Raw genomic sequence first — 144,179 nt, 5'->3', positions numbered from 1 at the left:
TGGACAACAAAGGGTTGTTGGTAAATAGGAAAACTTTGGTAGAAACTATAGTAAAATTCAATACCTTCATTTGCCCAAAGTCCTTAATACCCTATTTTTAATGCTTCAAGGTAGCAAAGTGATTCAAAGCTAACAATTAGCCATCAAGTTGAGCCTAAGCAAGATGATAGTAGACCCAAAAATAATTCAACAAATAATGGCAAGTTTATACCTATGGATCTTTTTAGAGAGCACAAAGAGAAGGGTTTACTTCAAATGTGGTGAAAAGTATATGTCAGATCATACATCTAAGTACACTTATAAGAATGCCAAAGCTAAGAATTACAACATGATAATACTTGAGGATGTGGATGAAGAAGTCATTGAGGAACCAATTGTGAGTACACGAGTTGAATTTAAAGAGCGTAATGAGGATCTTGCGCCAAATCAATCTTATGAGCTAGCTAATAGATTTCCATTTGACCCAAGTGAGCATGTTTCCTTTGACTCTCATGGGATAGAATTCACTAATATTGTCACTACCCTTTGTTATATTTCCCTGGATCTTGCGCCATATCAACTAGCTAATGGATTTCCATTTGACCCAAGTGAGAATGTTTCCTTTGACTCTCATGGGATTGAATTCACTACTATTGTCACTACCCTTTGTTATATTTCCCTGGATGCAATGGATAGGTTCTAGGACCACTAATACAGTATGTATGAAGGGTATCATTCATAGTAAGGATGTGTTTATCCTAACACATAGCGGCAGTACAAATAATTTTATAAATAAGTTAGTTATGGACAAGCTAAATTATTTTTCCACTAATTTATTGTAGCCCATAAGAGTTTAGGTATCCAATGGTGAAGAGGAAATCATCATCTAAATGTATCCACAAGTTCCCATGTAGTTGGCTGAAAAGTATGAAGCAAAGGTGAACATGACTACTTTGAAAATGGGACCCATAAATGTTGTGCTTGGGTGTGATTGACTAATGACTTTAGGCATGATTGCTATGTATTTCTTATAGTTGTACATGTAGTTTTCCATTGATGAACAACCTATCCATCTACAAGGAATCCCTAGTAAATCTCATTTTTAGCTTATTACCATAAAGTAGCTCAAGGAGTATAAGAAGTACTCTCAAATTTCTTTCTTAGACACTTGAATAATGACATATTGATTTATAGCAAGATATTACATGATCATTTGTTATATATGAGAAAGATTCTTATTTATTGAGGCACCACATACTCTTTGCTGAGAAAAAGTATTCTTTCATGTCCATAGAGGTGGAGAATTTAGGCCACATTGTTAGTGAACAAGGGATATATGCTAATCCTAAGAAGGTGCATTGTGTCAAAGATTAACCAACACCTACCAGTGAGACTACTTCACTTACAGCGTTTCTTGGTCTATCATCATTCTATCACATGTCTATTAAGCATTATACGGATGTAGTAGCTCCTTTGACTAATAGGTTGAAGAAGGAAGCCTTCTTTTGGGATACCCTTACATATTGCAACTTCAACCAATTAAAGGAACTTCTTACTTTTGCTCATATTTTGGTATGACTAGATTTTTCTAGAGAGTTTACCATATAGTGTGATACCAATGGCTATGCATAGGGACTATATTACTACAAGAGCATGGAGTTATTTCCTTTGAGAGTTGCAAGCTCATAGATAAGGAGACGGCTATGAATATCTATCACTAAGAAATATTGGCTATTCTTCATGTGATAAACAAGTGGCAAATTTAATCGTATGGCAACCGATTTAGTTCACAGTTATCACAAGGTCCTAAAGTACTTCCTTAACTTGTTAAATCTCACTCCTAGGCAGCACAAGTGGATAGTCACCTTACAAAATTATGATTTTAACATCACTCATATGAGGGACAAGGACAATGTAGTTGATGCTTCTCTTTCCTAGATATGGGCATGCAAGGTTTTAGCTATGATGATCGAGCTACATAGTGGTTGGATTGAGGAGTTATAAGAGGCCTATCTTTTGGATGATGAGCTTGATTATATATTTTAGAAATTACAACAAGGCTTCATGGAGAAAAACTCACATTTTTAGCTTTAAAATGGTCTAATCTGGCTTAATGGAAGGATTGTTATTCCCTCTACTTCTTTCAAGTTGAAAATTATAGAGGAATTGCATTATTTGCCTATAACTAGACATTTTGGAGTGTTTAAGATCTATGATTAAATATGTAATAAATGAAGTTGTAAGGAAAGAGGAGAATGAGCTCAAGACAGAGAAAGAGAGAAAGAAAGAAAGAAGAAGAAGAAGAAATACTAGAAGAGGAGAGAGAAAGACAAGAAAGAGGGGAGAAAGAAGGAGGAAGCCACAGAAGCTCAAGATTAAGGTGAAGGGTCAATTCTTAAATAATATTTGGATGCCCTAAGCTAGGTCTTTTACAACTTATATACCTAGGTCGATGTGATTGGTGTCTAACCCCTGGTTTCTATGTACATTGCTCATTACATTCCATCCCCACCCTGAGAGTTTTTCTTCCTAAAAAAAAAGACAACTAGAGGGACTTCACAAAGGGGCTAAGGAGTGGGGTGCAAAGTACTACTTTGATCCACATTACAATGAAAAGGGGTGGGTGAAGACTATGGATAACATGATATCCACTACAAGCCTATTGGAGTAAATCTACCATAAATTTTGATAGGCTACTTTAAATGGTGCATTCTACATGTCAAAACAGAGCTTATGATGTATACTTTCAGCCCATGTAAGAAGCACATGGTTGTAATTTAGGTAGATACAAAATTATTCTAAAACAATGTGCAGTCTGCAGCAAGCAATGTGTAGTCAAAAGGGGACATAACTTGCTAGTCTTCAATCTGTTGGGCCTCTTGGAGATGAGAAAATTTACTCACAATAGTGGTTGGGTGCCAGGAGGCTTCTTCCAAGGGTAGGCCTTTCTATTTGGTGAGATATTCCTTGATGGATTGAGATCTCAAGTGTTTATCTCACTACCCAATAATTTCCTAAGAGATGTATTGAATGATACCTTCTTTGTCTATGGGGGAAAGCTCTTCCGCATAGTCTACTAAGGCACCAATGAAGGGCTTTAGTTGATGACATGAAATACATTGTGAATCTTGGTGGTAGGGGAAGCTCTAATTGGTAAGCCAAGTCACCAACTCTCTTGAGGATCTGGTAGGGGCCATAGAAATGGTGGGCCATCTTATTACTTCTGCTTAATGTGAAAGTAGAGTAATGGGACTTAGGCACTTTCAAGAGGACTAGCTCTCCCTCTTGGAATTCCAAATACCTTCTTTTCTCATCGGCATAATGCTTCATATGGATTATCGAATACCACATATATATTGTTCCATCCTTTCTTGGTAGTAATGAGAAGGCCAGTAATGAAGTCCATGGTAATATGTATATGTTTCCCTTCAAGAATAGGCAAGGGCAGCAAGAGGCTAGCGGGTCTAAGCATGATGTCCTTGTTCTACTAGCATGGAACATGTTTGAACTGATACTCCATGCTATAATTTTTGAAATATGTGATTGAAGCCCTTATCCAAAAAATAAGCTTCCTGAATTTTCTCAATCCAGCCATTATGTAACTCTGAAATGGAAGGATACTCTACATGCCCACATCCATGAGAGTGAATCAGCCATGATGTTATATTTGCCCCAAGTGTGAGAGATGTCAAAATCATAATTTTGTAAGGTTACCGCCCATCTCCTTTGCTTAGCAGTCAAAGTAGATTGAGTCTAGAAGTACTAGAGGACTCAATGGTCTCTTCACTCTAAAATGAATGCTATATAAGTAGTAGTTCCATTTCTTAATAGCATCGATGATGGCCAACATCTCTTGGTCATAAACATTCATTTGAATCTCCTCGTCATCAAGCATACGACTCTCAAAAACAATCACACCATGCTCTTGTAAGAATGCATCACCAATACCTTGGCCATTGGCATCACACTGATGTTGAGATATCGAGCTCCACTCGTGATATGCCAAGGTGACCATTGTGCATTTATGTCAGCGACTTGTCAGTTGCAGATGCGGTTGGTACACTGCCCATGAATAATAAGTAGATGACAACTATCCTTATCCACTCTAGTTCGTGGCTCAGTTAGTATGCCACCTTAGTTAGTTGAGTTTGGTTTGAGACCCATATATAGGGTTCTTCTATTTCTTTGTACTAGAGTTCTTTTTGGCTTACACAACTAAGAAGTGGAAAACTGTTTTCAGCCTCCACCTTTGTGTGTATTCCCCCATTGTGCAAGCAAGAAAGCTACAAGTGAGACTCCTTCCTTCTCTCCCAAAATCTTGACATGGTATCAAAGCCTTGTTCGTTGTAAGGAGCTCAAGAAAGCAAACCAAGTTCACGGTGTTCTGGTAAGAGGACCAATGTTGCTTTCATTTTTCTGTTTTGGGAGCAAGTCTCTGCAGGTAGCACAGCCGAAAAGTGCAAGATTGCATTATCTCAGATTGAGACGCCCTTCCCGGTGTAGCAAGAGGGCAGTATATGCTGGGGGACAAGGCTTTAGCCCTAGATTGCTCTGTTTTTTTTATTTGAGGCCATTTCGGGGCCTATTTTGGAGGCGAAAGTTTTCTGCATGCACTCAGGAAAAGGCCTTGTTTTATGCTATGTGACCACTATTCTACAGGTCGGTGAAAAGTTACTGTAGAAATTGCATCGTATGCATGTGCGTAGAGACATTGGGAGTTACAGAATCATCCTTGTTGCCTATTGATGCAAAATCGTCACTAGGAAGTGACTGTGTGGTCAAATACCACTTTTGCTAGTTTTGCAGATTTGCCCTTGTGAGGCTGAAGCTGTGTTTTTTGCAGTGACAGAATTTTTTGCAGTGTTCTGTAATGGGGTCTAATTCTCTTTCACAGATTGTCACTGAAAAGCTTGACAAGAACAACTTCCAAGCATGGAAGTTTAGAATGACGAATTTCCTTATGGGAAAAGGATATTGGGAATTCGTTGCAGGAAATGAAGAAGAACCAGTTCTTCCTGATGTTCCCAATCAACAGCAAATGCAGGCATTTAAAGCATGGCATGAGAGAGCCAGGAAAGTTATGTACTGACTGTCTATCAGCATTTCAGACTCTATGATTGTGCATATTCAAGATGCAAGTACGACAAAGGAGGCATGGGATACTTTGTCAAAAATGTATAGCACAAATACGCAAGCCAGGAAAATGCAGCTCAAGAAAGAGTTGCACAATGTGCAAAGAGAAAGTATGAGCATCAATGACTACCACATGAAGGTGAAGAAGATTGCAGATGCACTTGCTTCCATTGGGTCGCCAATGGAAGATGATGATTTAGTTTCTGTGACCTTGAATGGTCTAGGAAAGGATTATGCACAGTTCCGAACATCCATTTCCGTCGGTGAAAGATTTCCTGATTTTGAGGAGTTGATTGCTCTTCTAATTTCTGAGGAGTAGAGAAATGGTGGTGCATCTTCTTCAGGAGGAACTTCAAAAGAAGTTGTCTTCTACTCAAATGTTGGAAGAGGTAGAGGCAGAGGTAGAGGAGGCCGATCTGAAGACCGTGGTAGAAATCAGAATATGCAACAAACTCAAGAAAACCAGTCCTATGGAGGAGGACGTGGTAACTCTAGAGGCAGGGGGAGCCAAAGAGGTCATGGTGGATGGCAAAGAGGCCAAAATACTAACAGCAATGTTGAATGCTACTACTGTGGTAAAATGGGTCATATGGCTAAAGACTGCTATAAAAAGTAGAATGACATCATGAATGGAAAATTGCAACAAGGGAATTATGCATCTTCTAGTAGACAGGGTGATGACAGAAATGAGCATTTGTTTATGGTGCAGCACATGACCAATTCTGTGACAAGTGTAGAAGAAAGAAGCGATGTGTGGTATGTTGACTCAGGTGCATCAAACCACATGACAGGTCATGTAGAATGGATGCATGATGTAAGGAAAATGGAAAAACCAAGATTTGTGGAGACTGGTGATGATATTGCACATCCTATTGTGCAGATTGGAAAAATTCCTTTGTCTATGCAGGATGGGAAAAAGAAATACCTGTCGGATGTATTTCATGTCCCGAATATCACCAAGAACCTAGTTTCTATTGGTCAAATGGTTGAGCAGGGCTTGCAGGTCAGATTTAATTCTCATGGATGCTGCGTTGAGGATATGAAAAATAAAGGTCGCTTGATAGCAAAAGGAAAGAAGAAGGGCAGACTGTTTACGTTGGATGCAGACATGCCTGAATTGAGTGCAGCAATGTTTGCACATGGGACCGGTGTAGTTGCAGATATTGATATCTGGCATAAACGCATTGGTTATGTTAATACATAGCTATGTGCAAGACAAGAGAGAAGAGAAGTGAAGTGAAGAAGAAGAAGAGAGGAGATGATAGAGAGCTTCTTCTCCAAGATTCCTCACCCTCACACACTCACTCCCTCTCTCAAGCACACACAAGCAAGAAAGAAGGAGAGAAGAAGAGAATAAGAAGAGACCACTTTTTCCACACACCAAAGAATGAGCTTCTCATTCACTTTTGAGTTTATATACAAAACCCTAAATCCTTTGAGCACCCATCCCCTTTGTTATATGACTGGGCATATTGCTAAGGTCCTCTTTCTCCATTCCCTTCTAGTTTTGTTATCCCTTCACCCATGTCTGTTGAGACTTTACAACTTTCATAGGAGGGAGCTTGGTGCTCTTATAAAATGAATTACATTGCACCCCACGCTCTCCTTGTAAGATCCCTTGGAGGTTCTCCTTTATCCTTGAGAGAGTATCCTTGATCCTTGAGAGGACCTCCTTCATCCTTGAAAGGACATCCTTCATCCCTGATAGGACATCCTTCATCCTTGAGAGAGCCTTGCTAAAATATCCAATGGTCTCCCCCGTTTTTTCTGAGCTTGCCCTCTTCTCCACTTTTCTTGCCTGAGCACAGAATAAACTTCTTTATTCACTTTTTGACTTGGTCTTCCTTAGTCTTTCTCTGCTTCCTTTTTCCTATGTGATCCTTGTCCCTTACATGTCTTATAACATTGTAATATTACCCCTCTCCTAGATGAGTACCAATCCCACAGCACTTACGGGTTTGAGTTGAGAAAGATGCGATGATGTGGGAGGCGATTGTGGCCATCGATGATGATGGGGCCTATGAATTTGGTGGGTCGTATTATGGGAAATTACATGTAAAGAAAAAAAGGTACACTACTACCTGGGGGTGTGTCTACCTTACCATGTGGTACATTGTGTTCGTGCTAGTGAAAATGGGAGTTGGGTTGGGTGTTATCCCACACTTGAGGATCTAGTTTGTAAATAATGGTGGTGCAATGAGTGTGGCTTAGTAAGACAGGTCTAATCATAGGTGAGGGTGATCAAAATGGGCTAGAGGATTAGGAACGGAACCGTAGGAATGGAGCCGGCCGACCGAAGCCATCGGACATTCCTAACTTGAGGACCCCTAAGTGTAGTGAATGTGGCCTACATGGAGAGAGATCATTTGGTTACTTGCCCTATGATTTTCTTCTTGTAATCTCTTATTCATTTACTATCGTTTTTTTAAAGGGCCATGAAAAAAAGATGGTAAGAGGGCTACACACATCATCATGTTAACCCTCAGACGAATAAGGTGAAAAATCTAGAAAATCTAAAGTAGAAGACAAGGCCAAGGAAAAAGTGAAATGGAAGACAAAGGTGCACCAAGAAAAATCTCAAAACACAAGAAGTGCAAAAAAGTCCTAAATCAAGGAGAGAGGCGCACAAGAAAAAGCGCAAGTCAATACTTTTGTAAAAGAGCACAAGGCACATCATGATTTATCTTAAGAGCACTGGGCTCTCATCCGTGCAAATTGTAAAGGTAGATGGGCGGTAGGAAGGAAGCTAAGAAGATAGGAGGACAATGGCAAAAAGGGCCAAGGCAGGCCATGTAAAAAAGGAGATAAGGGGATGACCACACAAAAGGGATTTAGGGTTTTGTATATAAAGTTGAAAAGTGAATGAGAAGCTCATTCTTGTGTGTGGCCAAAAAGTGGCTCTCTTCTTCTTCTTCTTCTTCTTCTTGATTGCTTGAGCTTATGCTTGAGAGAGGGAGTGTGAGAGTGTGAGGGAGTGAGTGTGTGAGGGTGAGGGTGAGGGATCGTGGTGGAGAATCTCTCCATCTTCTCTTCTCTTCTCTTCTCTTCTCTTCTCTTCTCTTCTCTTCTCTTCTCTTCTCTTGCTCGCGGACAACAATGGAGCTTGAAATGTGGAGCTTGAGGATCAAGCTCATTGGAAGCTTGCACTTGGATCGTGGAGCTATCAGAGTGCTTGAGAGAGAAGGCATCTCATTTGAGCATCGAGGTAAGCTCACTACACCTCGGTAGGATCGAGGGCACATCGGCTAGGTGAGAGATAGCCATTAGTGCTCGGCTTGAAATGCTTGAATGAATAAGCGGTCCGTGGGTCTTGGCGGTTAGGCGTGAGTCCCTTTCCTCTACATTTTGGTTCTATTGTCAAGACCAACGCATTCAAGCCTTGAGTGCTTGCATGCTCTGAATTGGGCATCAAAGTTGGGTTTTCCCCGAACTGGTGCTTGAAGTAGATAGATAGGAAGCGAGGGAGTTTGAAGAGTTATTCAATCTCCTTAGCAAGTAAGTTTTTGGTATTTTAGATTTGAAAAAGCATGTTGGAGTAATCTAGGTGTTTTCTTTGTGATTTGGATGCATTAGGGTAAGAAAAACAAGCATTAGGGTTTTTTATGTCACAATAGGGAAAGAGGGTTTGATTTGTTTTGCCGATTTGCATTTTGGAGTTTATTTGCTATTCCAGGTATATACAACTCTTCTTCTCTATCCATAGCTTTAATCTAGAGGTGGGTGCTATATGTCATGACCTAAATCACATGATTTGATTGATTCATTGTCATGTCTGCCAAAACCACACTACGTTCGATTCGTTCAAGTGATAGCAATTCTGGGCCAAGTCCTAAAATTGGCCCTCTGTCCTCTTGTATTCGGCCATTCCGCCCACAACCATTCGAATGCTTAGGACTTGACCCAGCCAAATCAACCATTCGGCCCATCAAGCTGACAACAACCAAATTCACCATTCATACCAACTTTGCATTTGATCCACCTGACTCGCTGATCAATTCAGCGCAGTACCATCGGCCATTCCACCCTCAAACAACCACATTTGAACTAGCCAAATTTGACATTCTGAGGACCAATTCCATTCGGCCCTTTCTCATTCAACCCTCGGCCATTTGAACGGGCTGAGTCGAACATTCGACCCTTGAATTTAGACCTGTTGGGCTAAATGTTGATTTTTTCAAAATTTTAACTTATAAACCCTAAAACCAACCCAGAGACCATATAGAGTGGAAAGCACATCACAGATCTATCATTGGACTGAAATCTAGAGCAAGTAGTTCAAAACTTGGCTATGAACAGTCCTTCAAATTGCATATGGTATTTAGCGTAATGGCCCTGCAAACAGAGGGGAACTACCCTCCCCCCCCCCCCCCCCCCTAGAACACCCGCCCTCAGAGGGGGCTCTGCCCCCTCCACACCTCCCCCAAGTAGGCTGGAGAGAAAACATGAGCCATGAAAGGTCCTCCAAATTAGATCCTAGTGTAGTAATGGATGTACACGATCATAGATTCTCACTTGCAAAATAGCAACCAAAAGCCCATACTCGACAGAGACCCTAGAACCTCAATGAGCCAATCTAGCCAACAAGGGCAAAAAAGGCCACACCACAAAAACACATATATATTGCATTCATACTGTATCTAGTTAAGGCAGAATGCAACAACATCAAGCTGCAACTGCAAGGATGACTAGACATGACAGTCATGAGACGATAGATGCACCTTGAATGGAACTGCACAAACAACCCAAGACATTAGTAGAGAATTCACATTTGGTTGTGTAGTTGGGGACTCAGAGGCATGTATCAGAAGGCTTGAACTTATCAGCCAAGACTCAAAAGATAAAGACATAGTACCGACTGCTTATCTTAGGGTCAAACTCATCGCAACAAGAGAGTACTATGTCGATACTCTCATCGATGAAGGAGCTAATTTTAATATCTTAACCTATGAAACACTGACCCTACCAGGCCAACCAGAGCTCACACCGACTAATGCAACTCTTAGTCCTTACAAGGGACAACTGTACTTCCTTGTAACAATTGAAATTGAAAGCTTGCATATCCTATTCCGTGTTCCTCCAAATAATGCTAATTGTGGAAAGAAAACCCTATTAGAAATACCCTTCAAAAGGGCAATGAAGTGTGAGGCTGATTATGTAGCACAGAGGATACACTTGACACTACTAGGTGTGAGGATAATCACAACCTTTAGTAAGGGTGACCTCATCAAACCTTGAGGGAAAGGCAAGGAATATTCTAACATACCAAGCAAGCCTAGTAACAAGAGCAAGGACTTGTTGAAAGAGTTGATACAAGCACATGTTGAACAGAGAGAACCAGTGAGTGAGGCCATGCTTAAAACAAGAAGGTCAGGAGGCAATGCCAAGGATAGGCTTTAGACTAACAAATGTCATAGAAGACCACAAAAGAATCCCAAGCCTTATAGAGGAAGGTATCGATGGAGAGCTAGCATAATGCCACGATGGATATCCAAAGCGTTGCTATGTGCTCAAGGATATTACATAGGTAACCGATAGATTTGGGTACCAAAGCCCCCTACTAAACCACCTCTATTAGCTAAAGGCTAGATTATATCAAAAGCAAAGAAGCGTAGGAGAAAATCTTAAAAAAAATCCAAGTCTCGAGTCAACAACATTGGAGTGATTGATCCCCTCATGATTGAAATCAAGAAACTAGACTTGACTATTCAAAAGGTAGATCCTCAACCTAGCATGATTAACAAGTGGATGTCATATATAACTGTCGAGTGTGCACAAAGACCACTAGTGCACAAGGAGCCTTTGACTTCCCAAGAGGATAGTGAGCACTACATGCACAATGCTACTCATGATAAGGTTGATTGCTCACCAACAAAGCAAATGGCAGAATCATCTAATAACCACCACGAGCAAATCTTTCAACCAGTGCCAAGTCCACCTAGGAGTCCCAAATCTCCTACACCCTCTTTTCCTAAACGGATGCAGGAAGCACAACAGTAGTCGTCAAGTGTAGCTACTCAATCCCAATTTCTATCTCCATCTAAGCTTCCAAAGGTCCAAGATGAGGGATGACACCACCCTTAGCTGGCAGCCTAAGGATATGCTTGTGCAATCCACCATGACTAGCTCAACTAATTCTTGTCGATCTGTGCAAGTGAATGCACAAAGGGCAAAAAAAGACATGACCACTTCTGATCTACTTAAGGACTTGGCACTGCAGCCTACCAATAGTAGCCAGTCCACTAAACTAGCCACTACTACTTCCAATTAGGAATCACAGCAGTCATAGATTTTTGCCATGACCACGCCCCTTGCAAAACATATCCTTAGCAATTCACCTACGGAAGAGATGTCGCAACCAACATCCTTGACATCTCTAATGCTTTTGAAGCATCTAAAGCCTAGGCTTAAGGAGAAATCTCTCGAATATTTGGCGAAAGAGATAGCGCATCTGACCAATGAACTAGAGATGAAGTGCCTAATGAAGCTTGATCACAAGTTGACAACCATCACACATGCATACATCCATGTGGACATTGGAAGGCCAACACTAGAGCTCACAAAGCTCATAGCTGAACCCTTGACTTGGGATGAGCAACAATATGTTTTCTCCCGCTATGTAGCTGTTGTTGCTGAGGAAGTCATAAAGGACATCCCAACTTTCCATTTTTGTTTGATTTCTTCGAGCTTTTTCTTGTTTGTCTCACATTGAGCAGCATAGAGTGAGGGTATCAAGCACAATTCTCAGATGTATGTCTTGGGTTATGCTATGATGTATTGATAATTGACGGACAACTTCGAGCTTGTCATTGGATCCAGATGCTTTTGGAAGCTTGAGCTTATTTCAGCCCACACTTATTGACATTGGTTTATGCTTGACAGTGGTCAGTGCTTTGACAATTACATGCCCTTTGGGTACATGCTTACCCGACACCTACGGCTTGATGCATTTGTCTTGGCACAGTGTACCATGTACTTGTTGAGCTTCAGTGCTCTCTGAAGACTTGGCTTGGATTCTCATTTGCTATTCCGGAATTTTGTATTGGATGTCACTTTGGTTGTCAGATATATTTATTGGGATGCATGTCTTGCTCATGGATGCTACCTACAGTTGCTTTGTAGCCATCATGCTCTTGGGATGCTATTGAGACATTGTCTTGGTTACCTGTCTTTGGTACTCTGACTTGGTTTGATTGAGCTGTTGAGCTCATTTATCCGCCTTTTGAGCTAGTGGGAGCATCTTGTATGCTTGACCGACATTGAGTAGGAGGTTTATGCTATTTGAGCATTTTGCAGATACTTGAGACTTTGGGATCTCTTACACTTACATGTTGCATGGTTCATGCACTGATATCTTGGAATTGCTTTTGACCTGAGCTTGGGCTTTGCACTCTTGTGAGCATACACCTACTGGTGTCAAGTCTTGCCAGTGTTATGGGTCACATGTTTGGGTGTTTGCTCAGAGTCTTGATGACTATTTTGTGCTGATTTATGCCCATTTATGACTGGTCATGTCTTGGTTGTCATTTATTGACTTGGTGCAGTGATTTGGTCGAAAATTGACTCTCATAGTACCTTGCTGTCATTTATTACAGCAAGCATATAACTCCGGACTGACATGGATTTTTCATGATGAAATATTCTGAAACAATGTACTTTTACTAGTACCTAGTGGACAACAGCTTTGGTTACACTTTTCTTACCATTTTCTCTCAATTTTGGTGATTTTTTAGTCATTTTCTGCAAACAACAAGTAGTTTTAAACTGTCTACAGTCTTCCAGCCTACATTATGGTGAGTTCGTCCATTGATCATGCTATTCTCAACATCACTAAGCTTGATGGTACAAATTACTCTTATTGGAAGAGCCAGATTTGGCAGGCGTTGGTGCAAAAATAGTAGATCAAACCATTGAGGTTGAGCAAGCATCCGCTTGCAACTATGCAAGATGAGGAATGGCTTGAGCTTGATGAGTTATGCAAGTCCACTATTGTATTATCTCTCACAGAACACGTTCATTACAATGTATTTGAGGAAGAACAGAGTGCATGGCAGTTGTGGGATAAAATCAAGAATCTCTATGACAAGAAAAGTCTATCGAGTCATATATATTGGCCAAAGCAGCTTATGGATCTGCGCGCATGAAGGAGAATGTGACTATGTCTGCTCACTTGAGCAAGTTCCATGCTATACTCAAGAACTTGACTTCGCAGGACATCACTTTTGCAAAGGATGTCACTCCTCTTTTCTTTCTTAGTACTCTTAATGAGTCATGGGATGTATTCCGCACTGCATTATGTGCCTCTGCTGCTACCTTGAAATTATCTGATGTTGAGAGTGCTCTTCTACAGGAAGAGGTTAATCATAAGAATTTGGATGTCTCTCGTGTGTCACATGCTATGATAGTTAGAGGCAGGAATGATGGGTATGGAAATCATGGTAGTGGCAGTGGCCATGGACGGGATTCTCAGAAATCTCAGTCCAAGTCTCGTGGAAAGTCACGTAGCAAATCCCGTGGCAGGAATGCAGATGTTACTTATCACCATTATGGGAAAAAGGGCCATATTAGGCCACAATGCCATGAACTGCGGAATGAAAGGCGCAAAGATAAGGGGAAAGACAAAGTGCAAGATAAGTCTTCTGATTACAGCATAGTGCCTGCAAAGTCTAGTGTTAAAATTGAAGAGATCAATGTTATCCAACTTGAGGATGTTGATGATGATTATATCCTTGCAGCTTCTTCTAGTGCTTTGTAGATGACAGAGATACACTCTATGTATGCACAGTGTTGGCTCTTGGACTCAGGTGTGTCCTTTCATGTGACACCTTGCCAAGAGTGGTTTCATTCATACCGTACTATTTCGAGTTCTATGCACTTGGGTGATGACAGCTCTCTTGATATTGTGGGCATTGGTGATGTTAGGTTGCAGTTTCCTTCTGGCATCAATTTTGTTATGCATGATGTACGTTATGTACCTGCTTTGACACATAGTCTCCTGTCAACTGGACAGCTTGATGATGCAGGTTATCATGTATCTTTTGGAGACTTGTGATTGTGAGAGGTGCCAAGGCTGGTAGCCTCTATCCCTTGATTGTATCTGCTTCTTCCCTTGATCATGTTTTGTCTGTGGGTTCTATCCCACATGTATCTCTTTGGCAGGCCCATTTGGGCCATATGTCTTTGAAGTGAATGAAAATTCTTTCTGGTTTTCAGTACTTACCGCCCCTTGATTATGCATATTTTGATTCATGTGAGCATTGTCTTTATGGCAGGCAGACTAGGTCTACGCATAAAAAGTCTGGTAGGCCACGCACGAGTGAGCCCTTAGCATTGATACATTCGGATGTCTATGGGCCCATGCCTTGTCAGTCTATGGGTGGTGCAAAGTATTTTGTTACGTTCATAGATAATTTTTCACGAAAATTTTAAGCTTATCCCATTAAGCTAAAATCCGATGTCTTGGCTGTGTTTCAAAGATGGCTTGCATTGGTTAAGAACCAGTTTGGATATAGGCTAAAATGCCTAAGAATAGATAATGGGGGTGAGTATGTCTCACGTTCTTTTGAGCAATTATGTGATGAGAGGGGTATTAAGCATTAATTGACCACCCCCTACACCCCTCCAGAATGGTTTGACTGAGCAGATGAATAGAACCATCCAGGAGCGTGTACGCAATATGCTTAGCCATGCAGGCCTACCATAGAGCTTTAGGGCTGAGGCAGTTAGTACAACTGTGCATGTCATAAACAGATCACCTTCTAGTGGTTTGGATTTCAAGGTTGCAGAGGAGGTATGGATTGGAAAACCTCCCTCTTATGCGCATCTTTGTGTCTTTGGATGTGAGGCATTTTGCCATGTGCCTAGGGACAAGAGAAGTAAGCTAGATCCTAAGAGTGTCAAATGCATTTTCCTTGGTTATGGGGATGCAGGCGAGATGGATTACTGTCTCTGGGATCCGCAGGCATAGAAAGTTATCCGCTGTCATGATGTAGTCTTCCATGAAGACAAGATGCATCGGCAACCTGAGAGAGTTGTTGAGATCCGCCGGGTCATATTTCAGGAGGAGCTGAGAGCTCCCACACAACCAGCTGGACAACCTACAGCTACAGCAGATGCTCATGGTCAGGGTGTTGGACAGACAACTAGGCAAGCAACAGAGCCTACCGTGAGATGGTCTACTAGAGACAGATGTCCACCTGATAGATTTCAGCCCTCGATGCATTATGTCTTGGTTATAGATACAAGAGAGCCTTTCACTTATGATGAGGCTATGTGCAGGGGTGATAGTCACTCTTGGGAGAGGGCTATGCAGTCTGAGATAGACTCCTTGCATAAGAATGACACTTGGGATTTGATTTTGTTGCCTATGGGCAAGAAGGCTTTGCCATGAAAGTGGGTGTACAAGCTAAAAAGTACCCCTGGACACCCCAAGCCGACATACAAGGCTAGACTAGTAGCAAAGGGTTTTAAGCAGGATCATGGCGTGGTCTTTGATGAGATCTTTTCTCCTATGGTTAAGATGACCACCCTGCACTTAGTCTTGGCTTTGGTTGCTCAGCTTGACTTGGATTTATGCCAGATGGATGTCAAGGCGGCTTTCTTACATGGGGACTTGCATGATGAGATTTATATGGAGCAGTATAAGGGCTTTGCAGAACCTGGCAGGGAGCACCTAGTGTGCAAATTGAAGAAAAGTATTTATGGCTTGAAGTAGGCACCTAGGGAGTCGTATCATAAGTTTGATGCCTTTATGTAGTCACACAGGGCTACAGCAGGAGTGCTATGGGTCCGTGTCTTTACACGAAGAAAGCCCGTGATGGTTCTTTATTGATTTTGGTACTCTATGTGGATGATATGCTGATAGCAGGAAAAGCTCATGATGAGCTAGATGCTCTTAAGGCTCAGCTCAAGAAGAGCTTTGAGATGAAAGATCTGGGACAGGCCACTCATATACTTGGTATGCGCATTAGATGTGACAGGCATCATGGACTCCTCTACTTGTCATAGAAGGAGTACATTCATAAAGTCCTTGAGCGCTTCCGCATGCAGGACATAAAGCCTATTGGCTGTCCATTGCCTTCTTATGTAAAGGTATCACAAGCTGATTGTTCGCAGACAGATGAGCAGAGGGCCGAGATGGCCAAGATTCCCTATGCATCTGCAGTGGGCAGTCTTATGTATGCCATGATTGCCACTCATCCAGATATTTCCTTTGCAGTTGATGTTGTGGCACGCTATATGGCTACATGTGGCAAGAAGCATTGGGATGCTGTGAAGGGTATCATGAGGTACCTGAAGGGCAGTGCAGATATGTACATATGCTATGGCAGCTAGGATATAGGAATCATGGGGTACACTGACTCTGATTATGCAAGATATGCAGATAGTAGGAATTCCACTTCCGGCTATGTATTCACCTATGCCGGAGGTGTTGTTTCTTCGATGTCCAGGGTGCAAAAATGCACAATCTTTTCTACTACAGAGGCTGAGTATGTTGTAGCCACTGAGGCTTGCAAGGAGGCCATTTGGTTGGGTCATTTGGTTTCTAACCTTAGTATTGATGCTACCCCACACTACATTCGGATTCTATGAGTGCTATTCAGTTAGCCAAGAATTTGGTCTTCCATGCGAAGACGAAACACATTGAGGTAAGGTATCACTTCATACGTGGGTTCGTTGAGGACAAATCTGTTAATCTTGTCAAGATCTCGACTGACTAGAATCCTACAGACCTGCTCGCGAAAAGCCTCTCTACAAAGCACTTTGCCTTCCTCAGGAGGTTGATGGGCGTGATTTCCTCATCTTGTTGTACATGTGTACATGTTATACTATCTTTTTCCTTTTCTTTTCACTCCTCACTAAGGCACATTTTCCTTTAAGTGGGAGGTTGTTGGGGGTAAAGGCGCCTCTGCCTAGTCACCCATGTATTACTACACTGATAGTCACCGCCACTACACACTGTAGGTGGCGGGTGCCCGTCACCGTCACTTTATTCTTTATTGTTTTAGTGATAGTTTGAATAAAGGAAGGCCCGATTACACATTGTGACTGTTGGAGTTCCCATTTCTTGTCTCTCTCTTTCTTGCTCTTGCTCTCCCACCATAGCTCTTGAGTGCAAGCTTCGATCCTTCTCACCTTTCAGGTTGTATGTGTTGAAGCACAAGAGTGATGTCATGGATGATTTTCAAGACTTCAAGAGATATGTGGAGAAAGAATTGGTCTTCTATATCTCATGCTTGAGATTTGATAGTGGTGGAGAATATGTTTCTAAAGACTTTGATCATTTCTTAGCAGCTCATGGGATTAAAAGGCAATTGACATGCAGGTACACACAACAACAAAATGGTGTGGCAGAAATGAAAAACAAGGTAATCATGGAATCTGCAAGAGCCATTTGAATGAGAAAAGGCTACCAAATGCATACTAGGCAGAGGTTGTAATGACTACAGTGTATGTCATGAATCATACACCAACATCAGGTATACATGAGATGACTCCTCATTATAGGCTTTATGGGATAAAGCCAGACATTAGCCCTCTTAAGGTCTTTGGATGCTTGGCATATGTATATGTTCCAGATGAAAAGAGGAAGAAGCTTGACCCAAAGGTAGAAAAGGCAATCTTTATTGGGTATGCACAAGATAGGAAAGCGTACAAATGCTATAATCCTTCTATTCATGAGAAATTGATCTCAAGAGATATGATCTTTGATGAGCTAAAATCATGGCATGAGAAGAATATTACTTTGATGAATGATGATGATGGTTGTCATGAGACTTATGTGCATGTAGGTACAAATGAAAGTGTAGAAATTTCTAGGCCTTCTAAAGATGCTACTACATCAGTTAGTCCTTAGATAGGTAGATTGAGGACTTCAGCATCTTTATCCACTAACATGAGTATGTCAGTGAGGGGGAGAAATGTGGTTAAAGACAAAGGCAAACTTGATGATGTTAGAGGGCCACTCACTTGTGGTTATGATTCACTTGCACTGATAGCTTGGATAGTGAGTTTGGTATTCCGTCAGTTGTGTCTCCTGGTGTGAGACATAGATAGGTACCACCTCATGAGAGAGGAGAGTCTCATAGTGCACCTCAGTCGAGGAGATCAAAAAGAGTCAAGAAACCTGTGGTGGATAGGCTTACATATAGTGGTTATACAGTGAGGCACTATGCATATATGGCAAAAGTCACTAGCTTTAAGGAACCCACAAAGTTTTCTGAAGCTATTTTGGATTATCATTGGTGTAAGGCAAAGGATGAGGAATATTTAGCATTGGCTTAAAATGCCACTTGGGATTTGGCTAAAAATGACACTTGGGATTTGGTTGATTTTCCTGAAGGCAAAATGGCTGGTTGCAAATGGGTATACAAAGTGAAGTGTAAATCAGATGGCACATTGGAAAGATACAAGGCAAGACTTGTGGCAAAAGGGTATGCACAACAATATGGTCTTGATTATGAGGATACATTCAGCCTTGTTGCTGAAATGACAACCATGATGATAGTGATTGCTTTGGCAGCATCTAAAGGATGGAGTATGTATCAGCTGGATGTGAAGAATGCTTTTCTCAATGGTGATTTGGTTGAGGAAGTATACATGGATCGGCCAGAGGCCTATGTATATCCAAATTTTTCTACATATGTGTGTAGATTGAAGAAAGCATTATATGGGCTGAAGCAAGCACCTAGAGCTTGGAATGCTATGATAAGTGCATGCTTACAAAAACTTGGTTTCCCTATGGGCAAGGCTGATCATAGCCTATTTACAAAGAAGACAAGGGCTGGTTATGTGATATTAGTCATCTATGTGGATGACTTGATCATTATAGGTGATGATGTCACAGGAATTGGTGGAGAGATCAAGGAGATGTTACATGGTGAATTTTAGGTCAAAGATTTGGGCAAACTGAAATATTTCCTTGGGATTGAGGTTGTCTCTACACCTCATATTACTTGGTTGTTGCAGAAGCAGTATGCACAAGACATGTTGACCAAGTATGGTATCTTAGATTGCAAAGCTTTGAGCACTCCATTGGAGAAAAATGTTAAGCTACTTGCAAATGTTGGCCATGAGATTGAGAATGTCACTATGTATAGACAAATGGTGGATAGCCTGATTTATCTTACCATTACTAGACCGGATCTTAGCTATTCATTAGGATTGATTAGCCAGTTCATGCAAAAGCCTATGAAGCCGCACTTGGATGCAGTGAGGAGGATCTTGAGATATGTGAATGCTACATCAGATTATGGTCTATTCTATGAGCATGGTAAGCCTTTGGAGCTTACAGGATATATAGATGTTGACTAGGCAGGAAGTACCTATGACAGGAGATCTACTAGTGGGTATGCATTTTCCCTTAGTAGTAGTATGGTCAGCTGGAGCAATAAGAAGCAACCTACTATTGCACTCTCTAGTACTGAGGCAGAGTATAGAGGTTCTGCATTAGCTACATGTGAGGCAGCATGGCTCATGAAGCTTCTTGATGATTTGGTCATGCAGGAAGTCAAGCATGTCACACTCTATTGTGACAACATGAGTAGTGTGCTCCTAGCTAGTAATCATGTCTATCATGCTAGGACTAAGAACATTGAGGTGCACTATCACTTTATCAAAGAAAAAGTGATTGCAAGAGATATTGATTTGGTCCATGTGAGGGTAGAAGACCAGGTTGCAGATATCTTTACCAAGTCATTGGATAAAAATAAGTTTGTGCATTTCAAAGAACTACTTGGAGTGAAGTACCCCACTTGATCTTGAGGGGGAGTGTTGAGATTCAAGATCGTAGTCTTTGTCAGTTAGTTCTACCTTAGTTGAATAAGGTTAAGTCCCACTGACTTAACCATGGTTAGATCTAGGTCATTTTGATCTTTAGTGTGTATTATACACAATTGACTTTTTAGATTGTGTTGATGAAATGGAATGAACTGAAGGGAGCATGTATGCTACCCTTTCAACCTATGCCTTTTTTCCATATCTCTTTCTCTATGAATGCTAATATAAATATCTTAACACCCCTCCTCAAATTACAACCAGAAAGTACAAAGTGTGTAGAGGCTTTAGTGAGAGCAACACCTACAAAGTGTGGGCACACCATAAACATGGCAAAACACCAAGGGATGTTGTAGAAAAGGTTAAGTGTGGGTATCACAAACATGATGGTTGGTTATCCAAAGGCTATAACATGGGCCTCACATAGTGTATAGAGGCTGTAGTACAAGGCTACATGAGGAGTTTACAAGCTTATGATAAAGACATTTGGGCTAGGCATTACAAGGCAACAGTGAATGGGTCTCCCCCATCATGATAGTACCCAAGAAGAATGGAAAGTTACGAATATGTATGGACTTGCAAAAGCTAAATTCCAAGACAAAGAATAATCATTTCCCTATCACTTTCACAAACCAACTGTTGGACATAGTGGCAAGCCATGAGCTTTATTCCCTCTTGGATGGATTCAATGGATATAACCAAGTCCAGATGGCAAAAGAAGATCAATCCTATACAACCTTCACAACAGAATGGGAAACATATGCTTACAAAGTGATATCGTTTAGGCTCTGTAACATCCCTACTACTTTTCGACGAATAATGATGGCCACATTTCAAAATCATCTACATGATTTCATTGAGGTATACATTTATGACTTTTGTGTCTACAACCTAATCAATGAGCATTGGGGATACCTAGATCAATGCTTTGACAAATGTCATGAGTATGGGATTTCTCTCAACCCTGAAAAATGAGTCATCTCTGGAGTCTCTTTAGGAGTTCTTCTGGGCCACATTGTCTCTATACAAGGGATAGCAACAAACCCTGCCAAGATTGAGAATATTGCAACTCTAATAGTACCAACCAACCTCAAATAATTGAGGGGATTCCTTAGCCATGTAGGCTATTATAGACAGTTTATTGCATACTTTGCAACAAAGGCAACTCCCTTGCATAAGCTCTTGAGGAAAGATGCAAAGTTGTGGGAGCTTTCGCTCAACCACCAAGACCCATAGACCGCTTATTGCTCAAGTGTTTTGAATCAAATGCTAATGGCTACCTCTCACATAGCTATGCATACCCTCTATCCTACAAGTGTATGGAGCCCCAAGAGAGACACCAAGGAAAAGGAGATTCTACTGCAAGAAAATCTATCTTGTAACATCAACAAGCTTTTATTTTATTCTTTTGATGACCAAAACAAAGAAAATAACAAATCTTCACGCAGCATCATAGTCGATATCTCCCACGGATTTGATAGAATCAACCATAATCTTCAACATCTTCATAGAATCCATCAGTAAAAAAATTAACATAAAGAAATACTCCATTTTTGAATGAAAATCAATCGCATAGTATTCATCTTCAATGTCTTCATAGTTCTCTCTCTCAATCTCTCATATACGGTTACACTGTTTTGATAGAATTGGCTATCTCTGGCTCTCTCTCTCTCTCTATCTCTCTATAGTACATCATCTCCTCACTACAATACTCAATAATGACTCTTATTAATCCTTCTTAGGTCGTGGATACACCTCCCAAAAGGTATGTCTGATGCGAAGAGGCACCAAAGCCACTACATTGTCTCTTCATAGCTCACTACTGTCACTGTTACTTCAGTCTTCAACACAACAACTGCTTCTTCTATTTATTTTAGCTCTTTTGAACTTAGATTCATCCTTTCCAAAATCTAGAAAAAAATTCCAAAGTCACATATACATTCTACAGAACATTTACAGAAGATCTACAGAACAGCACAGAACAGGAATACAGCAAATACAAAGCAGATACAGAGGCTCTACAGAAGGTCTACAGAGAACATCAAATCCTCATAACTCATACCAAAACCATTTCAAACTATCAAAAACTATTCAATAAACCTTCAAAATATTTCAACCTTCATAAATCGTCAATCCATGCTTCATATACAAGAAAATCAGAACAAAATAGAAGCTATACAGAATGTATCAAAACCTCAACAGAACCTATCAAAACATCACAGCGCCTCATATTTCCACTAGAAATCATCATGAACATCCAAAACATAATCAATATCATCCAAAACACTCTCAAATACTTCCATGAATAACCATACATCTCTCTAAATCCATCAAAAATCAATCATTCAGACCTCAAAAACAACAAAAATCAGTCAAAATTTTAGTCTTTTTCCACTATCAACATATCCCCACACTTAGAAAGGAAGTATCCTCGTGACCTAAGGAAAAGAAGAATATAAGTTCGGTAAAGAGATCAATTTGATCTTCTTTAGTATCTTCAACAATCACTCCACCACGACCCCAACTTATTACCTGTGTCTCTAGAAAAGAATACTACTAAAGGAAAACTTCGTTATTCATTAACACATCTGATAATCAATAAAAATGATGACAAATTTGTAAAGGATATAAGAGGTTTCTTCTTCATCATCTCGAACTATCCAAATAGCATCACCACCACTGCAATTCTCCAAAAATATATCTCTCGAAAGCAAATCAAAGAGGCAACCACCACGATCTCATCACATAAAATTAACCCACAACACAAATACTAAACACAAAACAACCATCTGAATGACACCTACCAAAAGAGATATATATATCATTAAGAATCATCCAAAATAAATTGCAAAGGTATCAATGAAGATGATCCCTTTTGAAGGCTTGGTGATTTCGAAAGCAATCCATGGATAAGGACTCATCCACAAATGTCTTGGGAGGATTTTGAAATAACTAAAGGCAGCACATACTTTCTAGCAAAACAAGGTATCTGCTAGGTAGACAAAGGGCATGAAAATATAGGGCATCCAACTGTTGGAAATCAATGTTCACATTGACATTCATACAAAGCTTTGGAATGGCCTTTTGATTGTTATGGGAATACCTATGCATATATGCTAAGTACTAAGCAAAATGAGCTCTCAATCTCACTGAAGGATCTAGAGATTATGAATATTGGTGAGAAAAATTAAGGTAATTCTGGTATGCTTGACTAGCAGTTGTCCAATCCCCTAGAATTAATGGCTAGTTAATTTGTGGTCCCGTGAGAGAATCAGTTAAGCTCCATCCTCTTCTTCTTGAAATCTACTGATCAAATCCTTCATACCCACTAATTAACTGAGAGGGTTGAGAAATAGAAGTGGCAGGAGATGGAAGTGGAGTAAGTAAAAGAGGATGAAGAGATGGGTAGGCAAAATCATAAAAAGAGGAATAAGCTAAAGAAGAAGTGGCTAAAAATTTAAGCAAATCTATTAAAAAATGTGTCAATTGATAAGTAGGAAAAGTAGAAGGTGTATGGATAGATGGAGAAGGACATGGCGGAGAAGGGAAAAAAACTCGATCTTCAATGAAAGAACAATAGGTAAATATAGGAATTTGAGGAAAACCATGAGGTTGGAAAAGGAGACGTAAGATATCTGCTGAGTTGGATTTATAAAGGGAAAGATAAGTATCATAGCGATGAGCCATTTGTTGGTAGTACAATAGATTAGGAACAGAGGGACCTAAAACAGATCATCTATGGTAGGCATCAAAGGAGGATGAATCAAATGGATGGTTCTTGGAAAGATAAGCTAAGAGATCCACCCTCAGTTGGTTAGTGTTCTGCACATAAGTAGAAGTTGTATTCTGACGTTGGTTCAAGACCACAGAATCAATCATTGAATGCCATGAAGTGTCAGGGCAAGTAGCCACTTTAGAATAATAGCACTCGAACATGTCATCTATTCTCAACTCCAAATAGTTGACATATAAGACAGCTTGCAAAACCACATCCCCCACATACCAAGCCAGATCTACATCATCTGAAATTAATAGATCACCTCTAGATACATGTAAGACAGCAACATGGTATCCGTCGTCACAGAATCTTCAAAAACCATACAGACAACTTCTGTCAGCAAATCAGAAGACCAAGCCCCACTCCAACCATCCTCTGGAAGAGGGAGATCCATCGTTGAAAGCTTCATATAGAAGGTCAACTTCTGCAAACTGATAGTGGACAAAAAAGGAATGGTCCGGAGGAACATACTCCTGAAAGTGCTCAAATGTAGACCATAACAAATCCATCCTAGACTGCAATCTTTCCACTTTATCTTGAAACAACGGACATAATGTGGCCTGTCTCTAGAGAACTACCAAGACTTGTTGAGATATACAAGGAATCATAGGAACATTGGGGCTTGGAGGAATGGACCGTGATTGCGCCAGTTGGTCCTACAACTGCTTAATCTGGAAAGCTTGTGATTCGAATGTATGGTGAGCAGTCTGCAAAGCTATGAGTTTCGTATCTAAAAGAGTCTTAAACTCTTGAGCTTCTTTGGACATTTTCTGTTTCTCTTTCGAAACTCTAGTGACCTTTGACTGAGCCTCTGCTAACTAAATTTTCAAATAAGATATTTCTTCTCTCTGGGTCTCAATCATTTGTGTTTGCTGCTCCATCTGCTTAAACAGATCGGCAAGAGTGTCTTTGAGGCTAACTCTGTGGTTGCCTTATGCATCTAATCTTTGGATTGCATCAATTCTTCATAGAAAGAAGCATGTAACTATTGAACACAAGCTATCACTGAGAGTTCAATAGAACTCTGGATGTCGTTACAAAGGAAAGAAATGGCATCTCCTGACACTAAACTGTTCATAGCAAAGGAACTGATATTTCCAAAGAACCCTCTTGATGTGCCATGAATAAGTTATTACATGTGAGATAGGCAGGGAGGTCACTTCCAGAGGTAGCAGGAGCTGTTACTCAAGGAATGACTAGTGGAGTTTTCTCTGCTACACACTTCAAGCGCTTCCACTGAATAACCAATGGAGGAGGAGAATCAAGATTCTCTATATCAAGGGGTTTTGAATCCTCTAAAGGTGGAGAGGGAGGTACTGGATCGGATGAAGGAGGAGGTAGCACACCCTTCTTAAGGCCTGAATTTGTCAAGAAAGCATATAAATATGAACCATAAGTTACTTTGGTAACATTCCCTCTAGTCACTTTGACAAAATGTTGGTCCATCTTCGTAAGCAGGTAAGTACTCTAATCAATAGCAATCCCTTTTAACACCATCCTAGAAGGTGTGAAGAGCCCTTTGGACAAATAGTGAGATGGTGTCTTGGCAGGCATAAACCTATCTTGGAGAAATTGGCAAACTAGCTTCCACAGAGGATCAGTGAGATCATGGAAAAAGACACTCCTGAAGTGTTAATCATCTTCTTGACATCAAGGACCTCTTTGGTCTGCTTCTGTAACAACTTCAGAATCTCATCATTTGAGAATAAGTGTCTGGTTGTAACAAAGGGTTCTCCTTTGTAGGGAAGAGACAAAGCCTTCCTTAACCCTCTAGGTGTCAATACCATGGAAGTTCCACGAATCAAGCCCGATTTCTCATTGTATGATGCAAGAAACTCATCACATAGGGATGGATCGTCTAGAATCAAAGGGAGTGAAGCAGCCACGAAAGTTGCAAGGCCTGCTTTTGCTATAGGCTCAAAAGCCAATAGGGAAGAATAATACCTACTGATCAACGGGACATATTGGACAGGAGGAGGAGCGTGAGGAGCCATTCAGATGGAAAACACACACACAACAAACACAGACAATCACAAAGAATGCCTGCAAAACAACAAAATAGCTATAAAAAAGAAATCTATCAAAAGAAGTACACACACAGACGTAACTAACCAATTGACCACCCCAAACAACCCACATCCTAGATAAAATTTGGCATGACCCCTACACATATGCGACCAAAAGCTTCATGCTATGCAACAAGCAGTCACCTAAGACCCCGTATCAGGAAAATTTAAAAAAAAAACTAAGAGTAGGGAGTATGGTTCTTGATGTTAGCGCATATGTCTTGTGCCTCACTCAAGTCCCTTCAATCCTAGATCTATATGCTTCCCATCAATATAACCCTAACTTCTTCAACTAGTTTCGTCCAATCCTATGTGACAGGAATCCTAAACCGTCTCTTGGTTTTGCACTAGAGTCACCCAAACCTCCAGAGCAAGAGAAAAATAGCTCCAAGCACACAACACCTGCTGTGATAAGAAGCAATGAAGGCATGTTCCAATGGGTAAGGAGAAGAGTCTAGAGCAAACACCCGACCAGGAGCAACTGCCAATGCAATCGGATGAGGGGCTAAACTGAGGAGAATCAGCTGAAGAGCTAGACTCTCCAAAAAGAGAGGTAGTTGTATCCTCACAACCTAGCAAGGCTATTCAACGGTCCGTGGCTATGTCCCATGAGGATACACCAAAGAAATATAAGGCTGAGGCCCAACCAAGAAAATCAATGGCTAACCTAGTTCAAGGTCCTGAGTCTTTAAGCAATACACCTCAATTGCCCAAGAAAAAGAGAAGAAAACAACAAAAACAATGGCAGTTGCAAGTGGCTGTACATGCCAAGAAGATTTAGACCAAGAGTGCTAAAGAGCTGAGGAATAAAGCATCGAGTCCACCCACGAATGAACCCATTGCCATCTCTCCTAACAATGGCAAAACCTCAAACACATCAGTTTGTTTTGATAAATCACAACAACCATTACCATCAATGGTTGCTTGTAATTCTCAATCCACCAACAGCACAACTTACATTGACCAATCAAGAGTGGATACAACATGGTCACTCAGCAAGTTGACAAAACTATACCAGTCACATCTGAGGAGAACCATGACACAATAGCAGCAAAGCCTTAGGAAAAATATGAAAACCCCAAGGCCATGAGCAATCCTAGCATTGACCAATCTTGCTTATCTAGGCATGAGCCCCCACCTATGCTAAAGCTAGGGAAACTCCCAGAACCTTGCATGAGATAGCAATCGAACAAACCTTCATAGAACATAGAAGTGTCACAAAATGCTTGACTGAGTTGAAGGCTAAACTCAAATTATTCGCACATGCTTACGTCCTTGCAAACATGGAAACATTCCTTAGGGATTAGCTTGAGGAATATTTGTCATATCTGCTATCTGGGAAAGAGCAAGAATATCTTAACAAGCACTATGACAAGCTCCTACATGAACACGTGTAACTCATCTTTGACAAGAGAAGGCCAATGAACTACACTTAATTGTTGCATTCAATGAAGCACTTTGCCAACCAAATCTCTTAGAGATAGAGCAACTAAAGTGACAATCCGAGGGTCAAAGTCCATTTGAAAAACGTTGGTTTGAAAACCATGCTACCACAATGGCCGAACTTGGAGCCCAGATTATGACAATTTTAGAGAAGCGACTGGCCCAATGGCGAGTCTATTGACCTATGTGGCACCAACTTCCTTTCGAGTACTAACTATCATTCAAGGTATGGATTTAGCCAAAACTAGCCAAGAGAACTCTTTGATTTATAAAATTCTCACTGAGGAGGAGCTACATGTTACCAGTAGACTCGAACAAGGTACCATGCTACTCGATGTTGCAAAATATTTGTTGTTATTGAGTAGGTTGCCATGATTACTAGATACATGTGCCACACTCTAGTACAATCCTAAGTTATACAATTTGTCTTTATCCTCATGAAGTGACATGGATTTATAAATGTGTATATAAATAAAAAATGTGTTTTGTGACTATGTATAAATAATACCAAAAGAAGCAAAGTCAGCACACACATAAGCAATGATAATTAAGCACAGGTTATATACATCAAAGTCAACACTATAGGATTCAAATAAGTGATGTATTTTGGAGCTATACCTATTCATTACGATTGAAGCATATGACTTGCATGTACTCTCACGAGTTGCCAAGTGAATATAGGATGACACAGGTCTCTATACGAAAGTGTTCAATGTCCAAGTCACCACAAGCCCACCAACCCCACAAAGAGCCATTACGAGAAAACAACAAAAATACCAAGAACAAAAAGCTATGATGAAAGCCCTGCATGCTAGAAGAGTAAATCATGAAAGTACACATTGCATTTGAGCATGGCCCAAAGCATAGTCATTGGCTACTCTCTTTCTTGGCCAAACTCTACATTCAAGGCAAGATTAGGGTGGCAAGCTCCCCTTCATGATGAAAGAGCAAGCAAAGTACGGCTTGATGGTAGAAATAAGGGTTTTCAACCAATTCACATTCAAGCTTACCCTAAACCTAGAAGACACCATCATGGAGGAGCCAATCGTAAAACAACTCCTAGACTAGAGCAGTCTACAAAAGTATGTAGAGAAGGTTGGGTAGGCTATCCATTACAACAATTGTACAAAATTTTTTAGGAGCTTCAATGCCAAAAGAAACTATGGCATGGTGATGGTACAAAGAGGGTAAGAAGCTCACCAAGTAGAGGTGTAGTTGAGCCTGCGATGGTGGAGAAGGCCCTGGGTTTAGCCAGCAGTAAGACTAAGAAACACCCAAGGAGGGATGTGTATAACATGCTGGGGGTGAGTCATCACCAATCTGAGAAAAAGAGGGAGACAAAGCCCACAAGGAACAGTAGGAAAACATGAAGAGAGTTACTAATAAAAAGGAGAATGACCAACCATCTCAACAGCAAAGAGAGCGAGAGGACAATCCAAGAGTAGCAAGGCTCAAAAAATATCAAGTTAAGTGGAAAGGAAAGATCACACTCAAAATCCCCATAAGAAGAACTTGATCGACCTCCAAAGAAAAGAGAGAGCTGCAAAGGGTGGATCATGAATCGAAGAGATTAGAAGAAGAGTGTAAGCAAACACGAGAAGAGGAGAAAGAAAAACTAAGGCAAAAGGGAGGAGGAGATTACTCTAATGAATATGGAATCAAAGATTAGCCTACAAGCTAGCACATCGCTGCAACATGGATTCCATGCTATGACACCTAAGCCTAACACTGGCTTAGGAGTAGAGAAGCAATGTGCTCCCTTAATTTCAATTGGTTGAACCCCATAGGAACTCTCCTTGCTAAGGGCTTGGGGAGCCAAAACAACAAATGCAACTACCTCAACAGGAGCCATTGGAGCTGGTCCACGAAGAAGGGCATGACTCTAAATCATATCAATGAAAGAAGAACAAGTGCATGAACCAAGTCCCCCTCATGGCCACAACAAGGACAGTCAGAAGAGAAAAGGCTCCATGCCAAGCCATGCATTCCTGGGTAAATCTCTTAGGTCCCCTTGTAATGTAACTACTATAGAACATCAAGATGATGTATCCTCCCAATGCATCTCCAAAAAAAAAAAATGAAAAATGAAAAAGAAAACAAACAAAGACTCACACAAAGAAAAAGGAAAGGAACAATGAGCTTTTCCATGTATATTAGAGTGCCACAAACACTGCACCTAGGGGTCCTCAAGTTAGGCATGTCCAATTGCCTTGGTCAAAGCTCAAGCTCCATGCCTAGCCCCCTAGCCCTTCCTGTCCCCCCACTTCACACTTAGGGCACATCAAGGGCAGGACACACCTAGGGATTTTTTGCTCAGATCTGTCTCCCTAAGTGACACTCACATATGTTCTAGTGGCTCTACTTCTGTGGTCCCTACAATTTGTGTTTGGATGTGTAACCCATGCCTTAGGGCCTTGCAAGTGATCGCGAGCTTTTTCCTTAAGGACTCAACTCCTCTTCCTCAGATTGTGTGGCGCCCAAGAGAGTGCAGAAGAAGGCGCATTGTTGGGCTTCCAAGGTCACTCGTGAAACCTCTACCCTACTCTCTACTAGCACTTTGTTGCCTTCTGTAAGGGCTAGTTGGCGCACTAAGGTGCTCAGTCTTTCTTTGCTCCTATTCACCTAGTCATCTAATTTTTACCTCATATCTTCCAAGCTTTTGTTGTGCCTGCAGGCTAGTGCCCTTAGTCGTTCTTCTTGTTCTTCAATTTCTTTTTCCAAGCACTATTGTTCTTCAAGTTCTGAGACTAACCTTTGTTCCAGATTTGCGATATGATTTTCGTGTCATGCGTCGACTTCTCCCTTCTTCTATTGTTGCTAGCTGCTCTGTGGCATCTCAAATTTTTTCATTTTCTTTTTACAGATCCTTGTATAGCGCCACCAACTCATCAAAATTGCGTTGTAGGCTTATGAGCCTATGTGTTTCCACAACGAGTTTTGCTTGCCATCTCTCGTCTTCTCCTTTGGCCTCGAGCTTCACTTTTAGCTCCTTGATCTCTCTTTGATTGATGGCCACTTGACGGGTTCTCTCTAATTGAGAGGCTACCATCGTCTCCCTTTTTTCTTTCTTTTATCGTTCTTTCGTGCTTTTGGACTCACTTTGTGCTTTGTTAGGTGTGTTTTCTCCTTCTACTCCCTCTCTTCTTTGGCCTTCTTCTACACATAGTCTCTTTCTTTGAGTTCTTGGCCCTCCCTTGGCCAGATTGTGCTTCTTGCTCTCTTTTGTCCTAACTCACCCACAGTCCTTTCGTTAGACTACTCCTGTCCTTAGTGCAGAGAGGACTTGTCCAACATCCCACTAACTACCTCGTCATCTTGTGCGTTCCCTAGTGCCTCTTATGATGGCTGTCAAGATTCTTCCAAAGCCAATGGTGGAGGCCTTTGAGGATAACAATTTTCTGGCTTTGGAGAACGAGGACTATACCCCCGCGAATCTTCCACGTTAGTGGCTAATGCTTTTTCCAACGTCTCTATTGTCTTCCTCTCACAAAGTCATTGAGATTTACTTCATCAAAGGACCATACATCAATGCTCTCCTACATTGGTACATTGATTTTATTAATTAATGCATTATACCGCTGACTTGAGAATAGAGCATGCACCATTTTGGCCTAGTTTTGCACCTCGGAGTCGAGGATGTTGGCTAGGCTGATACCATCATTTGTGCGGACTATCACGTTGTCCATCCCTAGCATGTCATACACATCTCGCTTTGGCCATTTTTCCACTTTGTTTGGCAAGTCCACTACTTTTTGTACCAATCCAGGACTTAGCTTGATTTCTACTTGGCGGGCTTCATTTTCTGGGTGCACTATGACAGTGCCCCAATTTCGATTGAAGGTTTGAAGGAACTCATTGCACTTCTCATAGTCGATGGCTTGGCCCACCTTTTCCACATACTTTCATAGCCTGCACTGCTTCACCAATTGTTGGATGGCTGGTTCCTCCACAACTATGTCTTCTAGATTCACGATCTATACCTAAATTTAAGTCAATTATAAGCCCTCATCTACAACGAGAGGCCATATTTTGATTACTCCTCCTCTGAGAATGGAAGTTTGATGCTTTTGTCTTGACCTGCCATAGTGGGTACCTATCATAATGCCATAGTTCACCATTAGTGTTCTCAAGGTAATATCTTGCAGAAAGGTGAGCGCATGAATTTGATTATGCTTTCTAGGGAAGAATAACATGCTTAATTACAATGAATAACATTTTTTCCTTCAAGCAGTCCATTCATTCCAAAAATTTTATGACTTTTCATCAGTCACGAGTTGATTTTTATCCACTCTCTTCTACTCTTGGTCACTGATGGAGGCTTCATTCATGTGTTTCATTCACCTTACATGGGCAAGGTGGTTGATTCCACCTTGCTCCCCAGAATCCTTCTGAGTATTAAGGTTGAGAGGTCAAGGGCATTCAACACTGGCTTGCGGTGTTTTACTTCCACATGAGCCAAAAATAGAAGTTCAAATTATACTCTATATTGGTATAGTGGTCCATATCGAAAGGATGGATACCGACTTGAGTGATGTAGGTGAGAACATCTGTGAGGAGGTCACCAGAATCAATCTTGCTAGCAATGTGTAACTCCTCCTCTTAGTAAGGACTTGATTTAGATAAGGGTGGCTCATGACATGATCTTCCAATGGGAATCTATTATAAGTGATGGCCAATACCCTGAAAGAGATAGGAGCTACATAAGTGGGATCATACTCGAACGTCTTAATGGTGCATCACTACTCATCATTAGTCATGATTTGGCAGTCTTCTTGTTCCCATCAGAGTCTAAGAGCATACCACTTCCTCAAGAAAAACAAGTCATTATCGGCTCTTGCATAATTTGCTTAAACTTGTGGCAATAACTATTTTCTTACTATAGAAGGTGATCAGTCGTTGTTTGAGGGCTTGGTTTTGAGATATCTCGGCATTGGCGATCAATTCCTCTATGACTGTGGGAGTTTTTACCGTCATGAATTTGTACTCCTCCCAGGTGCATGGCATGGAGCGCACATCCAATGTGAAGGATGGATCAAGCAAGCCTAGGTCCAAGCACTCATAGCTCTTAGTGAGTAGAGTGAACGTGGCCTCCAAGCACTTGGTGTAGGTAATCAGGTTGTCTCCTATGTTTTCAACTAGGTCTTTAGTTAATTTGAGGATTGATCGTTGTATTCGTATGACAGCTTAAGACCTGTTGGTGGGTAAGGCTTGACCAAACTAGATAATTTGGCAGCTAATGGCTACGGCTCTAGTTGTTCCCCCGAGAGTGTAGTTGAGCTCCTTGTGTGATGGGTTGAGTCGAGGGATGTTGTGCTACTAGATGTTAGCAAGGCCGTAGGGGCACTAGTAGCACTAGGCTGAGGTAGTGTGTGAGTAGCAAGGTGCGGCTTTGGTCTATAGACTTGTTTAGTCTTCCTTCTACATTTGAGGCTCTATGGGTTTTGTAGTTTGAGCCATTTATGGCATTGGTACCTTGTCTATCACATGGCTTTGTATGGTTAAGTTTGCAGGTGGCATTTGAGTAGTGCCCTTGGTCGTCTTGGATTTAGGTAACCATATCCATGCGTTCCCCTCGTAATAACCTTGCACTTGAAATAAGATCTTGGGGATCCATTGTTGCTTGACCGTTCATCAATGCCTATAGTTCCTTCTCTGCCTCCTAGGTTTCGAGTTCGAGTTCCTTGCCTTGCGAGGTCATGATTGTGTGCTTTTGGGTGGTGGCCCTTGATGTTTAGGCATCCACTTGAATTGTAGTGCATGGGCCTTGGCTCTGATTTCAAAGATTTGTTGGCTTTGAGGTTTGGCAGGTTGTGACAAGTTACAACCCCTCTCCTTAGGCTTGGTGGTGGGTTGCTCTACTGATGGCTTTTGCAGGCTTTGATGGAGCTGCATTGCCCTTTGCTGAAATCCATAAATATTCGTACATTGTTGATAGCAATGTAAATCTGATGTGAGTCATAGTCAACTTTGCAAAGTGCTTGCTTTTTAAACATGCGTCTTAAAATAGCAATTCCGTACTTGCATCCTTCGCATTCAGAAACACATTAAAGATCATTGGCATGCTTTCAAACTCAATAGAGACTGCAACCTTGCACTTTCCTAGAAGTGCATATGATCGACCCCCAAAAGGGCTAAGTTTGGTGTTGGTGGGCTATAATTGTGGTCTGCCAATTTGAACCCAATGATCGTGAGTCAAGATATTAAAATGAGCGCCCTCATCGATCAATGCCTCAAATGTGTGTGTTTTCTTGGCAGTGAGATAGTCATGTGCAGGTAAGCCAGATCTTCATCTTCGTAATTCTTGATAGTGGCCACTCGTACCTTGATAACGGATTCTAGCAATGGAGGCTCATGTAGTGGGTAGCTATCCTTAGCGCTATAGGAGTAGCAATCCTCATGTTCACTTTCGTCAAGGAGTAGTAGTCCTTGTATTCGTCATGAGAACTATCCTCATTTGATTGCTCATCATCTCCTAAGTCTTGACACGGTGTTTCCTTTTTATCGGTCGACTAAGGCCCAATTGTACATTAAGTTCAGGTTTTGCACCTTAGTCCGCTGCTACCTGGGTTCATCCAAGAGATTGTTGAGAGGTTTCAAGTTAGCATGAGGATTGCCAGCTCACTTGCTCATCAAGTACTTCAAGACCTCTTAGAGTTTTAGCCTATTGCTAGGGACAAGGGACACGACATGTTTAGGTTGGCTACAAGGGCTTCTCACCATCATGCAGAGTGGCACTGTAGGCTCCTTCTTGGGCACTCTCTCTTTCTCCATAGCTTGCTTATACTCGTCTTCCTCATTTGAGAATGGCAGATTGATTGTAGCAAGTACATGCATCCAATCTCGCTTATCCTCTGGTGGGCAAGGGATATACATTATGAGTGGCCTATAAGAGTTTCTAATCTGTGAGTCACCCTTCACCATGGTGGAAATGGCATCCAAGTCAACTGGTGTGGTCTTCCATGTATCCATCTCTACTCTTACTACTTCTATTTGATTGTCTGAGAAGATCAAATAGTTATCCCTATCTTCTATGACCCGTGCATTACACATCTAGGGCCGGTCTAACAGGACGTCATAGTCCACTCCCTTCATGACTATAAAGTCAATAGAGAATTGGATTCCTGCAAACTTCAAGGGCCAGTTCTTCAATACTCCAAATGGCCACACTTTCATTCCATTGGCTAGGGTGACATTGAACCTAGCATTCTCAGCAGGTGGATTGCCCCAATCCTAGAGTATTGCATGACTCAATACACTAACTCCTACTCCCGTATCTACAATTCCCTTTCTCATGGTGTCGTCTAGAGCTAGGACCGATAAGACTACATGCCTTTTGGTGCCTTCCCAAAAAGCATTGACATGCAAGGACTTGGGCACCGAGTACAGCATCAGACTGGGAAAGAGTTACCGCATCATGATTGTGTAGATCAATTGCCCCTTGATCCATTGGTCCTTAGGCCCACTGCTTCAGCTCTTGTCATAGCGTCCAATGCTGCCTAAGCAAGTCTCCTAGGCTTAGAGCCACAGAGGTGGTCACTAGCGTGGTGAGGAGTTTGTTGGCTTCTTGCCTCTCTCCTAACTCTGTGTTTCTTAGCCAATAGCCCTAAGATTGGTTTGTTGGCCCGTAGTATGTAGGTTCTATTTAAGCAGTGCTGCTTGTGACACAGCCACATCCCTCAACTTTGGTTATGGAGGCAAGACTGGTGTGCTTACACTTGAGAGATCATCTACCTGATCTTCCAATATGGGCTTAGCATTCTTCAGGTGCTCCTAGGCTTCTTTTACCCAATCCTTAACCTTTTCGATGGCCTCAAGTTGGCACTTTGGGTTGGGGCATTCCCCAACCTTTGCACTCCCCTTCTCAACCGTCTTTGGAGCTCACGTTTCTACCTCTATGTCTATTACCTTTTTTCCAATAGGTAAAGTCGTGGCACTCTCTTTTTTTAGTGTCATCTTTGCATCAACTTTCTTTCTCCTTCGCCTACAACTTCTCTTTTCGATTGAGGTTGCATCTAAGTTATTGGGTCCAGACAGTGATATGTCGGCCTGCTTTTGTCTACGCACAAGTCATGACATGCAACAACGTGATGGGTGTGTCGTCTCCATAAAATGTCTCGACTCCAAATAGCCCAAATAGTATAGATGGCTCATTTTCTGCACTAGAGGGTGGCTTTCATTTAGGGCATTCCGCAAAGAGGTGGGTGATTCCACACTCTGGGCATCTAAGTTTGGTCTTTTCCCGATTAACCTGCTCCCATTCAACAGGGCAGCGTGAGGAGATATGTCCTGGGTATCCAACAAGAGACTGGTGTCAAGATTGTGGGAGAAAAGGAAGGAGTCTCACTTGTAGCTTTCTTGCTTGCACAATGGGGGAATACACACAAGGGTGGGAGCTGAAAACAGTTTTCCTCTTCTTAGTTGTGTAAGCCAAAAAGAACTCAAGTACATAGAAATAGAAGAACCCTATATATGGATCTCAAACCAAACTCAACTAACTAAGGTGGCATACTAACTGAGCCACAAACTAGAGTAGATATGGATAGCTGTCATCTAGCTATTATTCATGGGCGGTGTACCAACCACATCTACAGCTAACAAGTCGCTGACATAAATGCACAACGGTCACCCTGGCATATCACGAGTGGAGCTCAATATCTCAACACTCCCCCTCGAGCTCAATCCCAATTCGTGCACACCAAGCAGGTCTCTGAACTTGGCAGCTTGTCTGCACCCAATGCCTTCGTAAATATGTCAGCTACCTAATCCTCTGTGCTGACATCAACTAGATCAATAAGACCTAGTAAAACCCTCTCCCGCACATAGTGATAATGCACCTCAATGTGCTTTGTTCTGGCATGATAGACTGGGTTATTTGCCAACTGTATATTGCTCATGTTGTCACAATAAATGACAACTGGCCCATCTGTAGGCTGATGCATATCATAAAGTAGCTTATGCAACCAAGCTACCTCACATGCAGCCACTGTTACACCCCTGTACTCAGCCTCTGTGCTCGACAAGGCAACTATAGGCTGTTTCTTGCTACTCCAAGTGACTGCAGCACTCCCAAAAGAGAACACATATCCATTAGTAGATCGTCTATCAGAAATACTACCAGCCCAATCAGCATCAGTGTATCCATGCAACTGTATCTGAACCCCACTCTCATAAAGTAGTCCATACTGCAATGTGGACTTCACATACCTGAGTATGCGTCTAGCCGCATCCAAATGCGGTTTCCTTGGAGCCTACATAAACTGACTTACCAATCCAACAGCATAGCTCAAATCTGGCCTGGTAATAGTCACATAAATCAAACTTCCTACTATGCGTCTGTACATAGTAGGGTCTTCCAGAAGCTCACATGCATCTGCACTCAGCTTCACATTCTGCTCCAAAGGAACTGAAATAGGCTTACAGCCTGTCATCCCATATTTGGACAGCATGTCCAATCCATACTGCCTCTGCAAGAGCTGTATCCCACTTGGTGATCTAATCACCTCAATGCCCAAGAAATAACGCAGCTCTCCCAAATCCTTCATCTCAAACTTCTGCTTCAATAGCATTTTCACATGAAGGATATCTTCATCACTGTCACCTGTCATAATCAAATCATCAACATAAATGACAAGTAGCATAATACCTTTCTCCGTTTTTCTCACATAAAGTGAGAAATCTGCCTTGGAAATCTGAAAGCCAATAGTGACAAGATACTGTCCTATCTTGTCAGACCATGCTCTAGGTGCTTGCTTCAAGCCATACAATGCTTTCTTCAACCTACAAACAAAGAACAGCATGCACATAACTTGGTGGCTGCTCCATATATACCTCTTCTTGCAAATTACCATGCAAAAAGGTATTCTTTACATCCATCTGATGTAAAGACCATTCCTTTGATGCAGCCAATGCAATGACTGCTCTTACGGTTGCCATCCTTGCAACCGAACTGAATGTTTCTTCATAATCAATGCCATATGTTTGTACATACCCCTTGACTACTAATCTTGCCCTGTATCTATTCACAGAACCATCTGCATTGTGCTTCACCTTATAAACCCACTTACAGCCAATTGCATTCTTACCTTTAGGCAAAGGTACCAATTCCCATATAGCATTTGCTTTCCAAGGCATCCATTTCTTCATCCATGGCTTTCTCCCATTTTTCTTTTCCCATGGCTTGCTCAAAAGAAATGGGTTCTGGTTCCTGTATCACTTTGACCATATAGGCATAGTGAATGGCTGTAAATCCATCATATTTCAGCTTATCCACAGGATACCTAGCTCTGGTAGACTTGCGCAAAGTCGGTTCACTCCCAGGTGCTCTCAAAACATCCCTGGTCTTTCTTACTCCAGGTGTAACAATAGAAAGAATACCCAACTCATCATCAATGCTCTGTTCTGAGCCACTGGATTCACCATCCACATAAGAGTGACTTGCATTCACATCAAACATGGGCTGATCTACCTTCTCTTTTCCTTTTCGTGATACCTGAATACCACTATCTGCATTGCTTTGAGAAGATTCTCCTGATCTCAATCTGCATGTCCATGGCGAAGAATATGAACCACTGCTAAAGGACGCTCCAGGTCCACTAATATTTTGTGACTGCTACTATGAATTCTGTTTAGCATTACCATTTTGTGCATCTACATCATCAATCACATTTACTGGTTTATACCAGCTACTCATCTCATCAAAGACAACATCTCTGCTCACTGTAAACTTACGAGTAGAAGGGTTATAGCATCTATACCCTTTCTGTTGCAGAGAGTAACCAATAAAGATGCACTTCTCAGCTTTTGGATCCAACTTGGATCTCAACTCATCTGGCACATGAACATAGGCAATGCAACCAAAAATCTTCAAATGAGAAATATCTGGTTTCTTATCAGTATACCTCTCCTCTGGAGTCATTCCATGTATTGCTATAGTGGGAGTCATGTTCATTATGTAGACTGTTGTAGCAACTGCTTCAGTCCAGTAAAAATCTGGCAAGTCTTTTTCATTGAGCATGGCACGAGATACCTCTCCAATATGTATGTTTTTCCTTTCTGCAATTCCATTTTGTTGTGGGGTATGACTGCATGAATATTGCTGCTTTATGCCATGCTCTTGCAGGAACCTTGCAAACTCAATTGAGAGGTACTCTCCCCCTCCATCTGACCTTAGCCATTTTATTTACAGGCATGTTTCTTTTTCAACCATAGCTTTAAGGGTTTTGAAATGCCCAAAAACTTCACTTTTCTTTTTCATAAAATGCACCCAAATTTTCTGCTATAGTCATCAATAAAAGTGACAAAATAATGACAGCCTCCAAGAGATGCAACTTTAGTAGTCCACACATCAGAGTGGATTAATTCCAATGGCTTCTTACTCTCTTAAACATGTCTAGGAAATGGTTTCCTTGCCTGTTTTCCAAATTGACAGGCTTCACATACCTTATGCATTTCTGCAACCTGGAATTTAGGCAATCCTGCAATAATATTTTGGGCCTGCATTGATTTAAGTCGTGGTACATTAACATGACCAATGCGTTTATGTCAGATATCAATATCTGCAACTACACCGGTCCCATGTGCAAACATTGCTGCACTCAATTCAGGCATGTCTGCATCCAACGTAAACATTCTGCCCTTCTTCTTTCCTTTTGCTATCAAGCGACCTTTATTTTTCATATCCTCAACAAAGCATCCATGAGGATTAAACCTGACCTGCAAGCCCTGCTCAACCATTTGACCAACAGAAACCAGATTCTTGGTGATATTCGGGACATGAAATACATCGGACAGGTATTTCTTTTTCCCATCCTGCATAGACAAAGGAATTTTTCCAATCTGCACAATAGGATGTGTAGTATCATCATTAGTCTCCACAAATCCTGGTTTTTCCATTTTCCTTGCATCCTCCATTCATTTTGCATGACCTATCATGTGGTTTGATACACCTAAGTCAACATACCATACATCGTTGCTTTCTTCTACACTTGTCACAGAATTATTCATGTGCTGCACCATAAACAAATGCTCATTTCTGTCATCACCTTGTCTACTAGAAGATGCATAATTCCCTTGTTGCAATTTTCCATTCATGATGTCATTCTACTTTTTATAGCAGTCTTTAGCTATATGACCCATTTTACCATAGTAGTAGCATCCAACATTATTGTTTGCATTTTGGCCTCTTTGCCATCCACCACGACCTCTTTGGCCCCCCTGCCTCTAGAGTTACCACGTCCTTCTCCATAGGACTGGTTTTTTTGAGTTTGCTGCATATTTTGATTTCTACCACGGCCTCCAGATCGGCCTCCTCTACCTCTGCCTCTACCTCTTCCAGCATTTGAGTAGAAGACAGCTTCTTTTGAAGTTCCTCCTGAAGAAGATGCACCACCATTTCTCTGCTCCTCAGAAATTAGAAGAGCAATCAACTCCTCAAAATCAGGAAATCTTTCACGGATGGAAATGGATGTTCGGAACTGTGCATAATCCTTTCCTAGACCATTCAAGGTCACAGAAACTAAATCATCATCTTCCATTGGCGACCCAATGGAAGCAAGCGCATCTGCAATCTTCTTCACCTTCATGTGGTAGTCATTGATGCTCATATTTTCTCTTTGCACATTGTGCAACTCTTGCTTGAGCTGCATTTTCTTGGCTTGCGTATTTGTGCTATACATTTTTTACAAAGAATCCCATGCCTCCTTTGGCATACTTGCATCTTGAATATGCACAATCATAGAGTCTGAAATGCTGATAGACAGCCAATACATAACTTTCCTGGCTCTCTCATGCCATGCTTTAAATGTTGTGTATTTGTTGTTGATTGGAAACATTAGGAAGAACTAGTTCTTCTTCATTTCCTACAACGAATTCCCAATATCCTTTTCCCATAAGAAAATTCATCATTCTAAACTTCCATGCTTGGAAGTTGTTATTGTCAAGCTTTTTAGCGACAATCTATGAAAGAGAATCAGACGCAATTACAGAACACTGCAAAGAACACAGCTTCAGGCTCACAAGGGCAAATCTGCAAAACTGACGAAAGTGGTATTTGACCACACAGTCACTTCCTAGTGACGATTTTGCATCAACAGGCAACAAGGATGATTCTGTAACTCCCAATGTCTCTGCACACAGGCATACGATGCAATTTCTACAGTAACTTTTCACCGACCTGTAGAACAATGGTCGCACAACATAAAACTGGGCCTTTTCCTGAGTGCGTGCAGAAAACTTTCGCCTCCAAAACAGGCCCCGAAATGGCCTCAAATCAAAAAAACAAAGCAACCAAGGGCTAAAAGCCCTTACTCGCAGCATGTACTACCCTCTTGCTACACCGCGAAGGGCATCTCAATCTGAGACAATGTACTCTTGCACTTTCCAGCTGTGCTACCTGTAGAGACTTGCTCCCAAAACAGAAAATGGAAGCAACATTGGTCCTCTTACCAGAACACCGCAAACTTGGTTTGCTTTCTTGAGCTCCTTACCATGAACAAGGCTCTAATACCATGTCAAGATTGTGGGAGAGAAGGAAGGAGTCTCACTTGTAGCTTTCTTGCTTGCACAATGGGGGAATACACACAAGGGTGGAGGTTGAAAACAATTTTCCTCTTCTTAGTTGTGTAAGCCAAAAAGAACTCAAGTATATAGAAATAGAAGAACCCTATATATGGGTCTCAAACCAAACTCAACTAACTAAGGCGGCATACTAACTGAGCCACGAACTAGAGTGGATAAGGATAGCTGTCATCTAGCTATTATTCATGGGCGGTGTACCAACCGCATCTACAGCTAACAAGTCGGTGACATAAATGCACAACGGTCACCCTGGCATATCACGAGTGGATCTTCATATCTCAACAATTGGTTCTTGGGTCTACCCTCCAAAGCCTTTGCCTCTATCTCTACCTAACGCCATCATCGATACAGGTCAGTAATCCATAAGGATTGCATTGCCCTCTTCATCATACAACATGTAGGGATGCACACAAGGTTATTTATCATTTGGCTTCTCCACATAATGGATTGGAGCGTCACTCGGTGGATGGGTCATGAAGGGTCCAGGTGGTCTAGGTATGCCTGTGGGATTTATTAGAGACTGCCCTTTCGATGGGTCACTCACTGTTGGGATCCTCTTGAAGAGACATCACATGTGGGTGACGTAGTTTCTTATGTCCTCCTTGTCTTTATGCTTGATATTCATCAACCGCACTAGAAGATTATCAAAGTACCCAAACTCAGAGAATCTCTTGATGAAGAGACCCCCTTGAGGTTGTTAAAGTTAGTTCGCCCAGCAGTGTCCAGGCTCATGTACCAGGTCCTACCCTTATCTCCTAAGCATAGACCAAAAGCTTGTGAGTGCAGAGTAAGCTCAATGAGGCCATTGGCCTCGCAAACTTGCTCGAACTGCTCTACGAAGTTATATGGATCATTGTTTGGCTTGTACTTGTCTAAATGCTTAACCACTATAGGAATTCTCAATTGACTCTTAGAGCCCCAATTGACTCCTAAACCTGCAAGGTTACCATTGCAATGGAACTCTGCTCTACTGACGAGTTGTCTAGCAGTCACTTCGTAAGAAGCTCACTCAATGTGGGAGAGAAGGAAGGAGTCTCACTTGAAGCTTTCTTGCTTGCACAATGGGGGAATATACACAAGGGTGGAGGCTGAAAACAGTTTTCCTCTTCTTAGTTGTGTAAGCCAAAAGAACTCAAGTACAAAGAAATAGAAGAACCCTATATATGGGTCTCAAACCAAACTCAACTAACTAAGGTGGCATACTAACTGAGCCACGAACTAGAGTAGATAAGGATAGCTATCATGTAGCTATTATTCATGGGCGGTGTACCAACCGCGTCTACAACTAACAAGTCGGTGACATAAATACACAACGGTCACCCTGGCGTATCACGAGTGGAGCTCGATATCTCAACACTCCCCCTCGAGGTCAATCCCAATTCCTGCACACCAAGCAGGTCTCTGAATTTTCGCAGCTTCTCTGCGCCTAATGCCTTCGTGAATATGTCAGCTACCTCATCCTCTGTGCTGACATAAACTAGATCAATAAGACCTAGTAAAACCCTCTCTCGCACATAGTGATAATGCACCTCAATGTGCTTTGTTCTGGCATGATAGACTGGGTTATTTGCCAATTGTATACTACTCATGTTGTCACAATAAATGACAATTGGCCCATCTATGGACTGATGCATATCATAAAGTAGCTTATGCAACCAAGCTACCTCACATGCAGCCATTGCTGCACCCCTGTACTCAACCTTTGTGCTCGACAAGGCAACTGTAGGCTGTTTCTTGCTGCTCCAAGTGACTACAGCACTCCCAAAAGAGAACACATATCCACCAGTAGATCGTCTATCAAAATTACTACCAGCCCAATCAGCATCAGTGTATCCATGCAACTGTATCTGAACCCCAGTCTCATAAAATAGTCCATACTGCAATGTGGACTTCACATACCTGAGTATGTGTCTAGCAGCATCCAAATGTGGCTTCCTTTGAGCCTACATAAACTGACTTACCAATCCAACAGCATAGCTCAAATCTGGCCTGGTAATAGTCATACAAATCAAACTTCCTACTATGCGTCTGTACATAGTAGGGTCTTCTAGAAGCTCACCTGCATCCGTGCTCAGCTTCACATTCTGCTCCAAAGGAACTGAAATAGGCTTACAGTCTGTCATCCCATATTTGGACAGCATGTGCAATCCATACTGCCTCTGCAAGAGCTGTATCCCACTTGGGGATCTAATCACCTCAATGACCAAGAAATAACGCAACTCTCCCAAATCCTTCATCTCAAACTTCTGCTTCAATAGTATTTTCACATGAAGGATATCTTCATCACTGTCACCTGTCATAATCAAATCATCAACATAAATGACAAGTAGCATAATACCTTTCTCTATTTTTCTCACATAAAGTGAGAAATCTGCCTTGAAAATCTGAAAGCCAATAATGACAAGATACTGTCATATCTTGTCAGACCATGCTCTAGGTGCTTGCTTCAAGCCATACAAGGCTTTCTTCAACCTGCAAACAAACTCAGGATAAACAGCATGCACATAACCTGGTGGCTGCTCCATATAGACCTCTTATTGCAAATCACCATGCAAGAAGGCATTCTTTACATCCATCTGATGTAAAGACCATCCCTTTGATGCAGCCATAGCAATGACTACTCTTACAGTTGCCATCCTTGCAATCGGACTGAATGTTTCTTCATATTCAATGCCATATGTTTGTGCATACCCCTTGACTACTAATCTTGCCTTGTATCTGTTCACATAACCATTTGTATTGTGCTTCACCTTATAAACCCACTTACAACCAATTGCATTTTTACCTTTAGGCAAAGATACCAATTCCCATGTAGCATTTGCTTCCAAGGCATCCATTTCTTCATCCATGGCTTTCTCCCATTTTTCTTTTCCCATGGCTTGCTCAAAAGAAGTGGGTTCTGGTTCTTGTATCACTTTGACCATATATACATAGTGAATGGCTGTAAATCCATCATATTTCAGCCTATCCACAGGATACCTAGCTCTCGTAGACCTGCGCAAAGTAGGTTCACTCCCAGGTGCTCTCAAAACATCCATGGTCTTCCTTACTCTAGGTGTAACAATAGAAGGAATACCCAACTCATCATCAATGCTCTGTTCTGAGCCACTAGATTCACCATCCACATAAGAGTGACCTGCATTAATATCAAACATGGGCTGATCAACCTTCTCTTTTCCTTTTCATGATACATGCATACCACTGTCTGCATTACTTTGAGAAGATTCTCCTGATCTCAATCTGCCTGTCCATGGTGAAGAATGTGAACCATTGCTAGAGGACGCTCCAGGTCCACTAATATTTTGTGACTGTTGCTGTGAATTTTGTGCAGCATTACCATTTTGTGCATCTACATCATCAATCACATTTACTAGTTTATACCAGCTACTCATCTCATCAAAAACAACATCTCTGCTCACTCTAAACTTACGAGTAGAAGGGTTATAGCATCTATACCCTTTTTGCTGCAGAGAGTAACCAATAAAGATACACTTCTCAGCTTTTGGATCCAACTTGGATCTCAACTCATCTAGCACATGTACATAGGCAATGCAACCAAAAATTTTCAAATGAAAAATATCTGGTTTTCTACCAGTATACATCTCCTCTGGAGTCATTCCATGTATTGCTGCAGTGGGAGTCCTGTTCATTATGTAGATTGTTGTAGCAACTGCTTCAGCCCAATAAAAATCTGGCAAGTCTTTTTCATTGAGCATGGCACGAGATACCTCTCCAATATGCATGTTTTTCCTTTCTACAATTCCATTTTGTTGTGGGGTATGACTGCATGAATATTGCTGCTTTATGCCATGCTCCTGGCAGGAACCTTGCAAACTCATTTGAGAGGTACTATCCCCCTCCATCTGACCTTAGGCATTTTATTTGCAGGCCTGTTTCTTTTTCAACCATAGCTTTAAGGGTTTTGAAATGCCCAAAAACTTCACTTTTCTTTTTCATAAAATACACCCAAACTTTTCTGCTATAGTCATCAATAAAAGTGACAAAATAATGACAGCCTCTAAGAGATGCAGCTTTAGTAGTCTACACATCAGAGTGGATTAATTCCAATGGCTTCTCACTCTCTTGAACATGTCTAGGAAATGGTTTCCTTGCCTGTTTTCCAAACTGACATGCTTCACATACCTTATGCATTTCTGCAACCTTGCATTTAGGCAAACCTGCAACAATATTTTGGGCATGCATTGATTTAAGTCGCTATACATTAACATGACCAATGCGTTTATGTCAGATATCAATATCTGCAACTACGCCGGTCCCATGTGCAAACATTGCTGCACTCAATTCAGACATGTCTGCATCCAATGTAAACATTCTGCCCTTCTTCTTTCCTTTTGCTATCAAGCGACCTTTATTTTTCATATCCTCAACAAAGCATCCATGAGGATTAAATCTGACCTGCAAGCCCTGCTCAACCATTTGACCAACAGAAACCAGATTCTTGGTAATATTCAGGACATGAAATACATCCGACATGTATTTCTTTTTCCCATCCTGCATAGACAAAGGAATTTTTCCAATCTGCACAATAGGATGTGCAATATCATCACCAGTCTCCACAAATCCTGGTTTTTTCATTTTTCTTGCATCCTCCATCAATTCTGCATGACCTGTCATGTGGTTTGATGCACCTGAGTCAACATACCATACATCATTGCTTTTTTCTGCACTTGTCACAGAATTGTTCATGTGCTGCACGATAAACAAGTACTCATTTCTGTCATCACCCTGTCTACTAGAAGATGCATAATTTCCTTGTTGCAATTTTCCATTCATGATGTCATTCTGCTTTTTATAGCAGTCTTTAGCCATATGACCCATTTTACCACAGTAGTAGCATTCAACATTATTATTTGCATTTTGGCCTCTTTGCCATCCACCATGACCTCTTTGGCTCCCCCTGCCTCTAGAGTTACTACGTCCTCCTCCATAGGACTGGTTTTCTTGAGTTTGCTGCATATTCTGATTTCTACCATTGCCTCCATATCGGCCTCCTCTACCTCTGCCTCTACCTCTTCCAGCATTTGAGTAGAAGACAGCTTCTTTTGAAGTTCCTCCTGAAGAAGATGCACCACCATTTCTCTGCTCCTCAGAAATTAGAAGAGCAATCAACTCCTCAAAATCAGGAAATCTTTCACGGACGGAAATGGATGTTCGGAACTGTGCATAATCCTTTCCTAGACCATTCAAGGTCACAGAAACTAAATCAACATCTTCCACTAACGACCCAATGGAAGCAAGGGCATCTGCAATCTTCTTCACCTTTATGTGGTAGTCATTGATGCTCATATTTTCTCTTTGCACATTATGCAACTCTTGCTTGAGCTGCATTTTCCTGGCTTGCGTATTTGTGCTATACATTTTTGACAAAGTATCCCATGCCTCCTTTGGCGTACTTGCATCTTGAATATGCACAATCATAGAGTCTGAAATGTTGATAGACAGCCAGTACATAACTTTCTTGGCTCTCTCATGCCATGCTTTAAATGCCTGCATTTGTTGTTGATTGGGAACATCAGGAAGAACTAGTTCTTCTTCATTTCCTGCAACAAATTCCCAATATATTTTTTCCATAAGAAAATTTGTCATTCTAAACTTCCATGCTTGGAAGTTGTTCTTGTCAAGCTTTTCAGTGACAATCTGTGAGAGAGAATCAGACACCATTAAAGAACACTGCAAAAAATTCTGTCACTGCAAAGAACACAGCTTCAGCCTCACAAAGACAAATCTGCAAAACTGACGAAAGTGGTATTTGACCACACAGTCACTTCCTAGTGACGATTTTGCATCAACAGGCAACAGGAATGATTCTATAACTCCCAATGTCTCTGCGCACAAGGATACGATGCAATTTCTACAGTAACTTTTCACCGACCTATAAAACAGTAGCTGCACAGCATAAAACTGGGCCTTTTCCTGAGTGCGTGCAAAAAACTTCCGCCTCCAAAACAGGCCTCGAAATGGCCTCAAATTAAAAAAACAAGGTTGCCGTGGGCTAAAGCCCTCACCCGCAGCATATACTGCCCTCTTGCTTCACCGCAAAGGGCGTCTCAACCTAAGACAATGCACTCCTGCACTTTCCGGCTGTGCTACTTGTAGAGATCTGCTCCCAAAACAGAAAATGAAAGCAGCACTGCTCCTCTTACCAGAACACCGCGATCTTGGCTTGCTTTCTTGAGCTCCTTACCACGAACAAGGCTCTAATACCATATCAAGATTGTGGGAGAGAAGGAAGGAGTCTCACTTGAAGCTTTCTTGCTTGCACAATGGGGGAATACACACAAGGGTGGAGGCTGAAAACAGTTTTCCTCTTCTTAGTTATGTAAGCCAAAAGAACTCAAGTACAAAGAAATAGAAGAACCCTATATATAGGTCTCAAACCAAACTCAACTAACTAAGGTGGCATACTAACTGAGCCACGAACTAGAGTAGATAAGGATAGCTATCATGTAGCTATTATTCATGGGCGGTGTACCAACCGCGTCTGCAACAACTGACAAGTTGGTGACATAAATACACAACAGTCACCCTGGCGTATCACGAGTGGAGCTCGATATCTCAACAAGTCATCCCCCGTATTCGTGGCTAGGTCCATGGCCAACATAAGAATAGATTTATGCTTATAAGAGGGTCTAAGGCCTACAAGAAGTTGGGGTTTGGTTGAGCTTGGATATCTCAACCACTAATGCATGGCTCATGGGTGGTTCACTAGGGTGTCTATCGACCACTTATGCAATAGATTGGTCCTATGGCTTGATTGATGTACTCCTCTTGGCTTGTGGATTAGTTTGGACACTGCAAAAAGCATTAGGTTCAGTTGGCCTAGGGTTGGCTGGTTGCTGCTTTAGTTGATACACTCTGTGAGGTTCTATGGATTTGGTGCTTTTTGGGGCAATGGATTTCCAATCCCTAGTTGGCTCATAGCTTTGTGGAGCTAGGCTGCTAGAGGGCTTGGATTGAGGAGCACCCATAATATTCCTAGTCTTGGGTAACCAAATCCAGTTGTTGCCTTCATAGTAGCCTTGAGCACACAATAGGTCTTTGGGTACCCATCGCGATTTGATTATTTGTCCACTCCGGTAGCGCCAACTTTGCCTCCCAGGCCTAGGGTGTGCTATTCTCTGGTCACAAATTCATGAATGTTGGGTCCTAGATAGCTGCGATTTTCATTTGGACACCCATTTGAGCTCCTGCTCAATGGTCTTTTGTGTGTCTCTTTTAGGCTGTAGCTAACTTTTCTTTGTAGGATGGGTCAAGTTACGACCCCCCTTCTTAGACCTTGCATTACATTCCTCCACCAGTGGGATTGCATGCTTTAATGGAGTTGTGTTGCCTTTACTAAAAGCCGTCACTATTCAAACATTGCCAATGGCAAGGTGAATGCGCTATGAGTCATAGTCGGCATTGTAGTGTGCTTGTTTCTTGAATGTGTGCCCTAGCAGTGATTCCTTACTAGCGGCCTTGGTGTTAGGCATCACGTAGAAGATCATAGATAGCCTTTCAGTCTCAATAATAGAGACCGCTATTTTGCACTTTCCCAGTAGTGAGTAGGACTATCCTCCAAATGGGTTGAGTTTAATGTTGGTCAGCTGACCAATGAGGATCCAATGATCACGCATAAGGATGTTACAATCAGCCCCCCATCAATGTGTGCATCAAAGATGTGTGTCTTCTAGGTGGTCACTGATATGCGTAGGTAGACAAGTGCCACCACTTCCTCACCCTCTTCCTCAATCTCAGTGATGGTGGCTACTCTTACATTTGCAAGGGGTTCTAGCATTGGAGGCACTTGTGGTAGGTGCACTGGTGTCGATCCATTACTAGAGTTCATGGCTATCATGCAGAGTGGTACTAATGGCACAATTGACGAGCTAGAGGATGGCTTCCGCCTAGGGCAATCAGAAAAAAGGTGAGTGATTCCGCACTCAATGCATCTGAGATCAGTCTTATCTAGATTAACTGGCTCCCTATCGAGGCAGCACAAAGAGATATGTCTTGGGTGACCACAAGTCCAACAGGAAATCAGTTCTTGGGTCTGCTACCCTCCTAAGCCTCTGCCTCTCCCTCTTCCTTACACCATCACTTGTACTCATTGATAGTTCCATAAGGACTGGATTGCCCTCTTTGTCGTATGAGACATAAGGGTTCTCATAGGGCTCCTCATCATTAGGCTCCTCCTCCACGCAGTGGACTAGAATGTCACTCGATGGATGGGTTATATAGGATCCAGGCAGCCCAAGTATGCCTCATGGGATTGATCTCTATCCTAGGGATGGTTAGCTTTGTATCCTTAGGTGCTAGGAGGGTCAATGGGACTCCTCTCTCGAAGAGATTGGGAGGTCTATTCCCTAAGTAAGGCTGGTTGTAAGGTTGCGAATATGGGAGTCTCCACGGCAATTTGCAGTGCATGGCACTGTGGCACCGTGGCCGAGCCTACCATAGTTGGTGCAAGGTCAAGACCTTGGGTCCTAACACTCAGCTAGAATGTGGATTCCCCCGCAATACATGCATTGGACATGTGACTGCATAGGCCTTCTCATCATCTCCTGCAGCTTAGCCAACTCTAGCTTCACATCTGCCAACTCTTGGCTCTAATCGACATTCTTTCCCTTCTCTTGGGTACTTTGGTTGGATCCTTCACTAGCAGTCAGAGTTATTTCTGAGGTTCTGGGGGCGGTGATGTCTCGGTTAGTGGGTCTCGAGCTCCTCTCTTTGATCATATCATCCACTCATATGGCTTTCTCAAAGACCCTAGCTAGCACGTCCCTTTGCAGGGTTGAGTTGATCACCAAAGCCTTGTAAAGCTCTTCAATTTGGATTCCACTTATGAACACAATGGAAACCACTAATTCACTAGGTCTCTCTGTTGGCTGGGATCCTCTTGAAAAGACTCTACACAGGGGTGACTTGGTCTTGAATATCCTCGTTATCCTTCTGCTTGGCATTTATCAATCTAATTATGAGGTTGTCAAAGTATCCCGCCTCAGAGAATCTCTTGATGAAGAGACTCTTGAGGATATTAAAGTCATTGTGTTCAATGTTGTCTAAACTAGTGTACCACGTCCTACCTTTATCGCCTAAGCATAGGCCAAAAGCTTACGTGCATTGGGCAAGATCTGTGGAGGCCGTTAGCCTCGCAAACCTGCTTGAACTACTTTACAAAACTATACGTGTCATTCCTCGGCTGGTACTTGTTTAGTTGTTTTGCAACTACAAGTATTCTCGATTGGCTTTTGGAGCCCTGGGTAATTCCTAATCATGTAAGCAATGATGTTGCTAGTGCCATCGTGCTTTGCTCTGCCGACATCTTGTCTATTGGTCGCTTTGTGAGAAGCTCACTCAACGTTAATCCTGCCTCTAACGTTCTCCTTTTCTACATTTGGTCTTGTTTGGTTTCTATTCATTAGGGTTAGCACACACTGTGGACTTCTCGCATTTCTATGTCATGCCGCAATCTCCTAGCCTACTATTGATGGTTGTATGCTGTTATGCCTTGCAAGACTCTTTGTGCCAACTTTCTTTCCTCCTTGAGGTCCACTATGATATCCTCTGATGGCCGGCCATGGTGATCCAGCTTGGTTTGTGCATCGTATTTGTTCACCATTCATTGGACTTTGATCGAGAAATCTCCCACGTCGAGCTCTTTGTGTTGGACTCTGCCATGTCTACAGTCTCCTGCTCCACTAGATTGTCGATGAGGTTGATCAAGTCAAGTAACATCACACTCCTAATGGTACAAACGAAGTGTATCTATCTAATGGTCTAGAAACTCATAAGAAGGCTCACCATAATCCGTGACCACAACATAGACTACGAACAAAGTGTATATATCTAATGGTCTAGAAACTCATAGGCCTGCATAAAACTAACTCAATAGGAACCTCTAGCTATCCCATCTATCTATCCTATAAGGCATGAGGATTTCCACTATCCCATGTTACACCCACCTCAGTATTAACATAGTTTAAAGACTCATTGTATCTATTTGGCACTCTCTAGAAACCCTCATAGACCTAAATAAAACTAGCTCAATAGAAGTCTCTAGTTGTCCCACCTATCTATCCTATAAGCCATAAGTTTTTCCACCAGTCTATGGCACTTCCACCTCAACATGAGTAAGTTATTCAAGTCCTATATCATGTGGAGCGGGTTGTGCAATTTGATCATATACTAGTTGCCCATCCTCCTAAAATACCACTCAATGGATATCAACTCTTTTGATAGGCTACTTATGCATCTTATCCTCATTAAAGATGACATCATGGCTACGTACTACCCTTCTAGATCAGGATCCAACAAGAGATCCCCATTTCACATGATTCTCCATGGCCAAATAAAATACATTTCTTGGACTCAAGATTGAGCTTACTTTTCTTGTCCCTAGATATATGTATAAATTCCCCACATCCAAAAACATGCATGTAATCATAACTAGGTCTCTTACTAGACCATAACTCCTCTAGTATTTTGCCATCTAATATAATGACTTGCTATGAGACCAATTAATCAAATGTATTGCTATATTTACAACTTTAGTCCAAGATCCATCAGTGAGACTAGCATTAGAGAGCATACTATGGACCCTTTTCTAAATTGTCATATTCATCCTCTCAACCACATCACTTTGTGTAGGATTCTCAAGAGCTGTCAATTATCTTTTGATATCACAACTTGCATAAAAGCTTGTAAATGCATGTGAGGTGTACTCTTCACTATTATCAGTCCTCAAGCACTTAAGATTCTTGCATTATAAAATCTCTAAAAATACCAAAAACTTTGAAATGCATCCAATACATCACTCTTCTTACAAAGAGGATAAGCCCAAACCTTCCTTATGGCATCATTTATATAAGTGACGAAGTGCAATGCTCCACCCAATGAAACCATGGGTATTGATCCACAAAAATCACTATTAACCAAATCAAGAGATTCAAATTTTCTACTCCCACTAGCACTCTTTAAAGATATTTTAGTTTTCTTTCTAAAGAGACAATGCTCACAAAAACTAAGTTTTTTTTAAACTAAATAAGAAAGATGGTTCAAAGGGCACAAAGCTCTCATTCTAATGACTATTATATATCTCAAATGGTGATGCTATAAAAAAACACATGGTTTTTCAATGATAAATACAATATACTCTTTAACACCAAACACGTGTAAAGAATATGATGTACAAATTTTTTACATTTGCTATAACAAGAGATCCCTTGCAAATCTTCTACACATGATCACTAAACATAACTCTATAATCACAATTGTCAAGTTATCTTAAAATATTCAAACTTTTTATCAAGTCTAGAATATGCCATACATTTTGCAAGACAAAAGAAAAACAATTTAGTAGTGCTAAGTGTATATCCTCAATGCCAACAACGCTACATGCATAGTTATTTTTAAGACAAATGCATCCTCTCTTTCCATCATCATAGATAACAAATCACTCTCTATGCAAAGTGACATGAAATGATATTGTAGACTTTAAAGGCCAGTTCTAAGACATGCCATTATCCATGGCAACCCAAAACATATCACCCAAAGAGGATACATATCTCACTTGCCTTTTTACCATGTTGCTTGCTCTTCCTCCTACAGTAGTCATTTTTTATGTACACCTTCTCATTACAAAAGAAGCATTCCACATTCTTTTTGCTAGGTGACTTACTTCTTAACTGTCTCTCTTACGAGAGTTTCCCCTGGCATTTGACCTACCTCTCACTATAAGTGCACTCGAGCTCTTTGACCCTGCATTGTTCTTTCTATTCACCTTATCAATTAGCGAATTGCTCTCAACCTTAGAAGGCATATGACCACCTATGCACATGTGGAGTTACTAATGGTTGTCCTAAAAGTATCTCAACTCTTAGGCAATATAAGTAATAAGAACATAGCCTTCTCACAGAATCATGAAATACAATATTTTGAGATGGAAATTGGCTAAAGATAATGTTATACTCATTAAGGTAATTAGACATCAAAGTCCCCCCCTCCATGCAAAGATCAATGACTTTTTTTAACCAATAAACCTGTGAAGTTATACTTCCTTTTTCATACAAGTCACCAAGCTTTTTCCATATACTATATGCACCTTCCATGTTTTTCATATTAAATTACATGGACTTTGAGAGTATCAACATGGTAGTGGAGCAAGCCAAGTCATCCAATTTCTCCCATACATTTGTATACATATCCTCAAGCTTAGTCCCACTACATTCAATTGGCTTCACTTGCTTCTTTTGAACCAATACATATATATTTTCGCTTTTCAATAAAATAATTTTGTTCCATCAAGCTTTTTAATATTAGATAATGCATTCTCTAAACTTGTTGAGGAAAAGCCATAGTGACAAGACCATGTCTTCATGCTAAACAATGAGATACATCCAACCACAAGCTCAAAATAGACCAATACACTACAAACAAAGTGCCCCACAAAGCCAAGCAACATCAATCCAAATATCAAACCGACATGATATTTATACATAAATTATATTTTACTATTCCAAAAGGCATATGAATTTTTGGCAAGCTTTCCCAAGTATTATGGCTATCCTCTAAGCATAAAATAGCCATCAAAGATCAAGTACATGTAAATTTTCTTCATAAATCAATTTTAGTCCATATAATTTCTCCAAAATATGTATAAACCATGAAAAGTTTATTCAAGGTGAGAAATCTATCAAAATCTATGGGTATTTCAAAGCCCAAAGTAATCTAGGAGCCTTTGAGTACGAGTTTCTATCAAAAAAGTATTACCCAAATGAGATTATGTGTGAAATACAGAACTAAAACCTCCACACAATCAACTCTATAATTGCACATATCTATTTATCTCATTGTGCTCTTTTTTTTTAGTTATAGAATACCTCAATCAAATATCATATGCAAAAGTCATTGCTAAAATACCAAAGTGCTATCAAATTTCCATAGTTGCTTACGTGACTTCTTCAAGATGCTCTGTATCCACTCAAAATCAATAGAATGGCTCCTAAAATGAATGCTTGAAAGGTATTCTCACTTTCTTCTTAGTTACATGTATATTTCACAAAAAAAAGGAAGAGAATTACCACTTTTCTCTTTCAAAGCTTCAATGTTGTCTAATCTTTGTGAGCCTCCAAAACCACTTGGAAAACCTCTTTTCAAGCATCCAAAGCCAAGTCTTTTTGCATTTTGCATCAATTTCCATCCACTAAAAGTTGGCCAAATGAAACCAAATCAAACTATGGAAGCCTCCAAATCAAGCCTCAATAACTCTTGAATCCAAGCCAGACTGCACAAACACAAACAGATTATATAGACTAGAATTTATTAATTGTATGCGAGCTCGAGTTAAAGATATGTCAATGGAGTTAAACACTCTAGCCGATCAAATGGTGCTTTATAAAATCAATGGAGAGAACAATACGAGAGAGGTCAAGGAAATGGGGTGGTTCAATGTGTGAATGTAGACTAGATAAACAAGAAAAAGAGGATATAGTAAAGCTTTGAGATTTTAGAATCTTCAATTTTACCTCCAAATACATTCTTAAAATACGAGAAAATTGACCAAAACTTTTGTTTCTTGACTAAAAGCTATAATACAAAGAATCCCCCAAAGATCATCAAATGAACTCTCAAAAGTTCTCTTTTCTTGCTTTCTATTTAAAAATGAATTACATCACATATACTTTTTATTTTGGATTGAAAATCAAGTACCACATTTCCATAACTAATCTCTATTTACATATAAAATTTAGCTTAAAAATGACCATTTAATAAGGAGAGAGAGAGAGAGAGAGAGAGAGAGAGAGAGAAGGAATCTGAGTAAAACCTTTATGGATAATATTAAAAATGCAAAACAAGATTAGAAAAGTGAAAGAAAAGAATATTATTTTATTGTTTCTTTCTTCACTTTTCCTTGTTTTAGGGAGAAGAAGGAAAGACTGTAGCACAATGCTCTTTTTTTAGTCCATTTTTTTCCTAGTGTGAGATATTCTCGACTAATAGTCAAGATGGCCACCTTTGGTATGGCACTTACATTGGTTGTCAAATAAGATATGGAGCTTGTTTAGAAGGATGTAAAAAATACATTTCTTGCATGGATATTTACATTATGACATTTATATGCAATAACTTGAGCTTGTTGTGTAATGAAAGAAACAGTTGGTATGTGAGCTACATAAGAGCTTGCATAGTTTGAAATAGACACCAAGGAAATGGTATTTTTTATTACAAATCCAGTGCCTTTATGCAGTTTCATAGGTACACTAGAAGCAAACTCACTATTGTCTATACAATAGGAAGGCTAGGGATAGCAAGCCTTATGATTTTGATTCTCTTTTTGGATGATATACCAATTGCCAAAAAGCCAATCATAGATGTGGATGTACTAAAGAAAAGGTTGCATAAAACTATTGACATGAAGGATTGGAAAATACCAGCCATATTCTTAGCATGCATATTATGCGGAATAGAGCTAAAAGAATGTTGTTTGTCTCAAAAAGAATACATTAGTGAAAGTGTGAGTAGGCAAGAGTTAGAGAGAAGCACAAGCAAATGTAAGAGAACAATGGCTATGGAGGTTTAAACTCAAGAAAGCAAGACCTATACATTGAAACTCTAATAGTCACAATGTGTAACCTACCTTCCCTTTATTATTTCACAGTAAAGAATAAAGAATAAACACGACAATAATGGACGATTGTGACCTATACTACAAGTGTATAGGCATTAATGATAAAAGTATGGTTAGGCAGTACCAAAAGCCCTTTTCTAAGAAAATGTATTTATGAAATAGACTAGTTGCTCAATGCTATAAGTAAAATAAATTATTTTTCAATTATATCAATTAATATAAGCAATTTTGACACTTCTAAGCGTATGCTTCAAAGCATATACTATCTTAAGTATATTTTAAAAGTGGTTTGATTAAAATTGCTAAAATAGTGAAATGACAATACCACCTAACTATACTTTTACTCCTAAGTACAATATAAATATAAGCAGCTAGGTACATGTGATCTTTAACTCCTAACAATCTTCCACTTAAAGGAAAATGTAATGAGAAGTCTAGTGGCTATCATGGCATACATCAAGCTACCACTATGAATGCATATGCCATTATGGCCCTTCCATCATCTAACTAGAGACAATCTACATGACTGACCTTCACATGGGAAGGTGAAGGGATGGCAATGCACTTACCAACTTGTCTATAAAGTACTCAAGCACCCTATGAATGTACTCTTCTTACAAGTAGAGGAGTACCTTAAAGAAGTTGCACATCATGTGCATACCAATTATGTGAAAAGCAAGCATTGTGTCCATCTCAAAGCTCCTTCAGAGCTGAGTCTTCAAAGCATCCAACTTATCATGAGCACTTCTAGCAATCATCATATCATCAATATATAATATCAAAATAATCAAGCTATCATCACAAGCCTTCATCATGTAAAGATACGAATCTATAACACTATGGATATAGAACTATGGATATATAAATGTATCAAACTTATAATACAATTCCCTAAGTGTATACTTAAGTCTATAAGGACTCTTTCTCAACTTGCACACTAGGTCTTCCGTAGCCTTTTGCACAAAGCCCTTAAGCTACTACATATAGATATCCTCATACATATCTTCATGTAGAAAAATCTTATTCATATCCGAAAGCTCAAACTAAAAAATATCCAATATAACTAGATTTAATAAGTATTTATATGGTCCAAGAGCATTCTCGAGTAGCATAAAAGCATGTATTTCACTAATATTAAATACATAAGCTTATTGTCCACTATTTATGACAACTTCCAATGACTGAGCAAAGCAAGCTCTAATTGATTCATAGAGCCTTTTAAAGTATTAATACATCATTCAATATTGAATCTTCATACATAAACATCAAGAAGCATAAACATTTAAGAGTTGCTATCCCAAATTGTAAACAACAGATCTGTCCACAACAAAAAATCAATGACTAATCATTCAATGTCCGAATAATAACAAAGACAAATTCTAATATGTCGAAAAAAACCCCCAAAGGCTTGGAAAGAAGCAAAAGGCAAAGTAAAAGCAACTGATCATGTGTAAGAGCAGTAGAGCAACCCCTAAAATTGCGCTAAAAATTGTGATGGCTACATCTGGTTGAAGACATTCTCGAACTAAGATAGAATGCTAATACATACCTCAATTGGTTGATGAGCATTCTCGAACTAAGGTAGAATGCTAAAATTTTCTTGAATGCCAACTCTAATATTAGTTGAAAGGGTGAGTAAAAGTGAGAATGAGATAGAAGCACAAGAAGAAGCAAGAGAAAAATGGCTATGTAAGTTTGAACTCAAGAGCAAGACCAATATATGGAAACTCCAAGAGTTACAATGTGTGGCCTACCTTCCCTTTATTATCCCATTGTAAAGAATAAAGAATAAATATAATAACGATGGGTGCCACCAACTGTAATGTACATATGCATAGACACCAAGTACAAGATAAATATATGCAACTACGCACAAGCGACCTTCAAACCCCAACAATTGAAAAAATATTAGAGTATTTCAATATGGAGAGGAGGAAGGCAATGAGCATTCGATTACCACCATATGTGAAATTAACCAAAAATACATCCCCAACTCAGATAAGTCGAAGGCTAAAATGGCCAAGATTCCTTAATAGCTTAGTGTTCACTATTATTGCTACACATCCAAACATTACTAATATAATGGGAGTGGTTAGGAAGTATATGACAAACCTTGGCAAGAAGCATTGGAAGAAGATCGTAAAGAGTATCATACGATATTAAGGGTTTTGCTTTATGGTTTTTGGTTAGTGTTTCTATAAAACAAAACTGTATAATATATACTATAAAACAAAACTACATGCCATAGTGCATAAGCCTAGTGCATATACCATAGTGTTCATCATAATATTATGCTTATAAACCACTATACATAAATAATACTACTTATTAACATTTAATTAGAACACCATATACCATAAAAGACTTAACCAAAACCATAAACCCATAATACATACTACATAAACCATTGTGCATAGTCATCGGCCACAAGCAGAGTGCATAGTCATTGCACCCTTCACCATATTATACATTGTCCAACAAATCTCCTATGCCATTGTGCATAACCGTAAGCCATAAAACAAAACCATATACCATAGTCTCTACAATCAAATACCATAGTGCATAAACCATAGGTTGTAAAACAAAACCATGGTCCATAGTCCATATATAATAATCCATAAACCATAAAACCTAAAACCCTCAACCAAAACCATGAAACCATAAACCCTTAACCAAAACCATGAACCAAAAACCATAAAACCAAAACCAAAACCATATATCATAAAACCCTTAACCAAAACCATAAGCCACAAAATAGATAAATCAAAACCATGAACCAAAAAAACATAAACTAATCATTAAACTATATGCAAAAAACCATTTTACATAAACCATAAACCATAAAACAAAACCATATACTATAGTCCATATACCATAGAATGAACCACAAAGCATACAACAAAACCATAGACCACACCACCATAAATCCAAATATCATATGCATAAAATAATAAACCATAAAACCATCGACCAAAACCATAAATAATAAACCCTTAACCAAAGCCATGAACCAGAAAACCACAAACCATAACCAAAACCATATACCATAAAACCCTCAACCCAAACCATATACCATAAAACCCTCGACCAAAACCATGAATCATAAAACCATATACACGACCATTACACAAAAATTATAAACCATAAAACAAACCCCTTTTAAAAAGTCCACAAATCCATACAATAAAACTACGACTCTCTAAACCCACTAACCATAAACCATAATACAAATCCATATAACACAATTTGTATGGTTTTACCAATGTGTAAACATTATATAGACATTCTATGCTTATGCTCAATTGAATGACATACTTAACCATAAAACACACTATATGCCTATGCATTGCAAACAATACTCAATGGCCATGCTATTAACCTTTAAAAACACTAAAAATGTCATGTCATTTGGATTTCATCCCTCCCCATGTCCTCAAAAGAGGTCACAAGGGCATCCAACTAACCTTGTATAGTCCACTAATTTCCTCTTTGGCAGATGAGAAAGGTCGCTACATCCACAAGGGGGCTCCATCTATGCATAGAAAAAATGGTTTCAATGACAAGATTGGCTCTTTTCAAGGAGTTGCCGAACCCATCATTAATTCTTTGGAGCTCGTCCAAAGGATGTGAAGCCCGTTCATCCATGGTGGTTGCTACACGCTTCATCAATACTAGAAATTTATTTAAAAGGTGCTCCAAATGTGGAAGCAGACTAGGGTTAGCCTCCATCAATGTGATTTCCTCAACATATGGTTGTATTACACCTTGCAAAGTGGAACTTATTATGCATAAACAACAAAGTTGTTAGCAAGTATGGTATTGGGTATGCAATATACCTTGCATAGCCCCCTTACATGAAACAACCTGAAGACTGAAGCAGTAGCTGCATCCTCGCATCTCGTCTCAAAGGGCTTCAGAACATCATCAACAACGGACTCGTTTTGTTAATAGTTGCATGGAAGTTGTCGCCTACTGCCACACATGGTGAGAATGTTAGCACGAGGAAAGGGCATGTGCAGGTATACTTTTGTTCACACAAAAAAAGCGTATCCTCAAAACCACCCTTCACATTTGTATGGCTTTGGTTGCATTAGTGCGAATCAGCACGCCTCTGAGAATCATGGCTCTCCCTTGGTCCTTGCGAAGGTTACCTTTCATAGCCCGATCTCACAGTTGTAACATGCTCATTTGCAATCCACATTATGTAAGTGTACCTGCAATTTCACATTGCTCAGTCTTCACTTTGGCGAGTATGTTGCCTTTGCAATGAATATCACACAGCTACAATGCTATCTAGATATGGAGGAACTTTCATTTTAATTTGCTTTAAAAATGTACCCCTCTAAAAAGAGGAAAAAGGTATTCGTACCTTTGGACATCTCCATACCATATAACTTAAATTGCAATCTTGAGAAAAATGCCACTTGACATCTTCTCTGCTTAGAAATTGAATTGCCCTGCACATTAAATATAAGTTCCCCACCCAACAAACAAAAGAAGAAAAACATTGTACACATTAAAGTAGCATAGTGCCCATAGGAAGCATAGCTCAAACTGAGATATCCACCAGAAGCGGTGTGGACAAAAGAGATCAAGGTGCCAATATTCTGTAAACAAGAATAGTATAATCAGCACTAAGCCACATCAAAATAGAAGGACGTTTGAATCACCATGACATCTGAAGCAATACGGCCAGAACTAGTTCCACATAGCCCCCCTGCATTAAGCTTCTGATATTCTGGACTTTCTGGACAAGTTTGGAAAACACCTTCTAAGGACTTATCATTAAGGCTACCCAAGATCTTCAAAACGTTAGCATGTTTATTATGTTACCCTGTACCCATATGCACACTTGCATATCCTGTATCCAAGGAAAATGGCTGCAACATCCATTAGTCATAGCAAATTTTACCTGGTGTCTCACAGACATTGAAAACTGTACATACACAGAATTACTCAAACGTTATGACAAAAATACAAGACTACTCTGCTAAGGCATTCAGTACTTGCTCAAACTATGGCTCCAAGAACTACACTAGCCAAAATCATCACATAAGAGAGAGATTATGTCATTCTGAAGCAGAATTACATTAACTGCTTTTGTAGGGACAATCCTGAGACTGATTCCCCTTGCCATATTGACGTCTCTGCATAGACAGTATTGAAACTCTAGTACCTGCTCCAAAACAATTCACTAGTCCCTTGTTGTTTTTAGCCCTTGATAAGTACACACCTGCAATTTGCTTCAAAACAGCATGTAAATATGATTAAATGTGCTCACAAAGAACTGGATGATGCTCTCCAAGAAATGTTCAATAACACTTGAATCTAATCTACCTCATATTTGCATCAGAGCAAAACTCATACTGGTAACTGCTCAACAGAATACACATGCAAAAAAATGATAAGTAAAAATCTCCCGATGCATGTATTTATTATTACCCTTACAAAATAGCTGTAAGGGTTTCAACACATGATCAATTGCTTACTGCTAAAGTAAGAAAACTACTGCCAAGTAGGAAGCATGTACAAGGACTGGCAGGTTTGTAGCAAATCCTGAAATCAGGACCACAGTTTGTTCAAAGAATGCACAAGTGGTGAATTTCTCAGACATATGGGAGCAGCAATGAGCTCCCAACCCTCAGGAGGACATTTCTTAATGTACAAGGCCTTGACAAGGGCGCCAAATCCTGGATATCTTTGAACCAACTAGTTTATATTGTATCTGACTCTTCAACAGCTCCACCTTTTGCAGCAACTAAAGAGTTGTTATCAACAGCTTCAGTGTTTGGTACACCTGCCCCTACAGTAAGAGGTGACCACTGATCTGGAACCATTAAAAAATACGTACTCATGGCCTTCCGAAATCGTTTTTTATACTGCTTTGGTGATATTACAGTTGGTGTGGTATTCTTTGGACCACCGAGTATACCAGAGGCTTTCACCCAGGTTTCCAAATGTTTGTCCCACGTGTACTGTCTCATGAAATCAATGATCCCAAGAACCAACTCTCGTCGTTCTTCATCTATTCCAACAAGCAAGGAATAATCCATAACATCGACAGACTGCAGTTCCACCAAGAGTCATAAAAATCAGACAAATGAATATACAAGCCAGAACTAAAAAAGGAGGTAAAGATATGAATAGTACTGACCGCCAGAAAAGCAGTATCATTCCACACTGCTCGCTCTAACAAGCGCTTTGCTTTATTGCTGATAAAAATAGGATTAGTTTGAATAGACTCGAGTAAGTTTTGGTCCAAAAGTACTGCATTCTTTCCTGATACATCAGCATTGTACCGAGACCGTAAGGAACCTTTCAAGTCATAAACTCGAGTCACATGGCGCCCATATAACAAATTTTCCATGACCATCAGGTCCATGCGCACTTCCTTACCACCTTTTCCATGCTTAACCATCACCTGTCAAGTAAACCTTATTTTCAACTTAAAATGCTACAGAGATCAAAGCAGGAGAATGCCATGGAACTAGTACAACATGGAGTTTGATGTCAACCATATGTTGCATTAGATGGAAATAGCAAATTTGAAGTATACACAACTTCGAAAGACTCAAATGACCAAAAGAGAACTTGATGAGAGTTACACGCAGACAGACATGGGAAGTTTCTCAGAAAACTGATCTCAAACGTAGTTCTTTGAAAACCAACAGGAATCTAACCTGGTATATACCAAGAATCTTTGCAAGGCAAGTCGGACTTCCTGTGATTAGCGCATCAGAAATATACTTGAAATACGCAGGTGCAAACATCAGAAAAGAGTCCAGCTCAGTCCTGGTCACTTGTTTGATAACAAATCTATCATCAGCTGTCTTAGCAAAAAATACATTGCTCTTTCCACCTTGTGCTCCCCACTTCTTACAACGGCAAAGAGAGCGTATAAAGTCCATCCCATTTGGACAGCATTTTTTCCTCAACCCATCAAACTGTCTTGCATAGTAGCATGTCACAGTATATTTTATCTTCTCTTGTGGTCTGTCATCAGTGAAGCTGACCTTTATGTGCATAGCTTTGGAATATAGCAAAGGATCATCTGATGAAAGATCATTTGAACTTGAAAAGCTTCCTTCCATACTGCTTATTCTGTCTCTATCACCTTGCTCTGAATTGCTGTCTGTTACCTTCAATGGATGGGACAAACCACCATCAAAGAGATCAGATAATGCTCTCTCCTTGTCTTTGTGCTTATCTAGTCTCTCTGATAAATGAATCTGATGTTCTTGTGAAGTGATTGCATAAGCAATGATGCTGGTTGGTTCATCCTCATATACGGACACCACAGTTTCAGTGATACCAACAGGAAGAGAAATTCTGTGACCCTCTGGACCTATTGCATGATTTGCTTGAGATACAACAAACGGTGAGGTGCAGCGAGACTCTGCATCTTCCCTTGGAGGTGAGGACAAGGGAGTACTTTCACTGTAGGGCCTAGAAAAGCTTGAGTAAGGTGCTCCTACCCAGCCTTCAATGTCAGAAGGTTCTCCTGCTCTAGCTGGTGACGTAAGAGTGCTTGTGAATTGTGGATCCAGACCGCTTGTTCCTGTTTCTTGTGAAGAGAGAATCTTTCTAGAGCTACAATTGCATCCTGATGAACCCTCATCAGAAATCTCAGAGCTGGAAAACTTATGTCCACTACCAGACTTTTCTCCTGGAGCTTCCGTATCAGTTGTCTGAGATGAGATATCTTGTTCAACTGATGATATACCCATGCTCTGGCCTTTGCCTGTCCAAGCAGCTTCAAATGTATCTGACAAATCTCCAAAGGAAGAAAAATGTCCTTCAGATAAGGACCGGTGGACCCCACTCTCATTCAGCTGTAATTTGGAATCCAACGTATTTCCTCGTTCTACCGGCCATGAGTTACTTGCAGACCAGCTGGTGATTGCATGTGCCACATGTCCAGATCCCCCACCTTGAGAGAGATTCTCTGAGTTACTCAGTGCTTCCACAGACTTAACTTTATGCAAGCCCCCTATTTTTCCAGATGGATGTTCTCCATATGAATCATGAACTACCACTGCACCAATATTTGCTAGAGTTGTCAAACTCCTATCCATAGCAGTATCTGATCCCTTTAAAGGAGCTTTCATGGACCCAACTGCAGAGGTAACCTTCATCTTGTCCAATAAGCTTGTACTCCCATCCATGACTACTTGAGCAGGCTTGGCCGCACCTGAGTTGGGATCTGTTGTAACACACATATCCAAACTTTTGCTAGGAATGCTACTTCTTTCATTCCCAAAGCTGAACTCCTTGAGAAGAGATGAAAGTGAATCTCGAAGCAGCTTTAAATCAGTCTTCCCTGGCTTCAAGAAGCATAGCAAGTTTTGGAGCCAATTATCCCACAGGGAAGAGCATAAAGATATGCTTTGATTTATATAGTTTAGTTGCAATATGTCAACATGTGGCTGATCCATTCCATGGCTTGCTGATGCAGCAGAATCCAGAGCTGTCTGGAAACAGTGTTTAAATGTCAGAAAACAACAAGGGTTTTTTGAAATGCACACTGAGGAAGCTATCTCACACCACTAGCTTGTGACCTGGAATCTGATTTTGTGCTTGAGTAAAGTATCCTCCATTAGTGATATCAAATTCTCAGCCTCTTTCACACTGCTGTGGCCCACTGCCTTCTCCTTGATTTGATGAAGACGCTCAGCTACACTTCGGAAAACACGATCTCCTTTTTCAGTAATCTGTTGGAGTGAACAGGAAAACATCAGTGTAAAACTGGACACTTTCAATGGTAACAAAAGAAAGCATAGAAGAACTCATTACAGAAAAACAACAGCACCATTACTGTGGGACTCTGCACCCACAGTACCTCTAGAATTTCTTGATGTAGCCAATCCTGGTGTTCAGAGTAATGGAACTCCAGCTTGGAAGGAGGTAAATACACAGAATACACATTGACAGGAGAATACCTAAAGCAAGCCACCAAATTACCAAACCTACAACCACAGCAAACTTTCTCAATCAGCATGTACATTACTACTAAACTAATTGTCCGTCTTGCTGAGTATTTTTGTGTAATTGCTCTTCTATAATGACAAAAAATGTGCTCTAAATTGTGTTCCTGATATAAATGCTAAACTCACCCATAAAACCTAAGGCAATCTCGGTGCAATGAGTGACCACAGGAAGCAACCCGACTTGCAGCTGCATGATTTGAAAAGCTCAGCTCCAAGAACTTGCCAAAAGATAAACCCCATGCAGCATCTGACATTACAAGCCGGTGTGTTGACGGGGGAATGCCATTACTTCGAGCACATTTCAAGCAGCGATGCCACATCCAAATCTTCCCATCCACCTCACCAGGAAGAGTTTGATTCTGCTTGTGAACAGATATTGTCAGGCTGCCTTGCCTATGGGTGTAGCAATCCACGTGGGCATCTTTTGGCTCCCCACAAGCCGAGCACTTAAAGGTCTGCCACCACACTCAAGTATTAAGTTAGAGCAAGCATTACCAAACATGAACAGTAACTCCTACTGGCTAATTATGAAGCTTAAAAGTAAGAGAGCTCCAAACTCGATAAGTAATTATCAAATGAACATACTAAGCCCCAAAATTCATATGCCATTTCTTTTTGAGATGGATAATCATCTAAGCTGATCAATTAAGCTATGCATTTGATGATGCAAACTCAACGGACTTTGCACATGGAGGGTTATACTTTGAAAAGGGAATAGAGTTTAAAGATGCACAAAAGAAACTGGGACAAACGCAAATGAAATGTGGGACAAAAGCAGATGAAATGAGATACACCAGAAATCTGGAGTTGTCATGATATATTGGGTGAAGTCTTACCAAATCAAAAACTGTCTCCCGCAAAAATCTCCCAAGGGGTTTGTCAAAAGTGCCATAGTACTTGATTCTGAACAGATGTCCTCTTTCACAGATAGTACCTTTCCTTAAACAGCTGCTGGAGAAAGAAACCAAGATACTTTGGTGATCAGAAGGGGAGGGTGGAAAATCTTCTGGAATGACCTCTTGGTCTTCATTCTCCTGGTTGCTGGACACTGATGAAAGATTCGGCTCTAAACGGCTGGAATTCAATCCTGTCTTCTGCATTTGTGTGTCCTCTCCATGATCTTCAGCTTTGACTGAAGAAGGAGAAGCACCATCAGGACTCTTTGAAAGGGGTTCTGAAGTCAACAGAGAGTTACTTTCTCCAAGCAAGGCACGTTCATCACATCTGGGGATCTTAGCTATAGGCGACTGAATAGCCTTTGCTGATGATGTAGCCTCCAAATAACCCTTCTTCAAAGAAGCGGTCAAACCCATCATGTCTTCTGAAGTCATAGCTTGCGAAAGCTTTCCTAAAGTGGCCCCAATCATCTCACGTAAAGCAAAACCTGTAACACTAGACCAAGGCTTTGTATTGTCCACATGATCAGCATTGGCCTCCTGCCCTCTAAAAGGACTGCTTAGTGGAGAAGTGGCTCTAGAGGAGACAACTGAAGAATTCCCAGATCTTGAAAGTGGCACTCCAGGTAAAGACTCTCTGTCCACCATTTGAGCTGACAGTGATGGACTCATTGATAAACCTGCTTGTGTCTTAACCCCAGCTTGTGATGGTGGAGGTAAGAAACCAGACACTGTTGATATGGACATGTCTGACTTCGATTTTTTGTCTGGAAGAGCGACACTCAGTGGAGACTTGAGACGCAGTTCAGGTACATTCACACCTTCATCAACAAGAAATGATGTCTCTAGGGCCAGATGATAAGCTGCAAATACAGCATACTGAACTGCACGTTTCACCTTCTTCAACATGGTGCTATTGGATCCCTTAAGCAAAATCTGAAAAAAAAAAAATTTTGAGCACTCATTTTCAGCTATTAGAATACAAAAGAATGCTGAACAATATCAAGTCAATAGAAATTTTGGTTAAATAAGTTGGTTTGCAGCATTTTATGATAGTCTATTCATACATTCTAGAATAGAAAAAACATATCAATGTCCAAATACTTCTGGTTTTGAGAACAATTCTAGCAACAATTTCATACACCCATGGAACATCAGACTTATATTGTGTTGTTGCATTCTTTGCAATGGAAGTTTAGGGGGGAACCATCTCAACCCTCCACATGGGATGACATTGGAAAAAAGGAAATTTTACTTTTTGAGGAGACATTTGGGGATCAAACCAGCACATTTTACTCAATATGACTAGTTGAAAGCAAATGTCCAGCCAATAGAAATCTGAGCATTTGAGAGAGTTTTCAAGTACACAATGAACATCAAATCCATGGATATGGGCTAGAAAAGCTTGGAGGCTAGCAAGAAATCGCAAAGATACAAACAGTAGCATGACTTAATTAGAAACCAAATACAATGAGTAAAAGATGAGCCATGTTCTATAACATAATCCAGCTTAGGTGGTAGGTCAGAAGAACATCAGGATTTCACAATTAGTTAAATTTCATTCAAATTCATCACAAGTTACTTCGCATCATGAATGTCTTCTTCAATTTCATGTTGGCACTTGCCAAATAAGCTCATAGTGTCAAGTGATGTCCTATAGAGACATGGATCGTTGGGTTGTTATTGCTATTTTGACATTGATTGCAGTTTGTATGTTTGAGTAGATAGATATATGGCATTATGCTTCTTTTATGTTTATGAAATCTAGAATCTAATTAATGGATTCTGGAATACAGCGTACTGTGTATGTGTTACGTAAATTGTTGACTTGTTGATTGTTCAATTAGATTTTATGCACAATGTTGAATCGTGTTCAATAAATGCTTTGTTGCGGCCCAAGCAGCTTGAAGTATTTTCACATATATATAAAGTTTCAATAATGTTCATCTCGAATGAAACCCATTTCTTATATTTTAGGCTTTAGGAAACTCGCAAGAAACTTTGGAAACTCGTTTCATACCTCCTTTTTCTAAAACCCTTGGCAACTATGAATGAGCCAACAACATAACCTTAGTTACTGTAAGGAATGCATTTGTTTTGTCTATTGGGCAAATGTGTTGACACCATAACATTGATTTTATCAAGGTTCACTGAAAGCCTATTGTCCATCACCTAGGAGTGTAATGCATCCAAATGTCTCTATAGTCCTTGTGGAGAATCAGCTATCAATACAATGTCGTCTACATATAGTAAGAGAGGTATCCAATGTAGGCCATTTCGTGGCCTACACATTGATGCCCTTTGATCCATGATCCGAGCTCCTTAGGCATTTAAATTGTCATTAAATGCAATTGTTGCCCCTAGTGTCCTAGCACGAAGTGACACTAGGATTAGGGTTTATTTTAGGGTTTCCTATGATGGTTAAGCCGTTAGGGTTTTATTTTTTATTATTTAAAGACATTTCGTGTCTCATTTGCACAAGTGTGGCATTATTCAGTGCGATCGCCTAGAGCATTGTACCCCCTCCCTCTCATTAATTCATTACTTCTCATTCATGATCGAGTATTGTTGTGAATTGATTAATTCTTTCATTCTCATACATTTTTCCATTAAATTAATCACACAATCGCTCCACTCCTAGGCCAACAATGGTATCACAGAGAAGTTCATTCATTGCGCTCTCCATTGCTTGCCATCATTCACCACCAACCATTGCCCTTGAGCCCTTGCTCGGTCGATTGCCCCTCGCGCCGGCTCTAATTCTCTCATTGGCAATTGCACTCCCTACTGCCATCTTCATATGTTCTGCACCAATCATTGCTCAAGGCTCCACCCTACATCTCCTGCGCAAATATTCCAAACACCAGAGGTTTTGCCTTGCAATCGTCATAGCCCATTGATGGTTAGGTTGGTTGCAGAACTGCAACACACTATCTGCAGCCTTGTCAACAGACTGCCACACCTAATTAATTCTTCACCAACCTAGCGACACGCAAAACAACCACCTGCACCTCAGCTAACACACTCGTTACGTCAGCTGCCCGTTGTTGCTAGTCACGCTAGCGCCCACTATGTCTCGTCATCATCCTATCTATCTACCACGCCCCGTTGACCTGCTAACGCGACGCCTCTGCCCGCTGCCACTGCCTCGACAATCGCTATCATATACGCCAACACCCCACTGTCCTATTAATTGCCGACAGCTCGCTAACACGTCACCAACACATCTGCCGCCTTGATCCCAATTGGCCAACAAATTATCTTATCTTAATTCTTCATTATTTTTAGATTCCAGCAAGCGTTTGTTTTTGCATAAGCCCCCTTCTAAGCACGAAATTGGCCAAAATTGGAGGGTTTTACTAAAATCGCCCAAATTGTCCCAACTTGCAATAAAATTCAGAGATTCTTGATCTATTTCACCAAATTCCTCATCGAATCAAAGAAATTAGCTGATTGTCATCATCGAATTTGTGGCTTTTCAACAAATTGACCAATTTTCACTCCAATTTTGCCACCAAATTTGGGGCTTTTCAAGAATTCAGCATTCTTCATTGACATTGAGGCAGATTTCATCACCAAGCATAACATTTAGCATCTTTCCGGTAAAAATTTTACCTGAATTATCAAATTTCTCTTCAATTTCCCAATAAAATTTGGGCCTTTTCGTCATTCAAGCCCAATTTCACCCCAATTTCTTCAAAAAACTTGGGGCTTTTCTAAAATTCATTGAATTTCATCAATATCAAGGCTCCATTAAGATTAAGGCGCAGCATTCAGAATTAATTGGGTGAAAATTGCACCCAATTTCTTCAATTCCTCTTCATTTTTTCAAGTAAAATCTAGGGCTTTTGCCCAATTTTAACACCAAGGTGCCCAAAATTTGGCGCTTTTGCCTCAATTCCTTTTCTTGGCCCTCGACATGCTCCAAAATTATATTATTTGGCTGCTGGCCCTGTTCTTTCCCGACATTGAAGACAAATTTGATTATTTTGGCGTATTATTGCACAAATTTTCAGTCTATTCTACTGCTGACCACATTATTGGAGCATTTCCAGCGATTAATCTCTAATTTCAGCATATTGCTGACCACCCCCTTGATTGGGTAATATTTATTTTTGAAAATAATTATTTTCAGCATATTTTTCTCCCTCCTCAGCAGAAACACAGCAAGCAAAATTATTATTCTTCATATTACTCAACTTCATCAAGACAGACAACAATTCTTCTATCAGTCACTTATTATTGTTTGGGCATCTATTTTCTCTTTCTTGACTTGGAAAATAATCATTTTATTGCTGATCATCACTAATGGCCAGTAATAATAATGATTTGTTGGGCATGCTTGGCACCAATGATAAGCTCAGCGGCACCAATTACCCAATGTGGGTTTTTACATGATGCGACATGTTCTTGTTGCAAAGAATCTATGGCATATAGCTAGCGGCACCGAGCAAATGCGGGCTTCTCCAACACCGGCACCACCTCTCACTTCCACATTATGAGGTGGCTCTCATGATGCTAAATCGTCTTCTTCTTCAACAACACCTCCCACTTAAGATCAGATTCGATGGGATGGCTATGACGCCCAAGCACATGCTCTAATCGCTTTATCTATGAAGAGAGCCATCATTCCACACATCCGATCCTACAAGACATCCAAGGATGCATGGCAAAAGCTTGCATCATTATATCGAGTGCGCAATGAAGCGCACATTGCTTACCTACATAAGCAACTTGAAGAGGTTTGCATGGAAGGAGGAGGTAATATGGATGCCTATCTCACTGGCATTAAAGATCTTATTGAGCAATTATTCAATATCGATGAAGAAGTTCCTGATAACCAGCTTGTTTCCATCACTCTTAATGGCCTACCAGAGTCATATCAAGGTTTAGCTACCGCATTGCGGTTGGTAACTATGGGCAACCAAGTTACCTACAGCTTCGACTAGCTTGTGTCTCTTTTGTTACAAGAGGAGCAAAGCCATCTCAACCACAATGCTATCATGGCAACCGAACAAGCCTATTCCACCGATCATCATGGAAAACCCAAACCCAAGCTAAAAAACAAGATTGCTGGTCAAAAAACAGTAAACTTTGATGATGGTCGTCCTTCTTCCTCCACCCCTTCTACATCAAAGACACCCTTCCATGCTGGTCCATCCTCTTTTAATCCTTCCAAGGGTCCAGTCAACAAAGCTAAGAGGTGTAATTATTGCCGGAAAACAAGGCATGACATCATTGAATGTCCTAAGCTCATTGCATTAGAAAAGGAGGAGGAGTCCGGTCTTGCTCTTATACACAAGACCGCCAACTATTCTCAATTTAAGGATTATACCTTTTTCATTCAATGTCAATATAATCCTTCTATTCATGATGCTTGTTTTTCTATTACTGTTGCGGCTTCTACTTGGTATTTCGACAGTAATGCATCTAAGCACATCACCTCTTGCCGAACATTTTTTTCATCTCCCTCTAATGTACGTAAGGGGGGTATAGATAGGTGTGTTGACAATGTCTCTTATGCAATTAAAGGCATTGGACATGTGCAGGTTGTCTGCATCTTCACTACTCCTTTGACATTGCATGATGTTCTTTATGTGCCCAGCATCAAGAAGAATCTTATATCCATTTCAACCATTGCTAATTTTAGGTTTCACGTCATTTTTTATGGCCCTCAATGTGCAGTATATGATGATCAAACTTCTTCTTCCATTGTCTTGACACGCACCCTCACTAAAGGTCTCTATCATTTTGATACTTATGATCAACAACTTGCTGAAAATCCTATTGACAGTACCTTATTAACAAAGGAATCTTTTCATGATACACATTTATGGCATTAGAGACTTGGTCACATAAGCTATCGAACATTGATGAAGCTCCAATTACAAGATATGATCAAAGATCTTCCATAAATTCACTTGCCATCAAATCACATTTGCAAAGTTTGCTTACTTAGTAAGATGCATTGATTCTCCTTTCCTAAGAATTCTCATGTTCACCCGCCATCTATTTTGCATCTCCTTCATAGTGATATTTGTGGTCCTATGTGGACCAAATCCATTCATGGATTTTTATTTTGTCACATTCATAGATGACAAATCCCCATTTACTTGGATATATGGGCTGAAATCTAAGTCTAAAGTCTTCTCTTGCTTCAAGACTTTTATTGCCATGGTGGAAAACCAAAGTGGCTTTCGCATTCGGACCCTTTGCACCAACAAGGAGGGTGAATATCTATCCAAACAATTTTTAGAGTATCTTGCATCCCGAGGTATTCATCATCAATGCACCATTCCTTACTCCCCACAACAAAATGGAGTAGCAAAACAGAAAAATAGGTCACTTATGGAGATGGCAAGATGCATATTGAAGAGTAAGTATTTACCTAATTCCTTTTGGTTCGATGCTATTCTATGTGCGATGCTATTCTATGTGCCGCTTATGTTTTGAACAGGTGTTCCACAAGAACTTTATGCGCCATCACTCCTTACGAGGCATGGACTAGCTCCATGCCTTCTCTCTCTTAAATGAGGATTTTTGGATCATTGGTGTATGCTCATGTGCCTTCTCAAAAAAGGCATAAGCTCGATGATAAGGCTGTTTGTTGTATAATTATTGGATATAGTACTGAAAGTAAAGGGTACTATCTTTATCAACCCTCTACAAGTCATCAAAGATGTTATCATTGCTGAAAATGCTTCTCACCCCTTGCTAGATTGTCAAAAACAACCTACGATTGATGCTTCAAAAATATTTGACAGTCTACTACCGCTTTTCCATAATGGTTCCATGGCTGATTCTTCTTCACAACCTTCATTTTCACCATCTACAAATACATTACAGCAGTCTATTCAGCCTAATTTACAACCACAACACCTTCTTTGAAGAGTAGCCCCCTATTCTTGATCAATTGGAGCATACAAGGGCTGAAATTCAGCAGCCTAAAAGAGTCCCTCGCTAGCTGCTAGACACTCTTTGGGACAACAAACAACCTCTTCCTTTGGCTGCTTGCACACGAGCCTCTGCTCGTAAGGATCAAGGTAATCTTCTTGCATGTGCATTGGTGGCTAAAACATGCAATGAAGAACTGCTATGTTATAAAGATGCTTTCTCAAATGATTGTTGGGTAAAAGCAATGAAGGCAGAGATTGATTCCATCCATCAGAATGACACTGGGAGCTATGTGACTTGCCTCATGGCAAGCGTGCTATAGGTACCAAATGGGTTTGTAAGATTAAAAGAAAATCAATTGGTTCTATTGACAAATACAAAGTCCTCCCTGTTGCCAAGGGCTATGCCCAATAGCAAGGAATGGACTTTGAAGAGACATTTGCCCCTACCTCTCACATTACTACCATCAGGAGTATTCTTGCTTTTGTTGCCCACTTTCATTGGGAGGTGCATCAACTAGACATCAAGATGGCATTTCTCCATGGATATCTCACTAAAGAGGTATATGCTTCTCAGCCTCCAGGATTTGCAAATAAAGGCTCTAAGCACAAAATCTGTCGTCTCAAGAAGGCTTTGTGTGGTTTAAAGGAAGCTCCACGGGCTTAGTTTGCCTACATACATTCTCATCTATTGCATCTTGGATTTCATAATAGCCCTACTCAAGCTACTCTTTGCATTCGACATCAAGGATCCAATTTTATTATTCTTGTGCTTTATGTTGATGACACGCTTGTCACTGGGACCAATGTTAGTCAAATTGCAGCATTTAAGGCTGATTTATAGCAAACCTTTGCCATGACAAATCTTAGTCTGCTTCACTATTATTTGGTTATCCAATTTGCCATCATTGAGAGGGGTATCATTGTGACACAATCCAAGTATATTGGACAACTTCTTCAGGATTTTCAATTTGAGGATTGCAAGTCCGTGTCTACTCCCTTGGAGCCTGGTTTTACATTCACTTCTGATGATGGTAGCAAATCTTTTGATACTACTTTATATCAGCAGGCTATTGGATGCTCAATTTATCTATGTCACACGAGGCTTGATCTTCAATTTGCTATCTCCTAGTAGTTAGCTGAGCAAATATATGCACAACCCTTCAATACTTCATTGGTAGGCAATGAAGCCTGTCTTTCGGTATCTTAAAAGCACCCAAGATCTTGGCATTTTCTACAAGGCTGATTCTTCACTCTCATTACATGGGTATAAAGGCCTTCTGCTATATTTCCTGTGTATATATTTACTTGTACATGTGACCGCACCCTTGCAGGTGTGAGTGTATTGTACCCTAAGTGTAAATACATTCTTTTATTCTTTGTGTGTACCACACTGGTACACACCCAACTTAAGTCTTCAATATCTCTCCTCTTGAACACACTCCATTCTCACTGTGCACACCACCTAGGCACTCACGCTCTCCTTCAAACTGATATTAGAGCTGCAACAAGAGTGTACATGCTTCTCGAGGACATTGCGAGTCAGTTCAACGTGCTCGCGCAAAGGAGTCAACTCTTCATCTTTCAGTTTGTTCAAGGGCAGCACGTGTTTGTTTTGACCAAGCTGCAGTCAGTCGATTTCAGATGGCAAGTAAGCGACAGTTGTTGACCAGGCAATAGCATTTTTTAGTCAGGCACAGCACCACCAGGCCAGTGTGTCAGTAGGCGAGAGCTCGGCAGGCAATCGCAACAGGTGTCAACGACTAGCTTTTTCATCATGTTTCAAGCATTTTTCGTCAGTTTTTTTTTCTGCAATAGAACCCTTGCTTACTGACAGGGATTCACATGCGTAAGCATAGCTCTCAAATTTGTGCAGATTTGTGCCTAAAATTTGGGGCTTTTCCTAGATTTGATGTTGTTCGTGTAAAACAAAGACTTGAACCAAAAATTGCAGACATTGTGCACATTTTCTCTGAAAATTTCAGGGTTTTTCATGTATAAGTGAAATTTTGATCAGTTGAGAAAATTTCACTAAAATTTGTGCACATTTGAATCCCAAAGTTTTGGGGATTTTGCAAAATTTGTGAAATTTCTACAACATTTATCGATACTTGACACTCGGGATGATGTATTAATGCAATTGGGGGAAATTTATTCCAAAAATTTTGGGGATTTTCACATCAGTGATGCATTTTGAGCTGATTTGTGCTTTGGCAGTGAAATTATAGCAGATTCATTACTAAGTGAGAGAAATTTGGACTCAGGATGTATCAAATGTTTTTTTTTTTAAAGGCAACTTCTCTTGGTACATGTACTGCCGAATGCTCATTGTGCACTGAAACAGTGGTACATACAACACCTAGGTTATTGCATTTGAGTATTATGGTGATGTATTATTGAAGTGAGACCTGTCTTTTATGCAAATGTATAAATTTAGTTCATGTATATGCTGTAATCAGCCCTTGGAACTGAAATTGCAGTAAAATATCTGCTTCTTGGGCATTTTGAAAGTGCAAGTTTGTGTACTTGCTGTTATATTCAGCAACCTTGCTATTGGCTGAAAGTATTCAGCATTTTATTGTAGTTCCTTTTTATTGTTGAAAATGGCTGGCAATGCATCTACATCTGACACAAGAATCTTTTTGAGATTCGCAAATTTGATGACAATGGCTTTGATCTTTGGAAAGATCGTATGCAAGGTATAATTTTTTTGAAGGATTGTGATGATGCTTTGGCAAAACATAAGCCTGTTGGCAATCACAGATGATATGTTGGTTGATATCAAGGGACTCATTGTTAGCAGAGTATTTGTCAGCTCATGTGTGAGTCTGAGCTTGATCTGGGCTGGGCATTTTTATTAGGTATTTTAGGTATTTTTCTGGTGTGGCATTTTATGCCAGTAGAGCATTTTTATGCACCAGTCGGCCAACCAGCATTTATTGCTCCCCACTTTTTCAGCCTATTTATACTCAGTGGCTCCTCCTCAGTTATCATCTTCACCATTTGCAAACTCTGTGGAGAGAGGAGCCAGAGCCAGTGCCAATGCCCACGCAACCAGTGACTCACTGTTGTATGCCACTGTCTCGTGTTCAGATATATGGATTCCATTTCCCGTGCATACATCTGAGTTCTCATCTGTATCATGTTCTTTCTTTCTCTTTTTGTCTTGTGTTTCAGCAGTTTATTTCAGCACATGTTTATGCTTCCACCGCTGCTCCACTTCTGACATGGTATCAAATTTCAGGATCTGTGCTCCTGCTGTGTTTTCTTGCTGCTTTCAGGACTGTTTTGTACCCCTGCTGATCATATGACTGCTGTAGCAGCCAGACGACCTATTTTGGGGCTGTTCCAGCCTGCGATTTCTGCAGTTTTGCCATCGCCTGCTGCCTACGCACCCTCTGCTGCCTGCGTTTTCCATCAGCAGCTGCTGGCGACAGTTTTCTACCTGTTTTTCTGCAGTTTACAGCCTGCGTTTTGCAGATTCAGCATCTCTCGTGGCTGGGTGACTGTCAGCTTTTGACTGTTTTTTTTTTACTTTCTACAGCAGATTTTGCCTTCTATTGATCAGATTTTGGGTTATATTGCATGTGAATTCTCATTTTCTGCCGTCTGTGCTTGTGTTTTGGCTGTGTTTCCTCTCTAAATTCCATCTCTTCTCTACTTCTCTTTTTATCCTCTCCATATCGCTCCTCCGTGCACTTCCACTGATGATAAGTTACATGGACCTGATTATCTCACATGGAGTGCTGTCATGAAAGCTTGGTTTGTGTAGAAGCGGTTATGGTACATCGTCTATGGAGCTATTCCTCGACCTCTCCGTCCTTTTCCTCTTCCTGAAGACTTTGATGAGGACAACCATGAGGAAGTGGTGCTCACATGGGACTCGGACGATGCCCGTGCTTACTCGGCGTTGCTTCGGTGTATTTCTAAAGCGGTCTTACCGGCGGTTACCTCCTATAAGACATCTCTTCAAGTATGGCAGAAGTTGCAGCAAATGTACGAGGCACCTTCCACCATGCGGGCCGTCACACTTTATGGCCAGCTCCAGCAGATGAAGTTTGAGCCGAAAGATACTATTCAGTCTTTTCTTCTTCGTGTTACGCAGGTACAGGACCAGCTTCGGCACATGCAATCTGCTCTTCCCGAGGCGCATCTCGTCGGGATGGTCCTCTACAAGCTCCCCCCGGAGTTTGATGGAGTGGCCAATGCTTTGCGAACGCAGACATCATCGACTCCTGTCAGTTTTACACATATGACCTCGATGCTTCTTGAGCATGAGACATCCTTGCGATTACAGGGGTGGCTTCCGGCACATTATGGAGGCGAGGCTTATGTAGCTTCAGAGAGGGGTGACGGGAAGAAGAAGTCGAAGGTCCAGTGTTACCACTGTGGCAAGAAGGGACATTTGCGGAAGGACTGCAAGACGTTAGCGGCTTCCAGGAAAAAGGAGCAGAAGACGAAGCCGGATGTTGACTCTACCGATGTGTCCTCTCCTTCATCAGACTCCGACTCCGATCCTCCGACCAAGGTGAAGTCCAAGGCACGGAAGGAATCCTCTTCTTCGGATCGCAAGAAGGGCTTGGTGGCTCCTTCCTCGGCTACTTTCTAGTGGTGGTGATGAGGTCATCCCTCACGACTCTCTTGTGCCAGAGAGGGAGTGTGAGCGGGTGTTCAAATGGGGCAACCGCGCCTCATCTATACTTTTCTACAGGTGCACAGGTTCCAGAGAGGGACGTCCCTGACGCATCGACTTCAGTTTGGCAGAATCAAATCTTGGAGCTGGGATTGACATCCAGGTTCATGATGAGCTGGTTATCTGACAGAGAGCGGGAGGCTTTTGTCTGGCGCTCACATGAGGGGACACTTTGGCGGTCTGGCCAAAGGCGGGGAATCCATGGTCACATATGTTCAGCAGCATTTTTGACAGGATGGTTTTGTATGCTACTGCGAGACATTGGTGATGGACACAGAGCCATGCTCTGATCTTCTCTATTTTCAGGTGTTTGGTACGATCAATATCGACATCAGGTTCTCTCCGAGGCACCTTGGTGGTGGCTTGATCACCCACTGCTTGGGTATCCATGGTTCTACTTGGTGGTTCTATGTTGTATAGTTTCTGATCCCTTTTCATTGTACTATTGTATTGTATCAGATCACCCATGATCTGAGAGAGGGTGTTAGCAGAGTATTTGTCAACTCATGTGTGAGTTTGAGCTTGATCTGGGCTGGTTTACTAATGACCACTCTAGAAAGCTATAGGTTTACTTAAGCAGAAAAGCGAGGCATTGGACACATTTAAAAAGTTTTATGCATTTGTTAGTACTCAAAAGGGTTTAAAACTAAAATTATAAAATAGACAATGGGGAAGAGTATGTATCTAAAGAATTCAATAAGTTTTGTGATGTAAATGGGATTAAATGGAAGCTTACAACCCCTTATAATCTATCCTCTAATGGTGTGGCTAAGCGAATGAATCGTACTTTATGTAAGAAGATTCGGTGCATGTTGTCCAGAGCTAATCTCCCGCAATCGTTTTGGGGAGAGATACTTAAAAACCGTGGTGTATATTTATAACCGATCTCCACATCGTACACTTGAGAGTGGCATCCCTGAAGAGGTTTAGTCTGGCAAACCTGCTTCATATGACCACTTAAGGGTCTTTGGCTACAATACTATGCACATGTATTTGTTGATAGCAAAATCAAACTTGACATGAAATCCCTTAGAGACATCTTTATGAATTATGGAGATGAAGGTGAAATGGGTTATAGAGTTTGGATTCCAAGCATGAAAAAGGTATTACGCAACCAAGATGTGGAATTTAATGAATCAAAGCTGCTGAAAAATGCCACATCTAGTGATTTAGACAAAAAGAAAGTGAAATTTTGGCATGATCAGCCACTTGAACTGACATCAGCCCACTTAAAATTCTGCTCCATTGATGCTGGTTTTGATAATCAACATGTCATTATTGAGCCAAATGAAAATGGGCATCAAAGGGATGCTGAAAATCGGCTTGGGTAACAAAATCAGCATGCTAAAAATGATTTACAGTAACCTGCAAATGTATTACAGCAACCTAAAAATGCAGTTCAGCAACCAAAAAATGACGTCATTGACATTCCTTTGGACGTAGATCCATTGCCTAATAATAGAAATCATTTGGTAAGAAGGTCTGCATGTGTCAAGAGACCTATATAGAGGTTTGATCCCTTTTTGGACTACATTTTACTCACAGATGAGGGTGAGCCTCTCACATATAAAGAGACATCATCATGTGAGTTAATGAAAAAGTGGAAGCTCGCTAGGCAAGAAGAAATGAAGTCATTGTATCAAAATGATACTTGGGATTTGGTTCCATTGCCCAAAGATAGAAAAGTTATTCTTAACAAATGGGTCTATAAAATCAAGTGTGTGGATGGCAAATCCAAATACAAAGCCAAGCTTATAGCCAAGGGTTATACACAGAAAGAGGGGATTGACTTTCAAGAAGCCTTTTCACCTATTGTCAAAATGACCACTCTTCGTGTATTGTTTGCTATTGTAGCAACTATGGATCTTGAGCTTGATCAGATGGATGTCAAAACTACACTCCGACATGGTGATTTAGAAGACGAGTTGTACATGAAACAGCTAAAAGGGCTTTGTTATGCCAGGAAAGGAGCATTTGATATGGAAGCTTAAGAGAAGCTTGTATGGTTTAAAACAGACTCCTAGGCAGTGGTATAAGAAATTTGATGCCTTCATACTCTCATATGGGTTTAAAAGAAGCAATGCAAATCACTACTTAGATACAAAGAAGGCTGATAATGGAAGCCTTATTATCCTTGTACTTTATGTGGATAACATGCTTATTGCTAGTAAGCATAAGAGCCAAGTTAATGCACCAAAAAGATAGTTGCATTCAGCCTTTTCCATGAAGGACTTGGGTGCAACTGAACACATTTTAGGCATGCGTGTGACGAGAGATAGAGAGCAGCAGCTCTTATTTCTCTCACAAGAAAAGTGTATCAGCAAAGTAATTGATCGTTTTTCTATGGCAAATGCTAAGCCACTTGGTGTTCCATTACCACCATACCTTAAGCTTAGCAAAGCAAATTGCCCAAAAGGTGATAAAGCAATCAGCTCTATGAAAGGTATTCCTTATGCTTCAACTTGTGGATCATTCATGTCTGCTATGGTTACCACTAGACTTGACATTGTTCATGCAGTGGGAGTTGTGAGCAAGTTTATGTCAAATCCTGGCAAAGCACATTGGGAGGCAATGAAATGCATCTTCTAGTACCTTAAGGGCACACAAAGTAAATGTATTTGCTATGGAAAGGGTACGTTAGATCTACAAGGATATTGTGATGCAAACATGGGAGGTGACTTGGATACTCACATGTCTACTAGCGGGTACATATTTAACTTGACTGGTGGGGCAATTTCTTGGTAGTCTAGATTGCAAAAGATAGTAGCGCTTTCTACCACTAAGGTTGAATATATTTCAGCCACTGAAGCTTCGAAAGAAGCTATTTGGCTTAGTCGTTTGGTCAAGGATTTTGGGCTGCCCACCAAAACACATGTACTTAGATGTGATAGCACAAGTGCTATATGCCTGGCTAAGAATGCCATGTTTCATGCACGTACCAAACATATAGATATGCGGTATCACTTTATCAAACAGGTTCTGGATGATGGTCTAGTCACACTGCCTAAGATCAAAACACAAGATAACCCTACAGATGTTCTCACTAAGAATCTTGCAAAGGCTTAATATGAGCATTGCGTTTGACTAGTGTAAGTTGGTTAAAGGTTCGCTCAGGACCTTTAAGTGGGAGGTTGTTGGGTGTAAAGGCCTTTCGCTACACTTCCCGTATATATATTTACTTGTACATATGACTGCACCCTTGCGGGTGTGAGTGTACCATACTCTAAGTATAATTACATTCTTTTATTCTTTGTGTGTACCACACTAGTGCACATCCAACTCAAGTCTTCAATCTCTCTACTACTAATCACACTCCATTCTCGCGGTGCACACCACCTGGGCACTCACGCTCTCCTTCATTGGGCTGGATGTTCAAATTCTCGTCTCTCTCATAGTGGCAACTACTTCTTGGGTGCATCTCTTGTTTCTTGGTTCAGCAAGAAACAAACTACAATTGCTACTTCCAACTGTAAAGCTGTGAATAGAGCAGCGTTCACAACCTCAATGGAGTGTGTTTGGCTCCACAAGTTACTTACAAATCTTCATGTACACCAAACGGCTCCAACATCTATCTAGATTGACAATCAAAGTGCTTTGGCCATTGCACGGATCCCAATGTTCCATGCCCACACAAAGCATATAGAAGTTCATTATCATTATATTCATGAGCGGATGTTAGCTAGAGAAATAGAGTTGTCTTACATACCCACTGAAGACAACTTGGCAAATCTTTTCATGGAGACTCTTCCTCCATCAAAGTTCCAAGCTTTTTGGCAAGCCTTGCGCTTGGTTCCATTTGTTTCATGATCCTCCATACTTTGTATTGTCATAAGTTACTATATCCACTTGGATGGACTTGTGCAACCATGACCTTATGTTTCTCTTATTTTCTAGGATTCTGTCATTTTTCCTAGATCAATCTGTCCACCTCATGGATGGGAGTTTGTAGGCCATTCCGTGGGCTACATATTGATACCCTTTAATCTATGATCGGGGCTTCCTAAGCATTTAAACTATCATTAAATGTAGTTGTTACCCCTAATGTCCTAGCACTAAGTGACACTAGGGCTAAGGTTTATTTCAAGGTTTCCTATGACGATTAAGCCGTTAGGGTTTCATTTTTAATTATTTAAAGACACTTCGTGCCTCATTTGCACAAGTGTGGCATTATTCAATATGATCACCTAGAGTGTTGTACTTCTCTCTCTCTCTCTCTCTCTCTCTCTCTCTCTCTCTCTCTCTCTCTCTCTCTCTCTCTCTCTCTCTCTCACATTAATTCATTACTTCTCATTCATGATCAAGTATTGTTGTGCATAGATTAATTTTTTCATTTTCATTCATTTTTCCATTAAATTAATCACACAATTGCTCCACTCATGGGTCAACATCCAAGTACTAGCTAATGGAGCCTCTCTATCTCCTCCTTGAGAGATATAATCAAAGATTTCATCAATGGATAGACCAAATAGTGTTGAAAGGAGGCACCCCTACTTCACCCCAATGGTGGAGTGAACAAGTGTTGAAAGGCCTTCAAGTGTTCATACTCTGCCAATAATCACTTTGAGTGAGGATGTGATCCAATGTAGAAAATCCTCTCCTACAACCTATCTATCCTTGTGCTCCCAGGCTCCATCTCTCTGCCCAACAACTCACCTCATGCTCAAGAGTGGAGGCATATAGCTTGGCCAACAAACATAATACTCTAATAATTATTGGATAGGGTAGAATCACCTACTTGAGGATAGCCACAACAATGTTAGTGTTCCAACTCTCTAGAAAGCCTTTGCACATGGCACTATTAAACATAAACGTATAAGCTAGTAGTCTCATCACCAAGTCCTCAACATGGATCAAGTGTTCAACTATTGATCCATTGGGATCTTGTGCCTTGCCTTTACTAAGTCTATCAATAGCATCTCAAACCCTACTCTTTGTAAAGAAAGTGGACATCTCTAGGCAAGTCTCCACTGAATCAAACAAAGGAGGCTAACCTACTACTGTTTAGAGACTAGCTACATATTGCTCCCACTTATCAGATGATGTAATGGTTGTGGCTAGGCAATGCTATTTGAAAAGCCTCCTGCATGAGTGATTGTTTAAGAGAGAAACAGATGCAAGGTTAAAGCACTCCATCAAACCCATCTCCCTCTCCTCCACTTTTCCCTTCTATCCATGCGATGGCTATTCAAGCTTAGTGAGAGGTTCGAGAGTGCAAATTGATGGCTTGGAGCAAAGGAGGCAGCATAAGGATCATGAGGCAACCTCCAACTTTGAATTTAGACTACAAGGAGGAGGACCAAGGTGTGTCTACTACAATCTCAAAGCTGGACTCTTGAAAGAATAATAGCTCCATTCATGTTCCAACGTCGAGTGCATAAAAGCCTTGACACCTCAACTCTAATGCACACGAGGACCCAAGAACCTTTAAGAGCCTTGAATAGAGTACGTGAAGCATTTACTTTCCCTAAGAGTATAAAAAGAACCCTCAATAGCTTTAAGAACAAGAGCAACTAGCTGCTATGTTCATGTAGGCACCTAATGGAAACATCGTCACTACCAAGAAAACCAAATTATTAACAGAAAACGTCAATCATTTTGCCTAATTTTGTTCACAGAAATAGTTTTCAATAACCTAGCTAGGTTTTTTTTTGTTGATGATCATACATTAATATGACAAATGGGTGTCCCCTAGCAGTCGCATCAAGCTGTGCACTTAAAATAAACAAAAGCCTAGGTTGATCAAGAAAAGCACAAAAGCTGATAAACAGTCTGTCAAAGCTTTTCCAAAGTGTCATACTATTCAATTTGGCTTGCCACTTGCAGACAAGAGATTGAAGTTAATGTAACAACTCAGCACTCTAATTAGCTGACTATTTGTCTGTTCTATTCATTCAGTTCATTAGCTTAACCAACAAGGCAATATAGCCCATCTAAAAAAGAAAATTTTCTTGATAGCAATATGAGGAATAGGAGGATTCAGAGCACTACCGTACATCCCAATGGTCTTGGACACCCTTCAAAAAACATGAGAGTCTTTGTTATCTTCTTTCCATCTTGACCTGTCTTTTCATGCTCCTCAAAGTATTTATCCACATGGAAACACTCGCAGTAACCAAGTCTGGTAGACTTCAGCATCAAATGATCTATGTCGGAGATAATACTTGCACCAGTACATCTAGATATTCGTTCCAAAAGAGGTCTCTTGACATTCAAGACTATGGAAATATCCTTTTGTAGAAGCTTTTCTTGTACTTGACGGGGAACAGTCTTCTCAAGTAACAACACATTTGGATGATGCGCATCTATTCTCGCAACAGCTGTAGTAAGGTGATCTGTCCCCTGAAAAGTTGAGCAGCATATACTCATATTTATGAGAACAAAATCTGTCTAACACAAAAGAATGAGCATAATGACTCTCTCCTGAATCTCTGAATGGAGTGACTGAAATTTTTGTAGATATTTAAAATGCTACATCAAAACTGTATGTGAATACATGTCAAGAGTGTTAGATTCTGGTGTAAATGTAAACATCCTCTACACCTTATGCATTAAATGAAGATCAAAGAATCAGATATGACCTTAGGCCTATAATTGTAATTTCAGATAAGTAAGTTATCTTTTGCTTCCATCATGCATCAGATATGACCTTAGGCCTAAAGTTGTAATTTCAGATAAGTAAGTTATCTTTTGCTTCCATCATGCAATATAATATGCCTAGCATTGCCTCTCACTCCACACACGCACTCCCCCCTATGTGAACACCCCAGCAGCTGCTGCTGCACTCGTTTTTTTTTCTGTGAATGTGTATATTAATGTTGAAATATTTACATCTGGCCTTTAGGCCATCCAAACAGAAAGGATACAAGGCTCACATCAGGCCCTCTGGCCAGCCATGAGAAATCCTTTCAAGCACAAGTCAAAGCCAAAAGGCTAATACAAAACAACACATAGATATCATGCTAGCTGCAGAATTGGAGTAGATTGAACAATATCCAACCAAGGACCAGTCACATCAGGGAGGACCACATGTTGGGATAAAGGCCCTTTATTCACTTCCGTGTATAGTACACGTGTATTACTTAGCTGTACATGTGAATGCACCCTTACGTGCCCTAAGTATAAATACATTTTATTCTTTGTGTACCAACACATTGTTGGTACACCCAAAATCGAATCGTACACTCTCTCTCAATCACTCTCACACACTTGCTCACTCCTCAAGCTACTGCTCACTCCTCCAGCTGAGCTCCAACAACTGGTATCAAAGCACAGGTTGTGTGTGCTTCCCGAGACCACAGGCATTAGCTGCCAGTTGCAAGACTGACAGGCAACAATCAGCTCGCAAACAGGTCAAGCAGAGAACAGCTCGAGGCAGAAGGTCAGTCAGGTCCAGCTGATCAGGCAGCAGCGTGGACCAGTTGTGAGCAAGAGTCGGGGCACCCAGCAAGCAACCAGTCAAAAGGTACTGAGCGTGTGGCATGCAAGCGATTGGGTTGCGAGGCAACGGCTGCAGGGGGTCAGATGTTCAGCAGGCAGCACAGCGATGGCAACAGGCGACAGCAGCAGGCATGACCTGCAACTAGCGTGGAGCAGACGGGCAGGCGGCATCACGTGATGCACATGACCGGTCAACAACCCCCCCCCCCCCCCCGTTTTTTTTTAAATCAGAAATTTCTTTAATTTTTAAATTTCCCCTTGTCTTAACGGGGGTTCAAGCTTTGGAAGCACAGTCGTCAAATCTCTGCAAATTTGAGACCAGAAATTTGGGGCCTTTCCCAAATTTGATCCCATTTGTGCCTGCCAATGACATTCGTGTCAGAAATTGCAGACATTGTGCATGTTGACCTCAATCAAATTGGGGATTTTGCCAAATTTGTCTGAATTTCACGCTTTCGAGTAAAATTTCCTGACATTAGACCCTGAAAATTTAGGGCTTTTCATATTTTGATGAAATTTTGCTCAGTTGGGTCAGATTGGCTGACATTTATGCACTATTGGACCTGGAATTTTGGGGTTTTGTGCAGAATTTGGTAAATTTCTGCAGTATTTGCCCGTGTGGTGGCTGGTTTATGTATAAACAGCAAAGATTTATTACTATTTGAGGAAGATCAGCAGTGTATTTGCTGGTTCAGCTTGTGCTTCTATAGTTCACTGCATTTACTCTTGTTTTCGTGATAAAAATGGCTGCAACTTCTTCTAGTTCAAGCATTAAGAGTTTGATGAAAATCAAACGGTTTGATGGTCATGGCTTTGACCTTTGGAAAGACCGTATGCAGGGCATATATTTCTTAAAGGATTGTGAGGATGCTTTGCAGGAAGATAAACCTGCACAAATGTCTGATGCAGATTGGGCCACAGTTAACAAAAAGGCTATGGCTTACATAAAGATGGGTGTCACTTATGACATTTTGATAGACATTAAAGGTTTAGATACACGTTATGCAATATGCGAGAAGTTGAAAACTACCTATGAGATCACCACACCTATTAATCAAGTGCACTTAATGCGCAATTTGGTGAATATGCAACTAGATGAGTCAAAGCCTGCAACTGAGCACTTGAGAGCATTTTTTGGCATTTTAATCAACTCAAGGATGCAAATTTAGATTTTGATGATAAGTTGAGGGCAATCTTTTTTATCATGGCACTGCCCGATTCTTACTAGACCTTGGTAGTTTCTCTCAACAATAACCCCAATCTCTCATATGATTGTGTGAGGGGTTCAATCTTGAATGAAGAAATTAGATGTATGTCTAGCGGAGAAGGCAGCAACTCAGCTTATAATGTAAGAGGTAGGGCTGAAAAGAAAAATGCAAATGCTAGATAGAGAAACAGAAGTAAGAGCAAAGGAAAGGAAAAGAGTGACATTACTTGCTATCAGTGTGGTCGGAAGGGCCACAAGAAGTTTGATTGCAAGTATTACAAGAAGAAACAAGAGAGAAAGAAGAATGTAGGAGACAAAAAGAAGAAAGACAACAAGATCATGCGTCTGAGACAGCCAAAGGCAAGGAAAATGCCAATGTGACCTCCAGTGTAGTCAAAGAGGAGCTTTCGGAAACAGAGGCTGAAGTATTATGTGCAATTGATTATGATGTCCTTGTATGTCACATGCAAGATATGCAGATTACCAAGGCTGATGTGATTAATGCACTTTTGTCAGTTGATGATGGTGTCACTCAGACTTGGATTGTAGACTCTGGTGCCTCTTTCCATGTAACTCCTTGCTTGGAGTATTTCGCTATGTTCAATGCATATAGTTATGGAAAAGTATACATTGGAAATAACCATGCTTGCAACATTGATGGGATTGGTACTGTACACTTGTCTTTAGACAATGGGCGAGAGCTTGTATTGAAAGATGTCAAAGATGTGTCTGGCATCAAAAAGAGTTTACTATCTGTTGATCAGCTTGACTTGCATGGTTACACTACACTGTTTCGTGGTGGTTTGTGGAAAGTGAAAAAGGGTTCCATGCTGATTGCAAAAAGAGCCATGAAGGGCACTTTGTATTGTTTGCACTATAAAGCTTTGAATGGCAAGTTTCTTGCAGTTGCTGAAATTGGTTGTCATTTGGAGTTGTGGCATAAGAGACTAGGCCATATGAGTCAAAAAGAACTTCATATCCTTACCTCTTTGAAGAGGGTTGATGGAAAAGGCTCTAAACTTGACTTTTGTAATGAGTGTCAATTTGGAAAGCAAATGAAAATTTCCTTTTACTTTGGGGTCTCTCGTAAGTCCAATGTCTTGGACTTTGTGCATTCTGATGTATGTAGTATGCCCGTGAAATCATTGGGCGGTGCTCCATATTTTGTCTCTTTTATTGATGATTGTTCCAAGAAGATTTGGGTTTATCTGTTGAAAAAGAAAAGGATGGATTTTTTAAAATGCATGGACAACTATGTGTCACAAAGCAGTTAAGGCCTAGAGTTATCACTGAAAGTCATGCTCCTCCGTATGCAAGACATTAAGGTACTGATGCCACGGTCAAGGCAGTGAAGCATTTCTTTTATTGGCCAGCTGTGAGGTATGATGTAGAGGCATGTATCGTATGCCATAAGGTAAAGCATGATAGGCAAAAGATGTCAAGTTTGTTGCAGCCCTTGCCTATTCCAGATAGGCCTTGACAGAGCATTGCAATGGATTTTATTTTTGAGCTTCCTAAGACACCTACAGGGAATGATGGGATATGGACTATCATTTGCAGGTTTAGCAAACAAGCCCATTTCATTCCGGTGAGGAAGAAAATTAAGGTTGATCATATGGCACGATTGTTTTTGCAGCACATTTTTAAGTATCATGGTATACCAGAGTCAATCATTAGTGATCAAAACCCTCGAATGACCAATTTATTTTGGAAGGGCTTGTTTGAGAATATGGGTACCACGCTGAAATTCTCATCATCCTTCCATCCACAGACAAATGGTCAGTTTGAGGAAGCAAATTCCAAAGTGTTAGATCTTAAGAGTTGCTATGTTTCAAACCACAAGACACAGTGGAGTAGTATTTGCCCTTGGTTGAGCTTGCTTACAACAACACAGTGCATAGTTCCACGGGCAAAGCTCCATTTGAGATGGTAGAGGGTGGTAACAAAGCACCCCCTATTTTGCACACAAAAGATAAGATCTTTGAGTTTGATCGCTATGTGGAAAGCATGGATGCAACTTATCAAAAGGTTAAGTATATGCTTCAAAGATCACAAGATAAGCAAAAGAGAGTAGTTGATCATCATAGGAGTGCTTTGCACTTTGCAGAGGGCAATTATGTATTGCTGCGATTTGAAAAGGCACGGCTGAAAAAGCCGAAGAGCAAAGAGCAATTGTATCCAAAGCTATCTATGAGATACTAAGGGCCATTTCAAGTGTTGGAGAGGACCAATGATGCATGCTATAGGCTGAAATTGCCTCCACACTGGCGGACACACAATGCCTTTCATATGAGCTTGCGTAGACCTATTTATGGAGATGTGCCAAAGGATGTATCTGCTGAAATTCAGCCGGAGGTTGAAGAGCTCGATGAAATACTAGTACCAGAGTAGATTTTGGTACACAAAGAGAGGAAGATCATAGGTAAGGGTTCCAGAGGGTACTTGGTGAAGATTCAAAATTATTCACCAATGGACGCCAAATGGATGGAGGAGGATGACTTGGCATTCTAGTTAGAGCCAACTTTAGTTCGGGCTCGATCAGGTTCAGCAGAGCAGACCTGATGCTTGTGAGGGAGCTAGCACCTTTGCTCCTCAGTAATGGACAGCTCTAGAAGTAGTGAATCTCGAATGCATTCAGCATACTCGGGGTACCGTAGCTGAACAGTATGTTTGTCAGGGGATCACTATTCAGTGTACTAGTCACTATGTTTGATATGCAGATCGGTATGGTTTTCACTACAACTCTAAAACTATACATTTGCATCCATTATGCTCGGTGTGTCATCAATTATGCTTGGTATGGCATTGGTTATGCTTGGTGTAGCATCAATTAATGATCATCAAGGGCTGATTATCGAATGTTGGTTTTCAGCATATGATCATTAATATTCAGTGGTATTCAGCTCAGTTTTTGATCAGCTTGAGAACCGTTTATGGTCACTTTTTGGATCAGTTTTTGCATTGATTTTTGGTCAGGTTTTGCAATGAGTTTGTGATCGGTTTGGGGTCACATTTGCAGCAATTTGTGATCAATTCTCAGATCAGCAAGTGATCAATTTATGATCAGATTATGCTCAATTTTCAATGGTTTACATCTAGTTCCATGGACAACAGCATATTTTATGATGCCATTGATGTTTCAACCATGGTTTATACTTGGTTATGCTATGCTATGGTTTGGCTTTCCCAGATGAGTTGAGCTCATGAGAAATGGACATGTCACGTGATAATCTGGCAATGTTTTTGGGATTCTTTGAGAGTTATATGTTATGTTATGTTGGTTGGTAATTTTCAGCATATATTAGGCATATGGAATGGTTGAACAACAATACGCAATGTTGTGTTGACTATGATGCCTTATGGAAATTCCAGTATAGTACTTTGCTTTTGATGCATTTGGCAGTGCAATCAAGGAGGATTGTTGCAAGGATTTCAAGGGGAGGGCTATCATGAGGACATGTATTTTTGAAACCTCACTTAACATGTGGACTAATTTTTAATCACATGATTAAGTAAATGTTGCACATGTGAGGTGCAACTGGGATTAGAGTAAGAGTAAATTTACAAGCTCCAGACCCAAGGAAATCACGGGATGTCACAAGTAAAAGTTGCTATAAGTTATGCCGCACAAGTACTTGGTGGTATCTGGTGCCAGTTGTTGGCCTAGGTCATTCATTTGGCCATAAGTGTCGGTTGGTGACACTAGAGAAGTGGCATTTACTGGTACCTAACGCCAATCTGATCATCAAAGATGGTACAGAGACACTCGAGAATGGAAGTTGCCTAACCAATTTAATTATTGGCCAGTCATTATTTTTCTCGGCACAAAAATAATTACTACATTAATTTTCAATCTTTAAAGACTGAAAATTAATATTTAATTATGGATAATGCTGGGAAAACCATTTGGGAAGGTTGCCACTTGTCAAAAATGCCCATGTAAGACTAAAAAACACCTTTAGAGGCTGAAGAGAGGCATTTTTAGGGTGTTTAGCTTGCAAGAGAGAGGGAGGAGATACTGCTGGTCTAATTTGCAACCATTGGAGGACCTTCTGAGGCAACCACGGGCAAGAGAAGACCAATAAGCAACAGGTGACAGCATCTATAGGCTGTTGAGACACGGCAGCAGCAGTAAATGACTGATTTTCTTCAGTTCTTTGCATCTACAAGCTGTTGTGGCAGAGCAGCAGCTGCATTTGATTGATTTTCAGTCATTCTTAGGACAAAACTCTGAATTTTCTCTCTCTACAGCTTTCTCTCTCATCTCCCAGCCATTTCATAGCCTTGCTCCGAAGATCTCGACATTTGAACCCTTGGAGGCTGAGAAATTGCAAATTTCTCTACTATAAATCCTAATTTACAGTATAAATTAGGGTTTAGCAGCAACCTTTGGAAGCATGCCAAAAATTGAAAGCTCCAAGACTTGGATTTTTCAAGACTGAAGGTGAATTTCAGCTAAATTCAAGTGGAGGACTAGCCAACCATTGAATTTGGGGCATTTCCATTGTCTATGAAATGGGTGAAGGCCAATCAAGTGCCCGAATCAAGGGACAAAATAGATTGAAGACTTACTCGTCACTTTGGATAGCAAGGGGAGTTTGGATTACGAAGGGGATTGGGAGAATCCCATTGTAAATCAACTTTTTCTTCAATAAAGCTAAAGAAATACCGAAAGGGGTGCCAATTTTGGGGCCAATCGGGTGTGCATTGTCCAAGATCAGTAGGTAAATTTGTATTTTCAGATTTGCATTAATTGTTTGTTGTTGTAATTAAGTTGTAATCATGGATTTACCACCCAGCCACAGAAGGAAGGCTCGTTACAGAAAGCCTCTTCCAAACAAATGGATTTACAAAGTAAAGACAGTTGATGGAAAACTCAAGTACAAGGCAAGACTAGATGCCAAAGGGTATGCACAGAAGGAAGGGATTGACTTCCAAGAGGTCTTCTCACATGTTGTAAAGATGACCATTCTACATGTGTTTTTTGCTCTCACTGTTGTATTGGACTTAGAGCTATACCAAATGTATGTGAAAACAACTTTTCGGCATGGTGACATTGATGAGAAAATCTACATGAGACAACCTGAGGGCTTTGTAGTTTCTAGAAAAGAGCAAATGGTGTATAAACTAAAACACAACTTGTATGGGCTATAAAGCAAGCACCGCATTAGTGGTACAAAAATTATGACACTTTTATGCTCTCTCATAGGTTTACATGCAGCCATGCAGATTATTGTTTGTATATGAAAAAGGATATAGATGGCAGCCCCATCATACTTGTTTCGTATGTGGATGATATGTTGCTAGCTAGGAAAAGAAAGACTAGCTTGGATGCTCTCAAAGATCAACCAAAATCAACCTTCTCCATGAAAGATTTGGGGAATGCATAGCATATTTTCGGCATGAGGATTCGCAAGGATAGAATGCAGAAATTGTTGTTTTTATCTCAAGAAAAGTAAATTGAAAAGGTACTAGAGAGATTCAGCATGGTTGAAGCTAAGCCTTTTGGGGTGCCCTTACCTCCATACCTTAAGCTTAGTAAAGCCAACAGCCCAAAAGATGATGTGGAAGCAAATGCTATGAAGGGAGGCCCTTATGCACCACTGAAGCTTCTAAGGAAGCTATATGGTTGAGCAGACTTGCAAAGGATATTAGCATGTCTATCGGTACTGCAATGTTGGGATGTGATAGCCAGAGTGCTATGTGTCTGGCTAAGAATGCCATGTATCATTCACGCACAAAGCATATAGATATGCGATATCACTTTGTCAGATAGATTCTAGAAGATGGTCTAATCACATTGACCAAGATCAAAACACAGGACAACCTTGCAGATGTTCTCACTAAAAGTCTAAGCAAGGCTTAGCATGAGCATTGCATACGACTAGTGGGAGTTGGTTAGAGGTTCACTTTGGACCTTTAAGTGGAAGGTTGTTGGAATAAAGGCCCTTTATTCACCTCCGTATATAGTACATGTGTACTACTTAGCTATGCATGTGAATGCACCCTTACATGCCCTAAGTATAAATACATTTTATTCTTTGTGTACCAACACATTGTTGGTGTTAGCAGTCATGTTTGTCATGCCTTGTCATCTCCTGCCTGTGAGCCTCAGTCTGAGTCAGACGAGGACATTAGGAGCTCTGACATGTCTATCATGTGTTATGATGGGGGAGGCTAGTCACTCTCGACTGGCTGTCTTAGGATGTGTATTTCTTTTTGGCCTCTTTTAGTGGGCAGCCACTGGCTGCCCGGCCACTTTTTGGTCACTGTTGTGGGGCGCCCATTTTAGGGCATTTTTAGGGTTTGCGCCCATTTTAGGGTTAGGGTTAGGGTTTGTCCTTTTGCCTATTTATAGGCAGCCCCCCTCCCCACTTGATCACTTGTCTTCTTGCAGATTCCGACACTCCTCCCCCGTGGTGGTGCTGCCATCATCATCAGCCTGATCTGATGCCCTCACTGACGCTTCGGGCTGCGTGCAGGAACTGATCAGTCCATTTCAGTGTATTCAGCATTCATTTCAGTCAGTGCAGATTTCTCTTCCTTAATTTCTGCTTTCTCTCTCTCTCCCTCCCTCCGTGTTCGTATTCCCTCTTCCGCAGCGCACTCTCACACGGTATCAGAGCCGAAAGAGAGTACACGGAGCTGAGTTTTACGCGGGAGAACACCCACAACCTTGTGTTTGCTGGTCAAGACGTCTCCAACAGCTGAGGCGTCACCTTCAGCACCATCTCCTTGATCAAGGAGGCCTATTTTGGTGTCCATCTACTTGCGTTTGCTGTTGGCATCATCCCCAAATTTGCGTTTTCGGCCTGGGCGGCCCTCCTCCAGCCTGCGCCTTGCTGTTCTGGCTGTTGTTCCATCTTCAGGCAGCTCTTTTCCTGCTGGCGACCTATTCCCAAGCTGCGTTTTGAGGCAGGAGGTTGTTTTTCTGTGGTGATTGCATTGTTAGCACTTGCGTTTGGCATCATCCTTGCGTTCTGTGCAAGGCGGCCAGCTCAGGAGCTTCTGGTGTTTGTGTTTCGACATCGGCAACCTTCCCTTGTTGTGTTTTGGTGTTTGCAGATATCGAAGATGTCTTCTCATCAGTTTACGGGCTTTGATGACTCAGATGACGAGCTTTTGTCTCGACACTCATCTGAATGGAGGCGTGATTTCTATCACGAGGGCCGTCGTCCAAAGTCTATTCCTCTTTCCCGTCCCCCTTCTAATTCATGTATCTCGGCAAGCCCCTTCCAGTGGGCCGAAGATGCAACCTTTGGTACCCCCTGTACAGGTACCCGTACTTCCTCAGCTGCCCAAAGAGGACCGGTTGAATGGCTCCAACTTTTCTCTATGGTCTTGCAAGGTGGAGTGTATCTTGGACTCCTTCGATCTTTGGGAGCTTGTTTCTGTTCCTATTCCCCGGCCTAAGGTGGATCCCGCAGATGGGACATCTATGGATCGTGTAGCCTTATGGGATCGGCTCAATTCTAGAGCCAGATCTTTCCTCTTTCTGAGTTTGCAAGATTCTGTCTTTGTTCATGTTCACAGGTTGAAGACTGCAGCAGACGTGTGGAGAAAGCTTGCATCTCTCTATCAACAAAAGACGTTTGCCCACCGGATATCTCTCGAAAAGAAGTTGCGGATGCTCGCTATTGATGATAGTCCTTCCCTGAAGGACCACATCAACAGATTACAGGATATGAGGGATGAGCTTACATCCCTCGGTCGAACGATATCTTCTGAAGACATGGCTATGATTCTCTTGACTCAGTTGCCATCGCCTCGGTTTAATGTCTTCTACACCAGCCTTCTTACATCGAGGACCTGTGAGAAGCTTCTATGGGAGGAGCTATCCCCGCTTGTCTTGGAGCATGACGAGCGACTCAGAGAGGTCAGTGCTAGTGGATCCGACTCCTAGAGCCTTTGTTGCAGGTTCGGGAGGACAAAAGAAGAAGAAGAAGTCAAAGGCTAAGAAGAAGGACAGTTCTTCAGGCTCTGACACAGATTCAGAGAGACCGAAGTGCCCACACTGTGGGAAAGGGACACATCCCGAGGAGAAATGCTGGAAGAAGTACCCTCACCTTCGTCCGGGAGTGAAGGGTGGATCTACATCGGAGCCTTCTTCTACCTCTACACCCGCTGTTACCCATGAGTCGGTGTTCCTTCATATCCATGCTTTGGAGGAGGATCCTTCTTCCGTGCGCTGCAGTGTCTTCTGCGCAGCCTTGGTTAGTGGATAGTGGTGCTTCGAGTCATATGACTCCCTGAGGTGATTTGTTACAGGATCTCCATCCATCAGAGGGTTCAGTCACTATTGGTGACATTTTATCGGTGCCTATTAGTGGTGTTGGCACATTGCCTTTGTTTACCGACCAACCTTTGAGCTCCTTTTCACAGGCCCTACATGTTCCGGATTTGGGCCTTCCCCTCCTCTCAGTTTATGGCCTTACGAGGCTTGGCACACGAGTGATCTTCACCAAGCATGCCGTTGTTATTGAGGATTCTTTTACAGGAGCTATCTTATCTACAAGTTGGCAGGAGAGCGGGCTTTACAGGTTCCATTCCCCTTCTTTGATGCAAGGTCCTCCGCGGCACTCTATTGCTACACCCGTTCCCGCTTGTGCACCTTCTATTCCACAGGTTCCTTCCCACCCCCCACCTTCTCCTCCGCTGGTTCCCTCATACCCCCCATCCCTTTTAGCGAGGGACGATCTCGGTGATGCGGCTGTGGATTCCCTGGCCCCTAGTGTTTTAGAGGGGAATTCCTAGGATCGTGAGGAGCTCCTTCAGTGGCAATCTACATCGATGGACTTCATTGACATTGGCATTTCTCTTGCCACCCCAGGATCTATTTCCTCTTCGGCCTTCAGCCACATCCAGGATCTGAGAGGGGGTGTTAGCAGTCATGTTTGTCATGCCTTGTCATCTCCTGCCTGTGAGCCTCAGTCTGAGTTAGACGAGGACATTAGGAGCTCTGACATGTCTGTCATGTGTTATGATGGGGGAGGCTAGTCACTCTCGACTAGCTGTCTTAGGATGTGTATTTCTTTTTGGCCTCTTTTAGTGGGTAGCCACTGGCTGCCCGACCACTTTTTGGTCACTGTTGTGGGGCGCCCATTTTAGGGCATTTTTAGGGTTTGCGCCCATTTTAGGGTTAGGGTTAGGGTTTGTCCTTTTGCCTATTTATAGGCAGCCCCCCTCCCCACTTGATCACTTGTCTTCTTGCAAATTCCGACACTCCTCCCCCGTGGTGGTGCTACCATCATCATCAGCCTGATCTGGTGCCCTCACTGACGCTTTGGGCTGCGTGCAGGGACTAATCAGTCCATTTCAGTGTATTCAGCATTCATTTCAGTCAGTGCAGATTTCTCTTCCTTATTTTCTGCTTTCTCTCTCTCTCTCTCTCCCTCCGTGTTCGTATTCCCTCTTCCGCAGCGCACTCTCACAGTTGGTACATCCAAAATCGAATCGTACGCTCTCTCTCTCTCTCTCTCTCTCTCTCTCTCTCTCTCTCTCTCTCTCTCTCTCTCTCTCTCTCTCTCTCTCTCTCTCTCTCTCTCTCTCTCCGTGTTCGTATTCCCTCTTCCGCAGCGCACTCTCAAAATTTGGTACATCCAAAATCGAATCGTACGCTCTCTCTCTCTCTCTCTCTCTCTCTCTCTCTCTCTCTCTCTCTCTCTCTCTCTCTCTCTCTCACACACACACACACACACCTGCTCACTCCTCCAGCTAAGCTCCAACACCACATCTACTAAAATCATGGAAGAAATCTGCCACAAGAGTAATCCATGGACACAAGCCACAACAGTCGAAAATAAAAGGCATTACGGGTATGCCAGATGTGCCAAAGAGCTGTCCATCTAAGAAATTGAAAAAGGCAAGCATAATCTGAGTGCAAAGAAAACCATGAAGGCATCTTTCCCAAGACCCAAGAACGAATGGGCATCTGTTGTTGTTGACAAGTCGCTAAGGTCCATACATGGGAAACAAAGCTCCAAATCTATCTTGCCAGAGAACAAGAGATGAAGAGGTGAATTGGTGTCTCATCATAAGCAGTGCAAAAGCTGCAATGTCCCCACGAGATCTTGTGGGCAGGTAGGACATCACCAATGGAAAGACCACCCATAAGTATCCTCCACACAAAAACTTTCCCCTGATAAGGAATCTTGGACCTCCACAATTGAAGAAATCTATCCCGCCACCTCTATCTAGTATTCCGAGCATGCTAGACTTTATTTGCTTTCTTAGTAACTGAAACCGGTCTAGGACTCATATAAAGCGGTAGTTCCTTCAATTAACACCTGATCTTTTTACACAGATACACAAACAAAGACCTCACTCCCTCGCTCAACACTAGATTGGCCCCAAAGACCGGCGCCCCTCTTGGTATTTTTTTATCAATTAAAAGATGGAAAGTTACAAAAATGAAATGTTCCAAAATACATAACCTGTGAACAGTTGGTTTTCATCTTTTCTGAGTAAATCCCAGTTGCATAAGGACAGTACAGCATAACCAAAACAACATCCCTTTTAGGAAAGCATTTCCTATGCCATAACTCAATCATTCATGTGCAGAATTGCAGTCTGCAGAACTCTATATTTATTGTTCTTACTGTCCAGCATATCCAAAACAACATCCCTTTTAGGAAAGCATTTTCCGTGACCATAACTCAATGATTCATGTGCAGAATTGCAGTCTGTAGAACTCTGTATTTACTGTTCTTATTGTCCAACATATCTAGAACGACATCCCTTTTACCCTGGCATCATTCCAGCATTAAAACAATCCCACAAACAACACTAAATCAAGCTTTTTAAAAAACCCTGTTCCTGTGTGGCATGGTCCTCAATTTCTTTAGTTCCTGCATTGGAGAAGCCAATAACTGCTCCTAAACTTAGATAATGAGACTCTTGCCTCAGCAGAAGTGCAAAGAAAACACAGAACTGTACCTTTGATGGAATCAGCCCATCATGCAAGCCATTTCCTCTGAGAATAGAGAGAGAGTTAACCAAAGGGATCAAGCTTTACCTCCGTACATGAGTCAGAGACGAAGAAATACTCTCCATTGCTAATGTACTTGCAGCAATTTACCCTCATCTCCTCAAAACTTCACTCTTAGATCTGCCCCTCATGCCTATTACGTTTTTTTTTTAATGCTCTCTCTCTCTCTCTCTCTCTCTCTCTCTCTCTCTCTCTCTCTCGGGAATTTGTGCCACATGGCATACATGTAACAATTTTCCCGTTTAAACCTTCCGGTCTAAAATTCTCCATGATCGGTGCAAATTTTGACCTTGGCACACACCGAAGAATTACTCGTGCAAAAACGAAGATAATGACACAAATAGATTCTAGGGTCCAAAAATAGTAACTCCCTAAATTTTAGGAATGGTAATCCCTGCATTCCTCAGTTTTTCTAAGCAACTTTTATCATTGCAACCACATCAAAAAGTGTAATGTGGCTCAATTATGGTGACTTTTATTCCGTGAGCATTCTTACATGTGCATCTTCTGCCTTGCCCAGACTCATTGTCCTGCACCATCTCCAGTGGCTAAGCACACAATCCCAAACCACTAGCATTCTATTCTTCAGTGCCCATTCAATATGGAACCAGTCCTAAGGCTCAAATAAACCATTAGTCCAATTTGTCTCAATGGCTACCTCTTCTGGCCATGCAAAGATCCCGGCTTATTCCCGGAGAACTTTGGGGGTAAAAAGCAATAGCAACTAAAGAAAATAAAAATAAAATATTTATATACGTAAATAAGGAAAGCAACTGCAAAAAGTATCACCACCTGGTGATAGTAACCCATCACTTGTTCTCTAGCATCTTGTGATAGATCTGATTAGCCGACCTTTTCTAAAAATCATCCAGTTTCACAAACATCCAATCTTACCACAGTGAAGCAAGTTGAATAGCAAGCAATTGATTATACCGTTGAAACTGGTCCTATAGGGTCAACCACATCTGGCTATGGCCTCTAGGCATCCGAAAGTGTTAGCGTATGCGCTAGAAAAAATAAAGACGAGACTGCCCAAGAATGGCAGCATCATGTATCGACTACAGCCCTAATTGAGCCATCCAATCAAATTTATCTTGATGTGCAAATCTTTATCTTGCCAATGAAGCAACATGGATGTGGCCAACACTTTTGCCTGTAACAAATTAGCCTCCTTTTGGAGATCAAGAGGATGTCAAACTATAAAGCAAAGTATCTCTTGCAAAGAGACAATCAAATGAGTCAAAAGAAACGATTGTGACGATTTAAGAGGCCTCATGGAATTCAGCACATGCCACCAAGATGCCCAGATAATCATGCGGCCATGGGAGATACCAATCTCCTCGATAAATAATTTTGCAACATCAATCCAAGGATGAGTCTACACACAAAGGGCTTGCAAAAGCGCCATGCTGTCATATAAAGATTAACATCCAATAAAGTAGCTCCGCCCAACCGTTTCAGGATAGTAATATGCTGCCTACATATCCATGTTGAGCTAAAACACACTTCCCAGCTGATTAGCATTCTTAAAAACCCCAAAACACACTTAATTAATGAAAAACCCTAAAAAAAGGGGAGCGGTCTGAGAGAGTTTCAATGGTCCCCCAAAAACCCTAATTCTTTGGGACACCCTTCAACATCTATAAATAGATAGGCTGCCCCATTCAGCCTCATTTCCGTCTGTGCAAGTTTCACACCCTTGATTGCAGATTTCAGCCATCAGTCTACCCCTGTGTGGCTGTCCAACCTTCCAGATTTCTGCCACCTCTCCATCAGCCCCTGTAGTGCCTGGCACCTTCCTCCAAGCTGTTGCCCACTGTTTGGTGCCCTCCTCCATGCTGCCTTTGGCATCTTCCAGACATCGCCAGCATCTTCATCACCCTCAACTGCTTGCGTTGGTGTCATGACAGCTTCCTCCATCACGCGAAAGCTCCTCCACACTAGGCGACAGCTACCATCCCTCTGCATCATCATTTTGTTGATTCCTCACTCCGACTGGTGGTCACAGACTTGGGATCCATCTCCAGTGGACGTCACTCTCCAACACACTACTCTGCCCTTGAGTATCCGTACACTTGCATTCATTTGCAGTATTCATTCGCTTCATAGTTGTGTTCTTCTCTCCCTTCTTCTATTTGTGGTTTCTATGTTTGAGTTTCAAGTTTTTGCATTTAGGGTTTGAGTTTTGATTTTTTTAGTTTTTGTGTTTAGGGTTTGAGTCTTGCTTTCTATGTCTGTGTCTATGTCTTTGTGTTTTTGATGTGTCATACACAGTGTTTCCTTAGTGCAAACCCTAGCAGTTTTCTTCACAAGGTATCAAAGCCGATGCTCTTGTAAAGAGTATCCTACAGATATTGTTGTGGAGAGCTAGTCTTTGTGTGAGGACGACACTCCACTTTCAACTTCACCTTCTTTTTCCACTCATATTCCAAATTTCACTAACATAACAAAGGAGGACTTTAAGGAGTAATATCGCAACAAGTACGATGATGTTTACACCCCTTCTACCAGTTTTACTACCACATTCAAACCAGTTGGTAAGGCTGGCATCATGGAGGACATACAGCATTTGAAGCGTGTGGCGATCCATCCTCGTCATTTCAGCCAGGTCCATTGTCAGGTTCGTACAACCCTTTTGAGTTGAATGAATCAAAACCCTCACCTGTTTCTTCTTTTGAGGTGCAAGATCTGGATGGCTTTGCGTATGTAAACTTTAATACTAGGGGCTCATGAAGCAAACAGAATTCAAGTACATCTACAACTTCCGTTTCATTTGAGCATGTACCACACACTTCTCAATTCCCTTCCATCCCACCCTCTTCTACCTCCACCTTGATCACCTCTCATCATCTTTTCAAAATCTCGGATTACACTCCACCTCTGCTTCACACACACTAGAGGTTGGATTTTCCATCTCCGCTCCTAGGACCTTCTTCTCTACCTCATTCTCTATCTCTTTGCACCATGGTACTTCGTTAGGGGGAATGCCACCCTTTAACACAGTGCCTCTCACCTTTCCGCAAATGAGCACACCCATGGCACCTAGGACGGCTATGATGGGCATCCCCCTCACTACCCCCAGATTCACCTCTCACATGACCACTCAAACGCAGTTGGATTCCATCCTCCGCTTATGGTGCATCATCCCACTTACCTTGGGTTACACCTACGCAGGGATTTCCATCTTCTGCTCCACGTGTTTCCATCCCACCTCCACCATGGGCTACTCATACGGCTACCATGCCCATGCCTAGCCAATCCATCCCTACCTATGGATCCACCTTGCACACTACCCATATGCTTGGTGGGCACTCTAGGGCCCATTCCCAAGTGCACTCCCCTCCCCTATCTTACCCCCATTACCCTTTTTCACACTACCTATCTCCAAGCACTACCACTTCTGTTGCAATGGCCAAAGTGACTTCACGGATAAGACTCATTTTAACGGGTCAAATTTCACCACTTGGTTGAATTTCATGCAAACAAGTGCTTGAGTCACAAGGTCTTTGGGACCTCGTCATTGGTCTAGAGCCTATGCCGGACCCGCGACTAGCTCACCCTCACTACATCTGTCAACGGAGAGCCCACAATGCCACAACCAATGTTGAGCGGATGCAAGGATTGCTTCTTGAGTTTCACTCTTAATTACAGCACTTCCCACTCGTCTCAAAGCGTTGAAGTCGCCTTCTCGACCGCTATGCGGCTTGAGATCGTACTCGACGCATAAATCTCGACTTTGAGCTTCAAGAGTTCTCTATTAAGGAAGGGGATGATCTAAAAGTCAAGTTGGCTGAATATAGGCGGTTACTTGCCGAGTTCACCACTATTGACTCTCCAAAGTCTAACAACGATCAGGTTACATTCTTCTTGAATAAGTTGCCCGAAAAATACTTCAATTTCATTCAGAACATCATCTCACAGCCTCAATTGCCAACCTTCTACAAGTTTGAGTGCGAGTCCTCGCATTACACCAAGCTGCATGATCAAGTCCACAAGAAATCCTCCTCACAACCTTATTCAAAGCAAAGGGGGTTGGTTGCCGCTTCTTCGGGAGGGAATACCAACAATGGCAAGAACTTGCAAGATGCAAAGGCAAGCCAATCAAAGGGTGACTCCTCTTCCTCAAATGGAACCAAAGAATCTAGACCTATCTAGCAGCAACTCCCTAAGAAAAACCGGTTTTGCACACATTGCCAGAGAGCAGGCCGTGTGGACGAGAAGTGTCGCTCCAAGGCCCAAGGTCTTCCACCTAAAAAGCCTCGACAAACCACTGTGACTGCCCAGTCCCGTGGAGCTATGCCTTCCGCTCCTGCTTCATTGCTCCTTCAACACCCGTTGTTACTGCTGGACAGGTGGCCCGAGCACAACCTCAACAAACAATCTCTTTCACTACCCCTAAGGGACTGGCTGATTAGTCTGCAGGTTCTGATCACATTGCACTTCATGCATTCATCTCACCTTCCTCTCCACCTCGTCAAGCGTTGCCTTGTGGCAGAGCCTTGATACTGGACGTACGCGATAGTGGACACCTTAGACTAGCATCTCTCTAGGTCCTATAGGATACCCTAGGTCAGTCTAGCATCCATTTTTCGCACTCTTAAGAGTTGGGCCCATAGGATTCATTGTCCTTAGCTTTTCCATTCTTAAGTCTTCCGCTGCATTTACTCACACACATACACATTCATTGCATTGTCTTTTCAGTTATATTTTCTCTGTGTTATGTTTTGCTTTGGAGCATCTCACCACTGACCTCTGTATTTGCAAATTCTCATCTCTTTTGTAAGGTTGTCTTTCAATGTAGGGCTAACTTGTAGATTGCTTTGATCCTACTTGGGCTAGAGACGTGGGGATGTGTATCGTTCCTTTCATGGTTTCATCATCCTAGGAGTGCTTGCTCTTCTTCCAGCATGGAGGTTTCCCCTCCTGAGGCGGATCGTACAGCATCTCTCTAGATGCTATCATGGCGATAACTACTACCTTGCTCTTCCAACAGGGTGCTTCATCCACTTGATCTTCATCATCTTCTTCCATTCCTTATGGTTCTCGACACCACACGAAGACCAACATCAGGCTCCTCTTCCTTCTTCGGCATCTACATCCAAGTTGAGAGGGGGTTCCTACCCTTCTTGCTATTCTACAGGCTTTAGCACTTTGTCTTTGACATCGGCTTCTCCCCCCCTATTGTACCTTCCCCTTTGCATTGCATGATTTCATTATCTTTGTACTAGGGCGCTTAGGCAAGCGAACAATTTCCCCACCAGGGACACTATCCAAGTGGCACCTACTACATGAGCATTCTTTAGCATGTAGCATACTTTGTATCTCATTGTGTAGAGCACCACTTGAGCGGATCCTAAGCTGTTTCCACCAGCGGCTGTCGTCACCACACCACCACACTCCATCACATGGATACCTCATCACCTGTTTTTCCTCATCATCGACACCCTTGAGTGGATGGGTAAGCTTATACTGTTTTGTGGTATGTTGGGTGTACCCTCCCTACTCCCATCTTCTGGATCACTACTACTCCATCGGCCGCATCCCATAACATTTAACTCACTTTTTTTTAATTTTTTAAAAAAACAAGTTCAACATGGTTCCATCCGCCTTTGTGGAGCTTGGTAGGCCACTGGGCAGCCAACGTGCACCCTTTGTCCGATGCCCTGTCCTCTCTAGGATGATCACTTGGGCTTCCTTGGTAAGATACCCATTGCCTCTATAGTCTTCGTAGGCCACTGGGCAACCGACGTGCATCCTTTGCCCGATGCCTTGGCTACTTTGGGGTGGGATGCCTTAGGACAAAGTGGCTGGCCTAAACTTTCGGCTCTGTTTTGGGCCTGAGAGGAGATGTTGAGCTAAAACACACTTTTCAGTTGATTAGCATTCTTAAACAGCCCCAAAACACACTTAATGAATGAAAAACCCTAAAAAAAAGGTGAGCGGTCCAAGAAAGTTTCAATGGTCCCCCAAAAACCCTGATTCTTTGGAACACCCTTCAACATCTATAAATAGACAGACTGCCCCCATTCAACCTCATTCCCATCTGTACAAGTTTCACACCCTTGAGTGCAGATTTCAGCCATTAGTCTACCTTTGCGTGGTTGTCCAGCCTTCGAGACTACTGCCACCTCTCCATCAGCCCTTGCAATGACCTGCCGCCTTCCTCCAGGCTGTCACCCACTACTTGGAGCCCTTCTCCAAGCTGTGTTTGGCATCTTTTAGCCATCGCCAGCATCTTCATCACCCTCAACTACTTGCGCTTAGTGTCATCTCTATCAAGCGACAACTTCCTCTATCAAGTGACAGCTCCACACCAGGTGACAACTACCAACCCTCTTCATCATCGTTTTGCAGATTCCTCACTCCGACTAGTAGTCACAGACTTGGGATCCATCTCCAATGGACATCACTCTCCAACACACTACTCTACCCTTGAGTATCTGTACACTCTTACATTCATTTGTAGTATTCATTCACTTTAGAGTTGTATTCTTCTCTCCCTTCTTCTATTTGTGTTTGAGTTTTGAGTTTTTGCGTTTAGGGTTTGAGTTTTACTTTTTGTGTCTGTGTCTATCTCTTTGTGTTTCTGTAGTGGTCATACACTCCGCATTTCCTCAATGCAAACCCTAGCAATTTTCTTCACAATCCACGCCTAACCCAAATGATTACTTTTCTTTTTCCATCGCATAAAACAAATAGGCTGCACCAACTCCAAGAGAGACTTCTTGGTCCAAGGAAGCAGGGGTAGAAAATAGGAGACCATACTAATCATGACAAATTGTGCCACTTTGAGTCGCACATGAAGAGGCCAGCCCTAAGATTTTCAATACATAAACCTATAATGAATTCTCAAGGACATCCAATAAAGCAGTGCTTGAGGAGGAACTTCCATACCAATGGGGATATCCCAAGTGCTGCATAATATCTCCTTTGGAAACAACAGCTCCCTACCAGCCCAATTCTTGCAAATCTGTCTCCGTACAAGAGATCAATATTGAGTTTTAAGCATTAATATTAAGGCCTAAGGCCAAACCAAACAGACTTCAAAGTGTCATTCCCCGATTGACATTAGTTTATCAACCTTCAAAAACATAAAGGAATCATCTGCCAAAGAAAGCATGGGATGAGTGACCAATGCAAACATAAAGGATTGAGAAGGCATCCTTGACGAAGAGAAAGAGATAAAGCAACCTCTTTTGAGGCTCCCCCATTAGGCACAACATGTGCGATGCATCATGGCTAATAGTATCAATAAGAGAACTCATGTGAGGACCGAAGCCCATGGTAGACATCAACTGCCACATAAAGGACCAAATGACAAAATCAAAAGCCTTTTTCAATATCTAACTGGATCATAATTACCTATTGGTTCTAACTGGATCATAATTACCTATTGGTGGAGACTTTGGCATAATCAATCTCCATTTGAACATTCAAAATATTATGCATGATGTTTCATCCCTTAATGGACCTATAATCAATCTCCATTTGAGCCAAAAAGCTACAAAAATCAAAGGCCTACATTGACAAGAGGAGGGAATTTTGAAGCAAGCACAACTGGGGTGGTGTGGATAATACTCTCTCTCTCTCTCTCTCTCTCTCTCTCTCTCTCTCTCTCTCTCTCTCTCTCTCTCTCTCTCTCTCTCTCTCTCTCTCTACCAGCCTAGTAGAGACAGAGCCACCCCGCCACACACCTTACAGGCCACGCCGTGGAGTCACATTGGATAGAGCCATTTTCCTTCGTCGAGCACGACGACCCCGTCTATCAGGACCGCGTCCGAGAAGGCCACACCACAATTGGATCAGAGCCATTATCACGAGACACCGAAGACTCACCACCAGACATATCAATGAAGCAGCTAGGGACCGCATCATAGCTGAGATCATGTCAGATCTTGAGATCAACTACAGCCCATAGTCTCCACCGCACTTTTTGTACATGGCTCTATCAGATCTGGTTCCCTAGTATAGTCCCACCGTATAGTTATTTTCAATATTGTTTCATAGGCCACCCACTTATTTGTAATGTTATCTTTACCTTACTGATGAGATGACATTATACATGGATGTACTCTGGATTTTGTCTCATAGGCCACATTGGCCTTATGTAGACGTTAATATATCTTTCTTTCTTTCTCGTGTATACTAGACTTTATGTAAAACCAGCCTTCCTTCTTCGAAAGGGCAATAATTCTCTAATTAAGCAATCAGCAAATGAATATAACTTGAAATGCACAAATTATCTTAATAATCTCGGACATAGGACACCCTATTGGCCCCAAAACTGGCACCCTTTCAGTATTTCTTTAACTTGATTGCTAATGGAAAGAGTACAAGTTGAGATTCACAATCTTCTTTGTTGTTCCAAAAAAGCCTCTTTCCTATAGCAACAATTAACAATCAATTCGGACCAATTGCCCCTTGATTTTTCACCCAAGACTTGCACGAATGGAACCACCAACTGACCAAATGCTGCCCCAAATTACAATGAATGGACTCGCATCTGAATTCCCTAACAATTACACAAATTTCAAGTGTTGAATTCAGTATACAATGCCTTCACCAATTGGCATGGGTATCGAGGTGGCTGTGACATCCTAATTTTTGCAAAAATTTAGGGTTTATAACTGAGATCTCTCTGTAGTCCATCAAATTTGGCTGAGATCTGCTCAAAATGGCTGAGAGATGCTGAGATTTCTTGAGAATGGCATGGAGAAAGTGAAAGAAAGCCAAGATCAGAGAGAAATCTGATTTTCTTCCCAAGAAAACCCTAAATTCTGCATGCTGTCTACTCCAACCTGCATTTAATGCAATCACCTACTACGAAGCACCTCCAAAATGCTGTCATCTGATCAACAATGCTGTTGCCAGCCCCTAGAAGGTGACTTCATGCTATCTCGTACCTATTGAGACTCCCAAATGGTTGTTTTCTACAACAAATTGTTGTTCTCCGATCAAAAAATGGACCAGCAACTCTCTCTCCCTCTCCCAAGCTGTAAGCTAGCTAAATGGCTTGAGACCCAACCCTTGAAAAAGTTTTCTCAATTTGCATGGGCAATTTTGCCAAGTGGCAATCTTCTAAACCCATTTTTCAACATTATTCAACCATTTAATTAATTTTCATAATTAAATAATCCTGAAAATTAATTTCAACCCTTCTAACCTGCCCAAAATTAAATATACCCACCCATACTTAAATTAGCTAGGCCATTTGCAACCTTGAGTGGTTCCCAACCTCTATTGACCCTTAGACTAGTATTAATTAATGCTAGTCCCTAGTGTCACCACCAACACTTATTGGCCAAATAACCGTCCCAAGGTAAAAACTGACACCAACTGATCTCCAAAGCCCAACTAGCATAATGTCAGAGTGCAGCGGTGCGGAAGCGTAGGACTGAGAGAGAGAGAACGCAGAGAGAGAGGGGAGAGAAAGAGACAGTGTACACTAAAGATCTGCTGTATAAAGAATGCTGAATACAAAGATATACACAGGCGCAGTGCGCTGGACTGCGTGTCTCCACCTCGACGATACGACCTGCTGTCCACCTCGAAGTCTGCTGCAGTCTGCACTGTCTGCTGTCTGAAATCTGCGAACAGAGACAGAGATCTGCACGGCACCGGTCTGTAATCTGCGACAGAGAATGATCGGGAGACTGCTGAAAAACGTCAGCAATAAATAGGCGAAAAACTGCCTGGAATGGGGCTCAAAACTGGGGCGCAGCCTGGTAAAAGTGGCTGCAGGCAGTCGGACTGCCACGTGGCAGTCCGACTGCACAGTCCGACTGTGCAGCAGTGCTGCTGGTCCAACTGCTGCAGCTGGACAGGCTATGATCTCTGACACCCCCTCTCAGAGCCTGGACAGGGCAGAAGCCTGAGGGATCTGGAATGTTGCCGAAGTAGAGCCTGAGGAAGCGCCTTCATAAACAAATCCGCAAGATTATCCTCCGTCTTGCAATACTCCACAGTGATGGTCTCATCCAAAAGCTTTTCTCGGATGAAGTGGTACTGGATCTCAATGTGCTTCGTCCGGGCATGAAAAACAGGGTTCCTTGCCAAGGCAATGCAACTCTCATTGTCACATCGCAGCAATGTAGGACGAGTCTGGGGGCACCCAAGCTCCTCCAACAGTCTCTGAAGCCACACAACCTCGCATGTGGTGGAAGACGCAGCCCGATACTCCGCCTCAGTAGACGAAAGGGCTACCGTGGGCTGCTTCTTGCTACTCCAAGAAATAACACCTGCACCCAAAGTAAAACAGTAACCTGTTGTAGACCGCCTGTGGTCCACGTCACCGGCCCAATCCGAGTCGCTCCAACCTGCAAGTACAAGATCTGACCCATCTGTCCCTGCGGGGTAATGAATCCCCAAATCAGACGTCCCCCTCAGATACCGAAGTATCCTCTGAGCAGCCTGCCAATGCACCGTCTTAGGTTCACTCATGAACCCTGCCAAGAGCCCAACAACAAAACATAGATCAACCCTGGTGTTGAGAAGCCAAATCAAAGACCCTATCAACTGTCGATAGCGGGAAGCATCCGCCAAAGGAGAAGCTGAGTGGGAAGTGGCCTTCCAGTTCGGATCCATAGGAGTAGAGAGGGCCCGACAATCTTCCATCTCAAAAGACACCAAGAGCTCCTGTACATATCTCTGTTGGGAGAGAAAGATTCCCCTCTGAGACTGAAAAATCTCATGTCCTAAAAAGAAATGGAGTAGCCCCAAATCCGTCATCTCGAACGTCCGATGTAAAGCTGACTTTGTCTCCTGGACCTGCTGTGCATCATCACCTGTGACAATCAAATCATCAACATATAATACAAACAGCACACAACCATCCTCGGAAGTGTGAACATACAGCTGCGGATCGGCCTTGGACCGCCGATATTCCAACTGAGTCTGGAGGAACGAATCAATCTTCTCGTTCCAAGCTCGCGGGGCCTGCTTGAGACCATACAGGGCCTTCTTCAACCTGTAGACTTTCCCATCCGAAGAACCAAAGCCAGGAGGCTGCTCAACGTAGATCTCCTCCTTCAAATCACCATTCAGGAAGGCCGACTTCACATCCAGCTGATAAACAGGCCATCTCCTATGGCCAACCAAAGCAAGAACAGCTCTAATGGTTGCCATACGAGCTGTAGGGGCAAAGGTGTCATGACAGTCAATCCCTGGGCGCTGGGCAAAACCCTTAGCAACAAGGCGAGCCTTGTGTTTATCCAAAGTACCATCACTGAGATATTTGGTCTTGAAGACCCACTTGACTCCAATCACCTTCTTCTTCGGGGGGCGTGGCACAAGTGACCAAGTGCCATTCCTCTCAATAGCCTCCAACTCAGCTTCCATAGCTTTCTTCCATGGGGCGGACTGTAAAGCCTCCTTCACGGAGGTGGGCTCTCGATCCTGCATAACTCGGGACATCAAACAATAATTGGAGCACACAAGCTCCGAAGAATGCGCATGGTGCCTCCGTGACCGCCGCGGACCATCCTGCGGTCCCCACTCCTCAGGAACCCCCTCGATCCCTGAATCACGGAGTGTGTCACGGGCCCAGCGAGGAGGAGGCCGAACCTCCCCTCGTCGTTCTCCATCAGTAGAAGACTCTGGAATGTCCACCGGTGGTAACTCCTCAGAAGGATCCGGTGGAACAGTAGACTCTGTGTCAGAAACAGAATCATAATCAAACGGCACAGGCTCCAGTGGAACTGTAGAAGGAGCCAAACTCTCCCCTAGATCTCCAAGAACGGGATGCTCCTCACCCGTTGAAGAAGCCGGAACCTCCACAAACCGCACATCACGGCTAGTATATACATCCCGCTTGACGGGATCATAGAGTCGGTAGCCTTGGGACTGGGAGCTGTAGCCAACAAATACCTGTTTGCGGGAAGCCGCTTCGAATTTGTCACGGTGAGCTTTGGGAATGTGAACATAGGCATCACACCCAAAGACCCGAAAGTAAGAAACATCTGGCTTTGACCCAAAATACGCCTCAAATGGAGTCATCCCTTCCACGGCCGAAGTAGGAGATCGATTAAGAATGTGGACTGCAGTAGCCACAGCCTCGGCCCACAGAACCTGGGGGGTCTGTCGGTGCTCCATCATGGTGCGCGCCATCTCGATCACACTGCGGTTCTTCCGTTCGAGAATACCATTTTCTTGTGGAGTATTCGTATTGGCAAACTCCTGGTGAATTCCTCTATCTGCACAAAACCGAGCAAATTCATTAGAGACAAATTCACCTCCCTTGTTGGATCGCAAGGTCTTCAACTTCCGGCCTGATCGGTTCTCCTCAAAGAGAAGCCAATCCTTGAAGTGCGAGAAAGCTTCTGATTTTAGTGCCAAAAAATAGGCCCATGTCATCCTGCTATAGTCATCCACGATCAGCATGAAGTACGAGCTCCCACGCAGGGACTCATTCCTCATAGGGCCACATAGATCCGTAGATACTAACTCCATCGGTGAAGTAGACCGCCGCGAAGCGGTGTGGGGAATGGCATCCCTATGCTGCTTCCCCCTTATGCAGGAGACACATGGCTGCTGGCTCACCACTATATCCGGCAACCCTCGAACAAGCTGTCCCCGTGACGCCTTCCGAAGATAGTCATAGTTCAAGTGACCAAACCTAGCATGCCATAATTCAGACTGTGACTGTGAGGTAAGAAGAAGAGTAGAGAGGGCAGTGGAAGACTTCAGTTTGTAAATGCCGTTCTCCTCATATCCAGATGATAGAACCTTCCTCGATTCACGATCAAGGACTCGCACTGTAGAACTGTCAAACTCCACCAGAAGACCAAGAGAGCAAATCTTATGGACTGAAAGGAGATGGTACCCCAATCCTGGTACATGCAAAACCTCTGAAGTATGGGTGCCACCTCGTCCATCCGGAATAAGCTGCATCTTACCCCGACCTGCAATAGAAACTGAAGAGCTGTCTCCAATGAGAACCTGCCCACGTGAAGGTCGCAGCTGGGCAACACCATCTGATGAAGGAGTCATGTGCCGTGAGGCACCACTATCAATAATCCACTCTCGAGATTGGGAAGCCGCCATCGCAGCATCAGAAGCATTCGGTGAAGCGTCCTCAATGACAACTAGATGTAGAAATGCAGCTGATGAGGGTGCAGCCACTGCTCCAGAATCCTTGGTTTCCTTCTTCTTGGTGTCCTTCGAGTCTTTGTCAGGGCAATCCTTCTTCCAATGGCCAGTCTTTCCACAAATATGGCATGTGGAGTCTTTGTCCTTGTCCTTCTCCTTGTCCTTCTTGGACTTGTTATCCCCCTTCTTCTTCTTTTGGTCCTTCCCCTTCTTCTGAGAGGCTTGACCTGTCAACGCCTCCGTCTTGGAAGCATTCTGTCCCTTTAACTGTTCCTCTTGGTCCAAGACCATAGGAACCAACTCCTCCCACCGAAGAGTAGACTCTCGCCCCGAAGCAATAAGGGCAGAGTAAAATGTACCGAATCGTGGCGGCAACTGGGACAAGAGTGTAATTGCCATGTCTTCGGAGGAGATCGGCTTCCCCGCATTCTGAACCTGCATCTGTAGCTGCCTTAGCTTGTTAATGTGTTCCCTTAGCGAAGAAGACTTATTGACGGACAAGGTCCGCATCTGTACCTCCAAAGAAACCCTCTTCATCAGGGTCATCCGATTGTACATTTGATCAAGCTCCAGCCATATCTCACGAGCCACCGTCAAGTGCTCGATGTGAGCGATCACGGCTGTAGTGCATGATAGAAAGAGAAAGGATCGAATCCTGGCATTCAGTTTGTCCCAATGAGACTGGGCCCTGGCCAACTCCGCACGAGCATCGGAAGAGAGTTTGGACTCATCTCTTACCGAAGGCCGGTCAATATCTTCCTGTACCAACTCCGCCAAATCATAGGACTCCAGAATGGCCAACATCATAACGCGCCAAATGCGGTAGTTGTCGCCGTCGAGCTTCTGATCTGTAGGAAGAGCCGGTAGGACAGGCACCTTCCGGTCCATAATCGCCTGGAACTCCAAGTCCATCTCTGTCTTCACCTGCAATGCCTTCTCAAACGCAAAAGCAGCCCCCTCTGACTGGGTAAACTCAGCCTGCTAAGGCTCTTTTGCGTCCCGAAGCTTCTTCACCCGCCGGAGGCGATGAAAAAGCAAAACCTGCACTTTTAGGTTGGAAACTCAAACTTTCTCCGCGTCAAACAGCAGTAAACAGCAGCAAATCCACCACCTGTACTCCTTTCCTGTGCGCCCACACTCGTTTCAGCCTTGTTCCAAGGCGCAGCCCTCCTGTCTGCCCTTAAACGCAAAAAAAACGCAAATTTGTGTCGCGATGGAAACTCCTCTTCAGGTTGATTCTGCGCTCAGTCAGCCCTCACACACTGCTCTGATACCATGTCAGAGTGCAGCGGTGCGGAAGCGTAGGACTGAGAGAGAAAGAACGCAGAGAGAGAAGGGAGAAAAAGAGACAGTGTACACTGAAGATCTGCTGTATAAAGAATGCTGAATACAAAGATATACACGGGGGCAGTGCGCTGGACTGCGTGTCTCCACCTCGACGATGCGACCTGCTGTCCACCTCGAAGTCTGCTGCAGTCTGCACTGTCTGCTGTCTGAAATCTGCGAACAGAGACAGAGATCTGCACGGCACCGGTCTGTAATCTGCGACAGAGAATGATCGGGAGACTGCTGAAAAACGTCAGCAATAAATAGGCGAAAAACTGCCTGGAATGGGGCTCAAAACTGGGGCGCAGCCTGGTAAAAGTGGCTGCAGGCAGTCGGACTGCCACGTGGCAGTCCAACTGCACAGTCCGACTGTGCAGCAGTGCTGCTGGTCCGACTGCTGCAACTGGACAGGCTATGATCTCTGACACATAACTTATCACAACTTTTGCCTTTGACACCAACTAATATTTCAGGGTCCTAAGTCCCACACTATTGAAATAATTGACTCACACCTCACATATGCAAGTTTCGTTAGCACATTTGATTAACTTTTAATCAAACGCTAAACAAAGCAATAAAATTTCACATCCTCATAACATTATGACTCTTGATTGCATCAAGTAGAAATTTCTATTAGTTGTTAGCTCTATAGTTCTTTAGCTTTTTGTTACTACTCATTTACATTTACTATTCTTTTTTTGAATAGTTGTATCATCACAAATGGTTGTAACTCATGGCTCATGGTCTCATAGGTCACTCTAGCCTTTTGTAGACTTTAATAAATCATTTCATTTCATCTCTTTTCTGTAATAAAGAACAAGATTACATGATTGGAAGATGCATTCTCTCTCTCTCTCTCTCTCTCTCTCTCTCTCTCTCTCTCTCTCTGTGTTGTAGACGTTAATATAACTTTCTTTATTTCTCTCTCTCTGTGTGCCTCCCAATAGCCTCCACTAGCTTGCATTGGTAAGTATGTCAAGTGGTAACCTTTCAAACTTAATTTTTAAGCACTAGCTGCATTATTAAATCAATTTTCAGCTTTAAAATTTTGAAAATTAATATAATAATTATTTTAGTGCCCAAAAATTAGTATGACCAACCAACTTATCTCCCACGTGTTCATGAGTCTTCTTTAGCCCCCAAATTTTTAGGTTAAAATGTCTTTTTTTCAGATATTCTCATTACATCAAGTACCATTGAATGACAAATCCCTAGTGTCACCAACTAACACTTGTGGCTAATAATAACACTTATGGCTAATAAAATGTTTTAGACCAATTTCTCGCACCAAATACCACCTAATATCTATGCAACATTACTTAAGACAACTTTTGTCTTCAACATCCGTTAATTTCCTCCGGTCCTAGGCTCTTAAATATGCAATAATCTTAGTTGCACTTCACATGTGCAACACATACTTAAACATTTGATTAAAAATCAATCCAAATGTTAAGTAAAGCAAACAAAATTTCACATCCTCGTGACACAATACCACCAATTGCCATAGGGCTCAAGGAAGTGAAAACAAAATTTCACATACTCGTGACACTACCACCAATTGCCATAGAGCTCAAGGAAGTGAAAATGCAATCCATAGTTGACTTTTTGCACAATATGCAAAAGATGTTAACAATTGCTATGGAAAGCATCAAAACAGCCCAAGATTGTGCCACGTTTTATGCTAACAAACACCGTACTCCTCAACAGCTCCAAAAGGGCATGTGGGTTTACCTTAAAGTCCCAAATAATTCTGATTCAATGACTACCAACAAGTGCTATAGACTGTCTTCAAGGCATTGTGGTCCTTTCTAGATTACCAAAAAGATAAGTAGCATACCTATGAGCTAGATTTACGTTCAAAAATATCCTTAAACATTTGATTAGAAATTAATCCAAATGTTAAGTAAAGCAAACAAAATTTCATGTCCTCGTAACACAAAATCACTGATTGCCACAAAGCTCAAGGGGTGAAAATGCAATCCGTAGTTGACTTTTTGCACGATATGCAAAAGATGTTAATAATTGCTACGGAAAGCATTAAAACCACCCAAGATCATGCCACATTTCATTCTAATCAACACTGTACCCCTCGAGCTCCAAAAGGACATATGGGTTTACCTTAAAGTCCCAAACAACTTCAATTCAATGACTACCAACAAGTGCTATGGACTGTCTTCAAGGCATTGTGGTCCTTTCTAGACTACCAAGAAGATAAGTAGTGTATCCTACAAGGTGGGTTTACATTCAAAAATCTAAGTTCACCCTGTGTTCCACATTAAGTCGTTTGAAAAAACGATTACGACAATGTGAACTAATTCTTCTAATTGAGGAAGTCCCACCCCTTGAGGATATTGCTCGATATGTTCCACTCAAACCCAAATTGGTTGTTGACCTTAGGACTAAATAATCCCATCGAACAATTTATCCCGAGTATTTGGTCAAGTGAAAAAACTGCCCAAAGGTAGAGGCTACTCAGGAATTGGCACATTTGTTGAAGAATCATTTTACTTACTTCACCCCTAAGGATATTGCTAAGGACAGCAATCATTCATAAGGAGAGAAGTGTTATGCCCCTGATCATCTAGATATGCGCTAGTAGCATCGGTCATAATGGTCATGAAGTGACTTGGTGCAAATGTACTAAGGGCCCTTTGGGGTTAGGGTAGTCGAGTCCTATTTATAGGCCTCAACGCCCTATTGTGCACATTGATTGTGTGATCACCACTCTTGCATTCTTGGCCCATTGGCTGACACCTCCATATACAGGTATAGTGTGGGCCAGTAGCTTGGGACACTAACCCTTGGGACGTGGTCGTGACCCAAAGTTCTGCTAACTCCCAAGCTTGAGGGTGAGCTCATTTGGCTCTATGGCTAGGAGGTTAGTCTGATATTCAATCCCTTTAATTCATGGATATAGCTTGTGTCATGTCTCATGTGCAAGTTGAATCTTAGGAGAATGTTTCATAACGGATCCGAGAGGGATTTTCATCTTTGAGCAATAGTATGTGCAAGAGCTTTTGACCATCTTTGAGATGGAGGGGTGTCGATCTATTTCTACTCCCATGGATCCAAACTAGAAGGCTACAACCCATTCAAATTCACCGGCAACAAATACTACCTCCTACAAGCAATTGATTGGGTCATTGATATGGCTCCTCAATACTCAAATTGATTTGTGTTGTGTTGTAGATTTGCTTGCAGGATTCATGAGTGAACCAAAGCTAGTTCATTGGTAGGTTGCTATCAAGACTTTGTAGTTATTGAAGGTAGCCCCAAACCAGGTATTTATCATCCAACAAGTACAGGAGATTCAACCTTTATTCCACAAGGCTAGACAATTTCAAATTATGCAAGAGATATTGACCACAAGAGATCAATGATCAGTCATTGCTTTACTTTGGGTATAGACACTATCTCTTGGAGTAATAAAAAGTAATCCAGTGTTGCCCTATCATCTACAAAGGTGGAGTACACAGCTGCATCTTCTACCACTTGTGAGATAGCGTGCCTTCAGAGGTTGTTAGGAGAGCTTGGCTATCCTTAGACAGGTCCTACTACACTTCATTGTGACAATGAGAGTTTCATTGCTTTGATACGGAATCCCATATTCCATGCTAGGTCAAAGCACATCGAGATACAATGCCATTTCATTCAAGAGAATACCTTGGATAAGACTATTGATATGGTGTATCATAAGGTGGAGGATAACTTGGCAGATTTGTTTATGAAGGCTCTTCCTCATGCCTTCATCGACACCACTCTAGATCCTTGAGCCCCAAGAACTGAGAGGGGGTGTTAGAGATTTAGTCATCCCTTGGACAAGCACAAGCAATCTACGATGATTCTAGGGCAGATTTATGCATTTCTGAATCATGTAGAACTGTTTGGAGCAATCACCATGTTGAGCTAAAAATTCATTATCCACTAATTAGCTCTTTAAAACAGCCCCAAAACAATAAACTACACAAAAGTTTCATTAACTAGGGAGTGGTTCCAGAGAGTTTTTGTGCCCCACATGTAAACCCTCATTTGGAGAATCCTTCTGCATCTATAAATAGACAAGCTGCCCACCATTCATCCTTATCCCTGTGTGCAGGTTTCTCACTCCCATGGGCAGATTTCAGCCATCAGCCTTCCATTCAGTGGTTGTCCAGCCCATGTGACTACTGCCACATCATCACCATCCTGTCCAACACCTGGAATCTCCATCCCTGTTGTCGCCTTGCTGCCTCGAGGCCTCATACTGCTTTCAGCTGCCAATTGTCGCCAGCAGTTTTCCCATCATCCACACCCGTATCAACTTGCATTTCAACTCCAAATTTGGCGACAAGCTGATCTCCACTTCGTAATTGTGTCTACCTGAATTTTCCACTTCCTTTGCTATCGCCTAGGTCTCCTACTGCCTTGATGATCAGTGTTTTGCAATTTCTCACACTCCAACATCTCAACTAGTGGTTACAGCACTCATGATCCATCCCCGATAGACGTCACACTCTGTAATATTTCCATGTACCGTACCGTAAATATTACTTCCCGCACGCCATGCAAACCCTGTGCAAAGGGTATCTCTCGCATTTAAATTATTGGCCGCGTAATGTGTGAGCCGCACGCGGGAAATAGGGTCCTCTGCGAATGGTAAATCGAACCGGGTGTTCAAAACCGCAAGCCACACGGAAACACCCTCTTGGGAGGGGCAATTTAATTAAATAAATGCAAATTTTTTTTATGTTTATCCCTTCCCCCAGCCGATGCATGGCTGGAGGAAAGGGAGTGTGTGGGGGGAGGATGGCAAAGTGGGGGTTTGCATGGGGGAGTTCCCCACGTGGGTGGAGACCCCCTTCCCCACCCCCAAGGCTATAAAAACACCCCCATCAAGGGGGTGTGCTTAAGGAAGAGGAGAGAAGGGGAGGTTCTGTGAGAGAGGGAGGAAGCTCGTGGAGGCCACCGCCGTGCTGATCGCCGCCAGCCCGCCGTGCTGCCACCAGCTCCGCCCAGTCCGTCTCTGCTGTCACCCTGGCCGCCGGTCTCCTGCAGCTGCCACCATTCCGTCCGCCACACTGATCGCCCCCACGTGCTCTCAGAAGCTTCTTTGGAAGCTTCCTTAGAAGCTTCCATAGGGGGCCTCACTAAACCCCCTTCCCACGACCCCTTTTCCACCCTTTTCCACCCATTTCCAAAGGCACTTTCCCACCACAATTTCGAAGAAGGACCATCAACACCTTTTTTTTTTCGGGAATTGAAGAGGGTCTATAAGGATCCCACTAGACCGACGAAAAGGGTCCCGCGAAGTCCTTTAAGGCCCTTCTCCGCAAGCGACCTACCGTAAAAGGATCTTCCGCTTACGAGGAAAGCAAAGGCCGGAAGGTTGCGTGTCAAAGCAGAACAATCCGTAGGCGACGAAAGCGAGTTCAGAAACCTAACCTACGTGTGCAATGGCTCCAAAAAGATCCCAAGAGGCGACCGCGGGAGGCTCGACTCCGAATGTGCAAGTGGACATCACCCCGACTCCACAAGTCCAGGTTCTTCCGTGTTAATTCCGCATAAGGAAATGATTAGGCGCGCTTAGAAAGGAAATTGCACTTTTACGTTTAATTTGCATATGGAAATTGAAAGAAATGCATCTTTTGAACATTATGAAAGATTGAACGATTAGAGGGTTAGATGCATGTAGTTGGTACCTTATCAAGGTAAGGAATCTAATCCTAAGCAAGGAAACGGAATTTATATGTGCATTATTTGTCATCCTAGATATGGTAGATTAAGCGTATACTGCACATTAGGTAACATACCTCTCGTAATGATTTCATAGGAAAAGGTTAAGCGCCATAAGGTTTCATTCGGAAAGAATTAATAGGGTACTAAAGTGAACGTATGACTTGCAAAATAGTTATAAGATGGAATAGAATAACACTAGTTTCGCTTGTGTTTCACCAACGACTTCGTGGCTAGGAGAATGTTAGAAATTGCGTAGTTGTCATGAGAAAAAGGTCAATCATTAAGAGCAGTAATTAGGTGTAAAAGCATAGGATGAAAAAGGATAAACAACAAGGTTGTAGGTACGACTATTGATGTAAGATCTAGTAGGAGGTCCTAGGAAAAGTTAGTAACCAAATTATCGTGCACCAAGGAAAGATTGTATGATTCGCCAATGCATAAGTTTCGAGAGCATAGACTACAAAGTATAGGCTTGATTAATTAGGAAAGTTAAGTATTTGCCTTGAAGCAAATGACCGACAATAAACTAAAGCGACATGGTCGCTGGATCCTGCCACAATAAACCTAATGTATTGGAAGGGTATGACCCTAACCCAAGAATGATAGGAATCTTGCTAAGTTGCAATTGATTCCGGATCGAATGCGGGTTGCATTCGGAGATAAGGAGTCAATCCTTAACAGTTTGCCAGCTAAACGACCATTGAAATTGATTGTGCTTGTAACAGTTTAGAAAGGACTGTTTGCATTGTTTGCTCAATGAACTAAAGGATGAAAATATATCTAAAGCTTCAGGTTGGTGCCTGAGAGGCAGCTTCAGTTACCCCCGACTGCCTGCCTGACCCTAACCAAGGGGGTTGTGAACCGCGCCGGGAACGTGGACTGAACCCGCCGTGAGAGGTCTCTCCGTTGAGTTCTGCTTGGAGCAGGAGGACGCTTGGGTGCCAGGGGGGGCTCTGGCTGTAAATCCCTCGCCTTCCGGGTCCTGCACAAGAGACTAACGTGACTCGGGATTAGATCTCGAGGCCCGCATACTAGTCTACGGGCGGAAACTTGGGATAGTAATCACAGGAAGGATTACTGGATAGCCTTCAGGCAGATTATGAATACGCCTACGGGCGGGAACTCCTTGTATTCCAAAGATAAAAGGATAAAATGATAATAAAGGAGCTGTTTGGCATTGTTTTCTTTATGTCCTGTGATAAGATTACGTGAAGGAACCAGTGCTTAACAGGGTTAATCAAGGAAGCTGTTTGTATGTGTCAAACTAATGTGGTAGGTAATTACATAACTAAAACAAACCGAGGAAAGTGCGGAGGATGGACCATGGGTCTGTCCTACGGATGGGTGGTCCCGGTTAGCCGGGAACTTTTCTCAAGATCTTCGATGGGCAGAGGATGATCGTCATCACCAAAACAAGCAAGGAGAACAATGACTTGGAAGTACCGATTACCCGATTCAGGCTGTTTTAGGGGAACGGAATGGGACTATGCCTTTTGGCAGAGAGGTCGAGCCTTGCATCCCTCTCGTTTCCCATTCTCCTTGAACCAAGTGCAGCATGAATCCGCTTCAGACCGGGCGTTCTGCGTAAAGTAGTTCGATCAGGTCTGACGCTAGTCGCTGTTAGCAAACAACCAAACAATTCCGTTCGATCCTAAGTGGAAAGCGCCCAGGACACTTCCGTTACGGGGCAGACGCGGAAAGTCCTAGATTACAAAACCCGCAACATTCCATGGGAGTGCCGGGTGGAGTCTTCTAGACAACCTTTCCGATGGACTGCTAAGACGTGTCCTAGAGAATGTTAGTGGACACGTTACACACTCCGACCCACTTCAGCTCTGCTCTCGAGCGTTCTATACACTAAATTTGATTTACAGCATTCGTTCACTTCAAAATTCTCTCTTTTTTCTTGTAAAAGGTAATTGTATTAATTACGAAAAAGAGTATAAGATTACATGGCCACAAGATACAGATTGTCTCTAGGCCATTGTGCGTAAAATCTGAGACATCACAGTGAAGGTACAAAGGAAGCAAAGTGACTAAAGGGGGGCAAAAGAAACTATAGTCTGCCAAGCAAGCAAATCCTATCTAGGGAGAATATCTGTTAACTCAATCAAGTCTAGCTACCAATGAGGCAGCCCTTTCAAGTGGGCTATATGACTTTGCACACTCAATGAAGCATCAAAGATGAATGCATTCCTCATGGTCCATATATGCCAACAACCCTAGAAGCATAAGAAAGGAAAGAGCACTTTCATATTTACCTGCACGGGGTCCACAAACTTGGGATGTCCAAAGACCTAGTCCTTTGAAAGCATCGATATCCCAACCCACTCAAAAGTTTGAACCAAATGGCCAATAGTAGCAACCAAACCTTCCTTGCAACCGGGCAAGTAAGGAACCAATGGCAAGGGGTTTCAATCAACGTATGACAAAAAGAGAACCAACCATTGGAAATCCTTCGCTTGGAGAGCATCGAGGCAAGAGGAAGCACACCAATCAACACTCACCAAATGAAGACCTCAGATCGAAAAGGCGTTTTGTTAAGCCAACCTGTCGTTCTCACAAATTTCCACCGCACTCAGCCTTTCTAGAGACCCAATGTGGTATTGCCTTTCTAAACAAGCCAATCCTTATCACAAATGAGCAAATGATATATTTGATTCGCAAAAATACGACCCAAAAGCAACTGACCACTAATCAACCATTCCTACCAAGGGGTCTCCTGGTCCAAAGAGGGAAGAGGCTCCATGGCCCACGTGGAGATGGCATTCCACAAATTGTGATAGCCTCAAGGAACATGAAAGTAGCATCGGGCCCATCTAAAGGACATAACAACCCCATTGACAAGTAAAAGAGCATCAACAACCGTATTGAGCCCTCCACCATTGACCTTTGTTCCTCTTTGCCTTGCCAAGGGAGAAGCTTCGCAACCGCCAACACTTCTGCTCTTAGGGAGTTTGCCACCTCCCAATCCAAAGGTGGGTGCCAAGAATATTTAGCAAGGACCGATCTCCAATAGTGGACCAAATGATTCAATAGCATAGAAGACTTCATATGGATGTGTTGAGCTAAAACACGCTTTACAGCTGATTAGCATTTTTAAACAACCCCAAAACACGCTTAATTAACAAAAAATAAAATTTTAGTGTGTGGTTTAACAAAGTTTCAGTGGTCTCCCAAAACCCTAATTTTTGGAGCACCCTTCAGGCTTCAACATCTATAAATAGACAAGCTGCCTACCATTCAACCTTATCCTTTTGTGCAAGTTTCTCACTCTACCATGCAAATTTCAGCCAACAACCACCTACCATCTGCTGTCCAGCCATCACCAACTGCAACCCATCACTATCCAACCCTAGACAGCCTGTTTTCAACCATCGCCTTGTTGTTTGGAGGTCTCCATCTGGTGCATCATCATAGCACCTGATCAGCGTGTGCTTTCAACATCCAATGCCAGGTGACAAGCTGCTGCCATCTCTCCCACATAGCAACTGCTGTAGTACCTACGTTTTTGCTCTCTAGCGAGCCATCTACATCGACAAACACCTCTCCTACTGTCGCCTCAATTCCCTGACACTCTAGTAACCAGTGTTTGGTGTTTCCCGCACTTTGACACTCCAACAAGTGGTCACAAGACTTGGGATCCGTCTCCGGTGGATCTCACTCTTTGACACTGCGTTGCTCTACCTTTGGGCATTCTGTACACTCTTACATTCATTTAGAGCATTCATTCACTTCAAAGTTTCTTCTCTCTATGTTTGAGTTTTGAGTTTTTGCATTTTGCATTTTGCATTTTGGGTTTGAGTTTTGCTTGTCTCTATCTGAGTCTTTGTGTTTCAGTCTTAGTCGTACATGCTACTTTCCTCAATGCAAACCCTAGCATATCTTCACAAGATGGGCTGTTTGGCATTAAGCACATGCCACCATGAGGCAAAAATCCTCGTGTTCCCATGCTTGATACCTCGAGTCTCAAGGAAAAATTTGGCAATCAAGGACCACAGGCCTACCCTTGCACCAAGCTTGGAACACTAACCATCGAAAAGCAATCATATGTGTCTCTAAATCCAAAACAGCCCCACCACCCATTTTTTTAGCAGTGCAAACACGGTGCTAGGGAATTAGGAGATACCCATCTAAGTAGAACCTTTTTTCCAGAGAAAAAACCGGATAGGTTGAGTAATTTACAATGTATGAGACTTTGTCTAAGGAAGCAAGGAAAGGTAATATGAAATCATCCGTATCATGATTGTCTCTACTATTTTTAATCTCATGTTAAAAGGCCAAGCTTGTGATTTTTAATAACAAACTTACCATTAGCACTTTAGGCGAAACCTACACTCCCAAAGGATACCCTAAGTGCCTTAAAACAGAGCCTTTAAGCACCACCTCGCCTTGCCAATCCAAGGCTGGAGATCACTCTCTGTGCAACTAATAAGGGCCAACTCAGAGGCATTAATGTGCGATCCCAAGGCAAGGGCGAATAAGTCCCATGTAGCCAAAGCTCTTTGTATATTATCTAGATCAACCTTAAGAAACATGAAGTTGTCGTCCACGAAGGCCTAGCCCACCAACTGTTCCTGTGAAGGGGGAGAGAGTCCAACCACCTCACCATTGGCTGCTAGATGAGACATCATCATCAAAGTGGTATGAGTGGCTAAGGCAAAGAACAAGGACTCAATGGAAACCCTGCCTAACCAACCAACAAAGGGGGAAGGGTGTCATGACACCACCATTGAGTAGAACTCTTGAAGAGGAATCCATGCTGATAGTATTGATAAGTCTAGACATTCTTGAACCAAAACCCATACCTTGCATCAACTAACCCAAGAAGGACTGTTAATCTATTCCCATTTGTACATTCAAGATATTGTGCAAAATATTGTGCCCTCTAATAAATCCATACTTAGTAGGGTGAATAATGTTCGGAAGATATCCATGTAGTTTGTTAGCTAGGACTTTGGTAAAGATCTTATACAAAGAGCCCATCAACCAGATTGATCGCCAATGCTTCAAGGCTGATGGGGATGGCACTTTTGGAATCAATCCAATCAACCCTCCTTCCAAGATGGAGGCATGTGTCGACTTGTCCAAATCTACTGGCATAAGGCTATCAAAGGTGCAACGAACTGAGTGGCATAGGTCTCAAAAAACTCATTAGTGATACCATCTCACCCTAGGGCCTAGGCTCGTCTTTAGGCAAATGCAAGAGAGCATCCATGACGGTATGACAATGAGAGTTGCATTGCCTTAGCACGGAATCCCGTATTCCATGCCCGGATGAAGCATATCGAGAACCAGTATCACTTCATCGGGGAGAAGCTTTTGGATGCCACCATTGATGTGGAGTACTGTAAGACTAAAGACAATCTTGCAGATTTGTTTTTGAAGGCACTTCCCCAAGCTTTGCTTCATCCACATTCCAAATCCCTACATCTACTACCTTGTCCAAGATCTGAGAGGGGGTGTTAGCAATCAACTCCCCTGCCACGTGGCAGCAATCGGACTGTCGGATTGTCCGTCCGACTGTCGATGCAGTCGGCTGCATTAAATGCAACCGACAACCTGCCTATTTTGGCATTTTTACAACGCATTCTTTTCAGCCTTTTAAAGGCTGAGTTTCCAGCAATTTTGATCACTTGTATCTGACAAATTTTAGCCTGCTAGAGACGGAGACAACACTCAGGCTAACGGAGATCAAGGTCCTCAAGGAAGAGACATACGCAAATATTCTCTCTACACCCATGTATAATTCTGCAATCTTATACAACATTCTTCACTGCAGATTTTCTATGTTTCACTGTCCCTTTCTCTCTCTCTTCTCTCTCCCTTCACTCTTTGTCACAGTCATTAGCTTCCGCATTGCTTCACTCTGACATCATCTACTCCAATTGTTAGTGTGCAGTTGCCCTAACTCAAAACCTAGTCTTCTTGTGAAGAACCAAGCATAGTGGGGTCCATTATCATCTTGTTCATGAGCAAATCCAATAGGCAACCCTCAAACTTTAGTATGTCCCTATGTAGGACAATGTAGCAGATGTTTTCACCAAGGCTTGACCTTTCAAGAACCCTAGAGATCCTTTGTACCATGTTGGAGGTAGACATCATTGAATTTTTTATTTGGTTAAGAGAGGAAGCATGTTTTTACCCCTCAATCCATTGTAGATAGGTCCATTATGGCCCCTCAGCTCATTAAGGTTCTGAACCTTACAAGTGAGAATATGGCAAAAGTCATTGAATGATATAGCAATATGCTGTCTCCTTTGGCAGGTTCACAGTTTTGGCTTGCAGGTCAATTAAGATGAGAAATACATACACACAAAATGCCATAAGATGAATTTGTACACCCAGTATTTGTAGCTTCCTTTCCTTCTGTTCAGGCAGACAGGTGAGGAAAAAGTGCTACCATTGCACACATGAACAACAAATCGAGTAAAGTAGAAAATCTACAAAACACCATACCTGTTCTAACATGGTCTTCATAGAGCTAAGATGTTCCTGAAGTTCAAGTGCACCTCCTAGAAGGAGTAACCTTGGATTTTTATAGCATGATGTCATCCGTCGATGGGCTACATTTTTTTTGCACACAATTCCCTTCACCACATTGCTGGAACAAACAAAAACAAATTAAGAAAAGACCGAAACTCTCTCACAACATAGAAATTGATGTGTTATTGTTAAGTTAAAGCATTGACCTCTCACTAGGCCGCCCAGTTGCCACGCATTTAACCTTTACAATACCTCCAGGATCCATGCCTCCACTTACACTTGTATCTGGCTTCACAACTTCAGCAGCCTGTAGCGAGAGTGCTGTTACAATGTCCAACCAACCCTCCTCTTCATCTGAAGAGATTCCCTCTCCCTGGAGAAGCTGTGCAACCAGGACTTTGAAATGCCCATCTACGACTGCTCGCATGGCCTTCCGTTGTTCCTCGGTCGCTGCTTTTTCTCTGCACCTGTTATCACCGCTACTCCTGCTACCAAATGAATGTGTTGAACCCCAAACGCCCCCTACATCATCATCATCATCATCTTCCCCACCAATCCCTATCTCATCATCTTCATCTTCAGGTGGTGGAGGTACCCAGAGCAAGTCATTGTTCTCAATATCAAGAGGCAGATCTGTCTCCTCAGAACCTGAGGCCTTTCGATACAAAGGTGCATAGAAGCTATTGTAGTCTGCACTTTCCTCTGGCCCTTCATAGTACTCACTGAAAAAAGAAGCCCTTTTTGCATGTTGCTGCAATCCTTCATCACTACCTACAGAAACGGTACTCCTATCCCGATCGTGACTGTTATGGTAACTATCTTCAGATTCACTATGGTGATCATCCTCCTCATCATCGCTCCTGCAAGAATGCCCAACAGATGAAAATGCAAATTGGCCAAGTTAAAAACTTAAAAACACAAGATTACCAGACAAAACATTTTGTCATTACCTGTTGTTGCAAAAGTCGTAAGGACTTGGAGAACCTTCCCTCCCTCTTGGGGAAACTAGTTTATCCTTGTCTAATCTTCGTGCCTGAATCATCTTGTATGACTTCAAAGCTGAGTCCACCTCCATTACGTGTAGCGATGAAGTTGAGATAAGAACATGCCACTGAGCTGATGGCCTACTGCCGCTCCTGGTTTGCGAACCAACGTACAATATTCACAAACCCAAACTAAGTCAACTTTATCTAACACAACAGACGCCAAAGATAGCTTCTCCAACAGGTTGACATTCACCAACAGACTTGGTACATCCATCTGTTGGATCAAAGTTGCTTGCACTGGATTATCTGTGGTTTGTATAACTAAAGGAGCCAGAAGAGCTAAAAATGGTTGAGCACACGGCATGAAGAAGTGACTTTGTAATAAACGAAAGAGCTGCTGTTAAGATCCCAATGTAAGGCATGTATTTTATATCCAATTGTAAACCTGCTTTTGCGACTGTACCATTGCATGCATTCTACATAGCTTCCATTTACCACGACCACGAAACACCATCACTGGTCCAACTTAAAACCTGAAAACTGAAAATGAATGGAACCTTAGACAATGTATACACGTTTCATACAACCTGGCAGCTACATGCTCACATGAAACTAGTTTTGGCAGCTTAAACACACACAAAGAGACTTGCTGGCTCCCCAGAAATTATTCGCATGTGCCCTCATTGAAAGAACAATTGTCTGAGATGAAAGCATTAGCAAAATGTTGCACCAAGTGGTGCAATACTTGCAACTGCTTGGTAACTTACAGGAGCACGAAGACAATCCTTTCATACAGAAGAATGGCTATGGCATAGTAAAGGCATTAAAAGTTCCCTTGGATTTTGGAATCTCTAAGTATGTTGCTGACTTAATTTTCTGATATTCACTTATGTCAGAAGTAATTCTTGTTTTTAAACCTCATGTTTTTTTGAGACAGAAAGCCTTCTGGAACAAAGGGAAAAGACTAATCATAGGCTTTCCACCACCCTGTTCAAACATAGCATCTGAATACCCTAAAGCGGATTGCAAACGATTCCACATGCAATGGCATTTTCATTACTTGAGTATGTCAAAATTGCACGAGAAGCAATCCCAAAGAAACAAGTCCTAACATCGTCGGACAACATCTTATTTAGCATACAAATCGCCACTCTCTTATGAGCTGCACGGCACAGTTGAACTGAAAAAACCGTCATTTGATTAAGCTGAATGCGTTAAAGTCATAGATACGCCTTATTCGTACAGCCACAGGCATTGATTTGTCATTGGTAGGGCACGCCTATCTAAAGGCAGCGTCAAGCAGCACTGAAAAAGACATATTCGAATCAATGGCATGCAAATACCTTAGTCGAACTGCATATCAATCTCGCTAGAACCATCAATCGAGTGTCCAAGACGATCCAATTCGCCTCAGCATCGACCAGCTAGGGATAGAATGGCCAGGGTATTCGTTGTTCTTCTTCTTCTTCTTCCTTTCAGCTTGCTGCTCGACGGAGCCGAACGCGAGAGAAGCACGGGAAGCCGCAATCATGGCGACATCACTGGAGCAAGGGGAAACGGCACAGCGCCTAACGGAAACAGCAGGCGAGGGGACTCGATGCAAGATTGGGGAAGGCCAAAAGGAGACGAAACGGCGAGGGTAATGATGACGACGACGACAACGACAACAATAAACAGAAGCGCGAGGAGGAGGAGGAGGAGGAGGAGGAGGAGAAGGGTGAAGAAAGAAAGAAGCTTAGATGATGGTGATGATGGTGGTGGTGATGATGATGATGAGGTCGATGGTGGCACTCGTACAATCCTTGATCGTCATGGAGGAGTCCAAAACTTGGCAACGCAACATTAATTTCCCCAACTTATGTGGAGGAATCCATTGGGCCGCAGAAAGCCTCACCTTAAAAGCCCAACCTCCTGAGTCCTCACGCATGGAAAGAGTCTAGAGGACCCCTTTGTGTTTTTATTAATGTTGGGCTTTATACCCCGCCTTTCGGACAAGGGTTTCTTTTCTTTTTTGCCTCCAAATGCCTAACGTACACACATCACATTACACCTCAATATCTAGCATTGTCCTAAGGATGGTGCCACACTTAAGTTTTAACTAGAGTTCCAAAGTAAAAGGAATCACATTTTTTGTAAGGAGGCAAAAGCCTACGCCACTCCACCTAAACTTAAGGCTATTTGACTTCTAAAAAATCTAGTGGGTTATGGCATGGCCCTACCCTTAAGAGGCATAATCAATCGGGATTGTCTGTATTGAATCTTGAACCTAATCCATAAATTAAACATGTGTGATATCTTTTGCTAGAAAGTTCATCTCCCTTTTGACCGTGCTTTGAGACGGTTGATCTTTGTGCATAAAGATATCCACCACAAGGATACGCTCAAAAGTGGTGTATCCTTCCTAATGAGCATAGGATGCCCTTAACTCCTTGGTGATTGAAATTCATCCAAGAAAAAGCATCAATCACAATTCTTTCTTTATCCTTAACAACAATATCTAATCTTTCGCTTACGTAAAGGCAAAAGAGGACTTTGAATATATATATATGTGTGTGTTTTTGCATAGATACGCGTATGTGTGTAGTTAACGGCATATATGCATTCATCCAATTACCATAAAGGATTTGTTTCACAAGCTGCCTTGTGTGAACTTAGTGATATTATTCTATAAGGATGATAATAACTGTGTATGTATACAAGTTGATCGTATTTGATAATGATGATAACAAGTTTTCAATTATTTATGAACGCAGCTTTCTTTTTATACAACCACGTGCACATGGCAGTTTGTTAAAAGTCCTTCTAAGTATCGTTGTGAAATAGCTCTTAAGCACACTAGTCATTCATTGCCACCCTTTTAAATATGCCCCACCCTTTTCTTCACCAACCCACCCACCCCTCACTTTTCAAATATGGTAGTGACATAAACTTACAAGAGTCTTCAAAGTAGCACAAAGGAAAGATGCTTGGAGCGTTGGGGATGCGTGCTCCCTTTGAGAGATCTATTGGTGTTTGCATAGAACATGAGAAGTAGAATCAATGCTATGGTTTTGATGTTCATCTTTCCAATCACATAATCAAAATCTATTGTATGAAGTGGACATTCCATGATGTACTTGTTGCTAACGGTGTCACTTAAATCATTAACGTTTGGATGGGTGCTTTATGTTGACGCTTGAGAATTTTTACATATTGTACCTTTGTTATGATTCGAGCTAAAAATATGAATCAATTGTAAATATGTTTAAGCTCGTACATGTGCTTTTCATTTTTTGGCTACCAAATGACATGGCATATGGGTGCAATATGTGTCATATTTGTATGGACTTTTAAGAAGTAGTGGTACATACCATTTGTACAAAAGTTATCTTTGTGATCATTAAGTTTGCTCTCTCTCTCTCTCTCTCTCTCTCTCTCTCTCTCTCTCTCTCTCTCTCTCTCTCTCTCTCTCTCTCTCTCTCTCTCTCTCTCTCTCTCTCTCTCTCTCTCTCTCTCTCTCTCTCTCTCTCTCTCTCTCTCTCTCTCTCTCTCTCTCTCTCTCTCTCTCTCTCTCTCTCTCTCTCTCTCTCTCTCTCTCTCTCTCTCTCTCTACATATGTTTAGTAACATGTATGTAATTGTGTTTACAATTGAGAAAATACATTTGTTTATTTATTGTATGGGCATATGCATTCAAATGACTTAAAGATGCAAATATACATTTGTATCTCCCCATATCCACATAGAAACACTGAAGTGTATGGCATTTGCCATTAAGCCCCTTCTCTATCACTAGGGCAAGCAACCCAAAAGACATAGAGAGAACAAATCAAATCCCTTAATAACATAACTTATTTTTGATGGAATTTAGATAAGTGACTCTTAAGACAAATAGCACTTAAGCAAGTGGCTTGGGATAAGGTCTTTTCTAATGAAATTAGAATTCAAATTTTCACAAAGTGCATGTTCAATATCTCTTTTCTAGAGTTTTAGAGCTTGTTCAATGATTAACCACTTGACTCTAAAGCTTCTTATGTAATTAATGTTCAATATGTTGCAAAAAGTCAAAGTCTTGTGAGTATAGATGACAAATAAATTATAGCTCAAACATTTGCAAACGCAAAGACTATGACAAACTATCATTATAGATTATTATATCACAAGTGAGTTTTTCGATTGTTTATTTTCCAAGTCTAAACTATAAATGGTTGCTTTTCAATTAAAAACATGTCTAGATCAATTTGGTTATTTGTAGGCCATGTTTTTATCAACCTTAGACTAACTTGGACTTGAAAGTGTGAGGCTATTCTATAGTAGATATGTGCAAATGGTTATGTATGCATATATTAAGGTAAAAGGAAAATGTGTTTTGTATGGTTCTATAGATCTTTCAATTTTAGGGAATGAAGTAAAGTTTGAAACCAATTCCATAACAAATCTCGAAATTAGTTGCGATGTTGATAACATGAACAGTTGAACAAGTAGGAAGGAAGAGCAAGTGGAAGCACTTTGGAAGAACCAATGGGTAGCTTGTAACAGACTCTAAAACTTTGGACGACTAGAAAGGAAGAGCAAGTATAAGCACGTGGAAGCACCAATTGGTAGCATGTAAGAGACTTTGAAACTTTTCAGTCGTGTTAAACCAAAACCCTTCTACTTATGCCCCACAATGTGCTTGAAGGCTATCTTAAAGGATGGACTTTCCTTCTTAAGGGCTTTGAAAAGAGCTAATACTTAGAAAACACAATATTTAAATAAAGTATCTATTCTCCTTCTACATCAAATCTTTGTTTTTGATAACCCCAAAGACACTTAAGAATAATGGCTCTTGTAATGTTCCAAACCTTTAGACTCTCCTCTAAAGCACCTTTGTCCCCAAATAATGTTGTGTGCATATGCCTAATGGATGCATTGAGGCCTACTTGTTGGGACCATGTCTTTGCTTTAGCCTAGATAATCTTGACCAACTTACAAGGCCAAAAAATGCATGGAATAGTTTCCTTCTCCCTTTTGACCCTTAGAACAAAAAATCGAAACCCTTCCAAACTTGGCTACCTCATGCTTGGTAAGAAGCTTTTTCTGTAATGATCTTCCAAAGCAAAAGATTCAATTGCAAGTAGGAGTATCCTTCCATACATTTGTTAGTCTAAATTTCCAAGTGTCCCAAAAAGTAAGAGAGCATATCATTTTTTAAAAGACTTTTCCATTACTCTCTCAACTTCAAGAAGAAATCCTTAGAGCGACACTAAAAAGCCTTTCTTCTCTTCATCTTCAGTGTAGGTTTCCTTCGTAGTTCACTAGCCTTATCAAAATATTATCCAAAACCACTAATTTATAAGGTTCACAATTATCACTCCTTTTCTGAAGAAGCTGGTTTACCCAATTGACCTCTTTAAATATTAAGCTTGAACCTAGTAGAGATTTCATTAAAAGACTTTAACTATTGTCATAAAAAATCTTAAATCTCAACCCGCCTCACTGTGCCTTTTGTAAAAAGGGGTGTTGATAGCCTAGACTCCTTAAAAATGGACAATAACTACTCTCCAAATGCACTTGGGAATACCATATGACATGAAGCAAAGATATAGGCACCCCTACACTCTTTTAAGGCCCTTAATCGCAACCTTCCATTGCTCAAGGAGAGCATGTGCAATAGGAGCTTCAGTAATCATTATCTTACATTTGATAGTAACAAGCTTGTCTTCCTACTTGATATACTTGATAATTTTCCTAGTATTCTGCCTCTATCAATGCTTTCTTTGACTATTATTGCCCATGGTTTTGTTGAATCCACTTCAACAAATTAAAAGCCAATGGTTCGGTCTTGGACTCCAAGCGTTCCAAGCTCAAGATGTCACTCCTTGTGGGGGTATTTACAAGCTCCTAAGAGACTACATGCCACTTGGCTATTGACCCAAAGCTCCTCATAAGACTCCTTAGTAAATTCCCAAATTGGGACCATTGCACTTTGGGAATAGGGCAAATAATGACTATGACTATGATAGATGTAGGGAAAATCCTATCAACAATCATCAACCTTCTCCTAAGGGGTAGGAGGCTTAGCTTTCCTATCTCGTTATTCTATCCATCAACTCATGTTTCATGTTATTAGAGTGCCTTAACCCTGTGGGTGGTACATGACATTAAATTATAACAAAGCTACCGGTTTTCTAATCATCTAGAGCTCAAGGAGGTTTGCTTACAAAACATGTGAAGGTAAGCAAGTTTTTGGTCAAATAAATTGCAAAATTTCCAAGATTAAATGTTGAAAAGCATGGTATTACATGAAGATTGTGGTTCCTAGAAACATACATTAATCACTAAGCATACATGATTATAGGTAAAAGAGGTTGAGGGAAATGAGATACCAATTTTTGATCAAGAAAAGAGGTTTCACATTGCATTCTTGTTTGAGGAGTATATAGACTCTACTAGGTGCATGTTGTAGTATAGGTAATATCATTTAATTCCCAAAATTTTCCTCTAGTGCTAAATATCACCCTCCAAACCCTGAATACTTTTGTAGAAACACCCACCTACTTTGTAACACAATCATTAGAGAAGCCATGTATATGTGTGGATGTGTAAGAAAGAGTCATGCAAGAAACACTCCAAAGGGTTTTTGGGACCTACGACATATTGATGACAACCAAGCATATAGCGCAAAGATAAATGTGCATATCAAAACCAGTAGGATCTGAGTGTTGTACATATGTTGGCATCTCAACATGCTTCTTAGATTCATCAGAGGCATCAGGCTATAGAAATGGTACATGATACTAGGGCATGTAGCCATTAATAAAGGTGGTGGGTACCTACTACAAGTGGCATGTCGTCAATAGGACTAAGGTAGACCAATTAATTAGTGGTGGTAGTATTGAGGTTGAGGCTCATCTTGAATAGATTAGGATTGATAGATTATGACAATAAGGTTTGGGTAAGCATCAACCCAGACTCCTTTTCCAAGGTATAAATGCTTGCCCTCTAATAAAAAAAGGATAGCTCAAATAGCATTATTTATCGGTGTAGTGATGGAATTTGCCAATTGAAGTTACAATGTTTTTGTTTGGCTAAGCATGTTACAAAGTTGACATTGTATAACATTAAACACCCATGCATGCAAAAACTAAACCCGCAAAACCATCGCATACAATCAAGTTTAGGAGGATCTATGGCTTCAAGAGGTGGAAGCAAAGGGGACAACCTCTTGGCATAGAGATAGTCCCATGATAAACATAGTTTTAGATTGCTAGTGCTAGTGAAGTTATTCTAGTTCCATTTTTATGATTGGATTCATTTCCATGACCAACTACTAGAGTCCCAACTTACTGGATATAAAGTTTGCAAGGACATTGGACGTGCAAACAAGTAGAGCTATAGATTAGTTGGTAGCATTGAACTTCCATGTTGGTTGATTTGTATCCATACAAGGATACATCACTTGCCTTTTAGTATTATAACTCCCATAGGAAACAAAAAAACCTTTGATACCATAGATATTTTCATATTTCCTTCATAAGTATTAGGTAGGTAGTTGAGGCGGACTATTTCCTAAACATGATTACTCTTTGGCATGCATAGACCTTTCCAAGCGTACTTTATCATATCATCATTTGATGATTATATTAGTTATCCAATGGAGTAGGTTCATGATAAGAATAAGAACCGTCGCTCATAGCTAGACTTGCATATACTCTCCTTCAACATTGTGAATCTTTTGGAGAGGGTGCACCATTTAATGTATGGATGGTTGCTAGTATAAATTAATTTGATGAAGATTGAATCATTTACGAGGGGGGAATTTGAAGAGGAAGGACACACCTTCACAAGAACTTCTTTTTTTAGTAATGTTGGGACAACTTCACAATGAAAAAAATCTAATAAGCATTGTTGTGATTTGTAGGTATCATTATGCCATTACAAATTTGACATTATGCTATACATAGCCACCATGCCTACCAATGTATGGCACAAAAGTATAAGGCCCTTCCTTTCATTCAAACCCATAGGCCACTAGAGATATCCTCTTTTGTGAAGAGTATCTTGGGAAGATGATTTGTAGAGCCTCATCTTATGTATGAGCTTTACATAGAAATTACTACATTTTGGCTATTAGGACGGATCTTTAGTTTAGTGACAACAATTCTAGGCATAGTAATGTCACCCAATTTGTAATATCATGTAGCTTGAGTGAATAGAATCGAGAGTTTCAAGACATCTTCAAGAGCTATAGAGTATATGGAAACTATGAAATTATAAAATACATTTATAAGGATGTAATCTATGGATCTTTGAAAACTGAAGGAAAAGAATCAAATCCTTATGCTACAAGTAAGACTAATCACAAGATATAGTAATGCCTCAAGTTAGCTATACGGCATGAATAAAGCTTTTCCACCATACCCATGAGTGAGTGTGAGGTGCCCGCCTATCGGCTTTCCAGGCACTCTTTTAGCGGTCTATCGAGAAACGAATCTAAGCGTCGCTGCTCGGCACTCCCAGGGAATGTTCCGAGTTTTGTCGCCTAGGGTTTCCCGAATCCGCCTCGCAACGGAACGTTCACGACCAAACCCACTAGGATCGACCTGAAATTCGGGTTCCTAGTTGTCAAGGTCTCCTATTAGCATTCTAGCATCAGGTTTTGGACATCCTACTTTACGCAGAGATACCCAACCCGAAGCAGATCTATGCCGCACTTGGTTCAAAGAGAATGGGAAACGAGAGGGATGCGTTGCTCAACCTCTCTGCCCATAAGGCATAGTCCCATTCCGGTCCCCTAAAACGGCATGAATCGGGTTCTAACCTATCAATACCTAAAGGTCGAATGACGATAAAAAAACTTGTGAGAAGCCTCCCAGTTCTCTGGGACCACCCTGCCATAGGACGGACCCGTCGGGGGTTCCGCCCACCTGCTTCCCTTAATAGCTTTAGTTTTCTAATTAGGTCCTGCCACATTTATGTGTGACACTTAAAATCAACTTTATTAATTAAGCCTTTTAGGGAACAAGGTTCGTTCGCGTAAATTATAGCACAGACACGAAAACAGAGCAAAGCAATCTATTGACAAACAAGATCAAACAAGTTCCTTAACTTATCTTCAAGTTAATCTTTGTCTCCCGCCCATACAGGAGAAATTATGTTTCGCTTCTGTCCAACAGAAGTATCCCTTCTGCCCTGCAGAAGTAACTGGTCCAATTCACATGGCACCAAAAACTCAATCCTTTATCTAGAATAGGATCTCCCAACATGCCCAGATGTTGGGGGCCACGGAGGTCTTCAACTCCATTCTTGACCTAGCAAGGGGTGTCCAGAGCTCCAACTGACCCACAAGCTGTCTAGGAGCGAAACATCATTCCCGTGGTTGGCTTTTTCACCACTCGACCTTCGGCCCATGAATCGAGCAGTGCCCTCTCGGGTTACTACGCGGTGCGACCATGGAGGTGATCCACCCGTACAATATATCCTTCCTTAATTAAATCCTTTAAGAATCAAGCACAAACAAGGCATTCAACCTAATATCATTTTCCAAGAAAACATTCCTTTATTTCCATGGCGTCTTGTCATCACAAACCCTTGCCATGCATTTATCATAAATCACAAGCACTTGGAATAATCATCCAAACAATAACTAACAACCAGTTGAATGTAAAAGCATTTAGGATATTGTTTGATCAATCAACAAAACCAATTGCATTCTTTCCAAACAATGCAAGAATAGACGATATAACATTTCCATCGTATATTTGCTCTCTCCCTTGGGATCTAAGAGCAATACCATGCAAACATGTTCTTAATACTTCCTTCCTTCGACTAGGGCATATATTAAGGGTTCAAACACTATTCATGATGTAAGTTCTATAGGTCACTTATCCTTAATTGATAACCCAACCCTTAATTTGGATTGGCAAAAGTCATCCTTATCCAACGGATCTCAAGACATCCTAGTTTTAACCCTTATGATCAATTTCTTGTACTAGCTCTTAGTCAAGTCATGAGGCAAATAGAAATTTATCCTCATATATCAAACATGTTATAGGCATAACATATAAATACTTGATAAGATAAGTGTGAGATGATCTCAAGTAATTAGACTCCAATAGGCCTCGCATTGACCTAGAATCTAGTTTTTCTTAGTATTTGGCCTGTTAGGCTAAGTACTTTTAAAGTATCTAAACTTTAAACTAGTACTTCTCCATTCATGATTCTTAATGTCATATTCTTTTAGCAATCATGCTATCTATAACCCTTGACTATACTTTAATCTAGCACTTATATGCCCAATCTTTTAATGTCGTTCTTTTGACGACTATGCCATTCATAACGCTTGACTAATTCTTCCTTGTAATTGCTTTACTAGCAAATAAGTCATATATAACTAGGTGCAATTATCTTCCCTTGATATATGCACTTTACAAACTCCATCTTTCGAGTAAGCGAGATGAAATTTATCATTTCCCGTGACCTATACTCGTGCAATAGTATGGGCTTAACGTATCTCATACGAGAATCAAAGCAAGCATCAATCAATTTGAAAATACATTACTTACGACCGGAACCGCAGTTGGATTGATAGTGATGCCTTTGCCCGAAGCCTTGTTGTTGGTTGCGGGATTGTCATCCGCACGCGACATTCCTTGCTTGGAGGACATCGTCCGCAGGTAGACTCAAGAGATTAAGAAGGTGGAGTAGATTCAAGATGGGAGAGCGTAAGAGAAGATGGTTAAGTCAAGGCTCGAGATAGAAGGAATTGAGCTAATTCTCTTCCTTGCAGCCTCTCGGGGTGACTCTTCTCTCTCTCTCTCTCTCTCTCTCTCTCTCTCTCTCTCTCTCTCTCTCTCTCTCTCAAGCTCTCTTTCAAGCTCTTCCTCACAATCTCTTGGAGGAGTATCCTCCTCTCTACCTCTCTCTCGCAGCCTCTCGGGGTCTCCTTATGCTTTTTATGCCTCTCCCATGCCTCATATTTATAGTGAATTAGAGAAGAGGGCTTGTGGTTGAGAAGTGGAGCTCTTTGTGGAGGGGGATCTTGGAAAGATCAGTGATCTGATGCTCAGATCATAAATCTGATGGTTCCATTGGCTCCAAAAGGGGGGTAAAACCCCAAGACGCTTGATTAGAAAGCTCTTAGTTCACTCCTTCTTCTTTTCTCTGTTCGAAGTGCTGTCTACTGCCTGTAAACTGCGATCACGGCGCGCGCGATTTCACCAGTCACTTTTCTTTATTTTTCTTTTTATAAAATCTTCAAACTAACTAAAATATCACTTGTCTTTTCTTTTAAATGACATCCAGTTCCATATCGTTTTTTTAGGATAATATCTAAAATATCTAAAATATACTAGCTTTGCCCAAAATCTAATATTTTTAGACTATCCAAACTATGCATATTATCCTAGTGATTAATATAACTCATAAGTTTTGTTCACGTTGTAATTTACGTGAAGGGTGACTACGGTCCTTGCCAATTTGAGAAAAATATCGAATTTACGACTCTTGATTTTTTTAAATAAAATATTTTAAATTAAATAAAAATTATAAATAATTAATGTTAGTTAGTTTTTACCTTAGTTAGTCTTTAGTTAGTAATCTTACTAACTTATTAATTGACTAACTAACTTACGAACCAACCAACTAACTTTTATTGTGCGGAGATATTACAGTGAGTGTGTTGTAATAAAGAAGTGGCAATACAAAGCAACAAATTGTACCAATAACTTGCATTTTATGATCAAATGACTAGAGGATTAGAAAAAGTATTTGTTTGAATAATGGTGAGAGTTACAAGGTGTATGCTATAGAGCCCACATCTTGGAAATAATGAAATACATGATGATATGATAGCAACAATTAAGAGAGCTTAGTACATGAGGAGATATGGAGAGGTTGCATATGCTACCTTGTGTGTGTGGGTGTGTGTGTGTGGTTGAGGAAGAGGGAGGAGAGAAATGGGGAGAAAGAGAGTAGTTACATCATCAAAATGTCAAAGTGACCTATGAGACCAAAAGCAAACGTACAACAATTTGTGTAGTATCTAATCATGATGAAACAAAACTAAAGAAAGAGTTGATGGCTAATGTCATACCACTTAATGTGAATGGAATTGTATAAATGCCAAAATTAAAGGGTGAGGTAGCTATTATGTCATCTCATGGTGTTCCTCTCAGGGATCAATCGCATTTCTAGACTAAAATGTAATGTCACCAGTGGCTCTTTGTGGGGCAAGTGACAATAGCTCTAGTTCGTTGAAAATATACTAGGCATAAATGTGGCCCTTCGATCACGGCCATCCCACATGAAATTCTTCTATAGTTCTTTCCATTGTAATGCATCATGACATGCCCCCAAGTTGGGGGGGGGTGGGGGTTTGCCAATTCCCTTGAGGGAAAATAGAGCCATCTCCACTTAGTGGAAAAGGTCAATGAGAGTTAGAGAAATGGGCCTATCTCTTAAACTAGCATGAGACCTCTATGCTTATAGGAAAGGCCCATAAGAAGGGTCTCTTTGTGGCACTCAAGAGCTCAAGTAGAAATAACCATAGGTAGTCGAGTTGGGAACTCCATAATCTAGGCAAACTATGCGAACCCTTCTTTGAAAAAGTAGTGAAATATCCCTATGATCTCATAATAGATTGTGCATCTAAATACATAGTGTTCATAAATCTCTGCCTCTACATGAACACCTACAAATGCAACCCTCCTACCCAATCATCTCATATAAACTAAGATGATGTGAAGAGCTACCCAACAGCACTGGTATGTATCCTTGAGAGAGAAAAGTGTCCCTATAGATTGGGCCCAGTAGCCATGAAAAGACATGTGGAGGAAAAGACTCTAATAGGATGCCATATTTGTAGCCAATATGAGCCCCATGTCCTATTGTTATCCCATCTAATGAGGTGTATCCAAACCACTAGATTCAAGTCATTGTGAGTTAGGTTTGTTGATGGATAGTTGAAGCAATAATAAAATGGGGGGAGTGCATCAATTTCCATGATATGGAGCTTGAGCCACACACTTAGTTGTGCATGTTGGCACTCTTTATATCCATCAAGTGCTAGTTTTCTTGAAGATGCCAATGCCAACCTAGGGAATCCTTTGCCTAAGAGCTCCCAAATGTGCTAAAGAAGATGCCTCAATCACCACTAATGTAGCCCTTAAATTTACTTCAATCTCGTTAGGCACAGATACCTTCCATACAATCCTTGTAGATACCTCTACTTTAACAATCATGAGGCACATATACCTTAACAACCACTAATGTAGCCCTTAACTCTACTTTAACAATCTCATGAGGCATAGATACCTTGCATGCAATCATCCTAGACATCATTACAAGGCATAAATGAGTTGCATCTCATCATCCTAGATATGACCAAAGGTCACTTCAATGGCTAGCACCCATTTTAGAACTCTCTCAACCCCATTTTATCCATCCAATGGCTCACAAGTCATGATATTTGTGAATTAGGATGGGTCCCCACATTGTTGTTCCATATTAATAGACTAATAGACTAATGCTATTAGACTAATGTTGTTCCACATTGTTGTTCCATTTTAGAACTCTCTCAACCCCATTTTATCCATCCAATGGCTGTCCCCACATTGTTGTTCCATATTAATAGACTAATGCTATTAGTATGTTAAATAATCATAGTCTGTTGCATAATTCCTAAAGTTATACATGGGCACATTGTCTCTCCAAAGCACCCTACATTGCATACCTCATGCCAATTTGGCCCTTCAAAAATGACATTGAGACATAACATGCTTGATGTAATTTCCATACTTAAGGCACATTCATGTGTGAATTGTAAATAACTACAGATAATATTAAGTATGCAAGAATTTTTCTCAAAAATCATAATAAGTACTACAATCCTATTACTACTATGCAAGTCATTTAAAATCTTGTGGAGAAGCCATAGAGGCTTACAAGCATTGTCTCTGTGTGTGTGTGTGTGTGTAGATTAAAGAGAAAGATGGTTATAAGCACAACCCACAAAAGCCCAAGGTATTTAAAGTCCAAACTAATGAAAAAAGGTCATTCTTATGTGTGCAATCTAGGAGCTCCTTGTTTCTTATTTTCTTATTCTCCAACCTCCATAGGAGAGAGAGAGAGAGAGAGAGAGAGAGAGAGAGAGAGAGAGAGAGAGAGAGAGAGAGAGAGAGAGAGAGAGAGAGAGAGAGAGAGAGAGATTCTTCCCTCTTCCCTCTTCCCTCTTCTTGTGTCATATCTCTTCTTTCCCTCTTCTTCTTCATAAGGCATACACTTTGAGGAAGGACCTACAAAGAAAGAGGAGCATAAAATGAACACAAGGAATTGATGGAGTGGGGATAGGTTGTTGAAGGACGCCTAAGAGATAAAAGATTTGATAGCTATCCAGATGGAAGATCTCAGATCAACCAATACTATCATAGCCTAAAATAATATTCAAATTCAATAGCTTAAGGGACAATTGGCTCAGTCATGTTATTCTGATTCATTGAGTCCTTCTATGCAACCAATTCCTTCCTTATCCCTTACAAATTTAGTTGTTCTTCAAAGAAAAGCGACATTATGACCTTTATTCCAAGCTAAGGTGGAAAGGCTTAAGTCAAGAATGGACTTGTTTTGAGCAATTTCAAGAATTTATTCCTCTAGATCACTCCTTCTTTATGCACTATCAGCAACATAAGCTGGGCATTTTATATTAAGCTTTCCATGATGGATCTATCTTCTCTAAAGGATAGCTGGAGTGGAGCTTGGTCTTCTGATTTATTAATTGAGGTGGCTAGAATGGTTTTTAAAGGTTCAGTGACTCCGAATACTATGCTTATGTCTTACATGTACTTGCGAGGTGATTTATTGAAGATGATGAAGATTTGTCTTGGTATGCCAAAGATGTGGTATTGCAAGCTATTTTATATATCAGACATTTGGAGTTGCCGATAGATTAGATGTTCCAGACATATATCCTCCAAAGTGGTTGATTGCCCTAAAACTTATTGGCATACAATGATTGATTATTTTGAATCGGTGTCAAACCAAAGCCTTGCTTATGTGCAAAATGCTAACCAGCTAAGGGTGGATCTCTTAGCCCACCTTTCCAAACACCCTCCATTTGATTCATCTTTCTTTGATGCCTATCATTACATATTGGTGATGTCTTATTTATCTTATTATCAGTAAATTGTCCATAAATATGAAGCCTATCTTTCTATGTATCAATCTACTCCACATATCATTCTACCCCTTCTTTAGCAACCCCAAGATGCCCCTCAAAGCCATATTTTCACATGTTGTTCTTTTATTGAGGATCGTGTTTTTTTCCCTCCTCCTTCTTGTCCTCCCCCATCCACAGTTGTTCTTTCCACTTTCTAGCATACTTGTTAAAACCTTTTTAGTTGATTCTCCCAAATTAACAAATTATCATTCTTTAAGCTAGTCCTCATTTTATGATTTTGCTTATCCACTCCTTCACCCTCTCATGGAAGACGATGACGATATCGGTACTACTTCAGATACTTTGCCAGGTATGCCAAATCCCCATTCTTTATTAATGATGAAATGACTTGTGCATGGTAAAGAAAAGACTGTTTTACATGATGGGAGCACATACGACTTTATTTCTGCAAAATTGGTCAAAGAATTGAATTTACATACTGTTTCCACTCATTATTACATCAAGGCTACATTCTTAGGCATTAGATACAATGGAACACAAGAAGTGCATTGAATGTAGAAATTTCTTAGTTGTGCCTTTACAATCTAGTGACATTATCTTAGGAATGCCTTTGCGTCATCAGTATAATCTCGATATAGATTATTCCATGCATTTAATGAAGATTCATTCTAATGGAAAATAAATCACATGGCATGGCATGCACACTTTCGATAATTTTCCATTGCTTAGTCATACACATGCTAAATGTGCATTACGAAAAGGTAGCAAATCCTACTTAATATGGGTGAATGAAATTGAAGTTAAAGCAAATCAAATGCATCTTAAGCACGCATAATTTCTTTCACAATTTCAAGATCGTTTTGATGCTGTCTTACCACATGGCTTACCACCTATACGTCCCGAAGATCACAAAATAGACCTAATTCCTAGATCAAAACCACCATGTAAAGCACCATATAGACATAACCAAATTGAACATAAATAAATTCAATTCCAAGTTGAAGAATTGTTAACCCGAGGACTCATCAGACCTAGTAGTTCTCCATTTGGTGCACATGTCCGATCAGTGAAGAATAAAAATAATACCTATAGAATGTGCATTGATTATCATGCCCTAAATAAGATCACGAATAGATATCCGATTCCTAGGGTAGACGATCTTATGGACAAACTACGAGGGTCTGTAATATTTAGCAAGATAGACCTTGAATCTGGATACCATCAAGTACGATTGGACACATCTGATATTTCCAAAACTGCATTTAGAACACAATTTGGACACTATGAATTCCTTGTTATGCCTTTTGGTTTAACTAATGCACCAGCCACATTCAGTCGCATGATGAATTGCATATTTTTGAAGCATTAGCATTGTGTCATTATTTTCTTTGATGACATATTGGTTTTCAGTAAGTATGAAAACGAGCATTATGAGCATTTATCTTTGGTTTTCAAATTATTGAAAGAGAATCAATTATATGCTAATCCTGAAAAGAGTGAATTTTTCCAAACACAAATTGAATACCTAGGACATATTGTTTCATCTGAAGGTATTAAAGTTGACCCTAAAAAGATAGAAGCAATTTTGAATTGGCCAGTACCTAAAAATGTGCACGAATTACATTCTTTCTTAGGTCTTGCTAGCTTTTATAGAAAATTTGTGATTATTTTTTCATTGCTGCATTACCTTTGACAAAAATATTAAAGAAAGGCATTGTGTATCATTGGTCCGATAATCAACAAAAGTCCTTTGATTTACCGAAACATGCTTTAACTCATGCTCCTGTATTGCAATTACCTCACTTCAATAGACCATTTTTCCTAGTAGTCACTGACGCTAGTAAATCTAGAATATGAGCAATCCTTATGCAATATTTGAACTTAAGTATTCTACCTATGATAAGGAATTGCTAGTTGTAGTACAAGCTTTACGTCAATGGAAACACTATTTAGTGGGATTTGAATTAATGATCAAAACTGACCAATAAAGTATTAAACATCTCCTTAGTCAACCACAAATATCTGATCAACACATTAAATGGGCTACTTTTATTCAAAGTTTTCATCCACTCATATAATATCAACCCGAAAAAGAGAATGTTGTTGCCGATGCTTTAAGTAGAAGACCGACTACTCATAATATCTCTGTGATATCTTTTGATTCTCTTCTTCCTATGAAAGATACCTATGACCAAGACCCTAGTTTTCAAGATGATTGGAATAAATTAGTTGCAAATAACTAGATTCTAATTGATTCATTTTCTTACGCTAATGGATTTATGTTCTATGAAAAAAGATTATGTGTAATTGTCCCATTTCGATCATTTGTCTTGTACGAAATTCATTGTCCCCCATACCAAGGCCATAGAGGAATTATTTCTACTTTGCGTACACTGATTGAAGATTTTTATTGGCCACACATGGAATCTGATGTATCTAACTTTATATTTGAATGTTTAATTTGCCAAAGAGTTAAACGACACCATGGTAAACAATATGGTTTATTAATGTCTTTACCAATTCTAGAACGACCATGGGAACAAATTTCAATGGATTTTATCACTAGTTTGCCTAACACTAAAGCTAATCATGATATGATTTGGACTATTGTTGATAGGTTTAGCAAACAAGCATATTTCATTCCATGCAAGAAAATGTTAACTGCATCTCAAGCTGCTCAATTGTTTTTGAAAATTATTTTCACTAATCATGGTTTGTCAAAAGTTAATATTTTTGGCCGTGATTCTAGATTCTGCAATAATTTTTGGATTACTTTGTTTGCTAATTTAGAAACAAAGATTGATTTTTCATATTCATTTTATCCTGAAATAAATAGGCAAACAGAAGCTACTAATAGTATAATTTTAGATCTTTTGCGTGCATGCACAATTTCAAAATCACAAACATGGGATATACATTTACATTTACTTTAGTTTGCATACAATAACACACCACATACAGCTACACAGAAAGCACCATTTGAAATTATTTATGGATATAGATTGCCTACACCTGTTACATCATTGTCAAACAAAGTTCAAATTGCTGATGATATTGCTAACATGCATGCTACTATTTTTTATGAAGTTAAAGATATGATTGCAAAAGCTTAGTAATCATACACAAAACAAGCTAACAAGAAAAGAAAAGCTATGAGTTTCAAAGTTGATGATTATGTTTGGTTATGCATTGAAAAGTGAAGATTACAAAGTGTTAACAAACACCCTGTTGTAAAGTTAGCTCCTAGATTTTATGGACCTTTCAAGATCATTCACAAAATCAATGACTATGCATTTAAACTAGAATTACCACAACACTGGAAAATCCACAACACTTTTTATATCAGTTTATTATGACCTTTTAGAGGCCAATTACTTGTACATCCTGTCTATGAAAACCCTTATTTGTTAGAAGAAGAAATTGAAATCCTTGAATCTGAAACTATTCTAGATATTGACTTTATGATCACTAGAACTGGCCATAGATATTCTAGATATTTAGTTAAGTTTAAAAATCATCCTGTTGAAGAGGCCCAATGGATGCACGCTCGTGACCTAAGTGATTACTCCTTAGTGTTGGCTCCACATTGAGCTAATAGCAATTGAGGACAATTGCTATCCCACCCCGGGGGTATGATGCCAGGAGGCATATTCCATGATGGATTCCGCGAGGTTTTGTGGTGGATTCCATAAAATTGTATTTGTTGCCGGGGCTCATACACAAGGTGGATTCCTTGTGCGAAAAGTTGATGGGGATGCCTGTCTTTTTCAGACGTCTTGTTAATTTAATGTGCAAGTGGGTGATTCCATAGCAGGTGATTCCACATTTTAAATTAATGGATGTTTATGAGTTTAGAGTGCGCACTCGTAATAAATTAAGGTTAGGATTGAGTTCTAACCAATTTATTTATTTTGTAGCTAAAGACTGTTAGGTATTCACTTTTGTCGATTTAATTTTATTATTTTCTAACAATTGTGAATGCTTCAGTTGATGTGTAGAGCACGCAACGATGGCGTTGGGAAGCACTAGGCGATAACGTGTATTCAAGTTATTTAGAAGAAATTATCATTTTGATGGGTGTGCATCTTAGGCATGGTGTCAATATTTATTTTGACACACTTATTTATTGAAGCACCTGACATTTATTTATTATTTTGTGTGCACATGGATGCATGATTTAAATATTTGTTATTGGACATCGTATTTGGGCACAGCCCGACTCTTTGGGTGCCCAACCGCTTTAATTCTTTAGTTGGACAAAAGCTAACACAAAAGCTAAAGCGTGCTAATTGTAAATTTGGGCTATTTTTTAGCTTGGAGATGAATAATATATCAAATACATTCTTTGTGGAGTGCTCACATAAGGCATGGGAGGAGATTGTACCCAATTAGTCTCTTGCTTCATGTCGTGCAAGTCTTCTCTCTTATTTTTTGAGCAAAAGTAGAGTTCTTTTGTTCTTGGGGACCTTCCGGTGCTCGCTATGTATGCATACAACATCTAATCTATGCACCAGGCCATGATATAGGACATGTTGGTGATAACCAACAAAACAGGTTAAACAAGTAGTTCGGTGAAATATAGGTTTCAAGAGGCCGTGGAAACTTTAGAGATCGGAGGAGCTCTAGAAGAAGAAGTATATGGTAGAGGTTCTAGAAATTCTAGTATTGGTTGTCATTATTGTGAAAAAAGGTATCATATTGCAGTCCATTATTATGCTAAGAAGGATGATATCCGTAGTAGTTTATTGTAACAAGGAAATTATGCATTATCTTCATGATACAATGAAGACAAAAATGAGTGTATGTTTGTTATGCTGCATATGATGAATGTTATTACAAGAAAGGGGACACATGATGTTGATTCAGGTATATCTAATCATATGAGCAGCCATGTTGGATGGTTTGGAGAGGTGCAAGATTTACAAAATCCAAGTTATATGCAGACGGGTGATTATTCATGCCACCCAATT

The 144,179-nt window shown here is 41.3% G+C and overlaps 1 protein-coding gene across 2 annotated transcripts; it reads right to left on the bottom strand.

The window, feature by feature from the left end:
- Window positions 1–60,765: 60,765 nt before the first annotated feature.
- Window positions 60,766–125,646, bottom strand: LOC148030884 (1-phosphatidylinositol-3-phosphate 5-kinase FAB1B-like). 2 transcript variants are annotated; one of them, XM_087684421.1, is made up of 12 exons: window positions 125,418–125,646; window positions 124,039–124,614; window positions 123,295–123,948; window positions 123,062–123,206; window positions 82,833–83,183; window positions 65,199–66,194; window positions 64,489–64,817; window positions 64,215–64,341; window positions 63,934–64,086; window positions 62,056–63,846; window positions 61,530–61,796; window positions 60,766–61,440 (listed from the first exon to the last, which is right to left on the bottom strand). In XM_087684421.1, the coding sequence occupies exons 2-12, from the start codon at window positions 124,161–124,163 to the stop codon at window positions 61,090–61,092; spliced, it is 5,289 nt and encodes a 1,762-aa protein (XP_087540547.1). In that variant the 5' UTR covers window positions 124,164–124,614; window positions 125,418–125,646; the 3' UTR covers window positions 60,766–61,089. The 2 variants fall into 2 exon arrangements, with proteins under 2 accessions (XP_087540547.1, XP_087540548.1); XM_087684422.1 differs by having other exon boundaries at window positions 124,039–124,607.
- Between the last annotated feature and the right edge of the window lie 18,533 nt (window positions 125,647–144,179).

This window comes from Lygodium microphyllum, chromosome 9 (assembly GCF_053477565.2).
Source record: "Lygodium microphyllum isolate KBCC chromosome 9, Lygodium_microphyllum_v1.1.10, whole genome shotgun sequence".
Classification (NCBI taxonomy): domain Eukaryota; kingdom Viridiplantae; phylum Streptophyta; class Polypodiopsida; order Schizaeales; family Lygodiaceae; genus Lygodium; species Lygodium microphyllum.
This window is presented reverse-complemented; position numbering and strand designations above follow the sequence as displayed.

Bases quoted from the DNA above. Each gene is read 5' to 3' on its own strand.
- LOC148030884 (XM_087684421.1), bottom strand. From the start codon at position 124,163: ATGGAGGTGGACTCAGCTTTGAAGTCATACAAGATGATTCAGGCACGA. The intron at 83,184-123,061 runs GTATGGTGTTTT...TCAACTTTTCAG, and splicing joins TGAAGACCATGTTAGAACAG to GGGACAGATCACCTTACTAC. The intron at 61,797-62,055 runs GTTAGATTCCTG...TTTACTTGACAG, and splicing joins AGATTCTTGGTATATACCAG to GTGATGGTTAAGCATGGAAA.